This window comes from Molossus molossus, unplaced genomic scaffold, assembly GCF_014108415.1.
Source record: "Molossus molossus isolate mMolMol1 unplaced genomic scaffold, mMolMol1.p scaffold_m16_p_15, whole genome shotgun sequence".
Lineage (NCBI taxonomy): Eukaryota > Metazoa > Chordata > Mammalia > Chiroptera > Molossidae > Molossus > Molossus molossus.
This window is the reverse complement of record NW_023425350.1, coordinates 25,352,422-25,467,568: the sequence shown is the minus strand read 5'-3', so window position 1 is coordinate 25,467,568 and position 115,147 is coordinate 25,352,422. Positions and strand designations below refer to the sequence as shown.

Genomic DNA, 115,147 nt, shown 5'->3' with positions numbered 1-115,147 from the left:
TCTGAGTGGAAAAGCCATGCAGCCCACGAGGGATATTACTCTTAGAGCTGCAACAGTAGTGGTTAGATTAAGGTTAGCTGGCGAAACCTAGATGAGTGCCAGATTCAACCCAAAGACAAAGTTCCTTTTCTTCTGGTCTAATGCTTTTGAATGATATTCCATAGAATTCCTATTCTCCATCCAACACAACCTAAATCTTCCTTTCTCCAGAACCTTATCTGAGTCTCTCAGCATAATCACTCTAATGGCATTCTAATCACTTTAGCTCACCTCATTGTAATTTTGTATGCACCTGCTTTCACCACTAGCCTGGGAGCTTCAAGGCACTATTTGCATTTTATGTAGTATTATATCCCAGTTTTAGCACTCTTCCTTGAACAAAGTAGGCATTAATAAGTTGTTGCTGAATGTATTCAGGTATCTACAACATAATTCTAAGAATTTCTTGAAAGCAGGTTGTGAACCCATCTTTCTGCCATATAATTGCTAAGTTTGCTACTCCCAAGGAGCACATAGCGATATAACTATAATGAATTCCCTGTACCAATGTTTACTTGTATATTGTTCTAATATTTTTGGGATGGAGGTTCTATTTTTTACCTACCTCAAGAACTAATACTTGTTTATTCAACAATGTACATTTTCAGAGATGTTGAGGGGGAAGCCCTATTCCCAGTTATTTCCCACTCTCAGTTTTATCAAGGTAAGAGTGACTAAATAAATGGTTAAATAAAAATAGAACAAAGGGCCCTGGCCAGTTTGGCTCAGTGGTCGGCCAGCAGACCAGAGAGTCCTGGGTTGGGTTCCCGCTAAGGGCATGTACTTTGGTTGCAGTTTGTCCCTGGCCCCAGTTGGGGTTGTGTGGGTGGCAACCAGTGAGGTGTCTCTCTCACATCAATGTTTCTCTCTCTCTCTTCCCCCCTCTCTCACTCCCACTCTATCTAAAGATAAATGCAAAAAATGTTCTCGAGTGAGGATTAAAAAAAAAAAGAAAACAAGGTAAAATTGACAAATACAATTGTAAGATATAAAGTGTACAGCATGATGATTAAGTTCCACTCCCTTAACGAATTTCAATTATACAATAGTGTTGTCAACTATAGTCACCATGTTATACATTAGATGCTCAGACCTTATTCATCTCAAAACTGAAAGTTTGTACTCTTTTAACAATCTCTTTTGATTTCTCCCATCCCCCATATTCCCTATTCTTAATGTTCCCATAAGGGGACTTTCCTGCAGAGGAATATTCCTGGCTGGTGGGCTGACTTCTGGCTGGGAAGTCGATAGAAGGAACTGGGAAAGTGTCCTTCCTGCCTTCTGAATTCCTTCTGTACATGCATATTGTTTTTAAATCTGCTTTTATTACTTAACTATATACCATTAACATTTTTCTGACATTAAAAATTATTCTACAATTGGTTTTTAATGGTTATAATCAATTCATGTGCCAGACATATTTAATCAATCCCTTTAAATGTTTGATTTTTAAGCTAGTGGTTCTCAACCTTCCTAATGCCGCGACCCTTTAATACAGTTTCTCATGTTGCATGTGGCGTATCTGCATGTGGGCGGACCCACCTGGAGATGGATAGAGGAATGGTGTCTTGGTTCCTAAGACCATTGGAAATATGCGTTTTCCAATGGTCTCAGGCGACCCCTGTGAAAGGGTCATTTGACCCCAAAGGGGTTGCAACCCACAGGTTGAGAACCGCTGTTTTAAGCTATTTCCTTTTCTTTTTTTGACATTAGAAGATCCTACAAACATTTTTGCACATAAGTATTTATGCATATTTATAATTGTTTCCTAGAATAATTCCAGGAAGTAGGATTGCTGGGCCAAAGAATACAGTAGTCTCCCCTTATCCATAGGGGATATATTCCAAGACCCTCAGAGGGTGCCTGAAACTGTGGATAGTACTGAACTGTATATATACCAAGTTTTTTCCTATACATCTATGATAAAGTTTAATTTATAAATTAGGCACAGTAAAAGGTTAACAATAATAAGTAGTAGTAAAATAGAACAATTATAATAAAAGTTATATGAATGTGGTCTATCTCTCATAAATAAATGATCTGCTAACCCAGACAGCTACTAAGCGACTAAAGGGCAGATAGTATATACAGCATGGATATGTTGTACAAAGGGATGATTCACGTCCTGGGCAGGACGGAGTGGCGTGGCCCAATGTTTCATCACACCACTCAGAACAGTACATAATTTAAAACTTATGAATTGTTTATTTCTGGAATTTTCCATTTAATATTTTTTGGACCCGGTTGACTGGGTGGGTAACTGACATGGTGGAAACCACAGACAAGGGGGGACTATTGTACATACAATTTAATAAATTTAAAACATACTGCCCTGGCTAGGTAGCTCAGTTGGTTAGAGCATTGTCCCCATATTCCAAGGTTTTTGGTTTGATGCTGGGTCAGGGCACATATAAGAATCAACCAATGCATGCATAAATAAGTGGAACACTCAAATCGATGTCTCTCTCTCCCTCCTTCCTTTCCTGTCTCTAAAATCGATCAATAAAAAAATTTTTTTAAAAACCATACTGCCGCCCTGGCTGGTTTTGCTCAGTGGTTAGAGTATCGGCCTGTGGACCAGAGAGTCCCGGGTTCGGTTCCCGCTAAGGGCACATACCTCGGTTGCAGTTTGTCCCCAGCCCCAGTTGGGGTCGTGTGGGTGGCAACCACTCGATGTGTCTCTCTCACATCAATGTTCCTCTCTCTCTCTCTTCCCCCCTTCTCTCCTGCTCTATCTGGAGATAAATGTAAAAATGTCCTGGGTGAGGATAAAAAAAAAAAAAATCATACTGCCAAATTGACCCTTAAATACATTGTATAACTTCACATTTCCAAAAAGGGGTATAAATGCCAATTTCACTGCACTCCCAATAATAAAGCATATTGTTTTAATTTGCATTTTTAGTAAGGGTAGACTTTTTTTCCTTTTCTGAACTGTTTCTGTTTTTTTGGTTTTTTTCCCCCTCTATTTTTTATTGGGTAAATTCATGCTTTGTTCTTTACAAGAGATTCCCAACTCTTGGATTTTGGTAACTACACAGATCTGAAAAAAATTGGGGGATGAAGGGGTCAGACATTTTTCTATCAAGAAACATATGAGATTAAGAAAATGTTTACTCTTAGCATCATTTGATTTTAAAAACGAGGGGAGGCATTTTAATAGAAAAAAAAGTAAGATATATTCACAGAATAAAGGATGGTTCTTCCCAAGAAAGACTGGTTGCCAGTAGTTCCTATTTTTCTGGGATTGGAGAAATTTTCATTGAAGTTCAGACTGACAGTCCTTGTAGCAGCATTTGGGAACCAATGCTCTCATTCTGCAATTCTATATCTTAGTCTCATTTGAAAAACAAAGTGGTTAGACTAATGATCTAATAAAACTCATTATATCTCTGAATTTCAAGCCATTTTGTTTTATTTTTTTCTTTCTTTTTTTAATTTGATTTTTGTTATAGATGTTTCTCCTTTTTTACCACACTGGCACTCTCCTCCCCATCCCCCCCGCCCCGTCCCCGGCTTTGTTGTCCATGTCCATTGGTTATGCACACATGCATATAAGTTCTGTGGTTTATCTCTTCCCATCCCCACCACCCCCTCTTCTGAGGGCTGTCAGTCTGTACCCCACTTCTATGTCTCTGGGTCTACTGTATTCCTCAGACTGTTATGTTCACTATATTCTGTATATAAGTGAGATCATGTGGTATTTGTCTTTTTCTGCTTGGCTTGTTTCACTTAGGATAATACTTTCCAGGTCCCTCCATGTCATCTCAAAGGATAAGAGATCTTTCTTTCTTACAGCTGCATAGTACTCCATTGTGTATATGTACCACTGTCAATGGTTGTCTAAACTTAATAATTTATTTGTAGTGTATTTGTTATTGGTTTTGAAATAACGTTTTGCTTTATTTTTTTTTTCCAGAAAAGATATACCTAGTCTTATAGAAATTAGCTTCAAAGACTAAACTTTGTATAAAAAGTGACAATTTCTCCCTGGCCAGTGTGGCTCATTTGGTTGGAGTGTTGGAGCATCGTCCCATACACTGAAGGGTTGAGGATTTGATTCCTGTCAGGGCACATATTCAGGTTACAAGTTCAATCCCTGTTCAGGGCACATATGGACGCAATCGATAGATGTTTCTCTCTCATCACTTTGATGTTGCTCTCCCTCCCTCCCTCTCCATTCCTTTCTCTCTAAAATCAATAAAAATATATTTTAAAAACAAAATAACAATAACAAAAAAGTGACAATTTCCCCATTGCCCATGAACACACATCTCCCCATTCCATTGGCAAATACCTTTGCGTGTAACCTTTAACAAGGTTTTGGCATTTGATTATGAAATTCCTGGGGATTTACTTTTCATGAAGAAAATTATTTTCTGAGTTGTTGCTTCTTATATGTGTTAGATTATTTTTCTCTCTGTGGATTGTCTCAAAGAAGAAAAGTGACAATTTCCCTTACTGAAGTCAATAAGTAAAGAGACAAAGATGTCTTAGGAGTAGCCACTTAAAGCTGGTCACCATGTTCCAGAGTCTAGTCCCTAGCTTTGCAGAAACAAACTTCAATTTTGTCAATGCACCCAGATCATATCAAATTTTTAGAAGCTTACAAAGGTTAGATTACTGCTGCTACTATTGCTCTTCCTCCTCTTCCTCCTCCTACTAGCTAACATTTATCAAACACTGCTGGACACTTTGCAATGCCATTTACCTGATTTACCTCATCTAATCCAAACAATAAAATGGCAATAAATACATATCTATCAACAATTGAATCTACAAACAAAATGAGCAAGCAGAACAGAAACAGACTCATAGGTACAGAGGACTTTTTGTTATTTGCCAGATGTGAGGGGAGTTGGGGGGATGGGTGAAAAAGATGAAGAGATTAAGAATTATAAATTGGCCCTGGCCAGTTTGGCTCAGCGGTTAGAGCGTCGGCCTGCGGTCCGGAGAGACCCGGGTTCGGTTCCCGCTAAGGGCACGTACTTCGGTTGCAGTTTGTCCCCGGCCCTGGTTGGTCGTGTGGGTGGCAGCCACTCGATGTGTCCCTTCACATCGATGTTTCTCTCTCTCTCTCCCTTCCTCTCTCTCCCTCCCACTCTAGCTGTACAAAAAAAATGGAAAAATATCCTCGGGTGAGGATAAAAAAAAAAAAAGAATTATAAATTGTTTGTTAGACTGAGGAACCTCAAAGGGAAGTGGGGAGGTGGGTGGAGAAGAGAGAAACCAAAGAACTTATATGCATATATGACCAATAGACACAGACAATAGTGTGGGGAAGGCAGGAGGGGGGTGGGAGTGAGCAGGAGAGGGTCAAGGGGGGAAAAAAGGAGGGACATCTGTAATACATTCAACAATAAAGATAAATTTAAAAAGAAAAAGAAAAGAAAAACAACTCTGAGTTAGTTACTATTATTAAACCCCATTTTTTAGATGAGGAAGTTGAAGTACCAGGAGATTAAAAACTTGGTCAGGGGCAGGCAGCTATTAAATGGTGGAGAGCAAGCTTCAAACCCATCACTGTCACACTCCATGTGCTTACATTAGTAATCATTACACTGCACCATCTCTCCTAAGAAAAGAATTTATGAACTAAAACCATTTTTATTCATTTACAGTAGAACATATTCATTTCCAGGGACTAGAAAATGAGTATCAAAACATCCAACAAAGGGAAGTCAATGGTCTTGAGCAGTACTTCTCTAATAGGTTTCTCTTCTTCCAAGATAGTACTGGATAAACCGCAAAACTCTAAAGTCTAAACTAGTCTAGCCCTCTTGTTAAGACACCAAGCTGACCAAGTTCCTTTCATGAATGTTTTTTTAGAGAAGGAACAACACAATTGATTAGTTTAAGGCTTGGTGGTTTTACAGTTTCACACTTTTTTCTTTCTTTTTTTTTTTAATCTTCACCTGAGGATATTTTTCCATTTACCTTCAGATAGAGTGGGAGGGAGGGAAGGAGAGAGAGAGAGAAACATTGATGTGAGAGAGACACATGGATTGGCTGCCTCTCGCATGACCCAACTAGGGCTGGGGAGGAAACGCAGCGGAAGTTTGTGCCCTTGACTGGAATCAAACCCAAGACTCATTGGACCTCGGGTGGATGCATTAACTAGTGAGCCAAACTGGCCGGGGCCAGTTTCGCACTTTTTAATAAATACAATCAGGCATTTCTCAGAAAGCCTCACTCTTCCTAGATTCTTTTACAAAATCACCCATTTTGGTAATATTTGTATTAGCAAGGCACTCCTGCATCACACTTTTCTTCTTCCTAGTTTCACTCTTTGAAGTTGGTCAAAGCACTGACTTTCTTTCATTGTTGCCCCACTTCACCCCATACTTCAGTACTGATTATCATCCAGTACTTGGCTAATGAGAAGTTAATTTCTTTATATAGTATGAAAAAATTGTAACTATGCCTCTAATAATTTTCCTTCCCAGAATTCTTAACAGCATTCTAGAAGAAACAGAAGATTATGAAATGCTGAAAAAAAAAAGTTGTAGCTGAAACATAGCTATTTGGATTGAACTACAATACAAATATACATAGCACATACATAAATACATATTAAAAGACTAGTGTTTGTAACTACAGACTACTTTGTTAGATTAAAAATTGATAATTGCGCAGCCCTGGCCAGTTTGGCCCAGCAGTTAGAGTGTCGGCCTGAGGACTGAAGGGTCTTGGGTTCGATTCCAGTCAAGGGCATGTACCTGGGTTTGCAGGTTCGATCCTCCAGGTCGTGAGGGAGGCAAAATATCAATGTGTCTCTCTTACATCAATGTTTCTCTCTCTCTCCCTCCCTCCTTTCCTTCTACTCTATCAAAAAATAAATAAATAAATCAAGGGAAAAATATTTTCAGGTCAGGATTAACAACAACAATAAAATCGATACATGTGCAAAAGGTCTAAACTTGTTTTTCTTGTTTTAAGGTTTTCACATCCAACCCTGGCCGGTTTGGCTCAGCAATTGGAGCACTGACCTGCGGACCAGAGAGTCCCGGGTTCAGTTCCCGCTAGGGGCACGTATCAAAAAAAAAAAAAAAAAAGATTAAAAAAAAAAAGGTTTTCACATCCAAGCTAAAATGGTGACAATGACTTAAAAGTGAAACTAAAATGGACAAGAAAATAAGATAAAACGTGAACCTTTTCTTTAATGCTTCCCTGAAAATAATGACCTAGGAAATACATATAAATTGAAAGCTGTCAAAGGACATTAATAATGTTATCAATGTTTAACAACAGTAATGTGTTAAGAACTACTCAATATTCCACATTAGGAAATATTAGAATATTTGTTGAATTGAATTAAGTAGCTTTCACATTCAAATAAAATCTGGGAATGTGATCTTAATTTAACACAGAATCCTAGAGGCAAAAATGTAGGTGAAACTGATTTCAAAAGAATCAGCAGGAATACAATAAAATCTCCCTGATTTAGACTGACATTTAGTGAAAAGAATTGGTTACATGTTCTTAGAGAAAATTATTCAGTATAACAGTGTACAGAAATAGTATACAATACTATTTTTTAATATGTTCTTTTAGAGAGAAAGAGAGAGAGAGAGAGAGAGAGAGAGAGATCAATGTGAGAGATCAGCTGCCTCCCGCATGCACCCAGGGATTGAGCCCACAACCTGGGTTTGTGCCGTGACAGGGAATCCAACCCTTTGGGGCATAGGATGACTTTCCACCAACTGAGCCACACTGGCCAGGACTATAGTATCATTATTTTTTCATGGCAACTATGTTAGCAAAGCCCAGCCTAGAATTGGCCCTCTTTTTTTTTTTTTTTTAAAGGTTATACTTTTATTATTATTTATTTATTTATTGGTATGTGCCCCTAGCAGGAACCGAACCCGGGACTCTCTGGTCCGCAGGCTGACACTCCAACCACTGAGCCAAACCGGCCAGGGCTGGCCCTCTTTTAATAGAGGTAAATAATATGTAATTATCTTATCAAAGCTCCTCTCCTAGAGAGGCAGGCAAACCAGTCAGGGTTTACCCCTTTTCCCTTAATGTGCTTGAAAGCAATTTGTTATAAGCTGAAAAATAGCTTCTTTTCATATTGTTGGCATTATTATTTCCTTAGAAATTCTCTTTTGTACAACAGACTTTGTATTTAGAGCCACAAAATATTTATTGAGGCCAGTTAGGAGCTATGCAGCATAATAAGTACCATCTTTACCACCCAAGTACTAACCAAACCCAACCCTGCTTAACTCCTGAGATCAGACCAGATCTCAGGCATTCAGGGTGGTATGGCCGTTGACTAATAAGTACTATCTTTTGATAAGTTATTTATGTTTTGTCTAAAAGCAATTTTCATAAATTCTTTTTGTTTTTCCTTTATTGATTTTAGAGAGAGATAGAAACATTGATGAGAGAGAACATTGATTGGCCACCTCCTGCATGCTCCCCATTGGGGATCTGGCCCACAACCCGGGTATGTGTCCTGACCGGGAATCAAATAAGCACCCTCTTGGTGCATGGGTCGATGCTCAATCACTGAGCCACACCGGCTGGACAATTTTCATAAACTTTTTTTTTTTTTTCCAGATAGAGTGGGAGGGAGAGAAGAAGGAAGTGAGAGAAACATCGATGTGAGAGAGACACATCAAGTGGCTGCCACCCACACGACCCCAACTGGGGCCGGGAAAAATTGCAACCGAGGTACATGCCCTTAGCGGGAACCGAATCCGGGACTCTCCGGTCCGCAGGCCTACACTCTAACCATTGCGCCAAACTGGCCAGGGCAATTTTCATAAATTCTTAAAAGGAGAAATTCAAATTAGTGAGACTTTATTACATTGATCCTGTATTCTATCTTTCAGGGAGTATGTAAAAATATCTTTATCATTTAACCCTTTCAAGAAGAACCCTGTTAAGTAGATGGCACCAACATTTAATGAGATTAATGGCGAACAAATATAACTACCACAAACAAATATAACTACCACAGGGAGGGAATGGTGGGGCACTAGTAATGCTCATAGATATTATTATGTCTGTTCTGTCTTGATCAAAGAAAGTAGACCCTGACCTGGTTGCTGCGTCCAGATGATGACCCCCTCCGGGATTTTGCCTCAGGAATGCTGTCCATTCTCTGATTCCGGGAATGGACTAAGCTGTTTTGACACTGTGGAAAGATAAACTACCCCGTTATCAAATCCTGGGAGTGGACACACTGACCACATACCCAAAAGCCCTTATCCTGCTACACCCTCCTCACTGCACGTAGCTTTTCTTTCTTACCCCTATATAAGCAGCCAACTGGCATATGCGAGAGCAGTTTTTCAAGGTGCCATACCTGCTGCTCTCTCCTATTGTTGGCCATTCATATAAAAGCTCATAAAAGATTCAACCTTGTCTCTGCTTATTGGCTTAGCGATGACAGGTAATAATAGACCTGTTGTGTCCAGTAACAGAACTTCTATTTTCTTGCTAGAGATTTCCTTGAGGCAGACTAATTCTTCCCATAATTTGATAATACTGAAATATATAAATTCATAACATTACCTGGAGAGAATCAATTATTTTGCTCACCTGAATAAAGACTTATTCAATAATCCTCCTCTCTCCTATACTCTGTATCCCACACCTACAGACATCAAGACACAGCAGATGAGCTCTGGTTGGTTTTGCTCAGTGGTCAGAGTGTCAGCCTATGGACGGAAGGGTCGGGGGTTCAATTCCTGAAAAAGGGCATGTACCTGGGTTGCAGGTTTGATCCTCGGCCTCGGTTGAGGTCATTCGGGAGGCAACTAATCCATGTGTCTCTCTCACATAGATGTTTCTCCCTCCCTCCCTTCCTCTCCCTCTAAAAATTAATGGAAAGAGATCTTCAGGGGAGGATTAACAAAAATTTATAATAATAATAAAAAAAGAGCCCTGGCTGGTTTGGCTCAGCTGTTAGAGTATGGGCCCACGGACCAGAGAAACCTGGGTTCGGTTCCTGCTAAGGGCATGTACCTCAGTTGCAGTTTGTCCCTGGCCCCGGTTGGGTTGTGTGGGTGGCAACCGGTTGATGTGTCCCTTTCACGTTGATGTTTCTCTCTCTCTCTTCCTCCCTCTCTCCTTCCTGCTCTATCTGAGGATAAATGAAAAAATGTCCTTGAGTGGCCCTGGCCGGTTTGGCTGAGCGGCTAGAGCGTCGGCCTGCGGTCCAGAGAGACCAGGGTTTGCTTCCCGCTAAGGGCACGTAACTCGATTGCAGTTTGTCGTCCCCTGGCCCTGGTTGGGTCATGCGGGTGGCAGCCACTGGATGTGTCCCTTTCACATCGATGTTTCTCTCTCTCTCTTTCTCCCTCCTGCTCTATCTGAATAAAAAATGGAAAAATGTCCTCGGGTGAGGATTAAAAAAAAAAAGTCCTCAAGTAAGGATTAAAAAAAAAGATACAGCAGATGAAAATAAAGTATAAATACTTAAGGAATTCCTCTTTTATGTGGAACATTTCCAACCTGTGCATCTGAAGTATTTATGGAATAATTTTATTTTTGGTGGATGGTAAAAAAAAGTTAAATCTATATTTGTAGAGTTGGTGTCTGGCAAATGCAAGGTCTGAAATCAAAAGTGGATTTTAAGTGATTCTAACATAAAGAAAAGGTTTCCATATATTTGTTATACAAAGTGGCTAAACTGCAGAGGCTGCTACTAAAAGACTTAAGTCCCAGTCCTGAGGATGAGTGTTTAGTGGATGAGATGTGTTATTACAATGCAAAACAAAAAGAACTAAAGGGAAAGCACAAGTCAATTGTACTTCAAATGTAAATCATTTCAGAATTGCCACTGGCCAAAATGCTTTAAGGATTTGTCACAACTTCAATATAACAAAAAAAAAAAAAGGAAGGAAGGAAGGGAAAAAAAAGAAAGAGAAGAAAGAAAGAAAGGAAGGAAGGAAGGAAGGAAGGAAGGAAGGAAGGAAGGAAGGAAGGAGAAAGAAAGGGAGAGAAAGACACGGCGGTATTCCTTAGCCCCCCAGACTCCAAGAACTCGGAAGAGTCGGTGAAAATGGGTAGCTAGTTCTTTAGGGACTGTAGGGTAGGTGCAGGGCGGGCAGTCCCTAAGGGTTTCACCCCTTTTTAGGCCTATAATGCCGAGACCACTACTCAGAAAGGAGGGGTTCATGGAGTTCTCACCCTGGCTAAAGTCCCTTTGACGAGCCCCAAAGATCACTGACTGGTAGTCTAGGCTAGGTCCCCCGGCAGAACGGCGGCGACGGCTGCAACATCAGCGGCTAAATTGTACAGCTTTTCATAAGGCCGGTCTCATGCACCTGTAGTAGGATGACTAGAAGCGAGGGTCCCTACAATGGGCAAAATGAAAGGGGGAGGAGGGGAGGGAAGGGAAAGGGGAGGGTACAGGACAAGGGGGAAGGAGGGGGCGGGACACCACGGGGAAGGCCAAGGGTTTACTGAAGAGATTCTGACGTTCCCATGGAAACGTATCCCTCCGCCTGTGATTCGTGTCTTCCCCTCCTCAGTTCCCTCCGCGCCACCACTCTGGTGTTTCCGCCCAGCTCCTTTGTGCCGCGCAGAACGCAGAGTTGGCGCATGCGCAGAGAAACCCAGCCGCCGCATATATAAGCCGGAACCCAGGCTCTTCCTCGTAGTGCCGCTGGGACCGTTGGCGTGCTGAGGCCCCACTGCTTTTGTATTACTCGACTCCTGGGCGCTGCGAGCAGAACGAGCGGAGCTCGCGGGCCGGCCATCATGTCGCGTTACGGGCGGTATGGAGGAGGTGAGCGGCCTGGGCCCAGCGAGGGACGTTGCTGTGGGTGTAGCGAGTATTGCGAGGCCGTGGGGTTGGCGCGGCGGTTGGGAGACGGTTATTCCGCGTGCGTAATGGCGGCTTCGGCGCACACCGCACGAAGCCGGAGGCAGCGGGGGCGGGATAGAGGAGGGAGCCGGGGAGGGCGGGTGCAGGTCTGTGTGGAGTTCTGTGTTAATTCTTGGGCATTTTCGTCTCGCGCACCAGTGCAACTCGGGCCCACGGTCACTGCTTTCCTGTTGCCCTTCTTCGAGCCGCCGGGCCGCCCCCCACACCCCCCCGCCCTCGGCTGCCATTTTGCGCACATTGACGAGCATGGTGGCGCATTTCCCTGGCGCTTTCCCGCCACTTTAGCGGACAGTCTGGTTGCAGCCATAAAATCAAGGGTGAATTTGAGCCTGAACAAAACTGGCAGCTTCGAGCCGCGCTTTCCCGTCATACAGTCGGTCGAACTGCGGAGTGGGTATGGACATAATCTTTTCGTCTGGCGGCTGGTTTCTTTTCTCTTTTAGCTCTTGCGAGCGCGGTTTATGACTGGGGCGGGGAGCTGGAGTCTTAGGCGAGCCTGCGCCCGGGGCGGCTGCCGCGGAGGACGAGAGCCGGCGCAGCCCTGCCTCCGGGTCCGGCCCTCGGCGGGGCCTGCCCGCCGCCGACGCCGCTGCCGCCGCGGGTCCGCGCGCTGCCTGCGCGCCCCGCGCTGACGGGACTCGGGGGCGGGGCCGGGGCGGGGCCCGCCTCCTGCCTCGGGATATCCTACCTCTCATCTCTACCCTGGCTTGGAGGTGTTTCCCCACCAGATTAGAATGTTAAGGACTTTGCCATACGCCTCGCTCTTCAGAAGTGACTTTGCTGGTTTTAAGGCCAAGTGCAATCCTTGATAGAGCACAGAACATGTTTTCTGTGGTGGTAAGGATGGCCTGGTATAAGGCAAAGAATTCATTCAAGCTTGGGTCAAATTTTGCATAACGTGCATTCTTCTATTTGCATTTTCAAACAGAAACCAAGGTGTATGTTGGTAACCTGGGAACTGGTGCTGGCAAAGGAGAGTTAGAAAGGGCTTTCAGTTATTATGGTCCCTTAAGAACTGTGTGGATTGCAAGAAATCCTCCAGGATTTGCCTTTGTGGAATTTGAAGACCCTAGAGATGCAGAAGATGCGGTGCGAGGCTTGGATGGCAAGTAAGTAAGATGCCGGTTATAGAATTTATGTTCACTAGAATAGGCTGGTAGGCTGGGTTCTGAGCTAGGTGCTAAGCTTGGATTTTGTAGTCTGGAGGAAATTGTAAATAGCTTAGTCATTTTATTTAAGAAAGGGAGCAAAGGTTGAGTTGGAAGGGCTTACAAAGATAGTTGAAGCTGTACAAGCAAGGACTAGTTGGAAAGTTCTAAATCTAGAAGTCATACTTTTTTTAGCATTAGAATTTTGTTGCTTCTCTTTTATAGGGTGATTTGTGGTTCCCGAGTGAGGGTTGAATTATCAACAGGCATGCCCCGGAGATCTCGTTTTGATAGACCACCTGCCCGACGTCCCTTTGATCCCAATGATAGATGCTATGAATGTGGCGAAAAGGGACATTATGCTTATGATTGTCATCGCTATAGTCGACGAAGAAGAAGCAGGTATTTATTTTAAAAGAATGGTTGGTATACTAGTTAATCGAGTAATTTTTTTATTAGCAAGGCAGAAAGTATTTTTATATAAACTTGAATGTTAATTGTACAGGTGTATTTTACAATTTTTGTTTAATTAAATCAATGTTAATATATTAATAATCAACCTGGTCAAAACCTTTCAGGTTTCTTCGTTTGAGTCAGTCGCCTTGATTCAGAATGTCACGAGCCTTATGATATGCTGAGGCGCCTTGCAAATCCGACAATTAAGATCCTCCTAGACCTTGAGGTGATCAGCATAAGAGGCCAGATCCCCTCGAGTCATCTACACCTAGCTTCACCTTATTCTTTAAAGGGCAGAAAATTTGAGTCGGTGATCGCCGTAACAGTAAATTTGGCTTACAATTGGGGCCCCCTCCGGTTTAGAAAGAGGAACACCAGATTGACCACATTTCCAACTAGAAAAATCTTCTTGCGTCAATCAAGCCTCACCTGGCTCATTTGGCTGTCAGTTTGATCGTCGTTAGATTGAAGAAAACATCTAGATGCAGCGATCGGCTATAGATACTTCTAGATCGTCTAGATCTACTAGACCATGGGCCAAAGAGGGTCGACCTGCAGACTTGCAAGGTTTATTTTAAATACACATTACAGTGCTTTATATTATGTAATTCTAAGATGTAATTCAGCTTTTAACAAATCTTTTTTTAGGTAGTTTAAAAAAAAATTGGACAACTATAATAGGCCCAGAGTTTATTTCAAAATGAGACACTAAATTTAAATAGTTTTGAGATTTGATTTCAGCAGAGGCACACAAACTGCAAAAACGAGTTACCATCTAACATTTTGTTTTTTCTAACTTGAAAAATAGGTCACGGTCTAGATCACATTCGAGATCGAGAGGTAGGCGATACTCTCGCTCACGAAGCAGGAGCAGGGGAAGGAGGTGAGAGATCTTAATGCAAGTTTTAACAAGCAGTAAAAAACTTTAATTGGAGATGGACCTAAACCTCTTTGATTTGATTTTTAGATCAAGATCAGCATCTCCTCGACGATCAAGATCTGTGTCTCTTCGAAGATCACGATCAGCTTCACTCAGACGGTCTAGGTCTGGTTCTATAAAAGGATCGAGGTATTTCCAGTATGTAACTTTTTTTTCCCCCCCTTATTTGTATTGGGATTGTCACGTCTTAATGACAGTAGTATAGTGTCTTAAGGACATGATTTGGGGTGGTGGGGTGAATTTGAGACCTTGGAAAAGTTGTTTGTAGAGAAGTAGTAGTGTAAATTTGATTGCAGGACTCCCAAGATGTGTATGTCAACCTGATTTGGTTTGTGTGATAAGTGAATGGTCTTAAACTATGAAAGCTTACTGATTAAGAATAAAGTACTACCCGCTTGAGACTTTTTCACTGTGCTTATCACTGGAATAATGGAAATCTCAGTTCAGGGGTTTATGTGATATAGATTTGATTCTTTTAAGATAAAATCAAATCATATCAGTCTTTAAAAACTATCTTTCTCTTGGATACTATATACTTTAATATTAACCTCTGGAACTGTGACAGTTAACCCAGCTCATGGAATGTGAATAGAAGCAAATAATTGAAATGGTGGTTTTTTATTTATTTTATATCAGCTTGTTGAAAATGTAACAGTTTGTTCAGTCTTAGACTGATAAAAGGCAAGAGTTGCATCTTGTTCAGCTTTAGCCTCTATTCCGAGTCTACCTATTAAGGTGCTCGGGGTGTTTAAGGAAAGTATTAGTATGGACTAATTGGTATAATTTTTGTTTTTAAGGTCACGGTCGAGGTCAAGATCAAGATCCAGGTCTCTTTCACGACCAAGAAGCAGGTAGGAGTAGAAATTTGATTATTCTCTTGTAGTTATATGGCACCAATATCCAAAGAGTTCAAAGTATTTTGAATTGTCGAAGTTTCAAGTGTTAATCCTAGGTGGTGAGGGGGAACATAGTACCTTTTTTTTTTTTTTTTTTTTTTTTTTTTAATCCTCATCCGAGGACTTTTTTTTTTTTTTTTTTTTTTGTTCAGGTAGAGTGAGGGAGAGAGAGAAACATCGATGTGAAGGGACACATCGAGTCGTTGCCACCCGCACAACCGACCAGGGCCGGGGACAAACTGCAACCGAGGTACATGCCCTTAGCGGGAACCGAACCCGGGTCTCTCAGGACTGCAAGCTGACGCTCTAACCGCTGAGCCAAACCAGCCAGGGCGATAGTACCTTTTTTTTTTTCTTTTTCCTTTATTGATTTTACAGAGAGAGGAAGTGAGAGGAGAGAGAGAGAACATCGATTGGCTGCCTCCAACATGCCCCTCACTGGGGATCAGGCCTACAACCCAGGCATGTGTCCTGACTGGGAATTGAACCGGTGACCTCTTGGTGCATGGGTCGATGCTCAACCACTGAGCCACACCAGGCAGACCACAGTACCTTATTAATAAACCAAACTTTATTTTATTTTTTTGCATTTATCTTTAAATAGAGTGGGAGGGAGAGAGAGAGAAACATCGATGTGAGACACGTTGACTGACCGCCACCCACACGACCCCAACCGGGGCCAAGGACAAACTGCAATCGAGGTACATGCCCTTAGTAGGAACCGAACCCGGGACTCTGGTCCACCGGCCGAAGCTCTTAACTGCTGAGCCAAACCGGCCAGGGCAATAAACCAAACTTTAGAACTTTATTTTTACATGGCCTATTCTGGCTGAGTTCCTGGACAAGAGAATGTCAAGCTACAGTAAGAAATAAGTTTGTGACTTTGGTGTTATGTTAAGAGGCTCTTGTTAGAACTAACAGGTGTATGGAGAAGCATTTTGAGATAGTTGTGTTTAAGGCAAATAAATCATGATAAAAGTAGTTCATTGTATGAACAATTGTTGGAAGATTGGCTTTTGTTAGCAAAAGCTGTTAAGCTCTTTGTCAGTTGCAGCCTGACATTTTAAGTTCAGGACAGTTGTGGGGTTCGTTTCGTTATTGTGGCTATAAGAAAGGGATTGGGTAGTACTTTATCTTAATAGAATTTTTCATGTTTTGACAGCCGATCAAAGTCCAGATCTCCATCTCCAAAAAGAAGGTAAGCTAAATAATTTGTTGCCAAATTTTAACTGTCAAATACGGCCTCTGCATAATTTGCTTGCTTCCTGCCTACTTTGCAGGCTTTGATTTTGAGCTCTTTGGAGAATTGGTGCTATATATATAAATACTAGATGCTAAGTTTCTTAAAGGATTACTTTTTCTGTGTCAATATCACCTTATACTTTTATTGGAAATATTTAGTCATAAAATGTTAGAAAGATGATTAAGATGTTGGTTGGGTGAACCCTTAATAGTATAATTTTATGTTAAGGAACATGCTTTTCACTCCACATAGCAACCAAAGGTAAAAAAGGAAGTGCTTACATGAAGAAAAGTTTATAGGTTGAAATCTTGCAGCTAAAACCATTAAACTGTCTAATTGCTACTTAATGTTAAAAAAAAAAAAAAAAAAAACCACCCAAAATTCAAATAGTTTTTTTTAACTTAACCATGCAATTTTAGCAAGAAGGGCTATTAAGCCTAATCTCTTTTTTTAAATATGTTTTTATTGATTTTTTAGAGAGAGAGAGAGAGAAACATCGACGTGAGAGAGAAGCATCGATCGGCTGCCTCTTGCACACCCCATCCTGGGGATCGCACCTGCAATCCTGGCACGTGTCCTGACTGGGAATCGAACTGGGACCCAGGAGCTCTCAGTCCATGGGACGACGCTCAAGCCACTGAGCCACAGCAGCTGGCCAATTATTAAGCCTAATCTTAAACCAGGGACAAAGGATTTGTGTATAAATATTCAATTTTTCGATCTCTGTTACAGAAACTTAGTTCCTTTGGCCACCTTTGAATTTATTGAAACTGAGTTTTGCCCTGACATGTTCATGAGAAGAGTAAGTTTCAGTAGAGACTAATGGGTTCCAAACCTAATGTTTTTCTTTTTAGTCGTTCCCCATCAGGAAGTCCACGAAGAAGTGCAAGTCCTGAAAGAGTGGACTGAAGTTCTCAAGTTCACCTTTTAGGGAAAAGTTATTTTGTTTACATTATTATAAGGGATTTGTGATGTTTGTAAAATGTAACCTAGGAAGGGTATTTCAACCATCTAAACACAATCTGGATTATTACTCTGTAAATTCACAGCAGTAAGATAATATAAATTTTTGTTGAATGTATTAACATCTTATGGTTTGAAAATGTGGGTTTTTATTTGGCACATTTAAATAAAATGTTTCTAACTAGATTTTTGATCTGTGTTCAATATTAATACTCACTTGGTAAGTTTCAGTCGTCAACCTTGATATCAACCATATTCGTATAGACCTACATTCAAAGTTGAATGGTGTTAAGTCTTCAACATCATTAACTGTAGTATACATACACTTGGAAAATTCCCTTTTACCTTTAGAGCTTTGGGTAAGAACTCAAGTCCTTCTTAATAGCATGAATGCATTATGACAAGCCCCTGAATCAGTTGGAGTTGGTGTTATATATTATTAGGCTAATGATTTGGTCTGTCAAGGTAGGAGAACCACTGATTTGCCTATAAATAAGAATGACAAGAACCAGAACAGCTTAGTCAAGTAAATGATATAAGAAGTAATTGGACTCAGTGCTCGAGAAACAGGATTATTTTCCGAACGCTATTTAAGTAGTGACTGAAGTCTTCAGGTTATTAGATGGGATGGTATCAAATAGAACTCCCATTTTAGGATGTTTTCGGTGTTAGTTTTCAACAACCAGTTTTGCTACCAACATTTTTGCATGTTTAAGGAATTGTCTAAATTTGGGACAAAACATCATGTAAACCAGCTTTGCAAAATTTTCCAGCCCAGACACGATCCCTTCGAATGGATTGCCTTATTCTGAGCAGATATCTGTTAATTCCCAAGCTAGACTTTTAGTTTTCAACCACCAACATCCTATATCTTATTTTGCCAGGCTGGTGCAAAGTAATACAAGATGTCAATCAGAAATGTTAATGAGATGCAGCTTTGTAAATCGCACCTATATTTAGCAATATCTTATGTAGTTTGTTTTTTGGTAGCCAGTACATTCTTTAGACTTTAAGTATCTTTAGTAGAGCAGTAACAGTTAATTTTGAGTTTCCTGGTCAAGCTTTTACCAGGTGTTCTGTAGCTGTGGTGCAAAAAAGAATGTGATGGAGCAAAAAGAAAGATTAATGCTGGTGGCGCAGGTATCTTGTCCATTTCCTTACACTTAACGAAGTTACTGAATAGCATTGCAATTTGGGAATACTGGTCTGCCTCGATTTAGTCTGATCACTAGTATGTTGGAAGTTTGGATGGATACTTTTTTGGAATTTTGAAAACTGGCTGAATTATGGTTGGTATAAAACTGTAATTGGCAGGTTTATTGCATTTGGTTAGCTTTAATTGTTCTGTATTATATAAAGATAAATTTACTCAACAATAAATCTGCAGAGAACAAACAATCCTGATACTCAATTTTTGGAAGTGGGAGTTCTGAGCCAAGAGTAGGAATCATTTCTGTAGCTTTGGGGTGGATTAATTACTAGCAGTGTCCTCGAGATGAATATGAAAAGGAGAGGTTGGGGCAAAAATGGTTTTGAGAAACAAGCACAAAAAGTTCTATCCTTACGAGAAAGGAAAACCTGGTTATCTAGGCGAATAACTGTTGACTATAATTTGGTACCCCTGTGTTTAGAATACATCTTAAAATGACAAAAGTGTGTAGTGCACTTTTATACTTTAAGCAGTTAGGACTGCTCAAAAGACTATGTGACTGACTTGAAAAGTACTGGTTCAGACTCGAAAATCATTCTAAATTACTAGCTAACAACATAACAGATATACTTTGGACATAGAATCTTATCTGGTCTTCTCATTCATGTATAGAGAGGTAAGTAATGCACTTCACAGTGGTATTTTTCCCTTGGGCTTTGAACTAGGCAAAGTAGCAAGTGAAAGTGATGCTACATCTTGCAGTGTCTATTGAGGACAGAAAATTGGGGGGTCTTGAAATGCCACCAATTTGAGACTTCGTTAAATGAATGGTGGTGTAGGATTGTGATTGTCTTTGTGTAGTCTATCTTGAAGTCTAAAGAAGCATAATGATGTCCAAGATACATTAAACTAGTAGGAATAGGAAGCTGACAAATTGGCAAAGAGTTACCAGAATGAAGGGTAATAGCAAAGAATTTATTAGATCTGGCTTAGTGAGCAACTGCTGCTTAGAGATCTTTGGAACACAGGACTATATAACCTACAAGATGTATACATAATTGTATAGCTGGAAAGATGAAGCAGAGAAGGTCGAAGTTATAAGAAATAGTAGTGGCCTGGCCGGGCTTGGAGTGTTTGGAGTGTGGTGAGAACTGGTGACAAGCCAAAGAAATGGGGCAAAGATACCTATGTATTAAAGTTGTTATATTCAAAATTATTTTCAATAAAGGGGGTAAAAGTACTGGTAAACAGTTTCAAAGCCTGGTAGTTCTTTTTCCCACACTTTAACATGTTTATTGTTACCATTCTAGTAAAAATATCAAAGGACATTGTCACTTAATTCTCACAACAAAATAGTACTGTTAACCCCATCTCACAGAGGATATTGGTAACTTGGCTCAGAGTGATTGGTAACTTAATACTCTGTTAACCTATTAGTAGGTAGGGAAAGTTTGAATTCTACCTATGGTTTTAAACCCCTTACTTTTTAATAAAGTACCTTACTGCTCCTTTAAAACAAAATCACATTATGGAAAAGAATATTTAAAAATATACAACCTATGCTCCTATCCATTGTAGGTTATACTGTTGATAACTTGATGATTTTCTTTCCAGAACTAATGGGAAAAAGATGCTGAATAGAAGGATAATTCTGGAGCATGTGGAATGCAAGTAGCCAGTTAACTTAAGGCCACTTTTCAAACTTAGTGTTTTTCCCTTTTCCCACAGGCCACTGGCTCAACCTATTTTCATTTTATTTTAGACTTAGTAATATATTTGAGGTGTACACAGTGAGAAGACTCCCTAGGCCTGACTGAAAAAGGCAACTATTGTTAATCAGTTATTCAGCCTGATCAAATATACATAGTTATTTTCTCTTTTTTTAACACAAAATATATACACCTTGCTTTTCTCATTTAATACCTTTCATATAAGTAAAATGGCACTTTTGTCTTTTTTTAATGTTGTATATTACTTAGTTGCCTGGATGTTGCAGAATTTATACAGTAAAATTTTGTGCCCCTTCAATGTGCCAGGTACTGCTAGCCTTGGAATACAGAAGTGAACAGTCTATCCTTATGGAGCTTAAAATCTGGAGAGATGAACAGATATCAGGTGGGTAATACTGATAAGTAAAAGAATGAAACGCAGGGTAAGAGGAATTGGGAGCTTGTTGATGTTTTGCCCTAAAGTAGTAGGAATTGTTGGAGAGTAAAGAGATAAATAGGAAGTGAACAGAGGAGAGAGTGGGAAGTGGTGGCACAGGAAAGCAGGCGGATGTAGGGATATACATCATGTAGAACTTTGTATGCCCTAGAAAGGACTCACTTTTTTTCCTCAAGTTTTTTAGCAGAGAGTAACAGGAATTGAATCAGTTCCCTATTGATAGATAGGAGGACTGTTTTTAATTACTACAGCAATGCTGCAGTGAATATTCTTGTATGATACATTGCACAAGTGCTCCTGTATATGTAGGATAATCCTTAGAAGTAGAATTGCTAGATCAAAGAGTATGTATATTTATATTTTTGGTACGTATTGTTAGTTTACTCTTGTGGCAATGTGTAGGAGTGCCCATTTTCCTGTATCATTGCTCATGTGATTCACAATATGTGACTATCGAGCTCGTTGCTTTTTACCAATCTTATGTTGGAAATGGTATCTCAGCATAGACTTTTTTAAAAATTGTAAAATACAGTATTTCCTCCACTCTGGAAACTTGATGTGTTTAAAAGTCTGGTACAGGTAACCCTAATCCTAACCCTCGACACACTGAACTTCTTGCATAGTGGGACACCTATTTACACTGTAATTGCCTGTTTACTTCTCTGCAGGTATACCACTACAAGAACATTGTGACAGCAGGTACCAGGCCTTGTTCCGGTTCCTCGTTGCCTAGCACTTATTATTACTTAAATATTTGGTGAATAAAAAGTGAGTTAATGGATGAATGAATGAATGAATTATAATTTATTAAACCAAGAACATAAAATTTTAACCTCTTCTGTGAGACTTTTATACTCACCATTTCAGTTAAAAGCCCATATTTTCCTATTAGTCTCCTCTCCTATAAGACCTGATTCCTATCTAAATCTGCCTGCAGAGGATTGAGATCCTTAGGCTGCTATTTACAATGCCCAGCTCTACTCTGGAACTCTAGTGCAAGGTTTTTTTCCTTACCTGGATTATGTCAGAGAGTTCTGCTCAGAAAGGGTGTGGGAAATTCTCTGCAGAATGTTTTCTGCAGAAAAGATGTGCAGACTTACCATCCCAAGAGCTGTTGAGCCCAGGTGAGTTGGCCTAACCCATGTAAGGAAGATCAAGTCATTGAACCAACAATGTCTATTTCATATGCCTGTGGTCATATTATCTCCACCTCTAGATTCTATGATTAAAGGGAATCTTAGTGACTAAAGTTTGAAGGTGGCCATGTATGAGCTTATACAAAGATCCTGTTTTTATTTTGGGTTGTAACATATCTTCAGGAAATCTGGATTCCAGAAAATGAATCCTTTCATTGCCAAGGATAAAAAAGTCTGGCTGTAGGGAAAACATATGGCAGAGGTCAAGGCAGCCGGGCCAGTTTATCCCGGTCATGGTCAGGAGGACAGTTACCAGAGTTCCTGGGTTCCTGTTACAAGAACATACTGCTTCCTTTGCCTAAGAATGAATGTGCTATGCCTTAATGTTTGTATTCTTTCAGAGTGCTGGCTATTTGTTAGACCAGGATTCAGGAAATTAGGGCCAGCAGGCCAGATCTGGCCCACTGCTGTTTTCATACAGCTAACGAGCTAAGGTGGTCTTTCCATTTTTTATGGTTGAAAGAAGAAAATAATAATAATCAGGACATGAGGATTATGTGAAAGTCAAACTGCAGCATCCATAAAGTTTTATAGGAACACAATCATACTCATTCATTTACCTAATTATCTATGACTTTTCTCTGTTACAGTGACAAGAGTTCGATAATTGCAATACACTAGGTTCCACAAAGCTTAAAATACTCCCTGGCTCTTTATAGAAAATGTTTGTCAACCCCTGGTTTAGACATGTATCTTCAACTTGTTTACAGTCTTCAAAATAATTATCTCTGAAGATATTGGGTGCCAGGATTATTGATAGGGTTTGTAGGGCCTTACCAAGATGTACTTTTTTTGTTGTTGTTCAGATAGTGGGAGGGAGGGGGAACGATAGAGAAACATCGATGTGAAAGGTACACATCTAGTGATCGCCTCCCACACGACCCAACCAGGCCGGGGACATACTGCAACCGAGGTACATGCCCTTAGCAGGAACCGAACCCCGGTCTCTGGACTGCAGGCTGATGCTCTAACCGCTGAGCAAAACCGGCCAGGGCCCAAGATGTACTTTTGTTGGTCTGGGAAAATTGTTTCTCTGTGACTCAATCTTGAGGAAGTGCTTCATAAAGCTAGGGAGCAAATTCTAGCTGAACATATTCATGCACTTAAATATTGGTGAAACTTATGAGATAATAATGGGGAAAGCTTTTACTCTAGGGCAGTGGTTCTCATTCCTAGTTATATTAGGACCCAAAGAGCTTTAAAACCTAATGAAACCAAAATTGCTGAGGGTGCAGCCTGGGCATTAAAATCCAAAAACCTCCCCTGGTAATTCTTATATAGAACCGGAATTGAAAACTGCTATAGGGGCTGTTAGCCAGCATAGCCTAATTCACTAGTTATTGGATGGATTGGCCTGGTTTATTGCTATTTTAATAAGAAAATTAGCAGCACTCATTTGTGATTCAAAGCAGGGTTCTATTATGTATCTAGGTTTTTCTGATCCTTTCTCTAACCAAATGACCCTATGCTGGAATGGAACCTTTCTATGAAAAAGGCAGAAACTGCATTTTAGTTTATATTAGTACCAGTAAGGTCACTGTGCTCAGGGAAATACTCATCTTAAAAAAAAAAAAAAGAATGTTCTGTTTAGGTAATTTGCAGTATTTACCAGAACTGTTTGGTTATGCCTAACACCAGCGCTACTCCAGACATGGTCTCTGGTCATAATTATCGCTTCAAAGTATCTAAGGCTCTGTTAGGTACATATAATTGTTAAATCTTCTGCTGTGTTAATGCTTTTATCATTATAAAATATCTGTCTAGTCCATTTTGTCTGATGTTAAAATAGCCATTTCAGCTTTCTGATGATTACTGTTTGTATGGTATATTTTTCCATCTGTTTACTTTCAGCTTATTGGTCTATATAGTTAGTTACTAGATCTTGCTTTTTAATTCACTCTGACAAAATGCCTTTTGGGGTGCTGAAACCATCTAGAGTTAATGTAATTGGATTTATAGCCATCATTTTGTTGTTTTCTATATCTCCAGTCTTTTTTTCTCTTCCTTCTTCAACCATCTTCTCTATTAAATATTTTTAGTATATCATTTTAACTTCTTGATTTTCTTTGTACTTTATTTTTGAGTTATTTCCTTAGTTGCAGCTTAATTTATCATAATCTATTTCAGATAAATTATTTTGGTAAAATACAGAAATTTTTCTCCAATGTATTTTCTTTTTCTGAACTTACCTCCCTTGTGCTATATGTATATATGTATTATAAACTCAATCATACTGTGTTGTAATTATAGCTTTATATAATCTGTATCTTTTAAAGAAGAGATGAGAAATACTTTTTTTTAACTCACATATTTATCACTTCTGATTTTTTTATTTTTTTCTTTATTGAATTTAGAGAGAGGAAGGGAGAGAGAAACATCAATGAGAGAGAACATCGACTGGCCACCTCCAGCATGTCCCCCACTGGGGATCAGGCCCACAACCTGAGCATGTGTCCTGACTGGGAACGAACTGGCGACCTCTTGGTGCATGGGTCGACACTCAACCACTGAGCCACATTGGCCGGACTTTTTTACCATGGATTTGAGTTACCATATTAATTTTCTTTCAGCATGAAGGACTTCGTCTAGTGTTTGTTGTAAGACAGGTCTGCTGCAGTGAATTTTCTCTCATTCTTTGTTTCTGAAAATGTTTTTATTTCACTTTCACTTTTTTTTCTTTATTGATTTAGAGGGAGAGGAAAAGAGAGGGAGAGAAAGAGAAACATCGATGAGAGAGAACATCGACTGGCCACCTCCAGCATGTCCCCCACTGGGAATCCGGCCCACAACCTGGGCATGTGCCCTGACTGGGAATCAAACTGGTGACCTTTGGGTGGGTTGATGCTCAACCACTGAGCTACACCGGCTGGGCTCACTTTCACTTTTGAAGGGTAGTTTTGGGTGGTATAGGGTTCCTGGTTTTTAAGCACATTGTGTCATTCTACTGCCTCCTGGACTGCATTGTTAGAGATGAGAAGTCAAATGTTAATTGTATTGATGGTCCCCTGTACTGATGAGTCATTTATCTCTTGCTTTCAGATTTTCTGTTTTTTGAGCATTAAATATGAAGTATCTAGGTTGAGATCTCTTTGTATTTATCCTTGGAGTTTGTTGAGCTTCTTGGATATGTAGATTAATGGTTTTCATAAAATTTGGGAGGATTTTTTTCCCCTCAATTATTTTTTGAAATATTTTCCTACCCATTTTCTCTCCTTTCCTTTTTGTGGGATGTTGTTCCACATGTCTATGAGGTTCTTTTCCATTTTCTTCAATCTCTTTTCACAGTTTTTCAAATTGAATAATTTCTATTAATTTATCCTCAACTTCTTGTTCTTCTGCCATCCTGAATCTGCTTCTGAACCTCTCTAGTGAAGTTCTCATTTGAATTTCACTCGATTCTTTCTCATAATCTCTTTTTAGTATTTTGGTTATTATTTTTAAAATCTTTATTTTTAAGCTCAGCTTTCTAGGTGTTGCCCTGTGTCTGCATAGGTTAATAGTCAGCCACTAACTAGACAGAAACACTGCAACCAGTCAGATTTTTCTCCTCTGCTGATGAATTTGTGTGTAGGTAGACGGTGAATTCAGTATTTAGGCTGTTGTCAAGTCTGTCCTGGCTTTTACTTTTTGCTGAGCCCCTCTTAATTTTCTCTGCACATGCATGCAGCTTCAGAGTTGGCCAGGAGTGTGTGAATAGCTTGGGCCCTTTGTGGTCTCTTCTATGCATGTACACAGCCTGATTTTGCAGAATCTGCTTGCTCCAGCCATGATTGCAACCTCAGGCTAATAGAGCCATTGGCCCTCTGTGCTCCTACTGCTCCAAATTGAGTGAGCTTCCCATGAACCACAGCAACCTGATGGTCCTTATGTTTTGTTTTGCCCTGGCAGAATCTCCACAGTGACTGAGTTGGGAAAATAAGGGGAATGGTAGCAGCCCCAGGCAAGAACGCCAGTTTCCCACTGTTCTACCCAATGTTCAGCAGTTTTTCAAACAGACACATTTCAGATTGTTGTATCTTTTTGGTCAGTTTCCAGAGCAGCACAATTATTTTGTCAATTTTTTCCCCAGCATTATAGTTGCTTTTTTGAAGAGAGGATTTGCTGAGCACCTTACTTGGCTTCAGCTGAAGTGGTACCCAAAGCATTTGAGACTTTAGTTACGATTGGAGTAATTGGATTGGAGAAGTTGGAAGTTGGAGGGATAAGATAAATACCTCACTTGGAAAAGGATGGCACTCCTGTCAAAACTGTTCGAATAGCTCCTTGCAAACTGGAGACCCAGTTATTAGTTACAATGGTTACAACTGATAATGGGACCTGGCTAGGAGACAGGGTTTATGTTGTGTTTCCCTCCTGTCTTCTCCTGGTAGTCGTGTATTTTGTTTTTTTAAGAGAGAGAGGAAGGGAGAGGGAGAGAAAGAGAGAAACATCCATCAGCTGCCTCCTGCACAACCCCCACTGGGGATCGAGCCTGCATCTTAGGCACATGCCCTGACTGGGTCTTGAACCTGAACCTCTCAGTCCATGCAACAATGCCCAATCCACTGAGCCACACCGACCAGGCAGTCCTGTATTTTTTCATGTTCTACTTTTCACAAACTATTTATTTATCGACACTTAACTTCCTTTAATCTGCTGAGGTTGAACTGTCATTGGTCACCTAACACAACAGTTAACCTCCATAGCATGCCATCTTAGTTTAGGCTTTACAGCAGTGTTTGTGCAATTATTTAATATTACATCTTTCTTGTTAGGCACAATGAGTGGGAATTGGGATAATGAAAATCCCACAGCTAATGATAAGAACCTAATGTCCTATGAATTTGAAACAAACAAGATTCCATAGATCATTGAACTGAATCAATGATATGCTTACCTGCGAAGGATCAGAACTCAGAACAATAAAGCACTAATCTGGTTGTGGGTAGGGTAGGGGATGTGTGGTAAGGAAGGCTTTGACTCCTCGGGGCCTGGAGACTTTCTTGGAGGGCAGTGTATGTTACATTTTAGTGAAGCATTTTCAACAAGGATTTAATACTGTAGTTATATGATGTTTTTCTTATTATATACCATATTTGTTCTCACCACCTCACATGAACGAAGTATCCAGTTGTTAGACTGTAAGATGGTTTCTTGCTGACAGCTTCAGTGATTTTATCATAAAATACTACAATTATGCTCACATGTCATACTCCACATGTCTCATACCTATAATGTCTTTCCTCAAGCACATCAAAGTTCTCTCATATGTGTTTTTGCATGAAAAAGAATAGACTGGTTGCCACCACAAAAGACCAGTTTCTCTAAAATTTTACTTGCATCAGACTTAATGGCTTGACAATCAAACTTAATCTCTTTGTCTTTCATAAATACAATTCATTAAAATACCAGTAACTTCTTTCAACTGTCCTAAAGGTGAACATTAGGCTGCTCTAGGCTAGGCTTATTGTAAAAACAATTCTTTTTTCAGAACAAGAAATTGGAATAATGCCTTGTAAATGAGAAAACAGAGGTGAAGTGAAATTAGATTGTTTGCCCAAGTAGTAAATGCCAGAAGCAACGTTAGTACTAGTTCAGGGCTCCCAGCCACATCACAGTGCCATTCTACGTCATCAAATTGCTACTATTAGTCTTGTCCCAGAAAGACTGTGATATCCCAAGTGAACATACTACATCTTAGACATTACCTCTTGATTCCCTTAAAACACCCATCAGAAAACTGCAAAACAGGTACTCAGAAAATCCATGCTGAAATGAACTAAAAAGTAAACACTATCTTTGGTTTATTGTGGTTGCTAATAAAGAGGAAGTATGGGAAGCTCAATAGGCTGCCAGCTAGGTAGCTTTCCTCCAGGAATATGCTGGGGCTTATATTGGAGAGCATAGGAGAATCCAGAACATACCATATACTTGGTCCACGCCTGACAGATTTAAAGGTAAATAAAGAAACGGAGTCTTTGAAGGTGCAGGGTTTTGTTGTTTTTTAATTTCAATTAGTTGCTAGTATATAAGACATTTGTTTAAAAATCACCAACCCAAACCCATCACTGATGATTCACTGTTCAGGAAAAGAGGGAGCCCTCACCTTAGCTACATCACACAACATCTGTTCCAGGTGTGATGTACTATCCTCAGGTAAGGCCCTGTCCTCACACTGACAGCTCCTGCCTCATGGCTTCCTTTCTTCCATACCTTGGCTGAGCTCGGCTTTCTCAGTTCATTTCAAAGTCAGAGAATTAAAATGACAGATTCTTGTGTTTTAAATCATACCACTTCTAGGGCTCAGAGACAGTTAATCAGACTCAGACTAATTAATGTTTTTAGTAAAAGTGAATCTGGGAAGAAAGGCTGACTCTAATAGATAAGGGTCACACCCCTCTTTGTCCATGAGTGATCCTAGTAATGCTCTGGCGGATAGAAGAGCAGCAAAGAAGGGGACTTGAATTCACATGACCTCAAATCCTGGTTAAAATTCTAGCCGTGTGCCTTTAGGGGACTTGAAAACTCCAAGGTGATGCTCAAAGGCAAGGTAGTTTGAGGTAGAGGAGGAAGAAAAAAGGAATGAGAGAGTAGGCTCAAAGGAGGGGTGACAAGTAGAAAAGAAAGAGGCAGGGTAGAGAGATGGAGCCAACAGCACAAAGATCCAGGGGCCATTTCTGGGCCAGGGTTAGGGCTTGGATGATGACTGGTGGTTGGGTCCTCTTAACTAACTACACAGAGAATAGAGCTGGTCATTAGATCTGGCCTGGAGCCAGTCATTGGAAAGCAGATCAGTATTCAGACTGGTTATCATGACAGCTACCATTTGTATAATTTTAATTCATAGGATCACTTAAAGCCTCTAAATCTTCATCTCATCTCTGAAGAGGAGACAGGCTTCCAAAGGGGCTCCTAGCCTGACCCTGGGGTGGGTCATGTCTTCACACTCCCTTAAGCCACAGAAAACTTGAACCAAGTGGTGTGGTCATACTCCTCATCAGGTCTCAGCAGCACAGGAGGGAAGTGGGGCTGTGAAGGGGGAAAAACAGGTTACACCTTGCCAGCCCAGGTTGCACCCTTACCCAGGATTTGGAGTGGTCTTTTCGACCTGCCCTGTGAACCAGATGGCAGTGTAAGAACTGTTTATTACTGGTTGCCAATGAGATAAAAAAATTTTGAGCCAGAATGAAAATCAACTATTTCATTAAGCACACTTTGTCGTAGCAAGACTTTCTAGAAGGAAGCAGTGCGACTTTATATTCTGGTGCAAGCTGCAAGTGTCTTGTCATAGGCGGGCACTTTGCAGAGCATAACTCTAGGAAATACCTAGAAGAGTTACGAAGAAGCAAATAGGAAGAGAAGACATGAAGGATCATCTTAAAAGCATGCTTACAGAAAACAAGTAGGTATTGAGGAACATTACATAATGGCCTTGCAGGTACAAAATAAACTTTTAAAAAAATGTCCATGCCATGTTAGTAGCTTGGCTAAGTGTTTCCTGTGTTTATCATGACTTGGAGAAGAAAACACACATGGACTTCTTAATCACACAGACCTGGCTCAAGTGTCATGGAACTCTGTCAGACAGCGTGACCTTGGACACACCACTACTCTAACAGGCCAGCCTGTAGCTTTACCTGATTGACTGCATCAGGCCAGTTCTGGGTCTCAAGGCAGAAACCGGAGTGTTTGGGATAGACTGCTCCACTCTTGCCCTTCAGCGTGCCGTCCAGGAAGTTGCCCGTGTAAAACTGGAGCCCAGGCTGGGTGGTGTAGACTTCTAGTACCCGCCCGCTTCCAGGATGATGGACCCTGGAAATAAAGCCAAACCACATATAGGTGCAGGGTGGAAAAGCAGGCATGGACAGGAAGAAGCTGGGAAGCAGCTTTGACACAGGAATTAGACCCAGTCACAGGGCCGGGACAAGATATATAGAGGAGACAAAGGAAGAGCATCATGGGAAGTTCTTGTAGGATCCTAGGTGAGGTATTAGCAGATGGTTTGGACAATCCTCAGCAACTTCTCACTCTGAGTTTGGTTTCTCTAGGGAAGGAACCAATGTGTGTGTGTTGGGGGCAGCCAGGTTGGAGAGAGGCAGTTTTAGCGTCTTGGAGAAGCTGGGATTCTTTCTCATAAAGATTTGGAGCTCTCTGCTCAGCCTGGCAAAATGAGCTGTTTTTTGAAAGAAAAGAGAGGCTTTCTTAAACAACACCCTGAGATTAGAGCTGGCTATGCTGGAGTTCCTGCTAGGTTCACTGTTTATTCCCCTTCAAACCAGGCCTCTACAGAAGTGAGCACTTACCTGGTCTGTACTTGGTGTCAAAGGGATAGAGAGGGAGAAAGCCTGGGTCACAGTCTGTCCGAGAAGTAAAACATCCCCACAATGTATAGCCAACCGAGAGGTTCAGGGAAGGAGGTTTGGGAAGAGGAGGGCCAGGGCTGGACTCTGGAGACAAGGCAGGGGTATCCGCAGGGGAGGGCCGTTGTGGGGAGAAATGTGAGTAGTAGGCACAGAGGAGAAAAAGGCTTGAGCTGAAAGAGCACGGCTGGGGCCTTGGTGCTGGGACTCCGAGGGAAAGTTCTCTTTCTTTCAGAGTTTGAATCATTTTCTCTGGATTACTGAAAATCCATTTATTCTACAAACATTTATGGATCACTTTCTAGTGCCAAACATGGCATTAGATGTTAGGTAGAGGCAGGGATTCTCAAAGGTGAGCTGGCAGGAGGGACTTGGGATTTAGTGAGGAGGGGGGTGCACACAGAGCCTCTCAGGGCTGAAGAGCAGCGAGCCTCCAACCTTACATGGATGTGGGCAGGCAAAACTCACAACTCAACAAAGTACAAAGGGCTCTAGGAGTTCAAGGAAGGCAGAAGTGACTTCAGTCAGGAGGAATTAGGGCTTCTAACAAAAAATGGGCCATAAACAACAGGCTGAGATGGAGGGTGGGAGAGAGACATGGGGTGCCAGGCAGGGGCGCAGGGATAATGGCCTGTGGGGGAGGGGCTGAGAAGTTCTGCAGAGCTCACCTGTGGAATATAAGCTTTGAAAAGACATGGGATGTGGGATTTGGTCCTTGTGGCATTGTAAATGGTAGTGATATGGCCAGAGGAAAAGTTCCTCAAATAGGGGTTGCTATCTTTCCTACAGAGGCAGAAAGTGAAAAGTACCTACCGTGCACAAAAATGCTTTTCCTTAGCTCCCTTCAGACAGAAATTGTGGTCAAAGCCACCAATGTGGAACTCCTGCAGGTGTTTGCCAAGCTCCACTGGCTTCCTCAGGTCAAATGCAGTTCCTTGCACTGGAGCGACTTCTCCTGGTGGGAAGAGGCAGAAAAAAGGATGATAAGTGCCCAAATCCAATCTTTATGCATGGTGGTTGCCCTGGTCAGTTTGGCTCAGTGGTTAGAACGTCGGCCTACGGACAAATGAGTCATAGGTTAGATTCCAGTCAAGGGCACATACCTCAGTTGTGGTTCGTCCCTGGCCCTGGTCGTGTCGTGTGGGAGGCAACCAGTCGATGTGTCCCTCTCATGTCGATGTTTCTCTCGCTCTCTCTTTCCCTCTCTCTCCTTACCACTCTATCTAAAGATAAATGGAAAAATATCCTTGGGTGAGGATTTTAAAAAAGAAAATCTTTATGCATGGTGGTCTAAAGACCCACTGGTTCTACCCTCTCAGCCTTCATTTCAATTTGTAAGGAGGAGAATAAATTATTAGATTTTTAAACATAGTAAGATGCTACTGATTGTGAATGAGTGGCCATAACATTCAGAATCATTCACACGTAAAAAAATACAAAAATTGCCCAGCCGGTGTGGCTCAGTAGTTGAGCATCGACCCATGCACCAAGAGATCGCTGGTTTGATTCCCGGTAAGGGCACATGCCCAGGTTGTGGGCCAAATCCCCAGTGAGGGGCATGCAGGAGGTGGCCAATCGATGTTCTGTCTCATCGATGTTTCTCTCTCCCTCTCCTTTCCTCTCTCTCTAAAAAATCAATAAAGAAAAAAAAAATCAAGGAAACACATAATTTCCATTAACGGCTAAATTGGATAAGGGCTGAGGTTGTCCTAACCATTGAGTCAATCACTTTGTTGACATTTTCAGGGCTCATAACCAAGCATTAGCACCTGGCAGTGGCTAACCAGACACTGAAAATGTCCCTGAGATGAGTGATTCTCAAATTATTTGGGGCCAACGGTAGCCATAAGCCATTAGCAACCACCCTTCCCCAATTTCTTCCCTGTAGACACACTCTAAACTGTAGTGGGAGTTGTTAATATCACTGGGATGAATGCGTTAACTGGGACAGTCCAGGGAAGACTGGGAAGTTTGACCACTCTACTATTTGTCAATTTCAGAGTCAATCCTTCGAATGAAAGCTTTCATTTGTGTCTGTAGGATTCCTGGAGGAGTTATAGTATGCAGGCATGGTGTATGTGTAAGCCAGACTCCTCAAGCTCTAAGAGCAGTACTTTTGTGCTTAACAAGGTGGGCATCTTGCAGCCTCTTCACAATGACGGGCAGGCGGGGGATCAGTCCTGAGGGAAAATACTGCAGTGTGGGGCTCCTTAACTCTTAAAGGGCAAAGCATTGAAGGAACATGGACAGGAGCCCTGTCTTGGAGATCATCACACAACCAGTGCCTAGTCAAGAACATCCCTTCTGGTGTTACAGAACTCAAGGGTATTGGGACCAGAAGGGTTTCTCAGAGCTCATGGTCCTCACTGCTCATGTAATGGATAAGAACACTGAGACCCACACAACTAGATATCATCAAACAACCACCTATGATATTGACATGCTGTATTTCATTAATATAAGATACTCACTTTCACATTTTAAAAACTCTGAAATTATGGTTTAACCAGCAGGTTTTTCTTTCTTCATGGATGTAAAAGAATAAATGTTACAATCAATGGCATCTTAGTGTTGATAAAACACGTAAAAACAGTTTGCCACACCTTCCATGCAACTAAAACCCATGAACACATAATCAGGGATTTGAGGGCAAAAAAAAAAGAGAAATCAGAATTGTTTTGTGAGTGATTTCAACTAGACCTTAAAGCAGTGGTTCTCAACCTTCCCAGTGCCACGACCCTTTAAAGCAGTTCCTCATGTTGTGGTGACCCCCAACCATAAAATCATTTTTGTTGCTACTTCATACTGTAATTTTGCTACTGTTAGGAATTACCATCTGAAATATGTTTCTTGATAGTCTTAGGCGACTCCTGTGAAAGTAAACTGGAATTACAACTAAAATAAAGATAAATCATTGGGAAAAACAAACTGAAAAGCAGCTGGAGAGAAACCCTATAACAAGGGATGGAAAGAGGACACCAAATTGAGCCTGGTAGGAACTGCAGAGGCATGAGAGAGTGGGCTGGGAGCCCACGGACAGCAACTGAGGCCTGTTTTGGTTGTTAGTAGTTCCCTCTGAGAAGTCAGGGGTTAAAACCCCAAGCTGGCTCCCCAGCACAGAGTGGAGGCTCCCCAGGACAGACTGTCAGGACAGGGAAAGGTGCCCACATAACACCTGGCTGAGATCACCAGAGCTGAGGCTTGGTCTGGCAAGGAGAGGCGCAGGAAAAAATGGCACCTCCCTGAAGGGCCAGAGCACTAAATCAGCTACAGCCACTCACCTTGGGCTCCGGCAGAGGAAGGGTGGACTGGATTGGAACTGTGTGAAGACAGTCAGGAGTTCATGGCACAAGGGAGTGAGCTGGGAAGGAGACACTGAGAGTTTTATGCTGAATCACTCCCTCATAGGACAGTAGCCATCTTAGTCAAAGAGCCCCATCCCAGAGCCCAGGAAAGAAGCAACAATCCTTCCCTCAGGAATTTACTACCACTAGGCCAGGCGAGAGAAATGCAATTTGAGGCTCATTAAGAGCTAGAAACTACCAGCAAGCAAGGAGGGGAGAAAAAAGCCATTGCCCCACCTGCTGGAAATCCTCTTACTCTGTACACCTGAGGGATTTTCATTCAGCTGAGGACCACAACCTGAGGGCCATCAAGTAACTGAGACAAATAGCCTGCAGGCAAAAGCTAGAGGATAACTGAACCTTTGTTTGGCCTGAAAATCTACCCAGGAAAGTAAGACCTGACGGTGGTGTTTAACGTGAGTTTTCCCATACTCATTCAAACCCAGTAGAGGGAGTCACAATTAGCAAAACACCAACACCCACAAGGAAAATTTGGCAGGCTCCAAAACCCATTGAGACAGCCAAAATAGTGAAACAAAGACAAATTCTAAATGAGAGAACAAGAGAATTTTACAGAAGACATAAATGAAATGGAATTAAGCAAGTTATCAGAGATAGAGTTCAGGGTAATGATTATGAGGAAGCTCAATAGCATGAATAAAGATATAGAAACATTGGAAATCAATTGGACATGAAAAACCACTAAGCGAAAATAAAGAATGACATAACAGAAATAAAGAACACATTGGAAGGAACAATCAGCAGAGTAGAAGAAGCCAAGGATTGGATCGGTGAATTAGAAGACAGGGTAGGAGAAAGTCACAAAATCAGAGAACCAAAAAAAAAACAACAATTTAAAAACAGGAAGACAGGGATTCCAAAATGGCGGCAGAGTGAATAGAAGCTACACAGACAGTTTCCCAGGACCAAACTGGAATTACAACTAAAATAAGGACAAATTGTCAGGAAAAAGCAACAGAAAAGTAGCTTGCGAGGATCATATAACCAGGGACACTGACTCGATCCTGGAAGGATTGCGGAGGTGCGAAAGGGGGGCTGGGATCCCACAGACAGCAGCGACGTTAGCTGTGAGCAGTGCCTTTGGGTTAAACTCCCAAGTGGCTCCACAGCCCAGAGCTGGGACAGATGCTAAAATAGGCATAGCCACTCACCTTGCGCTTCAGCAGAGGGAGGGCGGACTGGACTGGAACTGTGTGGGGACACTTGGGATTTGGAGGGCACTGAGAGCTTTTGCTGAGTTGCAGCCACGCAGGACAGTGGCTATCTTACTCCTTCCCAGGGCTCTGGGGAGAGGCAGCGGCCCCTCCCTTGGAGATTCCACCCCACCCAGGTGGGCCACTGAAATGCAAATTGAGGCTCATTAACAACCAGCATCTGCCCCACCCTCGGGAAATCCCCTTATGCTGAGCACCTGAAGGAGTTTTTCATTCAACTGAGAACTCAAGGCTCTTCAAGTAACTGCTACTGATAGCCTTCAGGCAAAAAGCTAGACGCTAACTGAACCATTCCTGGGCTAGCAACTCTAACCAGGAAAGTAATACTTGACAGTGGTGTTTAACGTGGGTACTCCCTTGCTCATCCAAACCCAGGAGAGGAAGACACAAATAGTAGAACACCAACACCCACAGGGAAAACTTGGCAGGCTCCAAAGCCCACTGTGATAGCCAAAATGGCGAAACACAGAAACAAAAGCCAAATGAAAGAACAAGAGACCTCTACCGAAGATGAGATAAATGTGAAGCAGTTAAGCAAGTTAAAAGAGCTAGAATTCAGAGCCATGATCTTGAAGAAGCTCAACAGCATGAGTAAGGACATCAACACCATGAGTAAAACAGAAATGTTGAAAATCAACCAATTGGAAATTAAAAACCACCAAGAAGAAATGAAGAATGACATATCAGAAATAAAGAACACACTGGAAGTTCTAAACAGCAGAGTAGAGGAAGCTGAGGACCGGATCAGAATTAGAAGACAGGGTAGAAAAAAATCAACCAATTAGAAAACCAAAAGGAAAAAACAATTAAAAAACAGTAAGAGAGCTTAAGAGAACTGTGGGACAACTGGAAACGTAATAATATTCGCATCATAGGAGTCCCCGAAGAAGAAGAAAATGAGCAAGGGTTAGAGAATATACTTGAAGAAATAGTGACAAAACTTCCCTAATTTGGTGAAGGAAGAAGGCATTCAAATTGAAGAAGCACAGAGAGTCCCAAGTAAGAAGAACCCAAACAGGCCCACACCAAGATACATAGTAATCAAAATGCCAAAAGTTAAAGACAAAGAGAGAATCCTAAAAGCAGCAAGACATAAGCAACAGGTTACCTACAAAAGAACCCCCTTAAGGCTATTAGCTGACTTCTCAACAGAAACACTACAGGCCAGAAGGGAGCGGCATGAAGTAATCAAGGTCATGAAAAACAAGGATCTGAATCCAAGACTACTCTATCCAGCAAGGCTGTCTTTCAAAATAGAAGGTCAAATAAAGAGCTTTCCAGACAAAAAAAAAAAAAAGGCTAAGGGAATATATTAGCACCAAACCAGCAAGCACTGCAAGATATGATAAAAGGACTGCTGTAATTAGTAGAAGAAATATGAAGAAAAACAGAACCACACTAAACAAAAATGGCAATAAATAAGTACTTACCAATTATCATCTTAAATGTGAATGGTTTGAATGCTCCGATAAAAAGACACAGAGTAGCTGACTGGATAAAAAAGCATGACTCACATATATGTTGTTTACAAGAAACCCACCTCACAACAAAAGACTCACATAGGTTGAAAGTGAAGGAAAAAAATCTTTCAAGCAAATGGAAAGCTAAAAAAAAAAACCAAAAAAAAAAACCTGGGGTAGCAATACTCATATATGATAAAGTAGATTTCAAAGTGAAGGTCATAACTAGAGAGAAAGAAGGCCACTACATAATATTAAAAGGATCTATCCAACAGGAAGATATAACCTTAGTAAACATATATGCACCCAATTTAGGAGCACCAACATATATTAAAAATCTTTTGGAGGACTTCAAAGGAGAAATCAACAGCAATACAATCATAGCAGGGGACTTCAAAACCCTGCTGACATCACTGGATAGATCTTCTAGACAAAAAATTAACAAGGAAACACAGACTCTAAATGGAGCGCTAGATCAAATGGATTTAATAAATATCTATAGAGAATTACACCCCAAAACCGCAGAATTCACATTCTTCTCAAGTGCACATGGGACATTCTCAAAGATAGACCACATGTTAGGGCACAAACTAAGTCTCTACAAGTTTAAGAAGATTGAAGTCATATCAAGCATATTCTCAGATCACAATGGCATGCAACTAGAAATCAATTGCAGCAAGAACATGCAAAGACATTTGAAAACATGGAGGCTAAAGAGCATGTATTGAACAATGAATGGGTTACCATGGAAATCAAGGAAGAAATTAAAAACTTCCTGGAAACCCACGAAAATGAACATACAACAACACAAAATCTATGGGATGCAGCAAAAGCAGTTCTAAGAGGGAAGTTCATAGCACTACAGGCCTACCTCAAGAAACAAGAAAAATTTCTAATAGACTATCTAAACTAACAACTTAAAGAACTAAAAAGCAAACAGAAAGAAAACCCCAGAGCAAGTAGAAGGAAGGAAATTGTAAAGATCAGAGCAGAAATAAATGACATGGAGACCAAAAAAAAAAAAAACAATTCAAAGGATCAATGAAACAAAGAATTGGTTCTTTGAAAAGGTGAACAAGACTGATGGACCATTAGCTAGACTCACCAAAAAACAGAGAGAGAGAACCCAAATACACAAAATCAGAAATGAAAGAGGAGAAATAATAACTGACACCACAGAAATACAAAGGACTGTTAACAGATATTATGAACAATTATATGGCAACAAATTCGACAATCTAAGCGAAATGGACAAATTTCTAGAAACACATAGTCTCCCAAAACTGAACTAGGAAGAGATAGAAAACATGAACAGACCAATAACAACAAAAGAAATTTCAATTTTAATTAATTTATTTTTGTTACAGATATTTCTCCTCTTAGATGGGTTTCTTCTTATACACCAATAATGAGCTCACAGAAAGAGAAACTAAAAAAAAGAAAAAATCCCATTTACCATCACAACAAAAAAATGAAGATACCTAGGAATAAACTTAACCAAAGAAGTAAAAGACCTGTTAGCAGAAAACTACAGGACATTGAAAAAAGAAATAGAGGAAGATATAAAAACGTGGAAGCATATACCTTGTTCATGGATTGGAAGAATTAACATCATTAAAATATCCATATTACCCAAACCAATCTATAGCTGCAATGCAATCCCCATTAGAATACCAACAACATATTTCACAGAACTAGAACAAATACTTCAAAAGTTTATATGGAAGCAAAAAAAAGACCTCAAATAGCCACAGCAATCTTCAAAAAGAAAAACAAAGCAGGAGGGTTCACAATACCGGATATCAGGTTATACGACAAAACCATTGTAATCAAAACAGCCTGGTACTGGCACAAAAACAGGCATATAGATCAATGGAACAGAACAGAGAACCCGGAAACTGACCCAAGACATTATGCTTAATTAATATTTGACAAAGGTGGCACAAGCGTACAATGGAGTAAAGACAGCCTCTTTAATAAATGGTGTTGGGAAAATTGGACGGCACATGCAAAAAAAATAAAAGTAGACCATCAACTTACACCACACACAAGAATAAGCTCAAAATGGACAAAAGACTTAAATGTAATTCGTAAATCCACAAAAAACCTAGAAGAAAATGTAGGCAACACAATTTCAGACATGACATGCAGCAGAATTTTCACTGACACAATACCCAAGGCAAGAGAAACAAAGGAAAAAATTAATAAATTGGACTACATCAAACGCAAAAGCTTCTGCATAACAAAAGAAATAACCATCAAAATGGAAAGGGAGCCCTGGCTGGTTTGGCTCAGTGGTTAGAGTATCAACCCACGGACCAATGAGTCGCAGGTTCGATTCTGGTCAAGGGCACGTACCTTGGTTACAGTTCAGTCCCAGCCATGGTCAGAGTCATGCAGGAGGCAACCAATTGATGTGCCTCTGTCTAGTAAAACAGAGATGTTTCTCTCTCTGTCTCTCTCTCTCTCTAATAACAAAATAAAAATTAAAATAAAAAATGGAAAAGGAATCCACTGTATGGGAGAGCATAATTGCCAACAATATATCAGATAAGAGGTTAATTTCCAAATTATATAGAATGCTCATATAATTCAACAAAAGGAAGACAAAGAATCCAATTACAGGTGGGGCTGAGGACCTAAACAGACACCTCTCCAAACAGGACATAGAAATGGCCAAGAGACATATGAAAAAATGCTCAAAGTCATTAATCATCAGAGAGATGCAAATTAAAATGACTATGAGGTATCACCTCACACCTGTCAGAATGGCTGCCATCAACAAATCATCAAACAACAAGTATTAGCAAGGGTATGGAGAAAAGGGGACTCTAGTACACTGCTGATGGGAATGAAGACTGGTGCAGCCACTATGGAAAACAATATGGAGTTTCCTCAAAAAATTAAAAATAAAAGTGCCATTTGACCCAGAGATCTCACTTCTAGGAACATATCCTAAGAAGCCTGAAACACCAATCAAAAAGAATATATGGCCCTGGCCAGTTTGGCTCAGCGGTTAGAGCGTTGGCCTGCGGTCCGGAGAGACCTGGGTTCGGTTCCCGCTAAGGGCATGTACCTCAGTTGCAGTTTGTCCCCGGCCCTGGTTGATCGTGCGGGTGGCAGCCACTCGATGTGTCCCTTTCACATCGATTTTTCTCTCTCTCTCTCTTCCTCTCTCTCCCTCCCACTCTTTCTGTACAAAAAATAGAAAAATGTCCTCGGGTGAGGATAAAAAAAAAAAAAGAAAGAATATATGTACCTCTATGTTCATAGTAGCACTATTTACAATTGCTAAGATCTGGAAACAGCCCAAGTGTCCATCAGTAGATGAGTGGATAAAAAAGCTGTGGTACATATACACAATGGAACACTATGCAGCTATAAGAAAGAAAGATTTCTTATCTTTTTAGACGACATGGAGGGACCTGAAGAGTATTATGCTAAGTGAAATAAGGCATTCAAAGAAAAACAAATATCACATGATCTCACCTATTTGTGGAATATAATGAACAAAATAAGCTGATGAACAAAATAGACCCAGAGACATAGAAGTAGGGTTCAGACTGACAAACCTCAGATGAGGGGACGGAGGGAGGGAAAACATAAACCAAAGAACTTACATGCATAAAGGCATAACCAATGGACATAGACAACAATGCCGGGGGGGGGGGGGGTGCAGGATCCAGAGGAGGCTGTCAATGGGGGACAAAGGGGGAACATCTGTAACAAAAATAAATTAATTAATAATAAAGATGAAGCCCTGGCCGGTTTGGCTCAGCGGTTAGAGCATTGGCCTGCGGTACAGAGAGACCCGGGTTCGGTTCCCGCTAAGGGCACGTACCTCAGTTGCAGTTTGTCCCCGGCCCTGGTTGGTCGTGCGGGTGGCAGCCACTCGATGTGTCCCTTCACATCGATGTTTCTCTCTCTCTCTTCCTCTCTCTCCCTCCCGCTCTATCTGAACAAAAAATGGAAAAATGTCCTCGGGTGAGGATAAAAAAAATAAAGATGAAGTGAAAGTACATATGGAATTAGACTGTGTTGGTGGTTAGGGCTGCTATGGGCTGCACCCTTCCTGTTCTCTCAAGTCATCAGGCTTCAGCTTGTGGGACAAAGCCTGGCTCTTTGGGAACCCTTATTTAGCTCAAACAGCATCAAAATAACTTCAAAATGTTCACTTTTCATGTATAAGAAATGTTGCTCCCGCAGTTGAACTGCTCTAAGCCCCCCCTGCACTGTACAGGGTCCTTTATCTCTCACTTTCTCCAGCATTACATTAGTTAGCTCCACCTCTAATCCTGTAGGTACAGGAAGCAACCTTGGATTACAAATGATTCCAGGTCACATAACACACGCTCATAGACCACGCCCCTGCCTATAAAAAGGCCGTCTCTCAGACAGTGGAGTCAAACCTTGGACTGAGAGTGTTGGACACAGTGCTACCTTATTCCATTCAATCTGCTTATTTCACCGTGGAAGGAGGAAGGCATGGCTGCAGTGAGTAAAACGGTGGCTATAATTGTCACGGAGAAGATTTGGGAAATGGGAAGAAGTAAATTAATAACATATGAAATGGGACAAGCTATGACTGTCTTAGACCTGCTATGTCCATTCCTAATGAAGGAAGTGCTGATATTTGTACTTGACAAGATAGCTTCAGTTGCATACAACCAGGCCGATGTGCAAGGTTTGCAAAGAAGCATCACACGTTTCTTTAGAAGGATGGTACATCGTCGCCGACCAGCGCAAGTGATTGGGGTTTAATTTCTGATGATGAATCCAGCTTTGCCCACACAATTCTTGTGAATCCTTCAAAGACCACCTGATATACTTCTAAACCAATACATCGCGGGACATTAACAGAGGAGACTGCGGCTACACTACCAATAAATCCTGCAGTTATGAGAACCATTTTCAAGAAGACACACAGGCTCCTGCCTTGGCGGCCTGGGCTGATTCCTCAGCTGTGGTTTCAACAACCACTAGTACCAAATTTTGATTCTGAACTTTGTTTTCGTTATGACACTAATACCACCGACTTGACAAAGAAGGAAACTTGAGGGTGAGAGGATACGAGGTTACCCCACAGGATGCGATCTCAAGGCTGATTCTGTGTTGACCTTCTCCCCATTTTGAGGTGAGTGTCTGGCCTGGGCTCTAAGGCGGGGAGGGGTCCCGATCTGGAGGGGACCCATGAGGAGCCCGGAGGACGTCTCCACGGGGCAGGAGGGGCCGGGGCTGTCCATCCCCATGGGGTTTAGGGAGGGGAGGGGAGGTTTCAGAGGTGAAATTCTGGGGAGCATTTCTGAGGAGGCTTTGAAAACCTCCTTCCTCGGTGTGAGGAGCAGGAGAGGGGCCTTCAGTACAGACCCTGGGGGCTGGCAGCAGCATTTCCAGATTTCGGGGAGAAGTCAACAGAAACTGCAGAATCAGACATAACATGGCGCCCGGAGGAAGTCAGCCATTGAATAGGCCCTGCGTGGGTCTTAGGGGCAAAAAGTCTTCAAGGGACAAATTATGGTGGGAACAGAGGGAGGGTGAACCTCTGTGATATGGAAAATCCCCCAGAAGTTTAAAGACAGACTTTGGATGGGGAACAGTGTAGACTTGACAAGTCTCTGTGCCATCCTAAAGGGGCCTGTTAGACAGTGTGTGTGTGTGTGTGTGTTTGATAAAGTGTGGACAAATAGTCCCAAACCCTGTAAAGTTTTTTCTACCCTCAAGATTCAGCCTCAGATATCTAGGGCATTTCACCTCCCCTCCCCCTACTTCCCCTTACCACCTCCCGCCGCCATTTTCTAGATTATTCAGGGCTCCCTGCACTCCAGAACTTCTGGCCCTTGAGCAGAACCCCCTCGCTCTCTCTACCTTCTCCATTCATCTGGCTCCCCAAACACCAGGTCTTTTTTTTTTTTTTATCCTCACCCGAGGACATTTTTTGATATTTTGTTCAGATAGAGTGGGGAGGGAGAGAGAGAGCGAGAGAGAGAGACATCAACGACGTGAAGGGACACATCGAGTGGTTGCCACTGGCACAACCAACCAGGGCCGGGGACAAATTGCAACCAAGGTACGTGCACTTAGTGGGAACCGAACCTGGGTCTCTCTGGACCACAGGCCGATGCTCTAACCGCTGAGCCAAACTAGCCAGGGCTACGCCAGGTCTTATTGGCTTTTTTTTTTTTTTTTGGTGGTGCGTGCCCCTAGCGGGAACTGAACCCGTGACTCTCTGGTCCGCAGGACGACGCTCAACCGCTGAGCCAAACTGGCCAGGGCTTATTGGCTCTTAATATCCTGCCCCATACCCCAAGTTTTTTCATTTATAAATATGTATTTATTGACTTTTTTAGAGAGAGAGAGACAGAAACATCAATGAGAGAGAGAAACATCAATCGGCTGCCTCCTAAACACTCGCTACTGGGGATCAAGACCAAAACCCAGGCATCAGTTCTGACCCAGAATCAAACCACAACCTCTAGTCCTTGTGACGACGCTCAGTCCACGGAACCACATCTACTGGGCTATACTCTCAAATTTTCTACATACTTCTGGGCTCTGCACACTCTCTTCCTAGTTTTTGATCTCCTACCTCCACCACATTTTTAGGTTATTCTGGGCTCAGAACTCTCCAAGATTTTCCTGCCCTCCATCCCTGCCCCTGCCCCCTCACCTCACCCAGGCTCTTTTTCAGCCTCCATACAGGGCCTCGAAAAGTTCTACTCACAGACGTTGGCATCTTGATAACGTGGAAGATCGGTTGAAGGACGTCTTGAAGCCTGAAGATCAGCATTACCTTTCGACTCAACACAGGAAAAGCTGCAGCCGCCTGACACAGACCCAGCTTCAAGAGGAAACATGCCCTCTCAGCCAGCGAAGAACTGAAAATGCGAATGCGGTCGTGGCTCTGGAAACTGTTTTTGACAAATGTGTCAACACTTCGAAACTATTTTTATTGGCCACCCTTCTGCACAAAGTTCAGAAACCTCTTGTGCTCCACACCCCAACATTTAATTCACTTCCTTTTTTGAATTAGCCCACACACTCATCTCAGGCCTTTTGCCTCCCCAGGTTCTCATGACATTCTGCAGTCTCTGCTCAATCTCTAGACGTCCTGCCCGTGGGGATTTGAATCCCCTTCTTCACATTATTCTCTGCCCTGAGCCATTTCAGCCTGCACCTCAGTGCCCTCCCCGGTCCCTTACCACACAACAACAATCACACACACTCTCTGCCTAAAGGAATCTCTGCCCTAACCACTTGATTCCCATTAGTACACTGGTTCAGGTCCTGGGAACATGATGGAAAAATTATCACTAATACTTGAGTTACTTCTTTTTTTTTTTATCCTCACCCGAGGACATTTTCCCATTTTTGGTTCAAATAGAGTGGGAAGGAGAGAGAGAGAGAGAAACATCAACGTGAAAGGGACACATCGAGTGGCTGCCTCCCTCACGACCCAACCAGGGCCGGGGACAAACTGCAACCGAGGTACGTGCCCTTAGCGGGAACCGAACCCGGGTCTCTCTGGACCGCAAGCCAACGCTCTAACCGCTGAGCCAAACCAGCCAGGGCAGGTTACTTCTTTTAATATAGAAGTAGGGTACAGACTGACAACCCTCAGAAGAGGGGGTGAGGGGGAAGATAACCACAAAGCTTATATGCAATGGACATAGAAAACAAAGCTGGAGATGGGGTGGGGGGGATGGGGAGGAGGGTGTCAATGGGGGAAAAAGAAACACCTGTGACAAAAATAAATTAAGAAAAATAATTAAAATAAGAAACAAACCAAAGAAATATGTCTTTTTCTTGCATGTGTCTATCTTGTTGCTGAAGATTGCGTCTTGAATGTGGTCCCTGTTAATGAAGCCCCTCACTGACCACTCAGGGCACCTGGTGGAAGAGGGGGGCGTGTGCGACTGTAAGAGCCCGTCAGGAGAGGTGGAGAGTGGACCAGAGACTGTTTCATGATATGTCCTAGGCTGGCATCTTCCCTGACAAAGATCAATTTTTGCCTTAATTGAGCCTACTACCTTTTCTTTTATTGTATCTAAGATAACATACCTTTGGAACTTGGGGTAACTTCTTTTTCCCCAGACCCCTCAAGGCACAACCTATGCACCAGGGCAGAAACACAAATCGCCTTATTATTTTCATGTTAATTGTTGACTGTTAACTATCCTGTACCCACCTATGTAAAAGAAGTATGTGTCTATCATTTTACTTTTTATCCCATCCCAGAGACCTCCACCGCTTTGCTTTCTCCCACCTCCCTAATCTATCACCAGTGGATTTCATGTAACTCACATCTTCTCTTATGATTGTGCTGTATAAATTAAGGTGCAAAACTGCCACTGTCTGGTGCATTATCTCAATCCATTGAGGTTTTTCTTCCGGCATTTGTCGACAGTTTGGATCAGATAAACCCACAGAACTCTCCATAGGTTTGAATTTTTTTATGTTGACAGGTCTATGAACCCCAGGAAGTTTTACCAACAATATGTATTCAGGTCTCTTTGGATCCCATCTGAGCTCATGCTAACTGTAAAGAACAAACACATGCTATGTGAATGTACAGTAAAAATTTTTCCCATTAGGCAGACCTTACCCCCTGGATTTTAAGAGAATGGCAAGAACTAGCTGCTAACAGATAACCACTGCATTGTATAGATAACCATTGCTTTGTGTACACCGAACCTACTTGTTCCCTCAGGCATAACAGCTAACTGCAAATATCTGCTTCTGTACATGCTTGCTTGCTCCCATACCCTAATCCAAATTCCTTCAGAGGGGCTAAGACAACTATATAAGCAACCCACCCCGAGCTCGGGGCTGCTCTCTCTTCTGCGTAGGAGGGGACAGTCGCCGCGCGGCTAATAAAGCTCTCTTAATTTGAACCCAGTTCAGAGTCTGAGTCTGGTCTGTCTCGTTGGTCTACAACACTAACAATAGGACTGGGGATGGGGACTGGTCACTCAAAGCACCAACCATGTGGTTAATACATTGGGCTTTGAGCTGGTCTGTCACCCAGAAATGGACGTGGAAATAGAGGTTGAGTTCAATATCATGGCCTTTGTCAACAACGCCTGCTTATGTAATGAAACCCCAAAGAACACTCTGGATACTAATGATCAGATGAGCGTTCGGTTGTAAAACACTTTGAGGTGGCCAAGGGTGACATGACCTGCCTCCTTTGAGAAAGGACATTGGCCATATTGCCAGTGAAATTCTCAATGACCTGTTCCTTGTGTCTCTCCTTTTCGTTGGTTCTAAATTTAATTACATGGTAATAATAAAACTATAATAATAACTTTAGCAAATATTTAACTTAATGGGGCTGTGAGAACCCCTGACGTAGCTCACGGGACAAAAGCATGGGTGGCCTAGGAGCTCCCAATGTAAGGCTAGTGTTGATGTCAGGGTAGTACATTGAGGAAATTCGCTCTTCATCACTGGGAACTGTACTAACTCTCATGGTGAGCTTCAGAATTGAATTGCAGGACACTGTTTCAGTAAGATTAGCGATCATAGCCTTCAGAGAAGGGGACTTCCTGGGATGCATCTTGTGTGTCCTGTGGAAACCCTACACTGAAATAGGGCCCTCAGAAAGGCTGGTGTGAACAGCCCTGGGGAAGGGACACTGCATCACTGAAATGCAAAAGGTGGGCATCCTCCAGGGATGAGAGCTCTTTACAGAAGGTCCTGTTACAGAACGAAACTTTGTAACAGCAACAGGGATGATTGGATCTGGGAATGACAGAGGCCAACACATGGCAATCGGAAGCAAGGTTAGGAGTAATACCCATGGTCAACAGTGCTATCGGAGTGCAGGCTGGTCTGCAGAGATGTAGGAGATGGCCCTAACACGGTGTCCTTAGGAACAAAAGAGATGACAGTCAACCCGATGTCACTTAATAGACATAATCAAGGGATGGAGGAACAAGCCTCAAGCGGGATTGCTCCAGAGGTTTTGGTCAAGTTGGTGGAGTATGTAAACACTGTACTCCCCTCCTCCCTTGACCACATGAGAATTACAACTAAAGTATAGAACGATAAACCTCAAGAACCATCTGAGGACTAGGTGAACAGAACTATAACTATGGCCCTGGCCGGTTTGGCTCAGCGGTTAGAGCGTCGGCCTGCGGTCCGGAGATACCCAGGTTCGGTTCCCACTAAGGGCACGTACCTCGGTTGCGGTTTGTCCCCGGCCCCGTTGGGTCGCGTGGGTGGCAACCACTTGATGTGTCCCTTTCACGTTGATGTTTCTCTCTCTCCCTCTCTCCCTCCCACTCTATCTGAACAAAATATCGAAAAATGTCCTCCGGTGAGGATAAAAAAAATAAAAAGAACTATAACTATGGATATAAAGAAGAAGCCATGTCTATATTTCACGGAACTACGACAAACACTCCAAAAGTTTATATGGAACAGAAAAATACCCCGAATAGCCACAGCAATCTTGACAAAGAAGAACAAAGTAGAAGTGATCCCCATACTGGATATCAGGTTTTACTACAAAGCCATTGTAATCAAAACAGCCTGGTACTGGCACAAGAACAGGCATATAGATCAATGGAACAGAACAGAGATCCCAGAAATCCACTGAAGACATTATGCTCAATTAGCATTTGACAGACCTGGCGAGAGCATACAATGGAGTGAAGACAGCCTCTTTAACAGATGGTGGTGGGAAACTGGGCCGCTATAGGCAACAAAATGAAATTAGGCACCAACTTACACCATACACAAGAATAACCTAAAAATGGATAAACGACTTAAATTTGACTAAATCAATAAACATGTAGGCAATGAAATTTCAAACCTCACAGCAGCAAAAATTTTTTTTTTATTTTCTTCTAAAACTTACCTTTAGAGGGCGCCCGGGAACCAGCTACGGGTGGGACCTGCTCCCCGGCTCAGGCCAGGTGGCAGCGGACCGTCCTGCAGCTGAGGCCCCAGGGGATCGCGGCCCTGACTGTGCGGCCCGCGGCTTCTCGCTGCTCCGGGGCTTTCGGAGCAGCGACGCGAGGCCAGCAGAGAGAAGATTCCATCTTCCAGAGGTCGCCACTGTCTACCTCCCGACTTGTCCCTATCCCCAGTCGTCTTTTTTTAATTTTCTTTTTTTTTTTAATTTTATTTTTGTTACAGATGTTTCTCCTTTTTCATCCCATTGACACCCTGCTCCCCATCCCCCATCATCTTTTTTTTTTTTTAATCCTCACCCGAGGACATTTTTTGTTCAGGTAGAGTGGGAGGGAGAGAGAGGAAGAGGGAGAGAGAGAGAAACATCTATGTGAAAGGGACACATCGAGTGGCTGCCACCCGCACGACCGACCAGGGCCGGGGACAAACTGCAACCAAGGTACATGCCCTTAGCGGGAACCGAACCCGGGTCTCTCGGGACCGCAGGCTGATGCTCTAACCGCTGAGCCAAACCGGCCAGGGCCATCATCATTTTTTTAATATATAGTGACACATTAGTTGTTTAGTTCTTCATATTGAATGTGGTCTAAATCTGACATCATTCCTGTTGACCTGGAATTTGAACCTTAGCGTTATTTTTACTGAAAATTGTTTTTTGAGTGTGATAAACTCTCCACTAAAAGATACTGACTGTTTGAAATTAAGATTTAGTATCAGTTTCTGAGTTATATAGAGCCTTAAATCAAAGATGAACATGGATTTTTGATTATATTTTTATATTTTGGATTAATCAGATACCTGTAATAATGACATAAATAAATACTGTTTTAGTGGAGTTTTTGTTTTGTTTGGTTTTGGACAAGTGAAATTTCAAGTAATGGTCTTTGACCAAATTTGAAAGTTGCAAAATCTTGAAATACCATTTAACATTTTTCTCTCAATGGTTTTTCCTTTAAGATTTACAATGAGTTTTATTCCCCTATTTACTCATGAGAAATTAGTTCTTATTCATTGGAAGAAAATATATTTAATGTCAAAGAAATAAATAAGCTCTTTTATTTGTTGCAGCTTATTGTTTCTTAAAATGAATGACCTAAACAGCCAAAGGGTCAAAAATAAAAATATTGGTGATTAAAACCAAAACAAAAAAAACTTATCTTTATTAAAATGTATTACAAATGTCCCTCTTTTCCCACCCCCTTGACATCCTCCTCCCCACTCCACAGTATTGTCTGTGTCTACTGGTTATGCTTATAGGTATATAAGTTCTTTGGCTTCTCTCTCCCTCCCCACCTACCCCCTTCCTTTTGAGTTCCTCAGTCTAACAATCAATTTGTACTTCTTAATCCCGTCATTGGGATTTGAACCTTCCTCTTCACCTTATTCTCGGTGCCCTGTCACATTTCAGCCTGTGCCCCTAGAGATTTGCATCTCTCTATACTCGGTCTAATACCCTTACCACACAGACACACAATCACAACCACATCACACACACACACACACACACACACACACACTCATCCTAAAGGACTTTCTGCCCTAACCGCTTGATTCCAGTTAGCACACTGGTTCGGGTCTCGGGGGACATGATGGAAAAATTGTTCTGGAAAGGGAACCCACTATAAGGGAGAGCATTATTGCTTATGATACATCAGATAATGGGTTAATTTCCAAAATATATAGAATGCTCATACAACTCCACAAAAGGAAGATAAAGAATCCAATGAAACCAGGCCAATGTATCTCATTGATTGAGCGTCGATCCATGCACCAAGAGGTAGCTAGTTCAATTCCCAGTCCTGGTGCATGCCCAGGTTGTAGGCCAAATCTACAGTGGGAGCATGCAGGGAGCAGCCGATCAATGTTCTATCTCATCGATATTTCTCTCTCTCTCTCCTTCTTCATTAATTCTCTAAAATCAAAAAAGCAAAAGAAAATTTTTTAAAGAATCCAATTAAAAATTGGACCGATTACATAAATAGACACCTCTCCAAACAGGATGTACAAAAGATCAAGAGACATTTAAAAAATGACTCAACATCAATAATCATCAGAGGGATGCAAATTAAAACAACTATAAGGTATCACCTCACCTACCAGAATGGGTGCCATCAACAAATCATCAAACAGTAAGAGCTGGCCAGGGTGTGGAGAAAAGGGGACTCTAGTACACTGGTGGGAATGAAGACTCGTGCAGCCACTATGGAAAATAATATGGTGTTTTTTCAAAAAAATGGGAAATGGAACTGCCATTTGACCCAGTGATCCCACTTTTAGGAATATATCCTAAGAAGCCTGACACACCAATCAAGAAGAATATATGTACCCCTATGTTCACAGCAGCACTATTTACAATTGCTAAGATCTGAAAACAGCCCAAGTATCCATCAATAGATGAGTGGATAAAAAAAGCAGTGCTAAATCTACCTAATGGAGTACTATACAGCCATAGGAAAGAAAGATCTCTTATCCTTTGAGACGACACGGAGGAACCTGGAGAGTATTATGCTAAGCGAAACAAGGCATTCAGAGAAAGAAAAAATTCCCTAACTTCCTACCATCCTGCCTCAGCATGAAAGTAGAAATCAATCAGAAGAAGAAAACACGCTGCTATATGGAGGCTGAATAACATGCTACTAACCAATGAACGATTAATAACAAGTTCAAGAAAAGAAATCAAAAGATACCTTCAGACAATTCAAAATAAAAACACAAGGACACAAAATCAATGTACAAATAGAAAGAGAAAATTCATAGCAATATAGGCTTACCTCATAAAATAAGAAAAATCTCAAATAAACAATTTAACCTTACATCTAAAGCAACTAGAGAAAGAACAACAAGCAAAGCCCAAAGTGAGTAGAAGAAAGAAAATAAGAAAGATCAGAGCAATAATAAAAGACTTGGAGTCCAAAAAGTATTACAAAAGGTCAATAAAACCAAGAACTACTTCTTTGAAATGAGAAACAAAATTGATAAACTTTTAACTAGACGGATCAAGAGACAAAGAGAGAGAAGCCAATAAATAAAATCAGAAATGAAAGAAAAGAAGTGACAATTGGCACCACAGAAATACAAAGGGTTATACGAAAATACAATGAACAATTATATGCCAACAAATTAGACAGATTGGAAGAAATGGATAAATTTTTAGAAACATACAATTTTCTGCCCTGGCCAGTTTTGCTCAGCAGTTAGAGTGTCGGTCTGCAATCCAGAGAGACCCGGGTTCGGTTCCCGCTAAGGGCATGTACCTCGGTTGCAGTTTGTCCCTGGCCCTGGTTGGGGTGTGCAGGTGGCAGCCACTTGATGTGTCCCTTTCATGTCGATGTTTCTCTCTCTCTCCCTCCCATTCTATCTGAACAAAATATCGAAAAATGTCCTTGGGTCAGGATAAAAAAAAAAAAGAAACATACAATATTTTGAGACTGAGTCAAGGAAAACAGAAAATAAAAAGAAAGAACATAGCCCTGGCCAGTTTGGCTCAGCGGTTAGAGCGTCGGCCTGCGGTCCGGAGAGACCCGGGTTCGGTTCCCGCTAAGGGCACGTACTTCGGTTGCAGTTTGTCCCCGGCCCTGGTTGGTCGTGCGGGTGGCAGCCACTCGAGTGTCCCTTCACGTCGATGTTTCTCACTCTCTCTCCCTTCCTCTCTCTCCCTCCCATTCTATCTGTACAAAAAAAAAAATGTAAAAATATCCTCGGGTGAGGATAAAAAAAAAAAAAAGAAAGAACATAAAAAGAAACAAAAAAATCCAAACAGACTGATAACTACTAATGAAATCTAATAAGTACCAAGAAACCCCCAACAAACAAAAGTCCCAGACCAATGGTTTCACTGGTAAAATTTGCCAAATATTTTTATAAAGTATTAATACCTCTCCTTCTCAAACTATTGCAAAAACTTCAAGAGGAAGTAAAGCTCCCAAGCTCATTATGTGAGGTCAGCATTACACCGATTCCAAAACCAAACAAAAACATTAAAAAAATATATGTATATATATATATATAGGCCAATATCCCTGATGAACATAAATGCAAAAATCCTCAACATTAAAAAGATTAGTTTTCAGTCAAGGTGGCAGTGTAGATAAATGTGGTACTCACCTCCTCCCACAAACACATTAAAATTACAACTAAGCTACAGAACAACCATCATTCAGAATTGCCTGAAACCTGGCTGAATGGAAGTCCTTCAACGAGGGAATTAAAAAAGAAGCCACATGGAGACTGGTAGGAGCAGAGAACTATAAAGGGCTGGTCCCACACCCATATGTGGCAGATAAAAATTGGGAGGAAGCCCTGGCCATTTTGGCTCAGTGGTTAGAGGGTCGGCCTGCGGACAAGAACCCGCCAAGGGCACGTGCCTCAGTCGCAGTTTGTCCCTGCCCCAACAAAAAGAACCGCTGCCTTAAAGGGACAGTGATCACAGCTCAATAGACAGTTCTCTAGACATGCTCGCCAAAAGGCTGTAGATATAGATTTTATTTACTTATTTCTATTTTTTGTTCAGATAGAGTGGGAGGGAGAGAGAGGAAGAGAGAGAGAGAGAGAGAAACATCGACGCGAAAGGGACACATTGAGTGGTTGCCACCCACACAACCAACCAGGGCCGGGGACAAACTGCAACCGAGGTACGTGCCCATAGCGGAAACTGAACCCAGGTCTCTCTGGACCGCAGGCCGACGCTCTAACCGCTGAGCCAAACCGGCCAGGGTGTAATATAGATTTTACATTGTTCTGAAAACAGTGCCATTTTGTTTCATCATCATTCCTCCCCTTCCTCACTTCCAGGTCTGTTCTTCCCTAGATACTGGGCCCAGCCATTTCAAACAGGGCACACAAATACTTTGAAGTTAGTTCAGTTAGTTTAGTAATGTGAGGAAGTCCGGCACCATTCCTTCTTCCCGTTGGCATGTTCTTGGAATGTGCCAGAGCCAGAGCCATGGACCCGGAGCCATTCACTTGATCACTGTTTTGCTGGATCAACATTTATTAGATACCTACTGTATGCCAGGCACTCTGATGGGCGGGGACACTACCCAGCAGCCTGGAGGAAGGAATGGACATAGGAGCAGCTCCTAATCTCAAGAGTGTGAAGAATGCCCCAGCAATGGTACAGCTGTGAGAAAGAAGACAGGCAGTGTGGGTGGGCTTGGGGGTGGCAGATTCCTGGAAGAATTGCCAGTGGTTGAGCTGAGGCTGGAGGTGAGATCATATTACATGGAATGGATGAGGAAGGTTGAAGATGTGGAGGAAGCAGATTGAATACAGGTGATAAAGAGTTTCCATGATATAGAATTATTACATTATATATTATAATACTTCCATTTATTATATATTCCAAAACATTATGTAATTATTTACATTACATATAATGTAATTATATTATTTAGTTATTTTCTATAATTCCTAGTTTTGGAGTTTGGTTTCCTTTTTGGTCCGAGAATTATTAAGAGAAAGTTAAAACGTTTCTAAGGTCAATATTGGCTGTATTACTTATATTTTGTGACACTGCTTCAGGTTTTCTTTATGGGCTTAGATATGCTCATTTTTTTGTGAATCTTCATTGTGAATTGCATCCTTGATCATTACAAGGCGTCTTCTTTTAGGTCATTTAGTGCTTTCTGTCCTGAAATCAGCCTTTACTGATGTTAATTAAGATCGAGACCCCTGCTACTTTGGCTTTCATTTGTTGGGTGTGCTCCCGATTTCTCCTGGTTTCAACCTTTCTGAGTCACCTGGTTTTACACAGTGTTCCGTTGGGTTTCGCTTTGTGATTCCCTCTGAGAGACTGTTTAATAGAGGCATTCGATGGCATTAACATGGCATACATATGTTCTAAGTATTCTCAGTTCTGTCCTTATATTTTGTGGCATGCTTTCTGTGTTGAATTCTAGCTATTGCTTTTTAAAAATCTTTTACCATATGATCTGTGTTTGTGTTTCGGATCATTTAGAAAGCGTGTAATTTTGTTTTGGTGGTTACATCTATATATAAATAACTTCAATATAATATACTTAATGTTCTGTTTCTTAGAATCCTCCTAGCTTCTCTTCCTCCCCTTTTTCTTCTTTGCTGAGCTGAGTTTCTGACACTTTCAAGTATTCTTAACAAGGGCGTTTGTTTCCCAGTAGATGGTGCTAGAGACACAATATACAGAGCTTGGTTTATAAACTAAACATCGACCTCATCTGAATTCAGACTCAGTCCTCTAACCACTGATCTGTTCTGGGAGGATTCACAGTTGAACTTTTTGGATCTCTAAGGTCAAAGGAAAAATCTTGGGTAGTGACCCACCAGGGCCCTATTGTCCTGTAAAGTCTGGGTGACCAAGCACCTCCCATAGTAACTTTTAAAGAGGCAACAGTGTTTCCTTATGAAACAATTAGACTGGAAAAAAGAAGCAGCTGTTCTCATAGGCTCAAGAAGATTTTAATTTTACCAATCCATATGCTAAGTGGTAACTTACGTTATGCTTTCTCCCCTTATATGGTGTTCACAATATTTAGTTCTTCCTTAAAGCTATACTTGACTCAAAATCTAACCCTTATGACAGTCCCGATGTGATTGCCTAGGTCAGTCAAGATTACTTACTTCTCTTGACTTGGAAAAAAGAAAGTCATGCAGTTTTCATGACAAGGACTCAGGGCACATTTCTAGCCTGTTGACCTGATATTGAGTAATCTACAAATCAGTGTTTACCTTTTCTCTCTGTAAAACGAAGCTATTATTTGCTGTCTTACGCATTACTTAGAAATATTTGACCAGTGTTTTGCTTGCGCATACACAGGAAGATGGCATAAGTAAAAGGGCCAGATTTCAGGATGATATAGCTAACACTCAGAGCAGAGGCTAGAGAGGGTAAAACTTCAAGAATTGTAGACACATCCTGAATTTTTAAAAAAATGAGAAACTTAGGATCATTCTAAAATGAGATTTTTGCCAAATGAGAAGAAAACAAGAAAAAAGGTTCCAATCTGTCCTTTTCAGCCTCATGCCCTGACACACTCCCTCATGTGCCTCATGGTCAGACAGGGAAGACTTGGAGTTTGTCCCCCAGATTCACCTAGTCTTTGGGCTGTTCTCTTAACTGGAATGTCCTTTCTGCACCCGTTATACCCACCACACTCTGGCAAAGTCCACCGGGTCATTTAAGAAAAACACCATTTCTTCTGTGAGGGATCACAACTTCCATCATACTTTAAACATACGTTCCCACAAACATTCAGCACATTATGGCATAACTACAGGGTTTTAACAAGCTATTTGTCTATAAGGAATGTGAGCTCCTAGAGGGTTAGGGTTGTGTCCTATTTATCTTTGTACCCTCCAGGCTTGAAGCACAGCCTTTCTGGATGGAAAAACTGATGACAATGAGGCAGAGGCTAAAAAAACAGGGGCAACTGTGACTGGTATAGCATCCTGTGACAGAGTCAGAATGAAAGATCTAGAAAGAACTTCAGGAATTACCTCATCTAGTCCCTTCACTTTGCAGATAATGAGGCTGGAATCCAGACAGATAAAGGGACTTGCCCAAGGTGACACATCTTCATAGTGTCAGTCTCCAGGCTGCTACTCGAGTGTTTTCCACCTCCCCCTGAAGTGACTTGGTTACACCCCCTCCCAACCCACCCCCAAATGTTCTTGTATTTTCTCATTGACAAACAAATGTGTAGCTCTAACTTTGTGCTTTGGTGCTAAGAATAGAAGGAGATGTCAAAATAGCTCTCTCAGCAACCCTGAGTGTACAGAAGACAAAGCGGAAATGGAAAGGGTACCCTCAGAGAGGATGTCACATCACCAGACTTTGGTTTTGAAGCTACCAGAAAGCTGGGGTGTTGACAGAGAGGAGCTGTTTTCTTTTTAATAATGTTTTTTCTTTATTGATTTTAGATACAGAGGAAGGGAAAGGAAGAGAGAGACAGAAACATTGATGAGAACATCAATTGGCCGCCTCCTGCATGCCCCCACTGGGGATTTGGCCCACAGCCTGGGCATGTGCCCTGACTAGGAATTGAACTGGCAACCTCTTGGTGCCTGGGTTGATGCTCAACCACTGAGCCACACCAGCTGGGCAAGAAAAGCTGTTTTCTAAAGAGGATTTGTTCTTCTCCTGAAGGTTGGCTGCATGTGCATTAAGGCTGGTCAGCAATGCCTAGCACATGGTGAGCTGCAACCCAGAGTAGTGGGCTCACAGCTCTGGGAACAGGAGCAACGTGAGGCAGCATTTCTGCTCCCCCACTTTGAGGAAAGTCTGACTGCAGGCACCACCAAGGACCCACTTGAGGTTACTGTCATGGATTTTGGGTGAGACAGTAGCTGCCAATTGGCAGCTGTGGAGGGTGGGGGCACAGGGGATTAATCAGAGTTGAGTTTTGTAAGGAGAATACAAAGAGGCAGGGGGCAAGGGAGTTGAGGGCATATGCAAAGGGGTGATTCTAAGGATGAACTTCTGACCTGGTCTTGGAGAAGCAAGGTCATGAGGAAGTGAGGGACAGTAAAAAGGTGATAAGATCAGAGGTTATAGGTTCTTGTAGCATCAACGAATTATTGGAGCTGATAGACATCTTAAATAGTGATCATGGAAGGCTGCAAGAAGAGGTAATGACAAAGTCAAGGGTATGGCCCAGGGACTACAGGCATGAGTAGCTGAGAAGGGTGGAGGATAAGATCATTGGAAGAGAGGATGTCAAGTAGCTGAGGGGTCAGGGTATCATCAATATAGATAACGAAATAATCAAGAATCATGACAAGAGTGGTAGAGTGAAATGAGCAAGGAATGAGAAGTGACTGGGGTGGGGGGGTGTCTATAGATGACCTCAACAAAGAGGCATTAAATCTTCTTTCTATTTGCATTTCTGGCAGAGTTATAATTACCTGTCCTCTGGAAGTAAAAGGAAAAACTCACTGCCTTCATGAAATGCATCTGCCTTGATTCATGTCTCTTATCTCCCATAAGGGATTCTTGCACATATTCTATTATGAGGAATTTGGCCCTTTCCCCATGACTGCTTATGGCAGACAGCATTTTTAAAAGATGGCCACACAGTGTGTACCCATCCTACATGCTCTTATGTCGACACTCCTTCACTGAGATTGGAGCCTCTGTTCGCTCCCTTAAACCTAGATGGACTTTTACAACTGCCTTGACCAATAGAATGTGGCACAGTGGTGCTGTGATTTCTGAGGCCAGGTTGCAAATACAGAATGACTTTGGCCTGGCTCTCTGTCAGGACATCTGCCCTTGGGCCCCAGCTGCCATTGTTTCAAGGAAGCTCAAGTCACATCGTAAGGCCATGTGTGGGGTGTTCTGGCTGACAACCCCAGCTCAGTCCCCAACCAATAGCCAGCATCAACTACCAGACATGTGAGTGAATGAGCCTTCTGGGGACCCCAGCCCCCAGCTCTGATCTGCCAGCAGAGGCCCTGGACATCACACGCAGAGGCAAGATGATGTGGTCTGGTCTAAATCCCTGACCAACAGAAAAGAGAGATGATAAATGAAGTGTTGAAATAATTTATTATATAGCAATAGATAACTAGTATACTGCCTTTGGATGTTTTCACTTCTTGGCACTGACTTGACAAGTCCTGGTGGGAAGTTAATGTGCCCCCTCCTACCCCATTTTAACATAGAAGTGTTTTTGAATGATTCTACCTTAAGGACTAATTCTTGCAATTACTTTTGGATAGGGAAAACAACAACAACAACAAAACCCCAAATTTGTTAGGTTACTTATTTTTGAGCATCTTTTATTACCAGGCATTAAACGAACCTCAGGGAGTCTAGAATCTGGTCAAAGAGACACACAGAAAATAAAAACTCACAGGAGAGTGCGGCGAAGGCACTGAGTGGCCCTGAGAAGCTCTGGTGGAGCAGAGAAGCGGCAACTCCTGAGCCCTGGGATCAGGAAAGGTTTTCCAGAGGTGGGGGCAGGAGCCTAATCTCGGTGAGTGGGGATTGGCTAACGGGACGAGGCACGAGCATGGGGATGGACTCCTGCCACCTATGAGGTTGTATTTGGGGCACAGGCAAGAAGCATTTATATTATACATATTTCACAGGCTCCTAGCTCTGATTTAATTTTTTGGACAAAAGACTTAAGAAACAGAATAGAAGATGAATTCTTGTGGATTCCTGATCAAACACTAAGTTTTTTTTTTTTTTTTTTGGTAACATCTGAGCATGAACAGGTTTTTAGTGTCTGACTGAGAAAAATTCACCTGGGGTGATTTTTAATTCAAAGCTTTTAATTTCTCATCATCTGAAATAGCTTTTTTCTCTGCCTGGTGGCCCTCATGCCTGACTTTCTGAGATGAACAGATGGTCACTGCAAGAGTCACTGAATCTCCACATTCATTCATTCACTTTCAGCCCCTTTCCTCCTGGCAGGTCCTTTTCTACCTCATTTCCACTCAACCCAGTAACGCCACTGCAGAAACGGTCCCAGTCCCACCAGACAGTCCTCACACGGCTAAGTCCTGTTTATAATAACAGTTACAATTATTTTGTGCCTGGCTGGTTTGGCTCAGCAGCTGGAGCGTCAGCCCTTGGACTGAGAGGTCTTGAGTTCGATTCCCAATCAAGAGCACGTGCCGGGGTTGCAGGTTCGATCCCTGGCCCCGGTCGGGGTTGTGAGGGAGGCAACCAGTTGACATGTCTCTCTCACATTGATGTCTCTCTCTCTCTCTCTCCCTCCCTCCCTTCCTTCCACTCTATCTAAAAAAAAAAATCAATGGAAAAATATCCTTGGGTGAGGATTAACAACAACAACAAATTATTTTGTGAAAAGAGGGAAAAAAATATGGCATATGCTTCTGGAAAAATGGGGGGGGGGGGTTTCTCCAATAATTTTTTTCCCTTAAAAAGGCAATATTAAAAATATTAAGTATATTATTTAAAAATTATTTTCTATGATTTATTCTGTGTTTTGATTTACAAACCTAGGTACGACATCTTGGAATTTAGAAAGACTTACTAAATGACCTTGGGTAAGTTTGTATTTCCCCATTTATATGATGGAGTTAATATTGGTATCCACCTAAAACAGATATTGTGAGGTTTACTTGAGAGAATGCTATGAAGGAGGTCCCATCTCTAGGCTAGAACCTGGCAATCTTTCTCTCTTTCTTTCTCTCACAGACACACACACACACACACACACACACACACACACACACACTCTCTCCAGAAAAACAGAGAACAGTGAGAACTATTGTTCATTATAACATGTCATTCACACAAAAGAAAGGTGCATTCCTGCCTCTGGGGGCATTGCCATTTTCATTAAAAAAGAATTCAGCCCTGGCCAGTTTGGCTCAGCGGTTAGAGCGTCGGCCTGCGGTCCGGAGAGACCCGGGTTCGGTTCCCGCTAAGGGCGCGTACCTCGGTTGCAGTTTGTCCCCGGCCCTGGTTGGTCATGCGGGTGGCAGCCACTCGATGTGTCCCTTCACGTCGATGTTTCTCTCTCTCTCTCCCTTCCTCTCTCTCCCTCCCACTCTATCTGTACAAAAAATGGAAAAATATCCTCGGGTGAGGATTAAAAAAAAAAAAAAAAAAGAATTCAGGTGTTTTGTTTTTTGGAGTTTCTTTTCTTAGTGATTTAAAAATCTAGAACAATGGATTTTAAACTGGTGTTTTGAGTCAGGGACTCCTCTGAGCGCGGTACAAAAGTTCCGGGCTCTCTCTCCAGGAAAACGCACACAAGCATAGAGTGCTCCCAGGCCCTCAGGCCCAGCCAAAGTGCCTGGTCAAGAATCGCTGATCTACAGGCTGGTGAATGTGTTCTGTCTGTACTGCTACTCATCACCAAACCAGCTGTCCCCTTGTGACCTGACACTGCAGCGCACACGTGGAATGATGCAGTCACATGACCTCAGCGTCTGGTGAAGACATGCAGTCTGGGAGTCTACCCGCAGCTCCCTCTATTGCGATGCAGCAAGGCTTTGCCTAACACATCAAGGTCTCCTGTTGTGCTTCCTCCATGTTGCAGCACGTACAGCACACTGTCATGTGAAAGGCACAGACGCTTGTCTTAATCTGAGCAAATCAGCAGCTTTCAGAAACTGCAGGAAGATGAAGCATCGGAGGAAGTGGAAATGGCCCCTAATGACAGCTCAGAAAATGGGGCTGATTAGACACACTGTCCGGCGCATTGCAGTGGCTGTCAGGAGTCATGATCACCAGTTCCTGTCATCAGCCTCCCAGAAGCATCCTGCTCACCTGTTGGCAGCCAAACTCAATAGATTAACTAGAGGATTTAAATCCTGGCTCTCCTTGCTGTAAAAACAAAGTTGCTCAGCTCCTCTGAACCTTGCTTTCCTCATCTGTCAAATGGGGATGACTGGAGTATCTACCTCATGGGATTATGAAAATTAAACCAGATCAGGCATGTAAAGTGCTCAGCGCCCTGCCCAGCCTGTAGGGCGTACTCAGCAACATAGCCGTGAGTGTGGACCGTAGCCGAGGGTGCTAACAGCACCGACACTGCACTTAGGGAAACCCGGCTCCACCAATCACCTGACCTCTCTAAATGTCTGCTTCTTCAGCCGAGGTATACCTGAAGCATAACACCTCTTTCAAAAGGCAGTTCAATGTGCTCCGTGTCCGGTACATATTAAACGCGGGGCACATGATGGTGATGATGATGATAATGGAATAACGATAGTTAATAGTTACAGAGCTCTTCATAAAAGCCAGGAACTATTCTGCACACTTTACATGTATTACCTCATTTAATCTTTAGAACCAGTGAGAGAGGGCCAGTGTCACCCCACTTTGCACACGCAGACTGCAGAGCGGAAATGAATTGTCCAAGTTCACAGAACTGCTAAGGACTTAAACCGAAGAAGTCAGGGTTTGAGTCCATGCCCTTAACTACTGCATTTTCCTGATGATAATGTGTCAAAATCAGCCCTCTTAAACAGCCGTTCAAGGTCATATCAAGGACTCACTTCACTAAGGTCAGAAGCATTTTCCGTTTCGGGACGAGCGCCCTCCTGCCCCCCTCGGTGTTCATGGCACGTGGGGGGTGCCCACTGCCCCAAAGCAGGCACACTGCTAGGGCCGGATGCAGATCTATGAGACCAAGGCTGCCTTCCCCAAATCCCCTGGCCTCACCAGGCCCAGTCTGCCAGCGGCTAACGATGCTAGTGTGGAGGGACAGCCCCTCTGCAGGGCCACGTGGAGACAGTGTCCGGGGTTGCTTGATGATTCTGAAAGGGGACATGTCGGGGAGAGAAGTTCCCTGCGTGCTCCTTCTGCTGCTTCACAGCAGGCAGGCTCCACAGACAACTGGGTGATCAGGCTGCTCAGCTCACGGCAGACCCATGGCCTCCTGCCTCCACCCAGAGTCACAAGGCTCCCACCGTCACAGTCCACAGGAAGCCGAGAACACCAGGGACGGGGCTGACATCCTGACACCACAGAAAGTATGTTACTTGAACATAGCCAAATTACGTTAATGGCCCAGGGTTGAAGAGACCCAGTACAGGAGAGAGGGGAGACACCAGCCCAGCCTTTCTGGTCCGTTGGTACAGTGGCAGCACCAAGAAATGGCTTTATGTGGGGGACTTAGCCCCTCTATCTCCATTAGTGCTCTCCCTTCTTGCAAACTGCCCCAGATAAACATGCAATAGAAGTTTCAGAGCATGTCCCAGGCTCCCTTCTGAGGAGACTGCTGCCTCAAGCTCCCCCTACACACTGGCCCCATCACAACTGCTCAGCCACCTGTGGTTTAGGGGGAACCTAGCAAGCCTGTGTTTGTGCAAGTGGAGTCGGAGGCGGGGAGCCCTGCCGTGCAGGACCAGCCTTCTAGACCTCACTGTCTACACACCACCGCTGTTACCTCCGGGATGTGTGTTCTGCAGACCCCGCTTCTCACTTGCTCTTTGCACCTGGCCTGCCAGAGGGTCAATTCCACAAACTACAAATTTAGGAGCTGCTCTCTGTCCTGAGGAGAATTCTGGAACTGGCGACCTGGAAGGAAGGAGGAAGCATGCTCACCAGGAGCCAGATACAGATTATTCAAATACAAGTCTTTCCCAGCCACCCGCTAGGACTCTGACTGGGTACCAGGCCGGTGGCTCAGCGAGCTTCCCAAACTGCTGCAGGCTGAGCACTTGGGCTTCAGTGAGCAGAACCTGTAGGGTGCCGCCAAGTGGATGATCTAGATAATGAGATAGAAGGTGTTCTTCTCAAACTAAGACGACAGCATGGAGATGAAGCTAGGAGGCAGTCACTTGGGATGACAGAACCAGGAATCGAAAGTCAGTGCGAAGTGGGGGTAAACACTGCTTACAACAAGATGAAATCCATGGGTAATAACGACTAAAAGGTCCTGCACCTGTGCCCAAAAAACAAAGGACGCTGTTTAGATTGTAACTCTAAACCTGGGCACACAGCCAGTGTGGCTCAGTGGTTGAGCGTCGACCCATGCACCAAGAAGTCGCCAGTTCGATTCCTGGTCAGGGCACATGCCCGGGTTGTGGGCCAGATCCCCAGTGGGGGGCATGCAGGAGGCGGCAATCGATGTTCTCTCTTATCGATGTTTCTATTTCTCTCTTCCTCTCCCTTCCTCTCTCTCTAAAATCAATAAAGAAAAAAAAATAAAATAAAAATAAACCTGGGCACAAAACATAATCCTTTGAGATTCCATTTCCTCATTTATCAAATTAGCATAATGGAGCCCCACCGCATGAAGTGGTCGTGAGGATTAAAACAGCTAATGGAGGCCAAGGGCTTAGCACCGTGATGACGGCGACGATCATGGTGGTGATCACGATGGTGACAGCTAATGGTTCTTGTGGAGCGCTTCACACCTGGGCGGCGTGGTTCCAGAGCCCGGGCTCCTAACCATCCTGTTACACTAGCTCTCGTAAATGCTAAGTCTAATTACGACAAGTATTACTGACTAGGGAGATGTGCCTGAGCCAGAGCATGTGTGCACACACTTTAAGGATGTGGCTGGCAGTGAGTTCAATAGGAGCGACACGGGGTGTGACGAGGTGGAGCCCGTTTTCGGTTACTTTGTTCAGTCCAGGCATCACAGGCAGAGAGACAGGCAAACGCGGGATCAGAGGAGAAGGACCAGATGGCCAGGTCACAGCATAAGAACAGCGAGGACCTGGGGATATGCTGCCCGAGGAAGAAGCCACTTGGGGTGACATGAGAGTTACCTCTGAAGGCCAGAAGCCTGCTCTGTAGGGCCCCAAGAACTAGCCCAAGTGGGCTCAGCTCCAGGTGGCTCAGTATCAGGAAGGCATTTCTGACGTGCTGACCCAGGATGGACGGCGAACTTCCGCCCCAGAGGCACCTGTGCCGGCGGAGCCCCCCCTTCTGGGATCCAAACACTGGGCAGGTGGCAGCGGGTGAGAAGATAAGGCCCTTCCCAGCTGTGACATTCCAGGACGGCAGGGCCAGTGGCTCGTATTACAGACATAACGAAGCAGGTTGCTCTCTTCAGGAACACACTGCGACATCTGGTTATTTCTCTCCTCCCTCTTTTTTAAGTCAGACTTTTAGCTAGTCCTATGTAGAGGCCATTGGGGGAGAGCAGCTCTTTGCAGAATGACCCACAGACAATGGCTTTTGATAAGAGAGGGCCAGGGTGAGGTGTGTGAAGTGAGGAGGGGGGAGAGAAATAAAGGTAGCTAAGGGGGCAGCAGGAGGTACAGGGTTGTCAGGGAGGGGAGCAAATAAGGACAAATAGGTGCCCAAAAGGAAAAAGCAACAGAGGCCACTTGCAACTAGATGGGACTTTGCAGGGCCTTTTAAATAGCCACTCAAAGCATGGACCCAGCACGGCCTCCCCCCAGGGATGTCAGAAACGAGAGGCTCCACCCCAAGTCAACTGAGCCAGAATCTGCATATTAACAAGTTCCCCAGGTGATCTGTGTGCACATCGCAGGTAGAAGGCACTGATGTGGGGATCATCTAAGGGAGACCCGTGCTCAGAGGTGCTGTGCGTTCATCTCAGCAAAGAAAGGGCGGGAGGATCCCTGGGAAGCAGGAAGAGCGCTGGAGTCTGGTCTCCATGGGGACGGCCCAGCTGTGCTTCCAGCCCAGCTGCTCCAATTATGTTTCTTTATCTAGTCGGGCTCAGAATAGTCAGTCAAATTTGCATAAAGACGCCAGAGGTAATGGGGCTCGTGGGCACAGGTACTCAATCTGACACCTAATTGAGCCATCTTGGTTAAATCATCTCTAGAATGCCTGTTATTATTTTAGGAAACAACATAAAGAGAATGATCATTAAAAGTAACACCCTGGGTGGAAATTTTGACTTCATTCCAGTGGTTGGCAAGCAAAGTGCCTCGGGATTTTTGTGTGAAGTAACTTTTCTATACCTGTTCATAGATCACACAGTGTCAAAGCTCGACCCCGCTGCACTGCCCCGTCCTGTGCCCGTGCCTTTTGGGTTTGCTGTTCTACTCTACTGCTGTGCGTATGTCTTCCTTCCACTGAGTATTTCGGATTTTACTTTGACTTGCATTGGGGGAGGGTACTGCTCCTGGATATGACGTGCCATCAGAAGCATCAAATGCTAAACCCAGTTACATGGTGTTTGCAGGCGAGAAGGCAACTTTACTCTTTCCAGCTGGGCAGAACATTTTCATGCAGAGAGTTCTTCCATCCTAGACCCCCACCAGGATGGCATCCAGGGATTTGCTGCCATTGGAAAGTTACCCACGGTCTGTAGCCTTGCCACAGGGGCATTCCTGTTAGACCTGCCCTCCTTCTGAGTGACACCGTGTTCCCCAGGTCTTCAGGGCCCCTGCTGCCTGGGCCATTGTCTATGTCCTGAGCCACTTGGTTAGTGACACTCTTATTGACTTACCTCACACCCTGTCCTGCTGCCCCTCCTACCTGACAAAACCCACCTTTGGATCATCCCACAACCCTCCTTCTCAGCTCCTCGCTCCATGCTAAGAGAAACTGGAAAAAAACCCATGGAAGCACCAGCTGAGGCCACCAGCAACTCATGGTCAGTCCTCACCTGGAATCTGGACACCCTCAGACAAACATTTCACTTGCCCTCAATGAGCTCCCCTCCCCCTAAAACACCTCTTCCTTGACCCTGCATCTCCACCTATAGAGGCACCTCTCTTCCTCCTTTCACAACGTTTTGAAAGAATATTCAACACTGGTGGGTTTTGATGTGCAGATTCCCAGGCCCCATGCTAAAGCAAATGAGCAAGAATCTCTGGGTGGGGCCTGGGACTCCGTATTCAAGGAGTTGGCTCATTGGCCTATAGTCCCTGACTCTCCTCACTTTCAGTTACTCCTCCAACTGTCTCCATCGGGCATCAACCCACCCACTCGACGAAATGGGATTGGCAGGAACAGCCGCTACAGCCCCTGTACTCCCTGGCTCGACCTTCTGGAATGCTGACGATGCTGGTCACTCCAAGACTTCTGGTCACCCTTTCTCCGTCTTTGCTTCTTCCTTTGACCACCTCCTGTGGCGCCTAGTGTGAGCCTTTCTAGGACCTTAAATATTGGTGGTGGTTTTCTTCGGTTCCCCTGGGTGCAGTCCTCAGACCAATGCTCTTCTCAACCTAAGGCTCCTCCCTGGGAAGTCCACATGGCTTACTCTGCAAAGCCCATGCTGACTTAATCTCCTGCTCTCGTTTCTCTCCTAACATTGTGCCCATCTGTCCAGTTGCTTGCTGGACATCACTTGGATGCCCCACAGGCATCTTACTCGCAAATATTTCCCAGACCAAATCCATAGCTCCCCCAGTCCCTGCCTGTCCCCGATCCTGCCCTTATGCCAGCTCCTTCTTTTCCTCCTCTATTTATGACTTACTTTTTAAAAAATATGTTTTTATTGATTTTTTAGAGAGAGAAGGGAGAGAGATAGAAACATTGATGGGCTGCCTCCTGCATGCCCCCTACTGGGAATTGAACCTGCAACTCAGGCATGTACCCTGACTGGGACTCGAACCAGGACCTCCCAGTCCATGAGACAATGCTCAATCCACTGAGCCACACCGGCCGGACACGACTTACTTAATATCTCCATTTCTACTGCCCAGGAGCTGCCTAGAAGACTAGGAGTCATCAGCCTTCCTGTTTCTTCATCTACTACATTCAATTCAGGCATCCTGATTTTACCTCTTTTTTAAAAAATTTTTTTCTTTCTTTATTGATTTTTGAGAGAGAGGAAGGGAGAGGGAGAGAGACACAAACATTGATTGGCCACCTCCTGCATGTCCCCCACCGGGGACTGGGCCCACAACCTGGGCATGTGCCCAGGCAGGGAATCGAACCAACGACCTCCTGGTGCATGGGTCCACACTTAACCACTGAGACACACTGGCCGGGCTCCTAATTTTACCTCTTAAATACTGTTATTAAACCACATTTCTTCCAGCTGCTCTCTTGTATAGGTCCTCATTTCTTGCACAACTAAAATAGCTCTTCACTGGTCTCCAGTCAAGCCCTACCCCCAACAGGTGCTGGGTGGTATTTCTAAGATGCCAGTCTTGCAAGGGCAATCCCCTGGTTTGAAACACTTCAGAGCACTTCATGATCTGAAGATGTCCCAGATTCTGGGCAGGCCCATCATGACTACATCCAACTGCAGGGCTGGGACCAGGGTGAGGCAAGTGAGGACCCAGGGTGCAAAATTTAAGGCCACACCCACTCTCAGGTGCTGACCCAGCAGGTGTACAACCCTGAGAGTGCTGCCTGGAATTTTGCACCCTACATGCTGCATGTCTCTTGTCTCACCCTAGCCCCCACCCTGCCCAACTGCCTCTCTAGCTTTTTGGCTTGTCAGCCCTCCCCCACACCCACATTCTGCGCTTTAGTACTCTCACTCACCTTGTTGCTAGATCTTTACAGACACTAAGAAGCTTCTAATGTGGTCTGGGCACAAGAGAAGCTTCTCAAGTACAGAGATAGTGTTCAATCATCTGTCTATGACCTGAGGCAGCACGTAGCAATCAGTGGGTGCTCCACAAATGTTAGCTGAACCGGATTCTCGGTTCTGAGCAGATTCTCAAGTCTGCTCTGGGAACTTGTTTGAGTCAGCCTTCCAGCTCACGGTGCAAAGCCCAGTTACCTTTCAGCCCCTTCACAATGGGGTGACCGCTAATGACCTCTGAGGATGGCTGTGCACCAGGGATGAACTAGAGCCTGCTCCTGTCCAGACCTGGGGTGGGGCGGGATGTGGTCTGGAGGGTTTTTAAACCATCAGCTCTCGAAGGATGGTAGTAAGAGCTCTAGCAAGTGACTCTCCTGACAAATTTATTTGATGTTAGTCTGAAATTTTCATAAGAATGACGCAATGCCTGGCCAAGTGCTAATTTCTGAGCTTTCTTCCTGCCAAATTTCCACCGTGCTGGCTCATGTTTGCCAATCTCGCAGCAGTGACGTGTTTTCTAGCAGGGAACACAAGGAGCTTTGGGAGTTATTCTGGGCCCTCATAAAACCCTTCTTGGGATTTTTATAGAGTGATTCAGTAATACACCCCCTTGGAGAGTATCATTTTTACTAGGAGAGGTCCTTAGAGTTTCTGTATTGAATTTCCTTGAACACTGTTTAGGAGGGACCTGTCAGGGAAGAAACAGCTCTAGGGTAAATAACATGCCATAAGATCCAATATCACGAGTTTCCCTCTTTGTGTATTATTCAAGCCTTTTCTGAACTCTAGCTTTATTTCTTTGAGGACAAGACCTGTGCTATGTACATGACTGCATGTTCTCCATATCTACTTGCTCAATATTGCTTCCCCAGGGCCAGCATAGTACCTGGTACCTAGGAGGCACTTGACATCAGCTGGTGACAGAGAATGGGAAAAGAAACTTGGGGTGTGGGCCTGGAGCTGGAGGGGCTCATCTGTAGAAGTGCGGGGCTAAGAGTGAAAACCAGACCACGCCCTGGCCCTCCACCTACACCGAGTCCCTGCGCACTGCCTACTCCTACACCCGGCAGACTGATGGCCAGGCCTGGAATCCTGTCCGCACCAGGGCTGGTGCAACTTCACTCATCTGATCAAGCAGAAACAGAAACGCCGGCCCTCCAACCCAGAGTCCTGGCCGCGGCTGCTCCTCCGGGTGGAGCCTGGGAGTTACTGTTCTCGGTGCACCACCTTCCCCGTCTAGCTCGCCTTCCCGCCCCCTTCGGAAAATCGAATGGTGATTAACAACACCTAAATACCACCCTGAAGATCACAAAAAGGAAAGCAAACTATCGTTATTCTCAAAAACAATGATGACATTTATGTACAATAACACATAGCAGGACAACCATAAACGATCACTACCTTGAGGGAGGAAAAAAGAAAACCCCTCTGTGGACTTGGATGACTTGACTTGGATGACTTGGATGACTCATACAGGTTTTACACAGAATTTCGGGGCTCACGAATCCCTTGAAGTTCTTTCATCTTCCCAGACACACAAGTACAGACCCTAGTTGTTGAGAAGACCGGGGTTAGAGGTTGTGTGGTCTTTGAATCAGTGTTAGAAATTGACGGAACCTCAGAATCCGACTCATGTAACCGTCATCTACAGCGATTCCACGGAAGAGGCGATGAAGTCCGAAGGGCGTAGCTGGCGGGAAGCAGAACTGAGGCCTGGGGCACCCAGGTTTCCTGAACCCCCGTTGTCCCCCGGTACTGCTTTCATGTGTGCATTACGTTGAAAACATGTAAAGAAGGAAGAAGAGTGGAGAGAGACTGACTGTGAGGGGAAGGAAAGAGTAGACTGTACAGACTGACTATTACTTGGTTTCATTTGGGGTTTAGCGTAGATTGGTTTTCTAGCTTCAGGCCAAAGAGACCTGGCCTGAGGCTCCCTGCTGGCTCCCTGCTTTGGCTCTGTAATGAAATCCTGGGAGAACATCCGAGGCAGACTGTGGAGGGAAGACAAGGGGGCGCTGGCACAAGGTGAGCTAGATCTAAACCGCTTGTCATTGCAGAACCCCAGCAACAAAGGACCCACTGAGCCCAGGAAGTGGGGGAAAGTGTTCTAAGGAGAAAGTATGAACCTGAAGAAAGAGCAGGGGGTTAGCTCTAGCTGGGTGGCTCAGCTGGTTGGAGCATTGTCCCGCACACCAAACGGCTGCAGGTTTGATCCCTGGTCAGGGCGGGTATGGGAGGCAACTGATCGATGTTTCTCACATTGATGTTTCTCTCTCTCCCTCTTTCTCTCTAAAATCAGTATAAACATATCTTTGGGTGAGGATTAAAAAAGAAAGAAAGAGTAGGGGATTTATGCATCCAAGAAGGGGGTACTGGGTGGTCCCTGTGTGTGGGAGGAGGGTACGGAATCAGGGTGGGGTGTGAGGGAGGCACAGTGGGAGATGGGTCTAGGGGCAGCTTGTATCTGACCTGGGAGCAATCTAAGCATTTTTTTTTTTTTTTTTTTTTTTATCCTCACCGGAGGACACCCTTCCATTTTTTGTTCAGGTAGAGTGGGAGGGAGAGAGAGGAACAGAGAGAAAGAGAGAAACATCGATGTGAAAGGGACACATCGAGTGGCTGCCACCCGCACAACTGACCAGGGCCGGGGACAAACTGCAACCGAGGTACATGCCCTTAGTGGGAACCGAACCCGGGTCTCTCAGGACCGCAGGCCGACACTCTAACCGCTGAGCCAAACCGGCCAGGGCGATCTAAGCATTTTTTTAAGATGGAGTAGCAAAGTGAGATTTGCATTTTAGATAAATAACTTTAATAACTGGATGGAAGATAGTGCTGAAGAGACCCCCCCCCCCCAAATAAAATAGAGAGCTATAGTTCAGATTCATTTGTTCATTCACTAATCCCAATTTATGAAGCTCATAATAGAAGCCAGGCGCTAATCTAGACCAGAAGAACCTGAACCGGGACAGTGATGCTGAAGATGGAGCCATATAATCAATAATACACATTGAGGAAGCAGATCCGAGAAATACTTAGGAGTTAAAAATCAGCAGGACCTGATGACGACCAGTACTGAGTGGGGAGGGGTGCGATGGAAAAGGAAAGAGGAAGCATACTGATAGAGGCTGAAACAAATGTATCCAATATTTTAGAATTACATGAAGTCTAAAGAAATTTTCTGGAAGAACTGCAGAAAGATTAAAACATGTAGATCAAAACAGCCTTCATTTGTGCCATCTTTGAACCAGGAGACTCCTGTGGAATTTTCTTATTTCTCCAGGGTAGAGACTCACATCGGCCCTGGGGAAGTCATTATAAAATTGACTGAATTGTACGCTGAACCCAGAGAGGCTGAAGTAAATACACCGATCTTGCTGGGTCTCTCCCTACAGCCTATAAGCCTTTCCTACCAGAATTCTAATTTTGTCAAAATGGGTTGCTTTGATGTAATTTTAAAAACGAGCTTTCAAAAACAGAGCAGCAAGAATAGCAAGTGAGCACAGATGGGCTGGGCGAAAGAGTGGGTTGGGTTAATTTGTGTAAAAATAAAAGGTGTCTTTTCTCAAGAAAAACAATAATAAGATGGGATTTTTCTAATGTTGCTTTGAGAGGCAAAGGACCTAGTCAAAGCATTCATTTTTTTTTTTTTTTTTATTAATTCCTTCTCTGCAAATAAAGAGCTGCAAAATTAAAAAAAAAAAAAAAAAAAAGCTGCATTCTGTAAAATGTCTTTAAGATGCAGGCTCAGTTCCACACCATGTTGTCAACATCATTAAATGTCTGACTGGGCAGGCTGCCGAGACCGCCTCTAAGTCTCACAGTTGTGTAAGGAGAAAGGGTGAAATGTAATGTTTACCACCCTGGGAGTGAATTCATCCCTGGAGAAACAGGATTGCATTTTCTCACCTGCCCACATTTAGCTGGCTCAGTACCTGAGCAGGGCACCAGGGACCAGGTCCCCCTTGTTGCCACAGGCAGGACACCAGACTCAGATCCCGAAGCTATGCAGCACAGAGATCTGGCCCTAGAGCGCGCTGTCTCTCTGTGGACATGCCTTACGTACCTGTCCTTCCTGGTAAGTGGCTTCCAGGAATCCTACCTCTTAGGAAACTCTAGGGGCAGCCCTGAGGACAATAACACACACACAAGGACTGAAGATGCCCGAGAACAGAGTGCGTGCCCATCCTATGTAGTAGCAAATGCTTAATAGTCTGCAATTTTTTTAAGCAAGGAAAAAAAATTGCTTGAAAGAAGCAAAGGTAAATTAGCTGCTGACATGCAAACCCAGCCTGACAGCTCAGCTGCAAACTTCGCTCCTGGTTTGCGGGTGAAATGAGCTCTCGGCCCAGCAGAGGCCCTTCTGTTGGTGCAGCCGTGGCACAGGCCAGACGCCCCTGTGTGCAAGGACCTTGGGCTCAAAACGCTGCTGCCGACTCCAAGGTGCCGGAATTTCATCCAGACCAGTAGCTTCAGAAGATAGCTGATGGATTCTACTCTTTTACTCAAACTATATTTCTTCCTTTTTTTTTTTTTTTTTCTTTTCCAGAAGAAAGGCAAAGATGCTGGAGTCTTCCAGCCTAACAAAACACAGGGCATACAGTTCACCTGTGTCAGGACGCCTGCAGGGCTGACAGAATGGCAGACGTTTCTGGTGGGGAAAATGAGGGTGATTTTAAATTACTTGAATGGGCCCCTTTGAAGGCATCTGATACGCTGACACTGACTGAGGCATTCCACAGGGCTTGGGGATGGAGAAGGGCAATCTTTTTTAATAATTAGAAGAGCAGAGAAAGGGGACAACAGAAGAAGCCATGTCATACAGGCTGTTGTCTCCCGTATTTTATATGCCCCTCAAAACTGCCAACAGGAAAAAGGCAAGAGCAAAGCAGGTGCCCAAGGTCCCAATGGGGCTGTAAGTTTAAGATGAGAGGGTTCATCCAGTCTTGCTTTGGCCCCTGGAACTGTCCGCCAGCGCATCCCCTTCCTGTCTCCATGATGACATCCAATCAATAAGTGGGTGACAAACAAAATGGAGGCCAGGACTTCACTCTCCCCCAAACACTGGGGAAGGTCCCTTTCCACAACCGCAGACTGAAGTTACTGTAAAATAAGGGGTGCTACTCTCTCCTGACAATGGGTTTTCCCATCACCTAAAAAATTGTTTACCAAGTGTCTGAAACCAAGGTGAAAAACACCCCCAAAATTTAGATCTGCGTCAGCATTTTCCTCAAGAACTACTCAGGTTACAGTTTTGTGAAGGGCAAGCAGAGAGAAGGAGTTGAAGAACAAATATAAGTGTAAATTAATAGCCACAGAAGGCAGGGGCCTGGGGCTATTGAATATCTTTGTATCACAAGCTCAGAAGTAAGCCTAGATTTGGCTGAAAGTCCATAGGAAGTAGACCAAATGAAGCTAAGAAATTGCAATGGTCAGATTAAGCATTTGTGACAAACACACACAGAATTCAAGGAATGATCTGACAAAAGGCCTCCGGGTTAGGACGTGGCCCTGAGCGCCCTCCAAACCCACCGCGTGCGCCTGCAGGAGTCACTCATTCAGACATGCTCGGTTGCTCTCCGCTCTTGTGACCTGCGTCAAGCTAAGGAGTTCTTGGTTTCTTTTTCGGTACAACGATGATAAGAAACTTTTCTCTCTAGGAGCTCCAAGTAAAAATAATGACGATTTGTATGACCTTAGCAAGACAGATTTTAAAAACAAATAAACACATAAACAAGGATTTGGAGTAGAAAGCAGAGGATGGGGATGGCGAGCAAAGTAACTGCCTTATGGGACTAAAAGCCACTCATATGCAGGAGACCAAAGTTCACTGCCAACCTCTGCTTAGTGACCTTCAGGAGAGAGTTTTAATGGATTTGAAGGGTGGTGGAAATAGCAGTGAAATGTTCTACTGAGTCTCGTAGACTCACAGAATGTAAGAGCTACAAGTGATCTTACAAAGTATTTGTTCACAATCATGTCTATGATAAAATGTTCACGGGTCCACAGAAAATGGAGATATATTTGGCTAATCCATCACATTTCTCTAAAAAAACAACATGAATTCAATTTAAAGGACTGTTCTTTAGTCTGAGATTACACTTAACCCACTTTTATGGTATTAAAATATTCTTTCTTTTATGAAAAAATAATGATTATAAATGGCAGTTTGGAATTAAAAAAAAATAACTGTGGTCTTATCTCTGTTCTTCATTATTATCCCAGTTAGTTTTCAAATAATGTATTGAAATATGACATACGTACATTCCAATTAGTTTTAATAGTCCTATATATATGATAGCTTTCTAACTTGGCAAAATGAAAAGTTGGACAACCCCAGCCAGATAAGTCTCCCAAATTGTTTTTTAAAGAAAATTTACTGGTCCATAAAATTGGATTGAGTTTGCCTGGCTGGTGTGGCTCAGTTGGGTGAACGGCAACTCATGCACCAAGAGGTCTCCAGTTTGCTTCCAGGTTAGGGTACATGCCACGGTTGTGGGCTTGAGCCCCAGTAGGGGGCGTGCAGGAGGCCTAGATGTTTCTCTCTCACTTCCGTATTTCTATTTCTCTCCCTCTCCCTTCTCTAAAATCAATTAAAAAATTTTTTTAATTGGATTGAGTTCAACGTCACTGGTATTTGCAGAAAAGAAAATGAGAGTGTAGAGATGTTAGGTTTAAGTATTATATATACACTACAGGCTCCCCTAGCTAGTTACCAGCAAAACCAAGACCAGAATTGGGGCTCCTGTCTCCCACAGTCCGGAGCTCTTACATCCTATTCACTTCATAGGTGTTCAAAGCTAGTGGAGTATAGAATTTGATCCTACAACAGCTTACAGTGCAGCAATGATTTTATGTACCTGTTCGATTGCATGTGATGCTCCACTGTGCTTTGCCACAGTTATATCTTACAGTCATAACAAATCATTTTTACACAGCATGAACATGCATTTTTTGTGTGATTTCTGTCTGATCAAAAGTGAACAGGAAAGCATAAGATTTTATAAATACACAAAAAAATATGCACTTAGTTCATCACCTCCACTTATAAGCTACTTAGTTCATTTTCTTCCTTATCAGTCACAAAACAGCCGCCAGCATGATTTCTTCCTTGCAGTTCACAACACAGAAGTCAAATGCATCGATTCTGCACCGAGGTCAGGATGAGCCAGCTTACTCACGCTCACCTATTTAGCCATGTCAATATCAAAGATGGCACATGTCACCGAGACAAATATAAAAGCTGTTAAACCCAAACCAGGAGCCAGGAAAACTTTCAACACTGTGATGCTAAAAATTTGAATCCATTTATCTTGATTTCTCATTCTTATTCTCATTAGTTTCATAGTCACTGTATTTGTGGGAGTTGCTAATTCCTGCTGTTAGCTGAAGTTGCTGTTTAGTGTGCAGGCTCACATTCTTACCTTTTCCCTCCTAAACATTTTGATCTACCAGCCATAAACACAACCCCATTGTTTTAAAGAGGCCAAAATAGAACAAAAGCCCTTACCTAAAGTAAGGCAGGTGCCTAGTCAACTTAAAGTAATGTCTTGCTTACTGCCCTGTGCTTTGTTTCCCCCCTTTTATTGATGTTAGAGAGGGAGAGGGAGAGGGAGAGGGAGAGGGAGAGAGAGAGAGAAACATCGATAAAAGAGAACATTCACTGGCTGCCTCCTGCATGCCCCCCAGTGGAGATTGCGCCCACAACCTGGGCATGTGCCCTGCCTGGGAATCAACCGGCAGCCTCTTGGTGCATGGGTCGATGCTCAACCACTGAGCCACACCCGCCAGGCCTGGACTTTTAAAAAAATTTTTGATATAATTTTAGTTGCAAAAATAGTATATCTTTGTGTATGCTTCACCCACCTTTCTCTAATGTTAATATCTTACATGACTGTGGTACAATGATCACAACTAAGAAATTTAATATGGAAACAATACTATTAACTAAATTATAGACTTTACTAGCATTTCCCCAGAATTCCCACTATTGCCATTTTTCTGCCTTGTGATCCAATCTAGGATCCCACGTTGCATTTTGCTGTCATGTCTCCTAAGTCTCCTCTGTGACCATTCTTCAGTCTTTCTTTGACTTTCTTGATATTATTGCAGAGTACCGGTAAATTATTCTGTAGACTGTCCCTCAGCTGGGTCCCTCAGCTTCCTTCTAGATAGATTGAGGTTATGCATTTTTGACACAAGACCACACACGTGATGTGCTTTTTCAGTGCATCATGTGAAATGTCTTATTACTGGTGATGTAAACCTTGTTTTCTTGGATAGGATGGTGCCTTTTACTTGTAACTGCTCATATGCTGTCATTCTAAGCTCTTTATTGGAATCGAGGTGACAAGTGAGGTAATAGCACCCTTACGGGAGGTGGGAGCAGAAGGGAAAGGCCTTCCTGACCTACGCGTAGCTGCCACCAGATGGGCTTATCAAGGGCAGCAGCCCTGCAGAGATGCCCGAGAGAACGGAACGCAGGACGGAAGCAATCTGAGAGAAGAGCCTTGAGGTTATACTTCCGAGAAGTCGCTGTCAGACACAGGCAGGGGACCTAGGTCAGCCAAGGGGCCACATGAGGGCAATCATTCTTTGTGTTATGGGTAGGATGTCAGCCATGTCCCCACCAGTTGCCAGTGGAGGTGGGTTTTTTAGGGTGCCACTGGAGTAAGAATTCCCTGAGGCCCCCATGGAGGATGAGGTATCATGGAAAGCTTTATTTCTATGGAATCAAACCCCTGATTTTCCAAGGTCCCATCTCCTTCCATCCCACCAAGGAAAAAGTCCCATTTCATCTTTTTTTTTTTATTTTTTATTTTATCTTCAGCAGAGCTCTGATTAAAACCACTGCCCAGAGCCTCCCTTCCACATTAAAGCACAGTCCAGTCCAGCTAGCTTAGCTTGTGTTCCCAGCTGCACTCCATTGCTTGTGGGGTCCACATGGCCCTGGGCCATGCGGCTCCTAGGGTCACATGCTATGGAGGAAGCACAGGTGAGTGCAAGGAAGTAGGAGCAAAGCAAGAGGGACAAGAGAGTTCTTTTGTCTGTGGATTATGTATTCCCAAATTTTCATGGGTTTGTATTGGCTCCACCCCTCTGGCCAATTATCTTTTTCCCAGGTTAGACGGACAAGTAAGCACCTTCTCTAGGTCACTGCATGCATCCATTTCCCCCTTTGTAGGATCCCCTTCCCCCAGTGATCTGTAGGAAATGGGCCGATAGTTCCCTGGGGAGTATAAAGTAACAGCTTCCTGGAGAAGCTGCCCAGATGACCATGTTTATGTCAGGCCTCCCCTTTGCTCTTCCCCATTTTAGCATTAGTTAGCTAGTTACAACGGTAACACTCCCAGGAGAAGAGGATCTCATGCAGGAAGTGTTTGTGTCTTTCTGGATTTCTGTTCTCCCCTTTCATTCTCTGCTTTTGTTTATTTACTGAGACCATGCCTTCTACACTCACTTTAATAAAAATCGCAATAAGAATATTTATCTACTGCTTAGGGGTAATTAAGTTAATTTCCATAAGCTGCCGCAAACCCTAGCCCCCTGCCAGTCATCTAGCCATCCATCCATCCCCCGGAGGCAAAAGAGGTACACGCACGATCTACTACAAAACGACACTCAGACCTGGAGATAACACATGAACCAAGGTTCATTCTTTCTTTCTTTTTTCAAATTGATATATAATTCACATATTATCAAATTCAAACTGCACCATTCAGTGGTGTTTAGTATATTTATAAGGTGGTATAACCATCAGCACTACCTATTCCACAATATTTTTATCACCTCAAAAAGAAATTTCAAATGAGGGACATCTGTAATGATGTCAACAATAAAAATAAAATCTAATTAAAAAAAAAAAAAAAGATGCCCAGCCCACCCACTGAACATCGACCCATGTACCTGGAGGTTGCCAGTTCGATTCCCGGTCAGGGCACATGCCCAGGTTGTGGGCCAAATCCCCAGTGGGGGGCATGCAGGAGGTGGGCAATCGATGTTCTCTCTCATCAATGTTTCTCTCCCTCTCCTTCTCTCTCTAAAATCAATAAAGAAAAAAAACAAAAGAAATTTCATACCTAATGTCATTCCCCATGTCCCTCTGCCCTGGCCCCTGGCAACTCACTAATCTACTTTCTATCTCTATGGATTTGTCAAGGTACTTTTGATCCCAAATAATAATAACCCAGATAATCTTAATCCAGTTAACCAAGGAGATGCACACACATACACTTACCCCCATGACGTTTGATTTGGGCGGCACCTCCCCTCCCCTTCCGATACTCTGCACTCCCCGTCCCTCCCACTCCCCACCTGTGTCCCAGAGGTGACTTATCTGCATTTGTCCTGCTCAGGGCATAACTCACCCTAACTGCCCTCTTCTTTAAAGGTCACGTGGTGTTCTATCAGGGCCCTGCGCTTGTGAGGTACTGTCCAGGTAAACTGATCTCTGCTAAGATGCTAACAAGTAACAGATTTACATTTTAGTGAAGAACTTCTGGAACCTAAGGCAGGGCTAGGACGTCCGGAGGACCCCGTGTATTTGGGACTGTCCCAGTTTATGCCTGTTACCCTGGCTCAATTAGTACAGCAACCCCTTTCGCTCTCAAAAGGGTCCTGGTTTGGGTGTCTAAATGGTCGCCCAACCTTAAGCGAAATAAATGACATTTTGGTGGGCCAACAGGGAAAATAAATGTAGGTCAATGAAGTTTCGATGTTTCTCAAATCACACCCCAGCTCTACATTCCTATAAAAAGTTAAAATTCACCAACCTGTTGGAATTAGGGTTTCATCCACAGGCAAAAAGGCATCAGCTTCTATAGTTACTTCATGGTCATATATATTTGGGGAACCCTGGGAGGGAAAAGGTAGAGAAGAAAAGATTTAAAGCTTAGCCTTATTTCATATATTTGCTTTATAACTTCTCTTGCAGAAATGTTCTCAGGCATTGACTAACACTTTAGAAATCTCATTTGACCAATGGTGATGACTGATATGTTCACGTAAGTGTGGGCAGGTAGGGTCTCAAAATAGCAGCTGATACATTTGGAAGAAGCTTTTAAGCGTGACCCCAGCATGCATGTTCTTTACTAAGTAAAACTGGACAGGTGGAAAGTCAGAGAGACACCAGTGGCCTGAAAGCCTTTTGGACTCTAGCTTATTAGCAGAGGGGTTTCTTCCACCCTCTGCTCATGCCCGGCAAACAGAAGAGCAGGTTCGGCGACCTGTAGCACACAGGGGCTGGCCGACAAGGCCTCGCCTCCAGGCTTGCGAGGGGAGGGGCATGTCACCATTTCTCTGGCCCGGTTCCCACCCAGACACTCCCTGCTTCATGACAGCAGCTTGGAGTCACAACTGGGGTTCCTGCTTTTGAGAGTTTGTCCGTTTCCCCAATAAAGATGCACCCTGCTCTCCTGGGGGAGTCAAAGGCTGGTCAGTGGTCGGAGGCTTGGAGTCTAGTTCCAGCTCCCACAGAGTGGCCCCAGGGAAGTCACACAACCTCCTAGAATCTCATTTCCTTTGGAGTAAAACCGGACCATTGATGCCCCACCTTTTCCAGGGTTCGTCTGAAGAACAGTTTAGAAAAGACACATTGTGCTGCCTGCAAAGTGGAAGATACACATGAACGTTTCTAGTTGAAGGGATTCGCTCGATTACTTATAGGAGTGTATTTTGTTTATTTACTTACTTTAAACATGCTTTTTATTGATTTTTTTAGAGAGGGAGGAAGGGAGAGGGAGAGAGAAACATCAATATGAGAGAGAAACATCAATCCGCTGCCTCCCGCACCCATCCTGACGGAGCCCAAACCCACGACCTGGGCATGTGCCCTGATCAGGAATAGAACCCATGACCTCACGGCGCACAGGATGGTGCTCAATCAACTGAAACACACTGGCCGGGGGGACAGGAGTTTATTTATTTTAAAGCTCCACAGCAGAAGATATGCAAGGGAAACAGGCGAGGGCTTTTGCTTGGTGAACACCAAAACTAAGCTAAACCACTGGTTCTCAACTGGGACGATTTTGCCCCACCAATGTCCAGAGACATTTTTGATTGTCATGACTGGGGGTGGTAATGCTAATGGCATCTAGTGGGAATAGACAGGGATTCTACTAAACGCTCTACAATGCACAGGACAGCCTCCCACCCCTGCAATGGGAATATCTGGCCCCAAATGGCAATAGTGCCAAGACTGTGAAATCCTGCGCTGAACGGCATGCAGGCTCTGCTGGCTTCCTGAAACGGCAGCAGAGACAGCACTGCTGTTAATGGAGAACAAGATCCTGTGGTCAGGAAGCCTCAGGGCCACATAATCAAATGGGAAAGAGGCCAAGAATTTTAGAGATCTTCAGAATCTATGTCCACACATGGCAGAAATGGTTTTTTGTTTTTATTCCTCACCCGAGGATATTTTTCTACTTATCATCAGATAGAGTGGGAGGGAGGGAGGGAGAGAGAGAGAGACAGAGAGAAACATTGATGTGATAGAGCCACATTGACGGGTTGCCTCCTGCAGAACCCCACCAGGGCCCAGGACGAACTGCAGCTGAGGTACGTGCCCTTGACCGGAATCGAACCCGCGACTCATTGTTCTGTGAGCTGATGCTCTAACTGCTGAGCCAAACTGGCCAGGGCAGAGATTGTTTTAATTACACGAAGGTCTGCTTCTGAAGAACATCTCTTGTATTCTCCCACTGGGTACATGCTGGGTGGGGGTTGGAACGGGTGACTCTGATTACACTCTCTTAGCTACTTGTCTGGTCCCTGTTCTGACCTGGGAGGGCAGGCCCAAATGGGAGGTGTCTGCACCTGTGCCTAGAGGGTCATCTCCTGTGTGGCTCTCCCTACTGCCATCCTCTCATGCCTCAGGGGTCCTGCCAGCCCCAAATAGTCCTCTGGTACTGAGGCGTGTCTTTTCCCTGATGAGGGAAGAGAATTTGAGACTGTTTCCTTGGCTCTACCTGTTCAATGCTCAGTTCCAGTGTGAGTAGTATTCCATTGTATGAATACATCACAGCTTGTTTATCCATCTTCCTGTTGATGGACTTATGGGTTGTTCCATTGTTCCAGTTTTTTACTATTATGAATAAAGCTGCTTAGGAATCCCCCCCCCCCTTTTTTATACACTAATGCAGAAAAAAAATGATTCAATATGAAAATCATATACCAAATAAACTGGTGAGTCTGGAATGTTAGAAAGAAGCCAGGGAGGAGAAGGAAAAAAACATTTATTAGGCACCCACTCTCTTAATGGTTATTAGGTCACTAAGCAGCACTAACATTCCTTCTTTAAAGGGAAGCATGGTTCATTTTATGACTCTTCTGACCTGGAATAATGCAATGACCTACTCTGGTGGAATGTTACTATTAGATTCATTTCCTTTCTAGGTGGATGAAAACTTGGCAAGGAATGCTGATTCGCAAACAGAACTTGAGGTCCGTCTCTGAACTCAGTGTTTGTTTTGGTGAACTTGGCTTAGCTGTTACTAGTCTGTAACATTAACCATTTATAGAGCTCATTGTGGCCTGCAAGGGCTTTCAAGACCGTTTTGTGCATAGCCACAACCATTGCCTTAACTCAGCTCTGAGCATCTCCAGCAGGATACAACAGACACTACTGGTTACTTCCCCAGCCATAGCAACTCCTTTACCAGCCTCCCTTTCCCGGGGAACCCTGGCCTGCTGATTTATCCTATGCTAGATCATATATTCAGGGAAAGGACCCCCCCACCCCAGCCCCAGAGGGCAAATCTTAATTAGTCTAAGCCAATCCCGTGATTTAATTCCCTTGCTGGTGATTGGGTCAGACAAGGCACAGGACACAATTTTTGGCAAAAAAAAAAAATGTAGGGAAAGTCTGGAGGGGAGCTTCTGGGAAAAGTTTTGCTTGTTCTTAAAAATGGATTAGAGATATAAAAAAAAAGAAACAGGTCATTTTTGTCTCTAGATGTGACTATATGAAGAAGTGATTTCTGGTGCTCTGGAAACCATCTGTGACCATAAGGGAACAACCGGAGACAAAGGCCAAAACACTGAAGATGCAGAACGGAAAGACGAGGACCCTGGGTCCTTGATGATGTACCTCCCCAGTCATACCGGAACCAGCTACTGTTCTTCATCTCAAGTTCCCCAGGCTGCTTTCATAGCTCTTTAGGTAGAGTTTAAATAAGAAACATGTTCTTCCAGTTTTGTGTTAGGCAAAAGCAGGAACAGTGAAAAACAAAACAAAACCAAAAACAACCAACCTGCAACCCACGTAACTTTTTCATTCTTTGAAAAACATAGGTTCCCTTCCTCCCAGGCCTCCAACACTCAAACTTAGGAGTGATGAGCCAAAGCTCTGCCCCAAGTAGAACAAAAATACTATTAAATTTAAAAAACAGCCCTGGCCGGTTTGGCTCAGCGGTTAGAGTGTCGGCCTGCGGTCCTGAGAGACCCGGGTTCGGTTCCCGCTAAGGGCATGTACCTCGGTTGCAGTTTGTCCCCGGCCCAGGTTGGTCGTGCGGGTGGCAGCCACTTGATGTGTCCCTTTCGCATCGATGTTTCTCTCTCTCTCTCTCTTCCTTTCTTTCCCTCCCACTCTGTCTGAACAAAAAAATGTCCTCGGGTGAGGATAAAAAAATAAATAAATAAAAAAAAATAAAAATAAATAAAAAAATTTAAAAAACAAACAAAAGAAGAAAATATATAAGATGAGCTGACTACCTTAAATACCAAGTTTTGACCTATTTGCTGGAGAGGGCTTAAGATACATGATAATGTATCCATGGGTAGGGCAAGAGATGTTCTGAAAATGCAGAGGCCTCTTGACCCCAGGCCTGGTGACTCTTCCTTGAGCGCCCCAGAAGGCTGACAACCCCCGCCTACCCTCAACCTGAAGCTCGTGGCTATGGATTTGAGCTGCACTTACTAAGGTAGTATGCAGAAGGGAGTTGACACTGACCACCCTTCTGTGATCTGGGAAACTATTCAGCCTCTGGAAAGAGATTCAGAAATACCTGTCATTTCAAGTCCTTATATAATTGGAAAGGCGTAAAATTCTGGTCAGGAGGGTTCTCCTGCCCTCCTGACCAGAGCCTTCGTGAATCTTACATTCCCATGAAGTCTCCTCCGCTGGGACACATAGGCAGATGTAACACTTCACACATAACTTCTCTTTCTATTTTTCAATCTAATCCTTTAGACCACCCTTGAGTATAAAATAGAATGTTCTAAGCATATGAAAATGTGGAAAATAGTAAAAAATCACCATGATCTTACATTAAACCATGAATATTTTGTTCCATTTTTGTCAAGTTTCATTTTGAACTTATTATAAAAAGTAGAGTCTTTATAACAGGCTCATTATTGCAGAGCCTGTCACAGCTGGGTGTGTTTGTTTTGATTTGTTTTTAAGACCTCAAGAAGGATGGTGGGAGTTCCTAAAGATTAGGAACAAGCAAGTGAAGAAACAGCGTTCTTATTTTTAAAGCGAGAACTTTGGAAATTATATAAGAACCAATAAACTCATGCTATTAGAAAAGATCCGGGGGGGGGGGGGGATCAGCATATTATTAGCAAACTCCTAAAAGAATGTGAAAATGCAAGACATTACTATTGGCTGTGAACATCATCTCCTGGTAGAAAAGCATGCCAAAGTGAGCGATTCAAGTAGAGCAGACGATGATGATGAGTTCTTCAGAGGAACAGGAAGTAATAGATGTAATGTGCAGAGTTTAGCTAAGCTTTTTTATTGTCTCATACAATAGCCTCCTCAACAAGCTAAAGTATTAGCATTACAAGGGAACGAGGTCGTTTAGAGGTTACCTAAGGGGGGTTGTCAATGTCTCTACACTACACAGGGTGGGCTGCTCAGTAGGGACATAAAAATATTGGCAGCATAACTAAAGGGGTTGGGCTGAGCACATTTCTAAAGGTCCAAGGGTAGAAAGCACTCAATTTGGAAGTCATTTGGGGGTGGGGGTAGAGTGGGAGTGAAGAAGGGGAAGCAAATGTAAGTACATGTTACTAGATGAGAGGGAATTCTTAAAATAGCTAGTTAGTTGTCTGAACATATGGGAAACAGATAATTCTCTTGGTGGTTCAGTGTACTCAACCCATCTTTCTCTAGAACTTCCATTTATTGAGCACCTACTATGAGCCATATGCTTTGCTGGGCACTTTCATCATCTTGGGGGTGACCCCATTGCCAGAGTAATTTCATGATGGGTTGGCCTCTCCAGTCACTCCCCCAGGTCACTCCACAAAGCACATCACAGGAGAGTTAAGGTGAGGTCACTTACCTGGCCTGCCAGGTTGAAATAAGAATGGTTGGTCAGACTGACTGGTGTGGTCTGACTGGCCTGTGCTCGATAGTTGACCACGAGCTCCCCACCATCCAGCGTGTACGTTACCCAAACTTTTAACTCCCCAGGGTAACCTTCCTCACCATCCGGACTGACCCGTGAGAACTGAACACCATTTGACAGCACCTGAGGGATCCAGAGGACCTAGCAAAAAAGTGTTTTCAAAGCTGGTTAGTCACCCTAATCCCAAGCTAAATGCCACATTTCAATATTAAAGACAACTGACTCTAGGAAGGGAAACAATAATAAAATCAATGAGATTTAAAATAATAGCCTGAATTCTAATTATTCTAAAATTCTGTTTCATATAGAATTTAAGAAAAAAAACTTTTTCTCTACTTACTCATATTTCCCATTCTCTTCCCCCCCTAAATTTATACATATGTATGTACAATATTTTCTTCCCCTACTTTGAGATTAATTTTTAAAAAAATCTCAGCACCACATTCAGAGTGGCATATAGCAATATCTGCTATCTGCCAACAGTATTAAAATAACCTTAATAAATCAGCCCCTCTCTCCTGGGGTTAATATCTACTAAAAGACCCTGTGAGGTTCTCTATGTTCCAAACAAATAAGAAGGCACTTGTTCCTTCAGGAAGCTCTAGCCCACACATCAGGAGTCCTGATCTGGGGGCCAAGTTTGTTCGCAGCTCACTGTGTCACTTTGAACAGCCATCCTGTCCGTAAAATAAAGGGGTTGAAAAAATGATCTTAAGGTTTCTTCTCACTCTGGAATATATGATTCTAAGAGTGGAAAGAAAAATATGAAGAAGAGTGTTCTAAAAGAGTTTTTTGCTTTTGAAAGTAGAAATAGGGATATTGCATGAACACAGTGGTCCCTCTCAACTTTGCCTTCGCGGCCCCAAGTTGACACCTACGGAGAAGGGAAAACCAACATTTATCGAGTACCCATGATGAGCCAAGGCACTTTGCTAGAAAATTCATGGACACTATCTTATCTGTCTCAGGGCTGACTTAACATAGGTACCATTATCCTCATTTAGCCCTGGCCGGTTTGGCTCAGCGGTTAGAGCGTCGGCCTGCGGTCCTGAGAGACCCGGGTTCGGTTCCCGCTAAGGGCACGTACCTCGGTTGCAGTTTGTCCCCGGCCCTGGTCGGTTGTGCGGGTGGCAGCCACTCAATGTGTCCCTTTCACATCGATGTTTCTCTCTCTCTCTCTGTTCCTCTCTCTCCCCCCACTCTACCTGAACAAAAAGTGGAAAAATGTCCTCGGGTGAGGATAAAAAAAAAAGAAACATTATCCTCATTTAGAGATGACCGAGCTGAGGCTCAGAAAAGATAAACCGTGTGGTCCAGGCCACACAGCTAATAAGATGATGCATTTGAACCAAGTGATCTGGTCCTGTCCTCTTATTTCACACTATCAGAGGACGAGGTAGCCAGAGACCCCAGGCCCTTTTAGGAGCCCAGGGGTCACGGGACCTTTTGTAGACATGAGGCTGCCAATTTGTTGAGTGCTCATCAGTCACTAACCTGTTGCTTTTACATAAATCATTTCTCAAGGTAAGGATCTGGTGGAACCAAAAATAAAATAAATGACCACCTTTGCAGTTCAAAATAGTTGAATAGGGGCAATTTCGCATGGTTCCCGTTATTACCCCCATTTTACAGTTGCGCAAACTGAGTTCAGTGGAGTTAACTAACTTGCTCACTTCCACCTCCCACACCCCAAGGGAGTGGAGCAGAAACCTTTGATACTTCATGCCCACTGTTTAAAGCAGGGGAAAATCATGTCATACCTGTAATTAGTGACAGAGCTAGGATTCAAATTCAGGTCTGGTAGCCTACATCATAACACATCTTGGTTTCAGTAAATGTTTTGTTCAAATCTCCACGAGTTGAGGCCACCATCATTACAAATGGATTTGAAAGATAACAAACATGTCCTATGGCCTGAGGAATGGCCTGTGCGCCCAGGCTCTGCGTCCCCCCTTCCTGGCTGGATCTGTCAGTGACACCCCATTTGCTAGGAAGGGGAGCCCAGCAGGAACCGAGGTCCCTGCCTTCACCTGCGGTGAAAGCAGCTGGCATTTGAAACAAATTCACTGACCTTAGTAAAAAATTAATTTTACACCCTAATTACCTCCCAGAAATGTTGAACTTTCAAGACACGGAACAGATAAAGCCTGTTATATAGGGGGTTAAAGGAAGAAAAAAGAATCTCCTAAATGGAAAATTTTAGGAATAAAATATTTGAAATAAAATGTTCTCAACTTGCTACCTGGTTTTTCTCATTTAGAGAAAGGACACAATGGAAAGTTTTTTGTGTAAACCAATATCATCAGGGAAGTATAATACCGTGGGAAGTATAATTCCCATTCATGGAAGGATTTCCCGGACCCTGTAATTTTCCAAATTTCCAGAAAATTTCCTAATTTGCACCTTTAGGCCTACTTATACCATTTCTAATCCTGTCAGCTTATTCAAATTTCATCTTTTAAAAATGTGTTGATATAAGCAGAGAACACATACCTCCAAAAGAACAATTATTCCGTAACGGCTGCGATCAAACACAGCTTCAAACACAGTGCCTGTGACGCTGCTCAGGGCGCCACGTGCAACGTGCTGTTCGAAAGCTCTCAGTGGCGCCGTGAGAACAGCCCGAGTGTCTCCCCACTTTTCTCTGGGCCGTTGCACAGCTACTGTCTCCGATCTCAGCACAGTGAATGAAATACTGTCCTTTTTTAAGGGAAGTTCAAGGCCCATCTCCCCAGCCGCTAGGAATTTGCCCATGCCCACTGCCATGTTCATACAGGGCGAACATGTCGAGCAACCCTGCAGACAGTGCCCCTGCAGAATAGAGCGCCCAGGAACCAGCAGGAACAAGGTGTTGTTCTGAGGCTCGTCTGAAGAGCCCCGTCCCACCGGAGCTGGGCCTAACTTCCTCTGGCTGGGGTTTCCTACAGACCGGGCATCTTCCAGAGGCCTCCGGCTTCGTGCCTGCCTGGCGTGAGGAGTCCCATCACTGAGGAAAAGGGAACTGACGGACAGTCTGGGTCTGGGCCACAGACTGGAAGCTGGTGGGACAGGGTAGCAGAGAGCGACCAACTTCCTTCTACAGAACAGTTGGTGGTCAGAGGCAGAAAAGAGGAAACTGTGATCCTTAGCTGCATACACAGTCCCGTCTTCTTTAGGAAATAACTTGGGTGGTGTAATTGGAAGGACAGCTCACTACCGAAGTGATCTCCCTCACAGCCTGTAGTGAGACCAGTAAGAGAGCCACGGGGGGTTAGCCAGCAGACTGCCACCCAGCCAGGATCAGGGGGCCAGGCATTCCTACCTCAGGGGGAAGCTGTTTGATCTGCTTTCCTAACCTTGTTTTTCCAGGGATTCACTTGGCAAATGAGAGTTTAAATGTGGGAAGGGAGAATTGGGGAGAATATGAGGTCACTCTGAGGCATGGAAGGGCAGGCCTGAACACAGCGGGGCTTAACGACGGATACAGGGGTGTGTGTTGGACTGGGGGCACCCCCAGAGGTGGCCCTGGTGGACAGCAGTTATAGCGCAGGAATGAGGGCTTCTGGCCAGGCAGTCTGACTTAGGAGTGTGTAGCCTTTCGGAGCCTCGCAGTTCTCATTTGGTGATAATACAGGGTTCTAGCAAGGGTGAGAGATAATGCATGAAAATGCCTGTGTAGTAAGTGTTTAGGTATTAATTTCAATCCACTTTCCTGCTGTGCGCAAGGTCAACTCAACTCCCTGATCCCAACGCTGTGAGAAAGTCGTTCCCTGTCGCTCCTAAGTCTTTCCCTCGTCCTTTCGCTCAGGGCTCCCCTGCGGTTACAGTCAGCTGGGCAGACCAGGACAGGTCCTGGAAGAGGGCAGCTCCTCTTGGCCGCGGGAGCAGCCTCCTTCCTGATCACCTTCCCATGCTTTTGCTCCAGGGCCTGGGTCGTGTCTGGTAAACAGAAGGTATGCTCGAAGGTACTTTGTGAAATGTGCAGTAAGGACTCCACCCAATGCCCCCGACTCACCTTATCAAACCCTCGGACTCCTCCATGCAGACTGTTGGGCCCATTGTTAATGGCCAACTTGTACTCCTTCCCGTCTACTGTGAATGTTCCTTTGGCAATTCGGTTCGCGACCCTGCCAACCACTGCTCCAAAGTAGGGCTGCTTTTGGAGGTACCCTGCAAGGACATGGGATAACAGCTTTTTAAAACTTCAAACTGAGGGTGAGGCTCACACTGCTACCCACCATTTCTCCCGAGGGAGCTGCAAAGTGACGATCTGGGCATATCCTCACGGAAGCACGGAAAACCGTCTTCTCTACACATGACCTTTTCCCTTCCCAGAACTGGTAGATGTTTTTTTTTCTTTGTAAGAGAACATTTATTGAGAAAATCACTCTAACCAACTGAGCTACCCAGCCAGGGAGAACCACTGTTAATATTTTTATGTACATCCTCTGTCTTCCAGTATACGCATACGCGTGCATTTATTCTTTTTATAAAACTGGGGTCTCAGTGTACACGCTGCTTTGTAATCTGCTTTTTTCCCCGGAGCTGATCAATTTTCTTAACTAAAAATTACATTTTTGTGTAGTCTTGAGACTTTCTTATCTTTTTTCTCTTTTCATTAAAGAAAGAATCATACAATTAGCAAAATAAAGTCCTCTAAAGAGTGTTAAATAATACACAAGTATATAGAGTAGGTTTGCCCTGGCTGGTTTGGCCCAGCGGTTGGAGAGTCAGCTTGTGGACCAGCGAGTCCCGGGTTCAGTTCCCGCTAGGGGCACATACCAAAAAAAAAAAAAAAATAGAGTAGGCTTGCCAGAGCAAATATAGAATGCCCAGTTAAATCTGAATTTCAGATAAATAATAAATAATATTTTAGTATAAATATGCCCATATTATTGTTATACATGGCATATACCTACACTTTAAAATATTCACTATTTATCTGAAATTCAAACTTAACTGGGCATCCTGTATTTTCATTTGCTAAATCTGGCAACCTTAATAAAGAGTAAAACATGAAAGCTCTCCTCTGCCTCTCAACTCCCCTCCTTCTCACAGATAACCACTGCTAAAGGGCATATACACTTGTTTTAAATAAAAAAACTTAACTACTGCCTAGCCAGTGTAGCTGAGTGGATTGAACACAGTCCCAGGGACTGAGAGGTCCTGGTTCAATTCCCGATCAGGGCACATGCCTGGGTTTCGGGCTCGATTCACAGTAGGGGGTGTGCAGGAGGCAGCTGATCAATGTTTCTCTCTCAGATCAATGTTTCTTTTTCTCTCCCTTCCTCTCTAAAACAAACAAACAAACAAAAATCAATAAAAACATGTTAAAATAAACTTAAATAAAATAATTAACTACCTATAAACACATACAAATACACAAACACATATTCTATATAAAGAGAATTATACATGTTGTTTTGCTACATTTTCAATGATCGAATGTCTTAAGATCACTCCATGTGACTACATGTCCACCTACTATATCCCTTTTGATGGCTACATGGAAATTGATGAGCATAAACTGTTGTCAGTTTTTAGAGTTTGTTTGTTTTTAATATTCTTCTTTATTGATTTTAGAGAGAGAGGAAGGGAGAGGCAGAGAGAGATAGAAACATCCATGACAGAGAACATCGATATTGGCCGCCTCCTTCACGCTCCCCACTAGGGATCGGGCCCACAACCTGGACATGAGCCCTGACCAGGAATCAAACTGGTGACCTCCTGGTACATAGATCGACACTCAACCACTGAGCCACACCGGCTGGGCAAGAGTTTTGTTTTTTTTAAAGAAATATAGCTAGTGTCCTGTTCTTACAACTTTGTGCCTGGATATATTACAGTACTTTCCTTCTCTTTAAGTTCCTCTAGGCTATAATCCTTTAGTGATTAAGGTTTGGAGGTAGTTTGTTTTTTGTATTATCACCAAGATTACTTTCCACTCTATTTTTCATTCAGATGCCCCTGAAATTCCATTCCCCTTTCTGCAGCACTGTGTATCCATCACATCTACTGTGGATCAGAAGAGCATGCAATTTAAGCATATGAATTATTTTTGCCACGGCTAGAGGGGCTCTTAGGATATGGACCCTGAACTTATTAGGCCAGTTACAGGTCACAGGTTCCCATTACTCAACTGGTTGGGCCTAAGTGAAACATAAATCTTCTCTTTCAGGTCTTTCCTGGTTCACCTCTTTGCTAATCTGCAGGTCCTCAGAGTCCCGCCCATAGGCTGTCGTGACAGCTAACACAGAGCTTTCAAAGTCTCAGCCACTTTCTAAATGTTTGACATTTAACTTGTTTCATCCTCAGAATGCTTCCATAAGGCAGACACTATTATTATCCTCATTTTACAGGTGCGGAAACTGAGAACAGAAAGGTTAAGTCACTTGCCCCCCAACACACAGCTAGTTATGGCCGAACCAGGAATTGAATGTACAGTCTGGCTCCTAAGTACATGTTCTTGAGCATCGCATTACTTGGGAAGCACGAGGCTTTCTGATGAACTGACCTTCCTACCATCTCTTAGCACAGGCCAGGCTGATCGCTATCAGCTCCCACCTCGCTCCTCCCTCTCCTCTCTTTCTGAAGCTGTAGCTTTAAAACCCCTTCCGCTGGGTAACCAAAGGAGTCCCAAAGGGCTAAACCACCTTTCTTTGGTTTTGCTTCATATGTTTTGTTTTTAATAGACTTTATTTTTTTTTAGAGCTGTTTTAGGTTCACAGAAAAATTGAGCTGAAGCTGCAGAGATTTCCTATATCCCCTCTCCCCCCACACAAGCATAGCTTCCCCCCTTACTCACATCCCCCACCAGAGTGGCAGGCACATTTATTATAACTGATGAATCTACGTTGGCACATCATCGTCACCTAAAGTCCATAGCTGACATTAGGGCTCACTCTTGGTGTTGTACATTCTATGGGTGTGGACAAATGTATGATGACATATGTATCCTCCATTACAATCCGTCATACAGAGTACTTTCACCACCCTAAAAATCCTGTGTGCTGCCTATTCTTCCCTCTCATCCCTCTAGCCCCTGGCAACTACTCATCTTTATACTATCTCCATAGTTTTGCCTTTTCCAGAACGTCATATAGTTGGAATCAAACAGTATGAAGCCTTTTCAGATGGGCTTCTTTCACTTAGTAATATGCATTGAAGGCTCCTCCCTGTTTTTTCATGGCTTGGTAGCACATTTCATCTTAGCACTGAATATTCTATTGTCTGGGTTTACCACAGTGTATTTATCCATTCACCTACTGAAGGACATCTTGGCTGCTTCCAAGTTTTAGCAGTTATGAATAAGCTACTAGAGGCATTCATATACAGGATTTTGTATGGTCATAAATTTTTAACTCCTTTGAGTAAATACTAAGGAGCATGACTGATGGATCATATGGTAGAGTATGTTTAGCTTTGTAAGAAACTACTAAACTGTCTCCCAAAGTGGCTATACTACTCTGCATTCTCACCAGCAATGAAGGAGAGTTCCCGTCGCTCCCCATCATCATGGCTATTTGGTATTGGCAGTGTTCTGAACTTTGGCCATTCTAACAGGTCTCGTTTGAATTTGCATTTCCCTGCTGATGTATAATGGGGAGCATTTATTTGTTTCTCAGGAGCTCAAAAATTCAAAGAAAGCAGAATTTCTGTTCAGAAATTGTTTGGCTGTACCTATTTTTGACTCCTGTAATGATTCATTCAACAAGTGTACACCGAGTCCTTTCCCTCTGTCAGTCACAAGCTGAGCAACACTGACAGATCCCACAGCAAGGTTGCTGCCTCATGGGCTTGCACAGATTGCCTCAGGGGGACCGCTTCTAAAAATGCCTACTAAGCCCACGGGGATGATAAGCACTGTCGGCCCCTAGTTTAGATGAAGTTTCTAAGCACTAAACCGTAGGTATAGCAGAAACCACTGCTCCCAACGGTCTCTTGAACTCTTCAGAACAAATGGATTTTATACTATCTGCATATGTTACTAAGCTTGTGTATAAAATCAGAATGACAAAATATGACAGTCCCCAAATTATGAATAGGCAATAACTAAAAAGCTTGTTTTGAAATGCAGAAAATATACTAATTTCTATAAAAAAAAGGCAAAGTTTCTAGGTCAAGACAGGAATGCTGATTTAACGAAGTCAATTGCTAATGTGGGATAAAGGATAGAGGAAAAGTTTGTGCCTTCTTTGGGCAGCAAGGGACTGGACAGAATATAGTCATAAATGCTGAACCACGGGGTGGCCTTTTCCACACACTCCTCTAACATCCCAAGGATCCCAGCTACGGCATCCACCTCAAACAGCCAAGCCCTAGCCAGGGCGCCCTAAAGTCTCAAACAAAATTGCTCACTAGTCTCCGTCAAAACCTCCTCATCCTGATCCACTTTCTTTTGGCTTTTTGAGGAAAACAAACATTACTTTAATTGATGAGCACTTTAACCATTCCAAATATTTTATCTATTTTTAAATAGCTGCTGGTTGTCCCAGATGAATCTCCATGCCATTTTTTAATTTTTTTCCAGTATTAGCAAAGTAAAATAAAAAGTTCTAGTATGAAGGAAGCTATCTGGGGGCAAAGGAAGGAAAGAAGATGATTATTAATTGTTCACCATAGTCAGACACTATCACAGCCAATATCACATTTAATCATCATTATCCACCTGTTTCAGGTGAGGAAGTAGGTCTGGAGAAGTTAAATAACTTGCCCAAGGTCACACAGCTTTAAGAGACAAAGCAGATTTAAACTAGGAATCCTCAATGCACCTATAAGGGCACTCTTGGTTATCTGTAATATTAAACTGCGCCTCTAAACTGGTCCTCTTTCCTCTGGGGTGTGCCCTCTTATGAACTCAGGTTTTCCAAAAGCACTATATTTATTTTTTCTAGTTTTTCCATAATGACTCTCACGGTAGTAAGAGCTGGATGCTTCTCTCTCTCCCCCTCTTCTTTCTTCTCTCTCCAAAAATCTATTAAGCCCAGGCTGGTTTTGGTGGTAACTTGGGGGAAGACAGATGGGAAAGAGTTGCACTGATTGTATGGGTAGGTTGTTTGTACCTGTGGCTTATAAGCAAATATTCTCATCACAGGTTTTGAAAGACGTCATAATGACTGCAGGTGGGACATGCAGATGAAAAACATTTAAAAATAGTTTAAATACAATAAATGGCAGAGCCCTGGACATTTGGTTGGGTGTGGTCCCATGCACCAAAAGGTTGCTGGTTCAATTCCTAGTCAGGGCACATGCCCGGGTTGCAGGCTGGATCTCTGGTTGGGGAGTACGGGAAGTAGCCAATTGATGTTTTGTTCTCACATCGATGTTTCCCTCTCTCTCTCTCTCTTCCCCTTTCCTTTCTTCTCTCTCTAAAAATCAATTCAGGCCAGGCTGGCTTTGCTCAGTGTTTAGAGTGTCAGCCCTCAGAAAGAAGGGTTTCAGGTTCGATTCCCAGTTGAGGACATGTACCTGGGTTGCAGGTTTGATCCCTGACCCTCGTCAGGGTCATGCAGGAGGCAACCAATCTATGTGTCTCTCTCACATTGATGTTTCTTTCTCTCGCTCTCCTTACTCCCTTCCACTATCTCTAAAAATCAATGGAAAAATATCCTCAGGTGAGGATTAACAAAAAAAGAAAAATCAATAAAAAAAAAAACTCACAGAAGGCATGACCGATTTTCCCAGCCTATAACTAAAAAGATCGTACAATTTACCTCCTTAGAATCCTACAGAAGAAGGATCTTATTTTCCCAGGGAGGAATTGAACCATTCTGACCTCAGGTGATGGCCATCACCCAAGCAGTTTATATAATCTATCTGGGAAATTGGAGATAGTTCATTCACATCAACCTAGGAGTTATAAAAGGACCACGTCTCATGGAATTACTCATGCTTAGCTCTTCCCCGTGGTTCAAAACATTTTTGGGGACATAGTAATGAAGGTAACCCCTTACTCTGTCACATCTTATTGCTTTAAGTTACTTGCCTCAGTTTATTTATATAGCACTTATATACTCAGGCATTCTTAAGGACCATATAGTGAAAATTTAGTCTCCTTCCTATCCCTGTACCTCGGCTGCCCAGAGTCTTTGCTTAAGGACAACCACTGTTGCCAATTTCTTAACATGGATTTTAATATACTAGCATTGATCAAAATAGTAGCAGAGAACCATTTCATACTACTGCTATGTGTAGCTTAGTGGTGGGGACACGTTGAGAGATTTCTACACTGTGCAAACATTACAGCATGCACTTACACAAACCTAGATGGTATAGCTATTACACACATAGGTTATATGGTTGGTATGCTAGCATGGCATGTGTGGTCCAACCTTCACTGAAACATCGTTATGCAACCATGACTGTATTCTGATTGAGCCAATGCTTCCTATTATGAAGTCTTTATTTTTGGCAATACTAAAAGAATCTACAAAAACCCTGAAGGACAAAGCCTTAAAAAGGGAACAAGGGCCCTGGCCAGTTTGGCTCAGAGGTTAAAGCTTTGGTCCTCGGACCAATGAGTTGCAGTTCATCCTGGCCCTGGATGGGTTGTGCGGCAACTAGTTGATGTGAGACACATCAATGTTTCTCTCTCTCTCTCCCCACCTCCCACTCTATCTGATGATAAACAGAAAAATGTCCTCAGGTGAGGATTAAGAAAAAAGGGATCAAGGGGCTACTTGCAATAACCTTGAAGATGGCTGAATATATAAGAAAGTATTACTTGATATTCTCAGGGCTTTTTGTTCTAACTTCTCTTTGGAAAACAGCTTGATTTCCTTTTAACCTAAATAAATTATAGAATAGACCACATATTGTATTTTTTTTTTGGAATGTGCCCCTAGCGGGAACCAAACCCAGGACTCTCTGGTTCACAGGCTGACAACGCTCTAACCGCTGAGCCAAACTGGACAGGGTGAAATTATAGCATAGAGATAAAAATGTCTCTCGATGCTTTTTGTGAAACTTGTGATGCATTTTGGTTAAGAAAATGCTATTTAACTTTCTCACAGATGTTAATAACGTGAAGGACAATACAATACAAGCCAGGGGATCAGTATTTTGTTTCTCCCCTTTAAGAATATTTGGGGATAATATTTTCTTTCACCCAGACTCCCACAAGAGTCATAGACTCATAGAGACAATTGTATAAATACCCTCACAAAATTGGCATTTCTATTCATGGCACTTTCCAGGTGCATGTCATCATGAATTCCAGAAAGACACCTTGTGCTTTAAAATCTATGTGACTCACATCAGAACTAAAAATGGTATGAATTGAATGAGAGAGAGAGAGAGAGAATAGAAGGTAGGTAGTTTAGTTCCCTCCTGAATGGTGATAAGGCAGAGATGGAAACCAGATCATAAGAGCAGGTGCTCTTAGTTTATTATCTCCAGTTTTTTACTAATTCTGCAATTGTTGGCCAAATACCCAATTCTTTGACTCCATGGCAATTTTGCACCACCCAAGTAAACTCTTTATCAATCTGTTTCAGAAAATGGTTATGCTACTAACAGAGAGAGATGACTCAGCAGAATGAGGAATCCTCTTTTGTCAGTTGTTAACCCCTCTTGCCTTCTGACTTCGAACACATGGGAACTTCCATCCCCAGCAATGCAAGGGGATGTGGAGCTGATTTTCCCCACGTCCCTGCACCTTCCCACCCTTGAGTTTCCTGTAATAGATTTGCTGAAGTTACCAAAGAAATTCTGCTGAAGATTACCTACCCCCTCTCCAAGCCAAGCTATGGAAGCTCCAAGGCAAATAAAGACAACCAGAGAGCAAGAAATAGGATCCTCAGGAATATTCTTATAATACATTTTGATAAGGATATAGGGAGCAAATTTCAGTCACCTAAGGGAAAACCAATACTCTCAAGAATTTTCTGTTTATCTCCGACCATGAGTCACTTTACAGATCTAAAGAACCAGACAGAAAGACACACCTAAAGGAAAACCTCAAACCTCTCTAAACAAATTTTGTCCACACCTCTGCCACCAAGGAGAGGATATCAATTCTCATGTGTCTCTTGGCAAACTTTATTTCAGACCTCATTTTCTGTCTAGTTGCACCCCTACTGCCAAGAGAACACTATGTATGCTTCCCTTTGTTGTGATCGACCGGCAATTGTGATTATTTATTTATGTGATTATTTGGCTAAGGGCTATGCCCCCAGCAAAACTGCAAGCTCTATGAGGGTGGGGACCTTGTCAGTCTCATTGGATGAGATAATGGAATTAACCATTTTTAAATGCATGTATTAATGTGATCTTAATTGCCCACGGATTCCAACAGAATAACAGTCCACCCTAGTTAGAAGGATACCTCACTTCTAGTCAAGGAGTAGGTCTTCTGAGTTCCATTCTGAGCAGCCAGGGTATACTGGGCCCTAACCCCACCCAGACCAAAGTGGATAGATACGCTGTCTGCATCCCCTGGGCATTTCTGAGACAACCATGGCTCAAAGAGAGTCTGGTCAAGGAAAGGAAGTAGAAGACGCAGGTCTTTGCTTTTCCTTCTTGAGCAAGGGCAGGAGGAAGGAACTGGGAGCCACGCCCCCTCTCGCCTGCTTTTCCCTCCCTCGAAGATCAGGCAGTTCAAAGATCGCCCCGGGGTTGCTGCAGTTTTATCTTACTCTCAACTGACTTTTTAAATCAATTGAGGCAAAACCTTAATGGATAACCAGAGGCCAAATCCTATTGCTGTTTCCATTCATTTTTGTCTTTTTCCAAGCACCTGAGCAAAACACTGTGGGTTAGCGGGATCCAAGCATTCCTGACCTTCCCAAGCTCGGGTCCTTCCCCTCGGTCCCTGCTCCGCCAGCAGCCCGATCCGGGCGTGTCGCGGGCGGGCCCGAGGCAAAGTTTAACCCACCTTCCAATTCGGCAAAGCCCAGCACCACATCTGAGGCTCTGCCCTGCCTGTCTCTGACCTCCAGGGCCGTGATGGTGCAGCCCCAGGAGAGGATGTCCACTCTCAGCAGGTCTGACTGCAGCCGGAACTTCTCCACTGTCCCTGCCCCCGAGGGCAGCTCTCCGAACACGGATCTGGTCACCGAAACCATGGGGAAAGTTCTGGGCGCGCTGCTACTCCCGGCCCTTCGAGCTCCTCCGCCAAGTTTACTGGGAAAGGGGTGGGACACGACTCAGACTCCTCCCCTCCCTTGCCTGGATTTAGGGAGTGACCACTCCTGCAAAAAATATCCTCTGGGGCCTTTTCAATAATTTCTTTGACTAAGGGTGACTGAAATGCAAAATTTCCAACCGTGCTGGTAGTTCTTTTCCTTCACGAACCTTGGCTGCATTGCATGGTGGGAATGGTAGTTTTGGGGAGGTGAAATTGCATTTTGGGGCCTGTAGTCTTTCTGAACACAATCCTGAACCTGCAGGATTCTACCGGGGTCTCTGGTCCAAGGTTCTCAACGTGCAATGAGCTGTTCATTAATGTCGGTGGCTGATTTTCAGATTAAATGCTGGAAAATGCAGAAAGCAGAATTAAAGACAGTGAAACGGATCTTGTGGGGGAAATTCTAGTTTTAAGCTAACTCTTTGATCCAGAGGGGAAAGAAGTACAGGGGTTGTTTAGAGAAGGAGTAATTGCAGGCTTCTTGGCCCACCGCACACTGACTGAAGATCCATTCTGTTTGGCCCACAGTGTGAAGCCCCGGACTTGTTTCTGCTGGTGCCACCGGCCAAAGGCTCTCCTGACTTCAGGCCTGGAGTAGTAGACTAGACAGGACAAGTCATAGATGATCAGGTACATATGGAGGTGATCGGAAGCAGCTTTCTGCTTTCTTTTGAAGTTCAGACTCCCTTTAAGAAGGGATTAAGGAAACAAATATTTAATAAGGTTCTCATAAATATCTGATACTGTTTTTCTCCTTTCCACAAGCAGAAAAAGAAAAAGGTTTTACGTATGTACTACTGGGAGAGGAAAGACACTGAGGTCATTAAAGAATTGTCATGCTTTATTTAGTCTGCCTCGGTATTATTTGTGGAAATTTTTAAAATGCATATATTATGCCCATCCCTAGCATTTCTGATTCTGTGAGTCTAGGCTGACACCCAAGGATGTGCCTTTTTTTTTCAGGTTCCCCAGTTATTCTAATGCAGATTATCTGGGACCAAATTTTGAGAAATATTACTCTAAGTTTTGATGACTAAATTCATGTTCTCCCCACCCCCAAAATATAGGCTCTGATGGCAGAGGACTTAAATAGAGCTACTAACGGCCTTAACAGGATTGTCAGATAAAAGACAGGAGCCGGTGTACATTTCTTTGCTAAATCTGGCAATGCTGGACAGCAGTGGGCCTAGGAAAGAAGGAAGGATGCTGGAAGCCTGAAAACATGTGTTACTTGACTGTCTGCATGCTCATCTCATCTTCTCTTGGTACCACTTTTGGTTTGGTTCCTAGGTACTGCAGAGAGGATCCAACTAGGCTGTGGTGAGTGCCAAAAGCATCTATGATTAAGAAATTGGGATCATGTTTCTGGAATCAGATGCTAATAAAACATAACTGTCTCTTAGCCCTTTCTTCTGTGTAGCTGGAAGGAATATTTAGCATTCTTGCCACAAAGCCTCAATTCTCATTCATGAAGCAGGGGAATTGTGAGAGCAAAGAAAATGAGAGCTTGAAACAGGCTTCAATAAAGCATGACATGTAATGACAAAAAGACCCAAACAAGTCAGATTATAGACTGCACCTCACATACAATAACTGATTAGCACTCTTGCGTGCTGCTTCATCAGAAATTCCCATGAACTCTGCAACCTTGATCAACTCACTTAACATGTATGGCTGATTCATAAACAAACCCCAAGGATGTCTTAGAATCTCTTCCATGAGCAGGAAGACTGCACTTTCTTTTCTCAGCCACCGGTTCTCAATGTTCTGCCAAGCTCATGTCACTGAAAAGAAATAAATGCATTCGAATGGCCAAACCCAAATGTCACTAGGGGAGGTCTTATAGCTTGGCTTGTTAGAAAATGAAACATACCATGCTGTCTCTCTAAGATGTAAGGAGTACACTTCTTGATTTCATTTTCCTTTTGCTTTTAAAGGTTTAACATATAGAGCCAAATAGGATTACTTTGTGCTAAGGTAGCTGTCAGGCACCAACCTTGATTTTTCTTACCAAAATATCCCATTTTCCTAGTCTCACAGTTGTACTCTAAAGAAATATTTATGCACTTAAAAAAATAAGCTCAAATCTAAGAAAATATTGTCCATCTCCAAGACTGGATTAGATCAGAAGAAAGGTAGTAATCTTGAAAAGGAAGCATTGTGCCCTGGCTGGTTTGGCTCAGCGGTTAGAGTGTAGGCCTATGGACCAGACAGACATGGGTTCAGTTCCTGCTGAGGGCACATACCTCGGTTGCAGTTTGTCTCCAGCCCCGGTTGGGGTCATGTGGGTGGCAACCAGTTGATGTGTCTCTCTCACATCGATGTTTCTCTCTCTCTCTTCCTCCTTCTCTCCCTCCCGCTCTATTTGAAGATAAATGCAAAAATGTTCTTGGGTGAGGAGAAAGAAAGAAAGAGAGAGAGAGAGAGAGAGAGAGAGAGAGAGAGAGAGAGAGAGAGAGGGAGAGGGAGAGAGGAAGGAAGAAGAGAGAAAAAGAAGGAAAGAGAGAAAAAGAAGGAAAGAGAGAGAAAAAGAAGGAAAGAAAGAGAAGGAAGCATTGTTAAATTCTAGGAAGTATTTATTTTTATTTGGGGGATAGAGGCTGAGAGTAAGGTTATGAAGTAAAGGGACTAGGAATTGTGATATTTATGTCAATGAGGAGTTACTTAAGATGGGTGGACAGGTGAAGAATAAGTTCTGTCCCTGTTCTCAGCTGGAGGTTAGTCCCTTAAGTGGAGTGCCAGGAAGCCAGAAATGAGGAAATCTGAGCCCTGGGACCCTGGGCTCCACCTCCCCATTCGACACAGAAACTGCAGGTGTGCTGTTCCTGGGACCCGTCAGACTCTGGGCCCATGAAGACGGCTAGCTCTAAAACCTTAAGCTGTTGACAGGCTGCTGCTATGCAGAAGAAACTCTGAGACATAACAATAAAAACAACTTCTGATACCTCAGAGTTTGTCTACAGAGTCCTAGAATAGATCCTTTTTAATCAGATTGATGCATTACCACCTTCCTGTTTTCTTCTTCATTGCTTTGAGCTCTAGTGGTGTTTATTGCCAGTTCTCTTCATAGTGCACTCAGCATGCACGGTCTTAGATCATTTCTTATCTTTTCATGAGTACATTTTGTTGTTGAGATTATTTACTCAACTGTTGGCTTCCTGACTCAATATTTTGACTTACATATATTTTTTTCTAACCCAGCCATTACTATACTTGGTTTCAGATGGAAACTACTTGTATCTGAAAAACAGGAATACCTGAGGGATCCCGTCAAGTTCATGAGAAGTCTTCACAATGCCATTCAAGTCTATTTTATCAACAATTCTGGAGCAGCTGCTGGGGAGGCATTCTGGGGGCAGGTGAGAAGTTATTGAGGAAGACAGATTAAATTTAGCTACATGGCATGTTGCTCATTTGTCAAATATTCAACAAGTATGTGCCAGGCATTGTGCTAAGTGCCACTTGTGTACTGATAAGTAAAGCATGATCCTTGCCTTTCAAGTATTTGACAGTATAATATGATAAATGCTCATCTCTATCCTCCATAAAAACTTAAGTAAAATCTTGAAAATTCAACCCTGGCCAGTCTGGCTCAGCAGTTAGAGCATTGTCCCGCAGACCAGAGAGGCCTGGGTTCGGTTCCCACTAAGGGCACATACCTCAGTTGCAGTTTGTCCCCGGCCCTGGTTGGGGTTGTGTGGGTGGCAACCACTCGATGTGTCTCTCTCATGTCGATGTTTCTCTCTCTCTCTCTCCCTCCTGCTCTGTCTGAAAATAAGTGGAAAAAAAAAAAGATAAAAAAAAATCTTGAAAATTCATTACCAGTCCAAACTGCATGAAACAAAGCACTAGGACTAGCCACAGGTAGTTATAAATTCAGGGTTGCCCAAGGATGATCAGTTGTATTGGGATTATTTCAAAATTCTCTAGCTCAGTAAATAATTATTAAATGAATGCATGATACATTCATAAGTACAATGTTGTAGTGGAGAATTGGCTCTGGTATCAGAAGACATGGTTTAAGAGGTACTAGAACTTATAAGCCATTTGTTCAACCACTCTGAACCTCAGTTTCCTCATCTATAAAATGGGAATAATATCACATAATTGGCCCATTCAATTATTATTAATTGATTGACAGTAAATATAAAGTACTAAAAATTTACTGGGCACCATGATAAGCATCCCTATGTGTCAGGCACTATTATCTGATACAGAAATTGAGATTTAGAGAGGTTCAGTAACTTGTTCAAGGTCACGTGGTTAGTAAGTCAGGAAACCAAGATTTGATCCCAGACAGCTTGACTGAAGAGATAAGAGCATTTAACCACTTCCTTATCTGTTGCCTAGTACTGTGGTCCACTGAGAACATGGATTCCAAAGCATTCTGTAAATTCTAACGCATTATACCAATGTAAAACGTTCATCTTCTAATTTTATAATAATTACAATTTTTTTTTTATAGGAGGCTGGGGGCCACGCACAGCCTTTCAGATCATGTGTGGAATAACTACAAATTTTTAAAATCAGCTTCTGGAATTAGGTCACATTGAGCTCAAGAAGGTATTGCATTCACTTATACGGTAAGGGTAAAGAAGGCCCAAGGAGAAGAGCTAGTCCTTGACACCCACAGACCTGGAAACAAGGCACTCATCACTCTGGACCTATTGTATATTCATTCATTTATTTGTCATCATGTCTTCTGCCAAGAAAATGGAAGCTTCAAGAGAGCAGGAACTTTCTCTGCTATGTCCTAGTACCTAGAACAAATTAGTAGGTCACTAAAAAATATTTGTTGAATGAATGTTTGAACGCTAAAAAGGGTGCGAACATCTCTCATACAAAGCTGGTGAAAGTCTTGCCCTGGCCAGTTTGCTCAGTGGTTAGAGCGGTGGCAGGTGGACCAAAGAGTCGCGGGTTCCATTCCAGTCAAGGGCAGTACCTCAGTAGCGGTTTGTGCGGGAGGCAACCAATCGATATGTCTCTCTCACATCAATATTTCTCTCTTTCTCTCCCTCTCCCTCTCACTCTATCTGAAGATAAGTAGAAAAATATCCTCTGGTGAGAATTAAAAAAAAAAAAAGGTGGTGAAAGTCTCAGTTGATAAAACCACTCTGGACAACTTGTCAATATCTAATAAAGTCAAATTGCATATAACTCAGCAATGGCCATGACACAGCAATTCTATTCCTTGGAATATACCTTAGATGATGTTTTTTATATGGGCATAATATTTATAGTAGTTTTATATGTAAGAATAAAAATTTAAAACAACCTAAGGTCCATCAGTTGAAAAATGGATTAAAAATTAGGTTATATCCATGTAATGGAATATGACATAAGAGGAAAATGAATGCACTAGGGCTCCACCAGTCCTTAAGCATGAATTTCATAATTGTGATATTAAGGGAAAAAAAAAACAGTGGCAGAAGGATGCAAACGTATCATGTATATTAAATACAAAAAAATTTGCAAAACTGGCTAGCTCTCCCTGAATTTCAGTCATTAGTTAAGGGCCATTTAGCTTGGTAAGCTGCCGAGCTAGGATTTGAACCCGGAGGATTTTCCACTACATCATTCTGCCTCTGGTAAGCATTGACAGTCAAATATGGATTAGATCCTGGAAACCCTATTAATTGATCTTTCCTTAGTTTGAGTCGATGGTGGAGCCAAGGGAGTGGTTGCAGGGTGTGTCTTTTCTTCCCCCCATTCTTTGATATGAATAATAGATGTTTAATCAATTTTATGTGAAGCAACTTCAAAACAAGTCCCTCTTCCATTCCCTCTGACTTGAGTGTCACGCTGATTTATAAAAATTGGGAGCTTCAACTGACCTGAGCACATTCTTTGCCTTTGTACAAACTAGATAGCAGCTTCTAGGTATCCCTAGGCAGCAATACCCTCAAGAGTCAGAACTCATATTTCTGGAAGGTATAGACCAACTCAAACTTGGGTTAGGCAAAAAAAGAGAATGTAACACAGTAAAAAGTCCAGGAATGGACCTGCCTTCAGGCATGGCTGGATCTGGGCTAAAACTTTGTCAGTAAGACTTGGTGTTTCTCTTCCTCCTGGTTCTGTTTTGCACTGTGATGGCACTATTTTCAGACTGGTTTTTATGCTTATGATTTCTAGCTTAGGTTATTCACAATAACAATCTCAGTAAAGTGAAAGATTGAATCACTCAGTCATGTGCCCTTCTGAACAAATTACCTGGGGCTTGGCATGGTAGTCAGCTTCACTCAATAACACAGGCTGAGAGAGTGGAGAGAAGTGATTCCCCAAGGGAAAATCTGGATGCTCTTCCCAAAGAAAGAATGGATACTGATCAGGCAAAAACAACATGTACCTATCAGAAAGAGTATGGGGTTAATTTCATCAGAGTGTTCCAACATCTAGAATATTTCAACACATCAAAATACCTGTGTCTCAAAAGAGCTTTCAACATTTTGTCAGTGGTTCAGTAGCAGGTGTTGCCACATCCTCACTTCTATTTCTGTTTTATCTTTGTCTGCCTTGGACTCCTGACTAATGTAGTGATGATAACAACGTTGCTTGAACCTTTCTGCACATTTTCATTTACCTTGATGTTTTTCAAAAGATAAGAGCTGCCAACATTCTAGAAAGAACGTTAGCTCAGATTCAGCCTTTCCTGAAGCAGATTCATCCCTGCCTTGTCTAAAGGCAGATCAGAAAATTGCTCTCCAAGTTTATCTAGACTCCATTTCTCATAATATGGAACCTTGCATCAAAAAGCAGGGGAGAATACAATCTTGGCAGAAAGTAACATTTAAGCAGTATTTAAAAATGATCTTACTTGGCCCCGGCTGGTTTGGCTCAGTGGTAGAATGTCAGCCCACAGACCAATGAGTTGCAGATTCAATTCCCACCAAGGGCATGTACCTTAGTTATGATTCGTCCCTAGCCCTGGTTGGGGTTGTGCAGGAGGCAACCAGTTGAAGTGTCCCTCTCATGTCAAGGTTTCTCTCTCTCTTTTTCTCTCCTTCTCTTTCCCTCCCACTCTATCTGAGGATAAATAGAAAACTATCCTTGGATGAGGATTTTTTTTTAAAAATTACCTTACTCAAATAAATTTGGAGAATTCACTGAAATGATCTTGCCAGCATGATTTAGTAACCTTTGATTCACTGCCTTTGATATCTACTAACCATGAAAACCATAGTATGAGCTTCTTAATTCCTATATGACACTTGCTCAAGAGGTCCCGAGTAGCAGTCACTTCTCATTCTTATAATTTCTGGCTTTTGAATGGATCTTATTTGACTCAGTTTGAATGACAAATTTCTAATCAGATATTATAAACATTTTTTTTTTTGCCAAATCAAAGCTTTAAAAAGTTACTCTTTGATTAGTTAGGATTAGGTTTGACTGGGATCCAAAATAACAGTGACTTAAGAGAGATACAAGTTGATTTGTTTCCTAAGAATAGTCCGGAGATGGGAATGTCAGGTTCTGGGATTTTACCCCACTTGCAAGTTAGTAAATTACTGTTTCACAGATGCTGGCTGAAGACACAAGATCCGGTCTGAGACAAAAGGTTCTGTTTCTCACTGCATAGCAAGCAGCATGCACATCATGTTGGTGCTGGTTCCCCATGCCCTCCAGGGCCCATGGAGATCAACGTGGAGGGACCAAGGTGGACACTATACAAACAGTGGGTTTGCATTATAACTGGAATCTACCACTTTACAATAAGTAGTAAACAAGTCTGTACTTTGTCTGAGAGATGTTGTTACCTCATGCCTTGAACCTGCTCATTGCAAACTCAACCCTAAGAAATGGTCAGCTAAAGAGTGGTCAGCAGTATACATTCTTGGCATACCCAAAAAAGATGTTCAGAGACGCTCAGGGCCATGGCGAATTGCTTCTCTCAACAGGTGGTCCAAGGTTAGTATAGCAGTTCTGTTCAATGTGGTCATCTGGGACATAGGCATACTTTAATTTGTTGCTTTACCATCTGTAGGTTATGTCTTGAAGTCCACTTGGCCAAGGAGGTATACTACCATGTCCAAATTTAAAGAGTAGGGTGACGGAAAGGAGGTGGGGAGAAGGCATGTTGGACAAGGGGCAGGCCCCTCCCCATCCTGAAAGTTCCTCATGTTACTTCCCCTCACATCTCATTGGCCAGAAATTATTTACATAATATCAGACTTCAGGGTGGATGGAGAAATGTATAATAGTTATTCTAAGGGTAGTATAAAGGAGAAAATACTGGAGCAAAGTTGTACTCTACCATATTCTTCACTAGAAGTTGATAGTATTTCGATAAAATACTTTACAGGGGCCTTGTAAACAGCCACCACGTTGCTCCCATCCTTTATGCATAATGAGAATCTGAGCTTGTGGCCTGGGATTCTGGTCGAAGACAGATATCTATAAGCACATGACTGGGATGGAACGACAGGTGTGAGATAGATTTCAGGCACTGCCCAAGGTGAGAACACAAAGGATTCAGATGATTTCCAGGGATCTGGAAGAAGACAGGGATTCTACTCCCGATGATGGTGAATTTGTGTGTATGGAGCTAGAGACTCTAAGGATCACAGTGTCAAGGTCTAAAAGATTTCTTGTGGGAGAAGTTCACTGAGTCCAGAGGGTGGGTGGTGCAGGATGAGAACCATTTTGATGGTGATGGCTTTGTCAAAGGAGGAAGAACCCAATCCACACCAGATCCCCTCTCCCCCTCCCACAACCCTCACAGAACTGGCTCCCAAGAAGGACATGGAGAATCCCAAGTCAGTCAGCATAGGACAGGGATGGTTTGTGTCCTGGAGGAGGAAACTGAGCCACGGTTGGGGAGAGGGGTATCCAGGAGTCAGTGCTGACCCAGTATAGTTATAGTAAGGCATTTTCTGGGGCCAAGCGATGGGGGACTGCCTGGGGCATCATCCCAAGTAGTGCCCAGATGAGGTCCTTGGCGTTGACTTTGCGGCTGGCAGGTACTCTCCACTAGTTAATGGTGGATCTGCAAAATAGCTCTGTGGTGCCAGGGAAGCTTCTCCTTCATGGATGACCTGAGCCTCTGCTCAAAGTAGAAGCACTTGGCCAGTTTACTCCACTTGAACTTCTACAGCCCATTAGTCCTTAACCATGTGCTTTGATTTGGTGCCATCTCTTGCCAAATTGACTGTGTCTCCCTCCTTGAGCTGGGCAGGACAATCATTGGGCAGATTAACTTTGTCTTGAAAGGGGTCCTAGCAGAGGAAAACCCTGTCAAAAATCACCACACTTTTTTTTTTTTTAAGGACTAGGAATGAGGCCCCTTTGAATGGTTTCAAGTATGCCAGCAAGATATACCAAGATGAGTGACATCATTTGGTAAAACGGTGTGGCTTCTAGCCCGGCTGTTGTGGCTCAGTGTTTGAGCATTGACCCATGCACCAGGAGGTCACTGGTTCGATTCCTGGTCAGGGCACATGCTCGGGTTGGGGGCCCGATCCCTAGTGGGGAGCATGCAGGAGGTAGCCAGTCAATGTTCTCTTTCATCGCTGTTTCTATTTCTCTCTCCCTGTCCCTCTCTCTAAAAATCAACAAAGAAAAAAATTTTTTTAAAAAAACAACTGTGTGGCTTCTCTAGAAAGAGAAAAAGCAGAAGGCAAGGAAGGGAGGGGATAGCATTTTAACAACAAATGCTGGGACAGCAGCACAGTTGGCGGTTAGGCATGAAGCCAGGAGAGGAAGGCTTGTCAGCAAAGCCTTTGCCTGCACTCCTGGGACATGTTTTAGTGGAAATGGCTGAGTGAGTTTATTGCAGCAACTCTGGGGCACAAAGAAAGGCTTGACTTCTCATAAATAGCCAAGAGGAACTAGGGCAAAGAATCTAGCTAGATGGAAGTTGTCTGACAGGCACCTGTAAACAGGTTTGAAAGGTCAGGGGTCCAGCCAGAGTCGAGGTGGTCAGAAAATCCCTGAGATGATTCCAGCAAGTGGGCTTGTTGGACGGCAATCTGGCTATGGTGGGATTACTGTCGCGGGTCACAGGCCTGCAGGCAAATTCTGCCCTCCTGTGCGTAGGCTCGAACGGGGAAAGTGTAAGCCCCACTTCTGTGCCTCTGAATTTAGGTCAGAGAATTGCAGCAGAATTGGCCGTTTCTTCTGGGTTTTACCACACTCTCTAAAGAAGTGGTTACACAAGCGCCAAGTGAAGTCAGGAGGAGGCAAACATGTGACAGGGCCCCTGTAGAGTTACTTTCTGACACCACTCCTGACACTACATGCGTGTTCTTTTTATACACACCAACTGCATACCCAACAGTTCAATTCTCATACTATCTACCTAGAGTTAGGGTCCGAGTTTAACAGTTAAAGGACTCAGTCCCACAAGACTGTCTCCACTTCAGACATCAGCTGCAAATGTGGTACCCAGGCTACCTGCACTTCTGCCCAGCTGACTACAAATTTGGGAGGCCCATGAGCTCCTCTCAGGTTTGCTAATTTGCTAGAATGACTCGCAGAACTCAGGGAAACACTTTATTTATCTTTACTGGTTCATTCGAAAGGGTGTACCCAGGAACGGCCAAATGGAAGAAATGCATAGGGCAAGTTATGGGGGACAGGGTGGGGTGGGGATTGGTGTAGATCTTTCGTGCTCTCTTCTGTCTGCGGTCCTTCCAGCACCAGAGTGGGTTTACCAACCTGGGAGCTCATTAGCATAAGACACTTATCACTCAAGAGCTGTTCAAGGTTTGGAGAGCTCTGTGCCAGAAACTGGAGACAAAGACTGACTTTTTTTTTTTAACCACTGTCCCAACTAGGCCCCAGCACCTACTCTGTCTACCAGAGCAACCAGGTCAAGGAGAAGAAGGGAGGAACTTCCAGAAAGTGCAGTGATTCTCAAACTCAGGTACTATTAGAGTATTCTGGGAAACTTAAAATTCTAGATTCCTGTATCTCCATGACTCTCAGTGCCTGAGGAAGGAACCAGGGTATCTGTATTTTTAATAAACTCCCTAAATGATCCCCATGCTCCCTGAAATTTGAGAACGGTATTTCCTCGAGTCCTCTCCACCCCCAACGCCACTCCTTGGCAGAAGCCTGTCTGACCAGGCCCGGAAGGAAGGGCCCACGTCTGACTGCAGGTTGCAATCTTCTGACTTAAAGACTAAGAAGAATTCCAGCAGGGTTCAGAGCACCCTTAGGTGAAGCAGATCTTTAGGATTCTGGAAATTCTGCCTCAGAATCTAAGGAAAAGGAATCAGGATCAACACTGGGCAGTGCTGTATGTTGGCGATGGGCCTGCTAGGTGTTTTCACGTGGTTTACCCTGAGGGAGGTATAAGCGTTATTATCTCAGGGCTGAGAAAACTAAGACTCAGAGAAGACCAGGGCCGAGGAGGTAGGTTGGTATTCCAATACCTACTTCGAAATGAAGGAATGAAAAGGGAGCAGGCCGCGCTGGTGAGACTTGATGGTGCGCTGGAGTCAATCACTCCATCATCACTTCCGGAAATGGCAGCGCTGATGGGCAGCTCTGCCCACAGACGCTAGTCACTGAAGCAGCTGCTTTCTCTGAGCCTCCCTGGGAAATCACCAGTCCTGCTGAACGAATGTTTCCATGTCTTTCTGCTAAACTCCAACCCCTGAGGGTGAGGCCAGCCTGCAGTTCTGGACATTGCTGGGATTTACACAGCTCATGCTCAGTCTAGCATGGTTGATGCCAACTTGGGCCTCCTCTGACATGACGAGTGTGCCCTGGATCATTCAATGGATCAAAGTCCATCTGTAAGGCCACAGCAGCCCTCGTGGGAGAGCAGCCTTCTGTTCAGGGTTGGGGTAGAGGGAGAAATAGGAAAGTGTCAACTAGGCTCTTTGAGTCAGGCAAAGTCAAAACCACATGGAACGGTGGGAAAATAAAAAAATCAGCAGGCAGAACTTTAAGAGTAGGTTAGAGGGAAGTGGACTTGGTGATAAGTGGTTCGGGGATGAGTCATTGAGTGGACAGCTTGGCCTACATACCTGAAGTACGTGATATGGCAGGTACAGGAAATATCTGCACCTCGCTGGTCTGTGTTCTACTTCTACGTAGGTTCTTGTCCATCTTGGGTGGAGGAGGCAGTGTGACAGGACATTGATAGAAGGGGCAGGACAGAGATGTAGTGGTATCATCAGAGAAAGTGGCCAAATGATCACCAGGATGTGAATTCATCCATGAGTCAGGGTCTGGCCCTCAGCCTTTTAGGCAAGAGAGTCAATCTTGTCAGGACCCTAGGATTTGTCCTGATTAGAGAGACTAATACCAACTACATTCTTAAGAGATTGATGCATAAACTAAAAAATAGTTTATTGATTTTTAGAGAGGGAGAAAGGGAGAGGGGGAGAGAGAGAGAGAGAGAGAGAGAGATCAATATGAGAACGAAACATCCATCCCCTGCAACCCAGGCATGTGCCCTGACTGGGAATTGAACTGCTACCTTTCAGGTGTATGGGGACTATGTCCAACCAACTGAGCCACACTGGCCAGGGCTATAACCTGCCCGCCCCCCATTTCTTTTGTTTAAAAAAATTTTTATTTTCTTTATTGATTTTAGAGAAAGAGGAAGGGGGAGAGAGAGAGAGATAGAAGCATCGATGAGAGAGAACATCGATTGGCTGCCTCCTGCATGCCCCCTCATGGGGATTTGGCCGACAACCTGGGCATGTGCCCTGACTAGAAATTGAACTGGCAACCTCTTAGTGCATGGGTCGAGGCTCAACCACTGAGCCACACCAGCTGGGCCCCCCGCTTTTTCTTTTAAAAGGTGGTTATACTCTTCCAGTCTATAGTACTGAAGAACTGACAATGATGAATTAGTAATCAAGGGCCATTTGATGAGCATGGATTGGAACAAAGACCTGGAGAGTCTTGGGCTACAGCCAAGCCCCACAAATTATACCTGCTTCACAAGTGGGCATTATCTTTGACGATCAGATCACTGATGCCCCCTGGACTCAGTGCCTCCCATGGACAGTGGTGAATATAATCAGCCAGTGTTTGCATTTTAACTTTGCTCTCACTGTGCTTCTGCTTCAGAGTTGCCTAGTTTAACTTGTGCTCCAACCTTGCTGTACAGAGAAGATGGATTTTTTTTTTTATCTTGTTCATGATGGACCTGAGCTCATCTTGAGCTTCCACCTCCTTGGTCAGAGCTTGGTGGTGATTATCTAAACATCTGATCTGGTTAAAACATAGTGATGCCGATAATTGAAATGATCCTTTTAGGTATGCTAAAAGACAAACTGAAGTATATTAAAAGTTTTAAGTTTATTTGAGCAAAAATTGATTGAAATCAGGGCAGTGCCAAACCAGCAGGAGTTAGGAGTCTCCACCCACAGGAACGTTGGGAGAGGCTTTTAGAGAGAAAAGGCAGAAGCAAAGTAGGAACGTATTGATTGGCTGTAGCGGAAAGCCTCGTTGGCTGTTTGTGGTTGGTTGTCTTCGGTTTCGATTTCACAACCCTGAGGCATTTACAGGCTTAGATTAGGGCTTGCTTAGGTAAACCACCATGGCACTACAGCCACTCAGTCTAATGGCCTCCTTGTTTAATTAATTTAATAGGTATGTTTAGTTTCTCTCGGATAAAAATAATATCACTCCCAGATAACCTCCCTCTCTCCCTGTTTGTTTTCCTAAAATGGTAAGGGGAAGGGATAGGGCTTATGAGTGAGTCTTTGTCACAGCAAAGAATCAGGGTCATCGAGCTGGGCGGGGGGGGGGGGGGGTCCTCTGCATCCTCTGCTCCCTTGTCCACCTCTTCGCGAAGTGCTCTGCTGGTTTCTGAAGCTGCAGCCTGCAGCAGTTAACATGTGGCCTCTAACACCTTGGCAATGCTTCCGGGGAACATTGACTCCCTCTCCCTTGCACACGTGGACTCCCCTCCCCTCCCTCTGACTGTGGACCCCGAGCCCCTGCTCTGTCCTCCATTGGCCCCCTGCCCTGGGGGTGCACCACAGTCTCTGCAGTGGGGTCTTCTCTCTGTTTACACCCTTATCCTCTCTCATTAATTCTACCAAATTAGTCTCCAAATAGCCTCTCTACCTGTGGCCTTCTCTAATGTCTTTTTCTTTCTCAAACACCTATGTGATCATGTCACTCCCTTCAAAACCATCCTGTTTTCTATAGTATAACATTTAAGCTGCTTTAGTCTGAGATACAAGACTGAAAAATTTGACCTCAATCTGCTTTCCAGCCTCATCCCCCTTCTCCAGCCTCACAAGTCCCTCCCACACATCACGCCCTTTCATGCCTCGGAGTGGATGCATTCTTTCAGTTTAGAATTTTCTTTTCTCTTCCTTCTTTAAGGCCTAGTTCAAAATGTTTTCCTATGAAACAATTTTTTCTTCTTCTTTACATGTGCACAGATCTCTAGCATGGCACTTATCTTCTCTTGAAGAAAGATAAAATATTTTAAATTAAACTTAAAGGCTTAAGGAAAATTCATGTTTTCAATAAGTCGTATAATAATTTAAACACCAATTCTAAATGGTCTCTTCTGTGCGTGAGAAGCAGCTCTTGGACATGAAAGTAAACTCACTTTGACACTGACATAACTAAATAATTTTTAGATGTGGAAGTCTCATATTTGGCTCGTTAGGAGTGCTTTGGTTGCAAGTAACAGGACACCTGTTTGCAACAGCAAGTAACAATGGGTTAAGAAAAAAAAAGAGTTTTCTTTTTCTTATATAACGAGAGCTCAGAACTGGGCAGACCGGCACCGGAACAGCAGCTAAGAAACGCTGACAGGGACCAAAGCTCTCTGTCTTTCTGCGCCACCTCTCTCAGCCTACGGGCTTTGATCCTCATGCTCGTCACCTCCTGTCACACCCCGACTGTTGCACCTCCGGGCCTTATGTCTGCTTTCTAGGCAGGAAGACAAGGGAAAAGACAATGGGGATGAATGGGGCCAAGGGGCTCTGCTGGTTGCATCGATCACTTTTCATCTGGAAAGTAAAACCTTCTGGAAATCATGTCGAAGAGAGTTCTGCTTTTATTGCATTGGCCGGAACTGAATCGCATGGCCACCACTAGCCCTAAAAAAGGAAAATCAAGTATTTTGCTTTCCAGAGCCCATAGTAGAGAAGGGCAAGAGAACAGGACATTATGAAAGGCTGGGGGCTGACCATCCCCAGTGTCTGTAGAGGGCTGTATTCATGGGATTGATTATAAAAAAGGACCTTGATGGGAGCTGGGAAGAAAAGATGGTGAAAGGTGAGGATATATCGAATCAAAAACTCAGGATTGTCCTGGCCTTAGTGCTTTAGCAAAGAGATGTCTCAAATCCAAGAGACTTCTAATTTCTCTTTATGGTGTTCTTTTTCTCTTTCAGATTCCTCCTCAAGGATAAAAAGAAAATTATGAATTAAATTATTGACATGATTCATGAGCCATACAATCACTCATTTACAGTGTATAATTCAAGGGTGTTAGTATATTCACGGAGCTGTGCACCTACCACCCAAATGTAAGTTCAGAACATTTTCATTATTCCAAGGAGTAACCCCAGGCCTAGGCAACCACTATTTACTTTCTGATTGGGAACCGATGTTGAAGAGTCTGATTTTTTTTTTTGCTGGAAAATCTAGTGAAAACACTATAAAAATGAGCGCCAGGGTATAAAGTTAGATTTAAATATATTACGAGCCCTGGCCGGTTTTGCTCAGCGGTTAGAGAGTCGGCCTGCGGTCTGGAGAGACCCAGGTTCGGTTCCTGCTAAGGGCACGTACCTCGGTTGCAGTTTGTCCCGGCCCTGATTGGGTCGTGTGGGTGGCAACAACTCGATATGTCCCTTTCATCTCGATGTTTCTTTCTCTCTCTCTCCCTCCCACTCTATCTGAACAAAATATCAAAAAATGTCCTCGGGTGAGGATAAAATAAATAAATAAATAAATTATAAAAGGCAAAATGTATTTCTTTGTGAAGAACTGGTTCAGTGCCGCACTCAGTGAACTTCTAAGCACCTCATCCCGCTCCTAATTTTGTCCTAACGAAGTATGCTTCACCAGCCTTTCTGCAAGGTCAGTGAGATTTAGAAAGATTTAATGTAGATATAAAGTTACAAAACTCCCAATCCAACGTCTCATTAGTGGAAAGGCTTTAATTAAAAAAGAAAATATTACCTAAGACCTGAAGAGGCCAAACAAGCTGCTGATTGACAGTGAATGCTGAAGCCAGGTGCCTTTTCTCCACCTGTCGGGGACAGCCCCTGTCCCACTTCACACATTACATATGAGATAATATCACTTATCTACTGAAATGAAAAGGAGCAAATGGGCCTGAGACACAGAGTAACTGCTTTCATTATTATTTGCAACATTCCCTCTAACTGTCATATCCTGCGCTGCTTGTACCTGTTGCATGAAGATGAGAGAGAAAACAGGAAGTGAGGCATGTGTTTAACACAGGCAAAGGACGGTCACCACGGAGTTCCAGGGCCCCGGCTTTCTGATCAGACGTTCGCGGAACTGTGTGGAATGAAACGGAAAATTTGCACCACCAGATAATACTGAAAAAAGAAAAACTGTGCCCAAACAGAAGTGAGGGAACAGTTTAATGAGTCCCCATTGATACTGGGCTACATAAAATAGAGATCTCACTCCTGCATATTTGGATGTTGTTCATTTGGTTTCAGTTACAATCAAACTACCAAGTTTCTTTTCCTCTTAGCTATTTTTTCCTTTAGCATTTAATTTCACTGTCATGGGAAGACGCTTTGTACCCATTTGCCGTTACAAATGGCAGACAGTTCAGTTAGCTTCGGTCTCTCCCAGTGACCTCACACTGTACTTCAGTATGGTGCTCTGGACACTAACTACTCTGTAGTGCTCCCCAAAGTGTGTGTGTGTGTGTGTGTGTGTGTGTGTGTGTTTCTTGTTTGTTTGTAAACCAGGTAGCCTAAATTTCAAGTCACATCTTTTTCTGTATAACTTCCACCTACATTCAGCAAGAAGTGGTCTAGAATCTTAAAGTTATTTATTTAATTAGCTATGCAATAGTGTGTTTTACCAATGACTGGTTGTCTGATTTTGGTAGATTATGAAATTATTCTGAGTCTGAACTTCCAGTTCTAAAATGAGACCAATAATTCTTACCGTACAAGGTTCCTGCATTGATGGAACGAGCCAGTGTATTTAAAGGATCTTGTCGCCAGGCACATAGATTGTGCTTACTGACGACGATGATGGCAGTAGTAGCCGACACTCACATTGCGCTTGCTATGTGCTGCATTACTCACGTGCCCTGTGCCTGTATTGACTTGAACAAACCTTACAATAATCCTATACGTCGGTCTTATGATGATCTCAATCTCATAGGTGAAAAACAGAAAAAGAGGTCACGCATCTGGGAAGTGGCATAGCCTGGATTTAAAACCAGTAACCAGTGTGGAGTTAATCCACCCAGACTCTTTGCAGAAGACCTCTTATTTCACAGCTAAGTAGTCTGGGAGTCCTTTTTGAAATGTCAGGAAGGAGATCGACATAATTAAACTGATCCCACCACCAACAGCATATCTACGAGATGCGGTAGACGAGGTGTTGTATGAAGAGGTGCTCTTGTGCTATCTTTGTATCATCATGGTACTGCAGGCTGCCTCCTTGCCTGTAAACCAAACAGACATGGCTCTAGGAGACAAATTTTCTCCTGCTTGCTTTTTTGTGTGTGTATGGCTCAGGACCTATTTAAGAGCAATTTGATGCAATGGTTGCCATGGTGAATGCTTTTCATAAGAACTAAGTAATTGTTATAATTTATCATTATTTAGTTTCAGAGTGATTTGGATGTTCTCACGTTCCCCCTTCATTTAAACATTTTATCTGCATCAGACTTTCTATTTTTATTTCCTCTGGAAAAGACATACCTCATTAAGGACTAAGATACAGTAGTTAAAATGAAATAGAGCATTTTGCCCCCAAGAAAATGGTCAATGTGGTTTTATGCTTTTTGATCTATAAGACTTAAAGCATCTGACCCTGACCTCAGATTATGGGTTGTTCTAAACCAAGCAATAGATCTCAGTCTTCAACAGTTCAGGAAAAAATGGCAATTGAGTTGTTTTATCATGGAGGGAGTGTTTATGAATGCTCATGTTAAAAATGCACTCAATAGCATCATAATGGAATCATAGTTCATTCAAATTCTAAAAGACAAAATTTAAATGTGATTTTATAGCATAGATGAGTTCTGCAGCTGTTATTGCCAAGTGTCCTCTGTCTCATGCTGCTGATAGGCGGTATCCAAAGATACCAAGATAATGAAGTATCCTTAAAAAGAAAAGGACTCTAACACCAAAATGACATCAAGAACTTGAATTGATATTTATCACCTGTATCTCAATAAAGAAAAAAAAAAAAAAAAGAAGCAATTAAGCATAAAAGCAATAACAATCATCTTAAAATAGGTTTGACATTTTAAAATAAAGCAGAATTTTAATAAAGAGCCATGAAATTGAAATATGAAAAAAAACAAAAACAAAACTTGAATTGTTACAAGTAGGATTGGACCATAAAGTGGAGGATTTTTTTTGTAACCACATACTCATAAAATGGCCAGAGTAAAACATGTCCAGGAATTCTTTGATCACAGGGTTAGAGACTAGCCATGTATCTTTCTATGGCAAGCTTTGGTTGTGTCCCTGAAAATCTAAAACTTCTTACTTTCTAAGATGATATTGTGGAACGTCTATTGTGAACTTTTGTTTTTCTTTCTTTTCTAGAATGCATGATAATCCTGCCTATTAGTGAGTTACTTAGACATGTATTCATCTCTCTTCTCTCTCCTTTTCAGTCTCTACCCACTTCCTCCCTGTTCCTCCCTCCCTTTCCTTCCTTCCTTCCTTCTTTCTAGACCGTTCTGAGGTAGTCAGTGACATAGTGATGGTATAGATGTGGGTGATAATGGGTGGGGCATATGAAAAACTCTGAATTATTTATTCTGAGATCATTTTGTTTTGCTTTCTCTTTTATCAGTAATAAGTGATATAACTCTCAACTCTGTGTTACCATATATTGGAGTCTGGGTGTTTCACATAGGTAATTTTTATATCCCTGACTTCTGAAAAGCAGGGGCTATCTCCAAACAGAAAGTTCCTCAGTCTTTGACTCTGGCAACTCTCCCCTGAGGCCATCCAAAGTCTACTTTTTACAGTTTGCCTCAAAATCCTCTTCTCCAGGAATCCTTTACCAATGTATCACCTTCTACTGCAATCTCTTCTATTTTCATTAAAATTTTTTAAAAATAAGATAAAAATACAAATAAGGACAAATTTGAGGGATCACAATACCTGAAATCAGGTTATACTACAAAGCCATTGTAATCAAAACAGCCTGGTACTGGCATAAGAACAGGCATATAGATCAATGGAACAGAACAGAGAACTCAGAAATTGACCTAAGACATTATGCTCAATTAATATTTGACAAAGGTGGCAAGAGCATACAATGGAGCAAAGACAGTCTCTTTAATAAATGGTGTTGGGAAAATTGGACAGCTAC

At 43.2% G+C, this 115,147-nt stretch overlaps 2 protein-coding genes across 6 annotated transcripts; one reads left to right on the top strand and one right to left on the bottom strand.

Moving 5' to 3' along the window:
* The first annotated feature begins 11,520 nt into the window (after positions 1–11,520).
* SRSF7 (serine and arginine rich splicing factor 7) lies at positions 11,521–21,658 on the top strand. 5 transcript variants are annotated; one of them, XR_004959690.1, is made up of 9 exons: positions 11,669–11,785; positions 12,813–12,993; positions 13,258–13,434; positions 14,297–14,371; positions 14,456–14,566; positions 15,226–15,279; positions 16,487–16,522; positions 20,717–20,795; positions 21,515–21,658. XR_004959690.1 is itself a non-coding variant. In XM_036263010.1 (8 exons), the coding sequence occupies exons 1-8, from the start codon at positions 11,758–11,760 to the stop codon at positions 17,474–17,476; spliced, it is 708 nt and encodes a 235-aa protein (XP_036118903.1). In that variant the 5' UTR covers positions 11,521–11,757; the 3' UTR covers positions 17,477–20,183. The 5 variants fall into 5 exon arrangements, 4 of the variants coding, with proteins under 4 accessions (XP_036118903.1, XP_036118902.1, XP_036118905.1 ...); XM_036263010.1 differs by lacking the exons at positions 20,717–20,795; positions 21,515–21,658 and adding an exon at positions 17,422–20,183 and having other exon boundaries at positions 11,521–11,785; positions 14,456–14,557; XM_036263009.1 differs by lacking the exons at positions 20,717–20,795; positions 21,515–21,658 and adding an exon at positions 17,422–17,716 and having other exon boundaries at positions 11,642–11,785.
* Positions 21,659–28,013: 6,355 nt separating this feature from the next.
* GALM (galactose mutarotase) lies at positions 28,014–95,647 on the bottom strand. Its single transcript, XM_036263486.1, has 7 exons — positions 95,415–95,647; positions 86,556–86,710; positions 82,496–82,702; positions 76,982–77,063; positions 31,195–31,336; positions 29,659–29,833; positions 28,014–29,050 (listed from the first exon to the last, which is right to left on the bottom strand). The coding sequence occupies exons 1-7, from the start codon at positions 95,602–95,604 to the stop codon at positions 28,973–28,975; spliced, it is 1,029 nt and encodes a 342-aa protein (XP_036119379.1). The 5' UTR covers positions 95,605–95,647; the 3' UTR covers positions 28,014–28,972.
* Between the last annotated feature and the right edge of the window lie 19,500 nt (positions 95,648–115,147).

Bases quoted from the DNA above. Each gene is read 5' to 3' on its own strand.
- SRSF7 (XM_036263009.1), top strand. From the start codon at position 11,758: ATGTCGCGTTACGGGCGGTATGGAGGAG. The intron at 12,994-13,257 runs GTAAGTAAGATG...TCTCTTTTATAG, and splicing joins GTGCGAGGCTTGGATGGCAA to GGTGATTTGTGGTTCCCGAG. The intron at 15,280-16,486 runs GTAGGAGTAGAA...ATGTTTTGACAG, and splicing joins CTTTCACGACCAAGAAGCAG to CCGATCAAAGTCCAGATCTC.
- GALM (XM_036263486.1), bottom strand. From the start codon at position 95,604: ATGGTTTCGGTGACCAGATCCGTGTTCGGAGAGCTGCCCTCGGGGGCA. The intron at 86,711-95,414 runs GTGGGTTAAACT...ATGTCCTTGCAG, and splicing joins GGGCTTTGCCGAATTGGAAG to GGTACCTCCAAAAGCAGCCC. The intron at 29,834-31,194 runs GTAGGTACTTTT...CTTTATTTCCAG, and splicing joins GAAAAGCATTTTTGTGCACG to GGTCCATCATCCTGGAAGCG.